At 42.4% G+C, this 144,179-nt stretch overlaps 5 protein-coding genes and 2 long non-coding RNA genes across 11 annotated transcripts in view; 3 read left to right on the top strand and 4 right to left on the bottom strand.

Annotated features, from left to right (window-relative positions):
- Nucleotides 1–6,599, top strand: part of LOC115152238 (G1/S-specific cyclin-D2) — a 218,028-nt gene extending 211,429 nt beyond the window's left edge. For both annotated transcript variants that reach the window (XM_029696885.1, XM_029696884.1), the window contains one exon: nt 2,043–6,599. In XM_029696885.1, the coding sequence (XP_029552745.1) occupies nt 2,043–2,228 (186 nt within the window). In that variant the 3' untranslated portion in view covers nt 2,229–6,599. The remainder of the gene's footprint in view (nt 1–2,042) is intronic.
- Nucleotides 6,600–42,088: 35,489 nt separating this feature from the next.
- LOC115152237 (fibroblast growth factor 23) lies at nt 42,089–48,903 on the bottom strand. Of its 2 annotated transcripts, none has more exons than XM_029696883.1 (3): nt 48,862–48,903; nt 43,950–44,081; nt 42,089–43,798 (listed from the first exon to the last, which is right to left on the bottom strand). In XM_029696883.1, the coding sequence occupies exons 1-3, from the start codon at nt 48,886–48,888 to the stop codon at nt 43,436–43,438; spliced, it is 522 nt and encodes a 173-aa protein (XP_029552743.1). In that variant the 5' UTR covers nt 48,889–48,903; the 3' UTR covers nt 42,089–43,435. The 2 variants fall into 2 exon arrangements, with proteins under 2 accessions (XP_029552743.1, XP_029552742.1); XM_029696882.1 differs by having other exon boundaries at nt 43,950–44,053; nt 48,315–48,862.
- Nucleotides 48,904–49,582: 679 nt separating this feature from the next.
- On the bottom strand, nt 49,583–55,631 carry LOC115152235 (fibroblast growth factor 6). Its single transcript, XM_029696881.1, has 3 exons — nt 54,748–55,631; nt 54,117–54,220; nt 49,583–52,535 (listed from the first exon to the last, which is right to left on the bottom strand). The coding sequence occupies exons 1-3, from the start codon at nt 55,085–55,087 to the stop codon at nt 52,359–52,361; spliced, it is 621 nt and encodes a 206-aa protein (XP_029552741.1). The 5' UTR covers nt 55,088–55,631; the 3' UTR covers nt 49,583–52,358.
- A 4,417-nt stretch (nt 55,632–60,048) lies between these two features.
- Nucleotides 60,049–114,395, bottom strand: LOC115152234 (solute carrier family 45 member 3). 2 transcript variants are annotated; one of them, XM_029696878.1, is made up of 5 exons: nt 113,864–114,395; nt 83,555–83,891; nt 72,070–72,903; nt 62,301–62,566; nt 61,527–61,970 (listed from the first exon to the last, which is right to left on the bottom strand). In XM_029696878.1, exons 2-5 carry the CDS (start codon nt 83,700–83,702, stop codon nt 61,527–61,529), a joined length of 1,692 nt encoding a protein of 563 aa, XP_029552738.1. In that variant the 5' UTR covers nt 83,703–83,891; nt 113,864–114,395. The 2 variants fall into 2 exon arrangements, with proteins under 2 accessions (XP_029552740.1, XP_029552738.1); XM_029696880.1 differs by lacking the exon at nt 113,864–114,395 and having other exon boundaries at nt 60,049–61,970; nt 83,555–83,702.
- LOC115152236 (uncharacterized) lies at nt 104,431–109,125 on the top strand. The gene is made up of 2 exons (XR_003867444.1): nt 104,431–104,716; nt 108,798–109,125. It is a non-coding gene; the product is annotated as an uncharacterized LOC115152236 (long non-coding RNA).
- Nucleotides 114,396–116,830: 2,435 nt separating the features above from the next.
- Nucleotides 116,831–138,519, bottom strand: LOC115152233 (protein C12orf4 homolog). Of its 2 annotated transcripts, XM_029696876.1 has the most exons (14): nt 138,410–138,519; nt 132,743–132,931; nt 132,500–132,645; nt 131,057–131,238; nt 130,831–130,930; nt 130,595–130,716; nt 128,711–128,817; nt 128,324–128,521; nt 127,903–128,031; nt 124,678–124,752; nt 123,544–123,746; nt 121,643–121,700; nt 121,485–121,552; nt 116,831–117,583 (listed from the first exon to the last, which is right to left on the bottom strand). In XM_029696876.1, the coding sequence occupies exons 2-14, from the start codon at nt 132,921–132,923 to the stop codon at nt 117,491–117,493; spliced, it is 1,662 nt and encodes a 553-aa protein (XP_029552736.1). In that variant the 5' UTR covers nt 132,924–132,931; nt 138,410–138,519; the 3' UTR covers nt 116,831–117,490. The 2 variants fall into 2 exon arrangements, with proteins under 2 accessions (XP_029552736.1, XP_029552737.1); XM_029696877.1 differs by lacking the exon at nt 124,678–124,752.
- Nucleotides 138,520–139,428: 909 nt separating this feature from the next.
- LOC115151318 (uncharacterized) lies at nt 139,429–141,896 on the top strand. Its single transcript, XR_003867271.1, has 3 exons — nt 139,429–139,462; nt 140,878–140,999; nt 141,489–141,896. It is a non-coding gene; the product is annotated as an uncharacterized LOC115151318 (long non-coding RNA).
- Nucleotides 141,897–144,179: the final 2,283 nt, after the last annotated feature.

The following is a 144,179-nucleotide window of genomic DNA, read 5'->3' as shown; positions in this document are numbered from 1 at the left end:
AATGGGGCACATGTTGGTGGGAAGTTGGGGACCCCTGGAGCAGATTATGGGGATGCTGGTCGACGGTCGGGTTTCCTCCAGGTCAGACGCCTGAGGCCCCCTCAACATGTTAGTGCTCTTACAGCCCCACTCCTAGGCCCACTAACCCTGCCCTCACACAGCCTTCTCACATCTGTCCCCATCCAGGGTCACTAGAGGTAGAACATCGAAGAAATGTCTTAACTGTTATTTAGTTATGCATTGAGCCCATTGATCTGATACATTTGCCTTGTCCTCAATTGGGCCCAAATACAGAATCATAATAATATGCTCAGTTAATCTAGCCTAAGTAGTGCATTATAGATGTGGCGTTCGTTAGCTCAAGGCTTTTCCTGGAGATTTTGGCATTGTGACCTTTGACACGGTGACCTTTCGTCACTCAGCCGTGTTCAACTCCTGAGGAGCAATTCCCATGTGATAGGTCTCTGTTCTCATTTCACCAAGGCAGCAGGCAACACTTGCCCAGGCCCAGGCCCAGAAGCCATATAAACCAGGTTCAAACAGTGGCCCATCAGGTTTAAATTACCTGTAAATGTCAAAGGAATGTTCCCCTCTCCATAAGCTTCTGGCCATGGGGCTCTCTCAGTCATATTTCCCACAGCCACCCCTGTGTGCTTAAAGGCCCAGTGCAGTCAAAATGCAGTTTTGCCTGTGTTTTCTATCACATCGGAACAACAGCTGATGAAACTAAACGCTGTAAAAGCGTGAGAACATTTGATCAGTGTTTTTTTTCCTGATAGTTCCTGTTTGAAAATACAATCAACACATTACCTTTTTAATCGGCAGGTTTTGCATGGGTGTGGTTTTGGCTTGCCTGGTGACATCACCAAGCGGTATATTAGTTAATAAACTAATAACAAAGAGTTCCAAATCTCTCTGCCAGACAGTCCTAGCAAAATTTTAGCTTGAGAAATAGTTTTTTGCTAAAAAGCTACTTTTTCTTCTTTTTGATAATTTTAATGGAAAAGTAATATAGGAAGGTACTTAATTACCCAGCAATGATTTGATATTGGGCCTTTAAGACCAACTGAGGACAGGGGGAAGGAAGGCTGAGGATGCGTTGCTGTTTTAAACCACCAGAGGGCAGCAGTGTCATACACTGCAAGCCATAAGCATAGTTATTACAGGGCAATCTTATGTTAATAGTTAGATCAGAAGTCTTCCTCTTTAATACTTCCAACCTGAGAGCTGAACCTTGAGGCCGCAGCAGGCTGACGGGGGGGGGGGGGGGTGCTAAGGAGTGTTGAGAGGGTGCTTTCTCTGGAGGATTCTCAGGTTCCTTCGACTCTCTTTGATGCTGAAACCCAATCTGCCTGGCTCTCAGGTGGCCCCCTGCAGGCAGAGACTGGCTCTCGTTAAAAAAGCACCACCTTTGTGTTCCCACAGGATAGTGGATGTAATTAACATAGCTTAGCTTCAGTACTGGGGCCTATACCTGTGTTTTCACCGTTGTCAAGGCTACTGGTGTGTTGTGTGTGGGATGAATAGAGAGATGGGGGAGGCGTTCAGTACTGGGCCACAGTGGGCTGAGGTAATGCTTGGCCTGGTCCTCTTCTCCGCTCAGCCTTAGCTGTCTGTGGGGGCGGCAGGCAGGGTAGCGGTCATCCAAACCCTGCATGGGGCCGGTTCCCAGGGGCCCTGTACAGCACGGTACAGTCAGGAGACTGAAGGTCTGTGTCACTTCTGTTCTGTCAGGGCTGGAGCTATGCATTATGGAAAGGATAAGTTACCTTATAAAATAACAGGCAGATAAGTGGCTGTGACCCTATATATTAATCAAGTAATCTACAAACTATTCCAATGTTTGCTTTGGCTATAATTTGGAAGGTTTTTTGTATTTGTGGAATAATGTGTGTGTGTGTGTGTGTGTGTGTGTGTGTGTGTGTGTGTGTGTGTGTGTGTGTGTGTGTGTGCGCACGCGCATCTGACTGTATTTGCATATCCATGTGTACTGTGCACGGTTCCTATATTGACGGACATGTCTGTTTGGTTGTGTGTTGCAGGACTGTCTGAAGGAGTGTCAGGAGCAGATTGAGAGGGTCTTGGTGAGCAGCCTGCGCGAGGGGCGGCAGCAGCAACAGCAGCAGCAGCAGCAGCAGCAGCAGGTCCAGCGTGGCCCCAGCAGTAAGACCATGGACGAGCTGGATCAGTCCAGCACCCCAACGGATGTTCGCGACATCAACTTGTGAGCCTGTAAAGAGAAGCAGCGCATCCGGAATACGCATCAAATCAACATAAAAAACAACAAAAAACAAAAACAACAAAAACAAACTACCCCTTGAAATAAAATGCTTGCTAAAGTTTTTTAGAGATTTTTTTATTTTGTAATATAAAAACATGCGCCCATGTATTGTATGAAAGGAAAACTATTTTTAGATATAAAATAGATATACTTTAAAAGCTATGAATTGATATAAGGACGCTCTATGGTGCCTCAGATATACAGAAGGCAAGCCAATTATATGTTGCGTTCTGTTTTTGATTGTATAGTCATAATAAAGTTATATCGAATAAGACAACAATAGCTTAATAAGGAGTTCAAAAAATGTTTGGGGAGACCATTCGAGGCTTGCATATATGGGATCACAATCGGGGCAAGGTTTTTCTGTTTTGTTTAGTTAATTATTTTGGTTAATGTTGGTCTGCCGGAGATAGGAGCCCAATAAGGGCTCCGCTGACCGTGAATGGCAGGTCTCAACGTGGCATGGTTTGGCTGTGTGTTGGTGACGAGGGGAGCACTTTGCAGGAATTGCAGAGTGTTGTACTAAGAAAGAGACAAGTAGGGTCCATGGAACAGCCAAGTATATAATAGTGAATTACATTGTTATGATTATTATTATTAAGAAACGTATTTGTGAATGCAGAGTAATAGACGTCAATAAGCTCTTTATGTCAGGCTGATTGTTCGTGTGTGTATGTGTGTGTGTGTGTGTGTGTGTGTGTGTGTGTGTGTGTGTGTGTGTGTGTGTGTGTGTGTGTGTGTGTAAGTGTTATGGCTTAGCGCTTGAGTGGAAAGACTAGACTTGTGGTAGACTATGGAACAGGCAGAAGACTCATTCTCTGCAGGGCATCTATGTTATATCACTGCCTTAAGTTAATATGCGTTGTCGGCCGACAAAAAGCTGGGGGTCTGAGTCCACTTAGTGGGTGAGAGAGAGAGAGAGAGAGAGAGAGAGAGAGAGAGAGGGGCAGTTGTGTTCCCTCGTTTTTGTCTAGAGGAGTTTGGCAATGGACCATCTGCTTTCAGAAGTTTCATTCGAGGTGTTTGTGTTTTTCACTGCCAACATACCAATCAAATAGCGTTTGTATTTTTATGTTGTTGTTGAGTTTTTTTTTTTTGTTATGGAAGGAGCTTCATGCTGCTTAGCGTCAGCAGGGAGGAGTATGTCCCCCTCTTGGTGGTACATTAGTATCTCAGAGGAGAGGGGAGGCCTGTGGTCTGTGGTGGTTGTAGGGGGTTTGTGGGGGTGGACAGGTATAGATGGAAAGAAAGGGTTTATTGCAGTGCAGAAGCATGCTGCTGTGTAGAGGAAGGAGATGTAGTGGAGTTGCTGGAAGATACAGAGCCTAAAGGCCTCATGACATCTATCTGATTTCTGCGTTTTGGGCAGACTGAGGCCACGGGTGGCAAATTAGGATCAAAACCAGACTCATTATTTGAGAATGAACTTTCTGGGTTCATTAGAGGAGAGAAAAATGTATTGGAGCAGGGGAAGATTTGTGATCAATGCATCTGTAGTCCCTCATAGAGTTGTTTCAACGCGCCTGTGATTTCAACAGCAAAGCACTTTGAAAACACACTCCCCAATGGACAAATTAAATGGTTACGGTGTGGGGATCTATGGATGTTTTCTGTTTTCTTGTTAGCTTTTTCTTTGTAGGGCTGGTTTCCCACATTCAGATGTACCCACTTGGCAAGCAGGTGTCAAAATAATGCCTAACACCTTATGACATGAGGACATTCCGATCTAAAAACATTCCGAAATAAAGAAAAGTGCAAAGGGACGTCTGACCATGTTTCGTGTGTTTTAACAAATAACTAATGCCAATGCTAATTTAAAAAAACAAAAAAAATGCTACAGACAAGGCTAATGATTTTGTTTTTATTTGAGAAGTTATCACATTATAAAATATTTGTTCTACTTGAATATTCTATTTGATCTGCTTCACAACATCAACAAAAAGTCACATGGGTGGGAACTATACAGAAAACGTTACCATAGAACATCTGGTGTTCTGGGGGCAAATTAGGTTTTCTTTCAAAATGATGAAGCTGTTCTATGTTCAAAGCTACCTTATTGATGGTTTTGCTAGTATAGCCTGGCCTGTTGTCTTCGGTGATGCCCCTGTGTGGCTGTGCAGGCCTAACTGATGTCTGTGAACCCGTAGTGATAAAACTCTATGAAAGTTCTATCTCTGCGTGTACCCCTCTCGTCCAGTGAGATTTGCTGCTTCAGTCACTTCATTGGCATGGGGTTTGATCAGTCACCCAGACGTCAGAATTAGACTAATTCACTTCCAAGACTGACACAGGGTACATCGCCAGCACAAGGCAGCCTTGATCACGCAATATTCTCATTGCTACATTTAAAGGTGTATCAAGTTTTTGGTGTGGTTTTTTTTGTGTGTGTGTGTGTGTGTACGTTTGTTTGTGTTTGCATGTGTGGTAGGTATGAGGGGAAAATGAGGATTCAGTGTTTTAGCAGGCTACTCAAAAATCAATGTTTTTCAGGAAAACGTTTTCTAGAAACCAATCTTATAAAACAAGGCCATCTTCAACCTCTCACCAAAACTAGCCCCTGTTCATCATTGTCAAGGATGTCTGCCCTTTTTTTCTTCCTGCAAGCTCTATTTTGAGCATAGATTATGATTTGTTTGTTTTTACAAAGTAGTTGACTGTGTTAGGTTTGAATTTGTATTTAGACCCCCTTCAATTTGTGTTTTGTTTTATTTTATGGGGTGTCCAGACCCCCAAAAAGTTTGTAGAGCGTTTGTAAGGGGTTAGATACTGTATTCCAAAGTGAAGAGAGATGGAGGTGTGAAGACATCAAAGTGTCAATATTTTTTATTGAGTTATTATTATTGTCTTTTTGCGCTGCTAAAAGCTATGATTTTGTTTCATTCTTATATACAAAAAAAATTACATTACTTAGTTGTGATGTGTCACTTGAGTGTGCTGCTATTTTATAAACATTTGTATTATAATATAATTATTTTACTGCTTAAGAGATACATTCAGAATACTGAAGTAGATGGTAATAGAAGAACATGACACGAGTATTCGACTGGAAATGTTCTTTGTACAGTTTGCTTAGATAGCATGTTTCTTTTCCCTTTTTTATCTATTTTGCTCTACTTTCTCGGTCACATTGCGGTATCTCTATACCTCAGGTTTACTGGACAAAAAAAGAATATCTGAATACCTCACAACTCTACAGTTTTTAGGGAGCCTGGGAAGGGTAACAGTACAGTAGAAAGCACAGTAGTTGTGTCTGTTGTGAAATGTACTGACCTTGTTGAGTGGCAAGCATGCAAGGCTCCCACCTGGACTTAAACCCTAGTGGAGGGGGCACAACAACAAGTCAACACTTCCTCGCTCAGTTTAAGTTGATGGTGGTGCTAATTGTGAGACTCATGTGACATTCATTACAAAGACAAATGTGAAAATGTCTCAAATATCAAATACCACCTGGACCTGTGTGTTCCAGGTGGTCCTATTGTCTGGAAAACCAATACAAAATGGCTCAACCAATAAATCAAAAAAAGCTCACCACATACTGCATCTGACACGAGGAAGTGTTTTTCAACAGTGTGGATTTCCCTTTAGTTGTCCCCCTTCCACTAGAAGTTACATAATGTACCTCAGAAATGTCTGTTGCACAACCTCTGTTCAATAAACTTCTGCTTTAAAGAGTGTGACACCATACCAGTCCAATGTTATTCTAATTTCTGTTTTCTTTTTGTACATTATTATGGTTAGGGGAGCAGATTGTAGGATGTGGTTGTGTACATAAAGTGAGGTGAACACTAGAGGTTGCTGTAGTCATGAAGCCAAGAGGACCGGAGAGATGTTAAGTGGAGTGGAGCTGAGATTGTGGGGCGACTGATGATACTGCAGTCTGGTGAAGGGCAAAAAAAAAAGCAACAACGAATTAAAACAAAAGTTAAGAAGACGGACCCCCTGCTTGAATACCAACCAAAACTTGCTATTAAGAATGTGTTTATTTCTGTTGCCTCCCCTGTATGACGTCCTCTGAAGTGTAAACACACTAATCAGTCAGGTTTCAGGCAAGAGGGAGATTGGTGTCTGTCTGGGTTTGTCCTCTGACTCTGGGGCCCTAAGGCACTCTTATGCAGCTTCTTGTTGGGCTGTTTTTTTGGGGGACTGGATCATGTAGGCCTAGTAAGTGAATAAGTTGGTTTCAGAGTTAGCGTTGAATTCAGTATTGATAACTTCTGTTTATGATTAATCAGCTCTTTATTGGTCTGTCCGAAAGGATCCCTTAAAGTGTTAAGGATCAAGGCATGCTGTACAATCAATAAACTCACCATGAATTAAATATATTGTCTCTGCTCTTTTTATGGTTATGACAAATTGCTTTATTCTTTCACTTATAAAATCTTCTCTCACTCATAAAGTCTCTGAGGACCTTTATATTACAAACTGTTAGAAAGACAATAATATATGATATAGGCTACATTACTCATGGATTTTTTTTAAATATACATAATGTACAGACAAATTAGTTTTACTTCATTGGAAATTAAATACAATTTATACAATGCTAACTCACACTTTTTATATATTTCCTTGACTGCAGAGTGCATTCCCCGTAGACAATACCCTAAAGTAGCAGGTGTGAAAGAAATGCCTGGGCTGTGTTCCTTTCTTTCTGGTCCTGACGAGAAAAAAAACTTGTCAGGATGTTCTCTTCTGCACTGTTCAACCAATCCAGTAAATGTGGAGGAGGAGTTAAAATGGAGTGTTGACAAAGATATTTTATTATATTGACAAGACAGTCGAGTGTCCGCTCTAACAATTTAAATACACGTCCTTAAAGATGGAAGGCAGGCGGGAGGAGGCGAGAGGTGGGACCCTTCTAGCCAATGAAAGGGAAGATATGCGTGTGAACAATAGTCACAACTGCGATAAAAATGTGTTTTTTGACGAAATGCCACGTGTGTCCACTTATATCCAGCGGTGAAAGTAAAGCGGTACTCTCAGGTACAGAGCCGCGACAAAAGAAATAGATGGGACAAGACTGTAACTACCAATTGGATATCACGAAAATTTGGGAGAAAATGGGTTAAAAGTACACAAGAACAACAAATAGACCAACAAATAAAAAGGATTTAAAAAATAAATAAAAATACATGAGCATATCACAATAATACAAATAAATGTCAAGACAAATGTAGGCTATTACACCATTATTTATCATTATGTATGTCCAAGGCATGAAAAATGACGGAATGTACTTGAGAACGCGTGGTACTCCAAAATGCCATGTCGTTCGAGGATAACATAACATTTTTGCCAAGGCAGAGATGAGTGGCCGACACAGAGACGCACGTGGACAGCAGTGGACGCATACATTTTGACCAACTGACAATCGCCAAATGTCGTTACACTTTATGGTGTTTTGTGTAACAGATGTCACTTTCCATTCATCACTGCTTGGAGGCTGGAAATATGTTGCGAGCGGATGAACGTGCGCAGAAAGCCTAGTAAAGGAGCCCTTTGAAGTGATTTTTTGATAACATCATGATTGGTTGTGTTTATGCCACAATAAAAGCTCATTTATTTTAAAATGTAAATGACGAATCTTCAGGACTAGGCTCACAGTTGCTATTGAATTAATAGGGATTCTACATTGAAAAAAATATATAAACGCAACATGCAACAAAATTCTAAGATTTTACTGAGTTACAGTTCATATAAGGAAATCACTCAATTTAAATAAATAAATTAGGCCCTAATCTATGGATTTCACATGACTGGGAATACAGAAATGGATCTCTTGGTCACTGGTGTCGGTTACCACGCCGAAATACAGTCAGGTCAAGAGCCTGGTGAGGACGAAGAGCAGGCAGATGAGCTTCCCTGAAACGGTACATAAATTCTTCGGTTGTGCAAATCCACAGTTTCATCAGCTGTCCAGGTGGCTGGTCTCAGATGATCCCGCAGGTGAAGAAGCCTAATCTGGTCGTCCTGGGCTGGCGTGGTTACACGTGGTCTGCGGTTGTGAAGCCAGTTGGGTATACTGCCAAATTCTCTAAAACAACGTTGGATGTGGTTTATGGTAGAGAAATTAACATTAAATTCTCTAGCAACAGCTCAGGTGGACATTCCTGCAGTCAGCATACCAATTGCACCATCCCTCAAAACTTGAGACATCTATGGCATTGTGTTGTGTGACAAATCTGCACATTTTAGAGTGGCCTTTTATTGTCCCCAGCACAAGGTGCACCTGTGTAATGCTGTGTAACGCTGTTTAATCAGCTTCTTGATATGCCACACCTGTCAGGTGGATGGACTATCTTGGCAAAGGAGAAATACTAACAGGGATATAAACAAATTTGTTCACAACATTTGAGAGAAATAACCTTTTTGTTCACCTGGAAAATTTCTGGTATCTTTTATTTCAGCTCATGAAACATGGGACCAGCACTTTACATGTTGCGTTTATATTTGTATTCAGTATATACAGTACCAGTCAAAAGTTTGGATACACCTACTCATTCAAGGGTTTTTCTTTATTTTTACTATTTTCTACATTGTAGAATAATAGTGATGACATCAAAACTATGAAATAACACATATGGAATCATGTAGTAACCAAAAAAGTGTTAAACAAATCAAAATATATTTTAGATTTTAGAATCTTCAAAGTAGCCACCTTTTGCCTTGATGACAGCTTTGCACACTCTTGGCATTCTCTCAACCAGCTTCATGAGGTAGTCACCTGGAATGCTTTTCCAACAGTCTTGAAGGAGTTCCCCCATATGCTGACCACTTGTTGGCTGCTTTTCCTTCACTCTGCAGTCCAACTCATCCCAAACCATCTCAATTGGGTTGAGGTCGGGTGATTGTGGAGGCCAGATCATCTGACGCAGCACCATCACTCTCTTTTTTGATCAAATAGCCCTTACACAGCCTGGATGTGTGTTTTGGGTCATTGTCCAGTTAAAAAACAAATGATAGTCCCACTAAGTGCAAACCAGATGGGATGGCGTATCACTGCAGAATGCTGTGATATCCATACTGCTTAAGTGTGCCTTGAATTCTAAATACATTAAGACAGTGTCACCAGCAATGCACCCCCACACCATCACACCTCCTCCATTAGTCACGGTGGGAACCACACATGCGGAGATCATCCGTTCACCTACTCTGCATCTCAGAAAGACACTGGGTTGAAACTAAAAATCTCAAATTTGGACTCATCAGACCAAAGGACATATTTCCACTGGTCCACAGTTGATGTTGAGATGTGTCTGTTACTTGAATTCTGTAAAGCATTTCTTTGGCATGCAATCTAAGGTACAGTGAAATCTAATAAACTTATCCTCTGCAGAAGAGGTAACTCTGGGTTATCCTTTCTTGTGGCGGACCTCATGAGAGTTAGTTTTATCATAGCGCTTGATGGTTTTTGTGACTTGAAGAAACTTTCAACGTTTTTGACATTTTCCGGATTTACTGACTTTCATGTCTTAAAGTTATGATGGGCTGTCATTTCTCTTTGCTTATTTGAGCTGTTCATGCTATAATATGGACTTGGTCTTTTACCAGATAGTGCTATCTTCTGTATACCACCCCTACCATGCCACAACATAACTGGCTCAAACGCATTAAGAAGGAAAGAAATTCCACAAATTAACTTTTACCAAGGCACACCTGTTAATTGAAATGCATTCTAGGTGACTACCTCATGAAGCTGGTTGAGAGAATGCCAAGAGTGTGCAAAGCTGTCATCAAGGCAAAGGGTGGCTATTTGAAGAATCTCAAATATAAAACCTATTTTGATTTGTTTAACACTTTTTTGGTTACTACATGATCCGGCCATGATCAGGAGTCCCATAGGGTGAAGAACAATTGGCCCAACTTCGTCCTGGTTAGGGTTTGGCTGGTGTAGGTCATTGTAAATAAGAATTTGTTCTTAACTGAGTTGCCTAGTTAAATAAAGGTTAAATAAAATAACTAATTCCCTATGTGTTATTTCATTGTTTTGATGTCTTCACTATTATTCTACAATGTAGTAAATAGTAAAAATAAAGAAAAACCCTTGAATGAGTAGGTGTGTCCAAACTTTTGACTGGTACTGTATGTAATTCTATGATCAGGTCCATAGAAAAATGTGGCGCACGTGCTTGAGGTCCTATACCTGGAAGAAATAAAACCTACTTTCACCCCTATCAGTGCTTTTGTAACAACCTAATCATTACAAAACTTAAATTCGATCAAATAAGCCTCACATAGCAAATTAGCAATAAAAAATGTTGTTGACCAAACTTGACACTCATTGACCATACAAAAATTCCTGTCTTTGTGATATTATTTTCGTGGACAGATTTTGGGCGGAGTATACCCTCTCTCTTCGCCTCTTCCTCTCCGCTGTCACCTTGTTAACAGTGATGCCAACTTAGCAATTTTGATGCTAGATTTAACAACTTTTCAGACTACCATGACAACTTATTTTTCAAACAGCACCTAGCAACAAATTTAGCTACTTATAAAAAAAAATATTTGGAACTTTTAGCAACTTTTGAAAAGTGACTCAAACGCTAAAACGCACGCATTTTCCCTCTAAATGACACAAAACATTTTTTTTATCTGTCACACACTTAGTCACAATACACATGCCTGGCTGCAAAAGTGCATTGTGAGTGACGTCAGCAGCTGGCGCTCAGCTCGTGCACAGGCAGCAGCAGGACAGCAGCAATTTCAGCAAATTGCAAATCATTGATGGCTGACTGCAGCAGCAGTAGTATGCGTTTGACGAGACAAACCCAATGAATATAGTTGGTCACGAATGTTTGATCTTGAGCAGAACTTACAACATCAATTAACAAAATGTATGACATCAAAAAACATTGTGCTACAGCAAAACATATAAATAAATCAAAACCGTACAACTCTGCAATGCAGTCTACATTACCACAGTTGGTTAAGAAAGTGGATAACTGCAAAAGCGCAGAAGCTACTATGGCAATGGCCATTGCGGAGCATTGTTCGCTGCTAGCATGCAACCATTTAGGTATGGCTTGCAAATCTGCCTTTTCAGATTCTGTGGCAGCAACAAACTTCCAAATGCACCGCACCAAGTGCACAGAAAAGATTAGGGGAATACTGGCTCCTTATTTTCTCAAAAGGGTAACATCAGATGTGGGGGATGAGAAGTTCAGTCTCCTTTTGGATGAGTTCACTGATGTCAGTGTCTCGAAATTCCTGGGTGTGGTGATTAGGTATTTCAGTGCTAAAAAAACAACCGTTGTGTCCACATTTCTCGGGCTGGTTGAATTGGAGCGGGGCGATGCCAGATCAATAGCAAAGGCGGTAGTTGAGTTTCTTGAGAAGTGTAACCTTAAAAAAGAGAATCTTCAGTGTATTGGCACTGATAATGCGTCCGTGATGACTGGGGTGCACAACGGGGTGCACAAGATTTTAAAGGAAGAATGTGCATTGCCCAATTTGGTACTCATCCGCTGTGTGTGCCATTCTTTACAATTGGCTGTCAGTGCAGCATCCAAAGAAACCATCCCTGGGAGTGTTAAGGTCTTAATCAGGGAAACCTACAACTGGTTTTCGATTTCCCCAAAACTGCGCGAGGCGTACAAAGCAGTGTATGCCACAATTAATTGTGGCCAGAAACTCCTGCAAATCACCAAAGTGTGTGACACAAGTTGGCTATCGATTGAGCCTGCGGTAATTCGTATATTGAGCCAGTGGGAAGAACTGAAGCTCCACTTTGAGGTGACCAAGGCCAGTGAGCATTGCTACATGGCGGATGTGCTCCACTCCATGTACATGGACAAGACCAACAATGTCTACCTGACATTCTTGAAATCAACTCTGTCCGACATACAAGTTGCAGTGAAGTCATTTGAGGGAGAGCAAACAGATCCTGTCAAGCTTTTGGACAATCTGGTACACCTCTTAACATCAATTTGCAGCAGAGTAGTCAACCCTATGGCACAAATTGATGTCCTGAAGGATGCCATTGATGGACATCTCAGTCCATTACCATACCTTGGGTACCTTTTCGAGAGCACGGTGTACCAACTCAGTCTTGCGCCCGAGGACAAAAAGGTCATTCGGAGACGGTGCATTGTTGCTTTAAGCAAGGAGCTGCAAGCAAGGCTCCCAGACAACCTGGAAGCCTTGCGAAACATGGCTTTGTTCAGTGTTAAGGAAACCCTAAAGCATAATAAAGGCACCACTAAAATTATTAAAGTAGCTGAGCTACTGGGGTATAAGCCCCAAACAATTGATAAAATTGTTTCCCAATGGAGAAACATCCATCTGTTTAGGTGAGACTCAACTGAAAATACAGTCGAGTTTTGGAGTGAAGTGAATTTACTACACAGACTCTTCCGGGTCAAATCCATTTGAAGAACTGTGCAAAGCTGCACTCGCTGCCCTCTCCTTGCCACACTCAAATGCAGAGGTTGAACGGCTGCTCAGCCAAATGAGTGTGGTCAAGTCAAAGTTAAGAAATAGAATGTCACTGCACACTCTCAACTCCATACTCCTGGTGCGGTATGGACTGAAGCTGGCTGGTGATATCTGTTACCAGCATAAACTACCAAGTGAAGTTCTGCAGCAGTTTGGCACCATAGCAGCATACAGCTTTAAGGCCGCTCCATCCTCTTCTGCTGGTTCCAGCTCTGTGACCATGCAGTTTGACAGTGAAGATGAAGAGGATTTCCTTGCCAATCTATGATTCATCATATTTACAGTACGTATGCAAGGAGTGGACTTTCTGGAACTGGCGGAGACACACAGCTGATGGTGACAGTGTGCACTGCAGTGTCAACGAGAACAGTGGCAATATCTGGAGGAAACCATTGAGCAGCTAGCCAGTCAAGCAGCACAACAACCTGGAGAGAGTTGGAGAGAGATGCCTAGCGCACACATCATTATTTGAGTTAAGTTGCTTGTTCAATAAGATAGCATATATACCTTGTTATTAGCTTGTACCTATAATTGTTGATCAGTTAGGTAGCATGTTAACCAACTACCAATACACTGCTTCAAACTATAATTGTTCAGAATGTGTAGGTTTACAAGTTAAAAAGAAAATAAATAAAATGTAATTCTTCAATAATGGGTAATGTGTAAATGTTAACATTAATTCAATGTGTTGTGTTTAAAAATATCTGATCATATAAAATGTGTTGTGTTTATATTACTTTTACAAATAAAAATATGTGATAAAAAACAAACAAATCTAAACTAACAAATGTCAAATCATATTTTTCGCCGAGATGGCCAGTCAATTTGAGTAACGTTATTGTGTATTCTAAGTAATGACGCAGTTTTACGTTATTACGTAATGACGTCATCGCGCAATGACATCACAAAGTAATTTAGCTACTTTTAGCAACAAATCGACCTGCCCCTAGCAACTTCCCCTGAAAATTTGTTGGCAACACTGCACTGGCAGCAGCAGGCCAGCAGCAATTTAAGATTGTTGCAGTAGTACGGGTTCAACGAGCCAAACCCAATGAATATAGTTGGTCACGAATGTTTGATCTTGAACAGAACTTATAACATTAATCAACATATTTTTTGCCGAGATGGCCAGTCAATTTGAGTAACGTTATTGTGTATTCTACGTAATGACGCAGTTTTACGTTATCACGCAATGACTTCACAACGTCATTTAGCAACTTTTAGCAACCTATCAACCTGCCTCTAGCAATTTACCCTGAAAATTAGTTGGCAACACTGCTTGTTAAAGTCAAAAAGCGGAAGACCCGTCACAGGCTCTCTTTCCATTTCCCCTGAAAACCAGTTTTTTTCTAATCCCGAAGCCTCTGACTGTGGGGTCCTTACTATACGGAATCATTGGGACGTCCCTGTCCCATAGAAGTTGATGTTTTAATTAAAGGGGTTATGGTTAGGGTAGGTTTTAATTATGTTTAAGGGTGAGGTCGTCTCAAGGATGCCAGATAGCACTAACCACGTGTGACATGCATGCTGTGTTTTGCGGGTGGTTTTGGAAGAGAGCTAGCTACACTTGAACAACTAATTTCAAGTGCATCAACTACCTTAATGCTTATTTTACCTTTGTCATAACGATAGTCCAACAGTAATGGTGAATTATTCAGAAAATACTTCTGTCACTTCATTACTATTCAGTGCTAGTTGACATTTGCATAGGCTGCTACTGTTGACTACAGTGAATGGCAAATAGCCCTCGGGTATTGACAAGGTACACGTCAAGTCGACAAAAATGGGTGAATGGTTCTCATAATGCTGTACATTGTAGAATTTGAACGGTTTACATGCTACAATCAGTGCACGCCACCGCAACAAACGCTCTGTACTGAGCTGGTGTCGCATTTCTCCAGTCTCCCAATCGCTGGAGGGCATGTCCAGATAAAAGGTCAAACTGAGTACGAATGTTTAGCCCTGCTTCTCAGAAAATGTCAAGGAGTTACAGCAGTCCAATTTCAAGTTTCAAGTTGTAATTTCACGTGCACAATTGCCTTTCTTGCAAGTGCTAAATCCAACAATGAAATAATCAATAATGTAATACTGAAAATAACAAGGTCGAAATTAAACACACGAGAAATAAGAAGAACACGAGAAAGTAAGCATACTATATACAGAGTCAGTTCAGTACCATATTAACAATGTACAGGGATACTGGAGTGATGGAGGTAGATATGTATAGGGGTAAGGTGACTATATACAGAGTCAGTTCAGTACCATATTAACAATGTGCAGGGATACTGGAGTGATGGAGGTAGATATGTATAGGGGTAAGGTGACTATATACAGAGTCAGTTCAGTACCATATTAACAATGTACAGGGATACTGGAGTGATGGAGGTAGATATGTATAGGGGTAAGGTGACTATATACAGGGTCAGTTCAGTACCATATTAACAATGTACAGGGATACTGGAGTGAAGGAGGTAGATATGTATAGGGGTAAGGTGACTATATACAGAGTCAGTTCAGTACCATATTAACAATGTACAGGGATACTGGAGTGATGGAGGTAGATATGTATAGGGGTAAGGTGACTATATACAGGGTCAGTACCATATTAACAATGTACAGGGATACTGGAGTGATGGAGGTAGATATGTATAGGGGTAAGGTGACTATATACAGAGTCAGTTCAGTACCATATTAACAATGTACAGGGATACTGGAGTGATGGAGGTAGATATGTATAGGGGTAAGGTGACTATATACAGGGTCAGTTCAGTACCATATTAACAATGTACAGGGATACTGGAGTGATGGAGGTAGATATGTATAGGGGTAAGGTGACTATATACAGAGTCAGTTCAGTACCATATTAACAATGTACAGGGATACTGGAGTGATGGAGGTAGATATGTATAGGGGTAAGGTGACTATATACAGGGTCAGTTCAGTACCATATTAACAATGTGCAGGGATACTGGAGTGATGGAGGTAGATATGTATAGGGGTAAGGTGACTATATACAGGGTCAGTTCAGTACCATATTAACAATGTGCAGGGATACTGGAGTGATGGAGGTAGATATGTATAGGGGTAAGGTGACTATATACAGAGTCAGTTCAGTACCATATTAACAATGTACAGGGATACTGGAGTGATGGAGGTAGATATGTATAGGGGTAAGGTGACTATATACAGGGTCAGTTCAGTACCATATTAACAATGTGCAGGGATACTGGAGTGATGGAGGTAGATATGTATAGGGGTAAGGTGACTATATACAGGGTCAGTTCAGTACCATATTAACAATGTGCAGGGATACTGGAGTGATGGAGGTAGATATGTATAGGGGTAAGGTGACTATATACAGGGTCAGTTCAGTACCATATTAACAATGTGCAGGGATACTGGAGTGATGGAGGTAGATATGTATGGGGTAAGGTGACTATATACAGGGTCAGTTCAGTACCATATTAACAATGTACAGGGATACTGGAGTGATGGAGGTAGATATGTATAGGGGTAAGGTGACTATATACAGGGTCAGTTCAGTACCATATTAACAATGTGCAGGGATACTGGAGTGATGGAGGTAGATATGTATAGGGGTAAGGTGACTATATACAGAGTCAGTTCAGTACCATATTAACAATGTGCAGGGATACTGGAGTGATGGAGGTAGATATGTATAGGGGTAAGGTGACTATATACAGAGTCAGTTCAGTACCATATTAACAATGTGCAGGGATACTGGAGTGATGGAGGTAGATATGTATAGGGGTAAGGTGACTATATACAGGGTCAGTTCAGTACCATATTAACAATGTACAGGGATACTGGAGTGATAGAGGTAGATATGTATAGGGGTAAGGTGACTATATACAGGGTCAGTTCAGTACCATATTAACAATGTGCAGGGATACTGGAGTGATGGAGGTAGATATGTATAGGGGTAAGGTGACTATATACAGAGTCAGTTCAGTACCATATTAACAATGTGCAGGGATACTGGAGTGATGGAGGTAGATATGTATAGGGGTAAGGTGACTATATACAGGGTCAGTACCATATTAACAATGTACAGGGATAATGGAGTGATGGAGGTAGATATGTATAGGGGTAAGGTGACTATATACAGGGTCAGTTCAGTACCATATTAACAATGTGCAGGGATACTGGAGTGATGGAGGTAGATATGTATAGGGGTAAGGTGACTATATACAGGGTCAGTTCAGTACCATATTAACAATGTACAGGGATACTGGAGTGATGGAGGTAGATATGTATAGGGGTAAGGTGACTATATACAGGGTCAGTTCAGTACCATATTAACAATGTGCAGGGATACTGGAGTGATGGAGGTAGATATGTATAGGGGTAAGGTGACTATATACAGGGTCAGTTCAGTACCATATTAACAATGTGCAGGGATACTGGAGTGATGGAGGTAGATATGTATAGGGGTAAGGTGACTATATACAGAGTCAGTTCAGTACCATATTAACAATGTACAGGGATACTGGAGTGATGGAGGTAGATATGTATAGGGGTAAGGTGACTATATACAGGGTCAGTTCAGTACCATATTAACAATGTGCAGGGATACTGGAGTGATGGAGGTAGATATGTATAGGGGTAAGGTGACTATATACAGAGTCAGTTCAGTACCATATTAACAATGTACAGGGATACTGGAGTGATGGAGGTAGATATGTATAGGGGTAAGGTGACTATATACAGAGTCAGTTCAGTACCATATTAACAATGTGCAGGGATACTGGAGTGATGGAGGTAGATATGTATAGGGGTAAGGTGACTATATACAGGGTCAGTTCAGTACCATATTAACAATGTACAGGGATACTGGAGTGATAGAGGTAGATATGTATAGGGGTAAGGTGACTATATACAGGGTCAGTTCAGTACCATATTAACAATGTGCAGGGATACTGGAGTGATGGAGGTAGATATGTATAGGGGTAAGGTGACTATATACAGAGTCAGTTCAGTACCATATTAACAATGTGCAGGGATACTGGAGTGATGGAGGTAGATATGTATAGGGGTAAGGTGACTATATACAGGGTCAGTACCATATTAACAATGTACAGGGATAATGGAGTGATGGAGGTAGATATGTATAGGGGTAAGGTGACTATATACAGGGTCAGTTCAGTACCATATTAACAATGTGCAGGGATACTGGAGTGATGGAGGTAGATATGTATAGGGGTAAGGTGACTATATACAGGGTCAGTTCAGTACCATATTAACAATGTACAGGGATACTGGAGTGATGGAGGTAGATATGTATAGGGGTAAGGTGACTATATACAGGGTCAGTTCAGTACCATATTAACAATGTGCAGGGATACTGGAGTGATGGAGGTAGATATGTATAGGGGTAAGGTGACTATATACAGGGTCAGTTCAGTACCATATTAACAATGTGCAGGGATACTGGAGTGATGGAGGTAGATATGTATAGGGGTAAGGTGACTATATACAGAGTCAGTTCAGTACCATATTAACAATGTGCAGGGATACTGGAGTGATGGAGGTAGATATGTATAGGGGTAAGGTGACTATATACAGAGTCAGTTCAGTACCATATTAACAATGTGCAGGGATACTGGAGTGATGGAGGTAGATATGTATAGGGGTAAGGTGACTATATACAGAGTCAGTTCAGTACCATATTAACAATGTGCAGGGATACTGGAGTGATGGAGGTAGATATGTATAGGGGTAAGGTGACTATATACAGGGTCAGTTCAGTACCATATTAACAATGTACAGGGATACTGGAGTGATAGAGGTAGATATGTATAGGGGTAAGGTGACTATATACAGGGTCAGTTCAGTACCATATTAACAATGTACAGGGATACTGGAGTGATAGAGGTAGATATGTATAGGGGTAAGGTGACTATATACAGGGTCAGTTCAGTACCATATTAACAATGTACAGGGATACTGGAGTGATGGAGGTAGATATGTATAGGGGTAAGGTGACTATATACAGGGTCAGTTCAGTACCATATTAACAATGTGCAGGGATACTGGAGTGATGGAGGTAGATATGTATAGGGGTAAGGTGACTATATACAGAGTCAGTTCAGTACCATATTAACAATGTGCAGGGATACTGGAGTGATGGAGGTAGATATGTATAGGGGTAAGGTGACTATATACAGGGTCAGTTCAGTACCATATTAACAATGTACAGGGATACTGGAGTGATGGAGGTAGATATGTATAGGGGTAAGGTGACTATACAGGGTCAGTTCAGTACCATATTAACAATGTGCAGGGATACTGGAGTGATGGAGGTAGATATGTATAGGGATAAGGTGACTATATACAGGGTCAGTTCAGTACCATATTAACAATGTACAGGGATACTGGAGTGATGGAGGTAGATATGTATAGGGGTAAGGTGACTATATACAGAGTCAGTTCAGTACCATATTAACAATGTGCAGGGATACTGGAGTGATGGAGGTAGATATGTATAGGGGTAAGGTGACTATATACAGGGTCAGTTCAGTACCATATTAACAATGTGCAGGGATACTGGAGTGATGGAGGTAGATATGTATAGGGGTAAGGTGACTATATACAGGGTCAGTTCAGTACCATATTAACAATGTACAGGGATACTGGAGTGATGGAGGTAGATATGTATAGGGGTAAGGTGACTATATACAGAGTCAGTTCAGTACCATATTAACAATGTGCAGGGATACTGGAGTGATGGAGGTAGATATGTATAGGGGTAAGGTGACTATATACAGAGTCAGTTCAGTACCATATTAACAATGTGCAGGGATACTGGAGTGATGGAGGTAGATATGTATAGGGGTAAGGTGACTATATACAGAGTCAGTTCAGTACCATATTAACAATGTGCAGGGATACTGGAGTGATGGAGGTAGATATGTATAGGGGTAAGGTGACTATATACAGGGTCAGTACCATATTAACAATGTACAGGGATACTGGAGTGATGGAGGTAGATATGTATAGGGGTAAGGTGACTATATACAGGGTCAGTTCAGTACCATATTAACAATGTGCAGGGATACTGGAGTGATGGAGGTAGATATGTATAGGGGTAAGGTGACTATATACAGGGTCAGTTCAGTACCATATTAACAATGTACAGGGATACTGGAGTGATGGAGGTAGATATGTATAGGGGTAAGGTGACTATATACAGAGTCAGTTCAGTACCATATTAACAATGTGCAGGGATACTGGAGTGATGGAGGTAGATATGTATAGGGGTAAGGTGACTATATACAGGGTCAGTTCAGTACCATATTAACAATGTACAGGGATACTGGAGTGATGGAGGTAGATATGTATAGGGGTAAGGTGACTATATACAGAGTCAGTTCAGTACCATATTAACAATGTGCAGGGATACTGGAGTGATGGAGGTAGATATGTATAGGGGTAAGGTGACTATATACAGGGTCAGTACCATATTAACAATGTACAGGGATACTGGAGTGATGGAGGTAGATATGTATAGGGGTAAGGTGACTATATACAGGGTCAGTACCATATTAACAATGTACAGGGATACTGGAGTGATGGAGGTAGATATGTATAGGGGTAAGGTGACTATATACAGAGTCAGTTCAGTACCATATTAACAATGTACAGGGATACTGGAGTGATAGAGGTAGATATGTATAGGGGTAAGGTGACTATATACAGGGTCAGTTCAGTACCATATTAACAATGTGCAGGGATACTGGAGTGATGGAGGTAGATATGTATAGGGGTAAGGTGACTATATACAGAGTCAGTTCAGTACCATATTAACAATGTGCAGGGATACTGGAGTGATGGAGGTAGATATGTATAGGGGTAAGGTGACTATATACAGAGTCAGTTCAGTACCATATTAACAATGTGCAGGGATACTGGAGTGATGGAGGTAGATATGTATAGGGGTAAGGTGACTATATACAGAGTCAGTTCAGTACCATATTAACAATGTGCAGGGATACTGGAGTGATGGAGGTAGATATGTATAGGGGTAAGGTGACTATATACAGAGTCAGTTCAGGACCATATTTACAATGTGCAGGGATACTGGAGTGATGGAGGTAGATATGTATAGGGGTAAGGTGACTATATACAGAGTCAGTTCAGTACCATATTAACAATGTGCAGGGATACTGGAGTGATGGAGGTAGATATGTATAGGGGTAAGGTGACTATATACAGGGTCAGTTCAGTACCATATTAACAATGTGCAGGGATACTGGAGTGATGGAGGTAGATATGTATAGGGGTAAGGTGACTATATACAGGGTCAGTACCATATTAACAATGTACAGGGATACTGGAGTGTTAGAAGTAGATATGTATAGGGGTAAGGTGACTAGGCATCAGGATTTATAATAAACAGTAGCAGCAGAGTATATGATGATTGTATGTGAGTGGGTGTGCGTGTAGTCAGAATAAATGTAAGTGTTTGTGTGTGTGTGTGGTGAAGTGTCAGTGTGTGTAAGTGTGTAGGGCCCTGTGAATGTGCATAGAGACAGTGTAAAAAATAAATACAAGGGTCAAATCAGATAGTCTGTAGCCATTTTGTAATCGATTTAGTTAGCTATTTAGCAGGTCTTATGGCTTGGGGATAGAAGCTGTACGGGAGCCTGTTGGTGTCAGACTTGATGCACTGGTACCGCTTGCCGTGCACAAGCAGAGAGAACAGTCTATGGATCGAGTAAACTAAGATCATTGCTTCAATAGTAACACAATATGACTGGAGAAATACCCTACTACCATGTGTTCTGATGTATTTCTCATTAGATGGTGTCTTCTGTATTGAATTGTATTCTATGGTATATTGTCTTATTACATGCTTATAGATCATTTTTTCTCCCAGTGGTGAAACAGAATGGAATAGAAAATATCTTCTACAAGGTGTAATTTACTATAAAAGTACATCTGGTGATACTGTTTTCATACCGTTTTGGATACATTAGAGAGCCTTGGATGAAATGTGTCAAACAGCACAAAGTAGAAGTTTAGGAACAGATAATCCCAATAGATTTCCTAGATGTCATGTTTCAATGGCATATCACTAACACTGTGAGGTTTATAGTATCACTCCAATCCTGGGAATTTCCCAATCCCCCAGGCCAGGTGATAGATTTGTGTCTTTCAGACTAGGGATGGAGCAGGCAGAGTCTACAGGAAAGTACCTCAAAGAAGTTGAGTTCATCAACATGTTTGTCAGTATTATGGCCCGTGCCCGCCAGGTGAGTGGTGACGATGTCACAGAGATCATCTAATCTTTTATAATACACTTTTGACACCAGTGGGGGGGGGGGGGGGGGGGGGAACATGAAGTACATGGCTACAGCAGCTGGTCTGTTGTGGCTGAACTTCCGTCCTCCAGGGAGAGAGACTATAGAATAGGTGAGTCATTCTGGGGGTTCCTGAGGGAGCGTCTGTCTGCCTCTTTCTCACCCTCTCGCTCTCTCTATATACTCCTGATTGGAGACCAGAGGCAATACATTTTATCAACACTAGATGGCACCTTTGGCATGTATTACAGGGTAATCCATTCTTGTCTCTGAATATGTCAAATACATGTTTTGCATAACAGGTGCCTTCATCAAATTAATTTGCTTGAGGTTTGTCTCCTTGATACTTTTGAAGTGGGGATCAAAGTACATAGGTTTTGGTGCCACACCTCTTATTGTCTCGATGAAAAAGTCAGTACTTCAGTCGGAGAAAACAAATTTACAGTGTGGGGGCGTGGGGGGGGAGGTGTTCTAATGAGACCAACAACTTACATTTTGCAAAGACTTACCAATTAAGACTTAGCTTGCAGCTAGTTTACGTGACACGTTGTCCAGATGATGATGCAGATCTGCCATGGTATGTGATCTCAGTATCTCTCTAACCACCCAGGACATGTTGTAGGCCCCTCAATCAGGATGGAACCGGTGTCAACCAGTCTGTTGTGTGGGTATATGGAGGAGTATGGGAAGGATGAGTCTGTGTTGTGAATAAGAGTGCTTTGTTCTGTGTTAGATAAAGACACGGATCGAAGAGTTTCTGGAGCACCTGTTCCAGTGCATGGTGGCTGACCACTGCGGACCAGGACAGAAGGAGACAGGGATGCCTGAGACAGAGGGGGCTCTCGTAGGCAAGCCGGACGATGGGATCAGAGACATCCCTGCCCATGCGCTGGTGGTCAGCCATGGGGCCCTCATTCAGTTGAAGTCGGAAGTTTACATACACCTAAAACACCAAATACATTTAAACCCAGTTTTTCACAATTCCTGACATTTAATCAGAGTAAAAATTCTCTGTTTTAGGTCAGTTAGGATCACCACTTTATTTTAAGAATGTGAAATGTCAGAATAATAGTAGAGAAAATGATTTATTTCAGCTTTTATTTCTTTCATCACATTCCCATTGTGTCAGACGTTTACATACACTCAATTAGTATTTGGTAGCATTGCATTTAAATTGTTTAACTTGGGTCAAACATTTCGGGTAGCTCTCCACAAGCTTCCCACAATAAGTTGGGTGAATTTTGTCCCATTCTTCCTGACAGAGCTGGTGTAACTGAGTCAGGTTTGTAGGCCTCCTTGCTTGCACATGCTTTTTCAGTTCTGCCCACAAATTTTCTATAAGATTGAGGTCAGGGCTTTGCGATGGCCGCTCCTATACCTTGACTTTGTTGTCCTTAAGCCATTTTGCCACAACTTTGGAAGTATGCTTGGGGTCATTGTCCATTTGGAAGACCCATTTGCAACCAAGCTTTAACTTCCTGACTGATGTCTTGAGATGTTGCTTCAATATATCCACATAATTTTAATTCCTCAAGGATGCCATCTATTTTGTGAAGTGCACCAGTCCCTCCTGCAGCAAAGCACCCCCACAACATGATGCTGGCACCCCTGTGCTTCAGAGGACATTTCTCCAAAAAGTACAATCTTTGTCCCCATGTGCAGTTTCAAATTGTAGTCTGGCTTTTTTATGGCTGTTTTGGAGCAGTGGCTTCTTCCTTGCTCAGCGGCCTTTCAGGTTATGTCGATATAGGACTCGTTTTACAGTGGATATGGATACGTTTGTACCTGTTTCCTCCAGCAGCTTCACAAGGTCCTTTGCTGTTGTTCTGGGATTGATTTGCACTTTTCACACCAAAGTACGTTCATCTCTAGGAGACAGAACACGTCTCCTTCCTGAGCTGTATGACAGATGTGTGGTCCGATGGTGTTTATATTTGTGTACTATTGTTTGTACAGATGAACGTGGTACCTTCAGGCATTTGGAAATTGCTCCCAAGGATAAACCAGACCTGTGGAGGTCTCCAATTTGTTTTCGGAGGTCATGGCTAATTTCTTTTGATTTTCCCATGATGTCAAGCAAAGAGGCACTGAGTTTGAAGGTAGGCCTTGAAATACATCCACAGGTACACCTCCAATTGACTTAAATTATGTCAATTAGCCTATCAGAAGCTTCTAAAGCCATGACATCATTTTCTGGAATTTTCCAAGCTGTTTAAAGGCACAGTCAACTTAGTGTATGTAAACTTCTGACCCACTGGAATTGTGATACGGTGAATTATAAGTGAAATAATCTGTAAACAATTGTTGGTAAAATGACTTGTGTCAAACACAAAGTAGATGTCCTAACCGACTTGCCAAAACTATAGTTTGTTAACAAGAAATGTGTGGATTGGTTGAAAACGAGTTTAAATGACTCCAACCTAAGTGTATGTAAACTTCCGACTTCAACTGTATAAGGGGTATAGTGTTAGGGGTTGAAGGGATGTATAAGGGGTATAGTGGAAGGGGTTGAAGGGATGTATAAGGGGGATAGTGGAAGGAGTTGAAGGGATGTATAAGGGGGATAGTGGAAGGAGTTGAAGGGATGTATAAGGGGTAGAGTGGAAGGAGTTGAAGGGATGTATAAGGGGGATAGTGGAAGGGGTTGAAGGGATGTATAAGGGGGATAGTGGAAGGGGTTGAAGGGATGTATAAGGGGTAGAGTGGAAGGAGTTGAAGGGATGTATAAGGGGTAGAGTGGAAGGAGTTGAAGGGATGTATAAGGGGGATAGTGGAAGGAGTTGAAGGGATGTATAAGGGGTAGAGTGGAAGGAGTTGAAGGGATGTATAAGGGGTAGAGTGGAAGGGGTTGAAGGGATGTATAAGGGGTAGAGTGGAAGGAGTTGAAGGGATGTATAAGGGGGATAGTGGAAGGAGTTGAAGGGATGTATAAGGGGTAGAGTGGAAGGAGTTGAAGGGATGTATAAGGGGGATAGTGGAAGGGGTTGAAGGGATGTATAAGGGGGATAGTGGAAGGAGTTGAAGGGATGTATAAGGGGGATAGTGGAAGGAGTTGAAGGGATGTATAAGGGGGATAGTGGAAGGAGTTGAAGGGATGTATAAGGGGTAGAGTGGAAGGAGTTGAAGGGATGTATAAGGGGGATAGTGGAAGGGGTTGAAGGGATGTATAAGGGGTATAGTGTTAGGGGTTGAAGGGATGTATAAGGGGGATAGTGTTAGGGGTTGAAGGGATGTATAAGGGGTATAGTGGAAGGAGTTGAAGGGATGTATAAGGGGTAGAGTGGAAGGAGTTGAAGGGATGTATAAGGGGTAGAGTGGAAGGGGTTGAAGGGATGTATAAGGGGTAGAGTGGAAGGAGTTGAAGGGATGTATAAGGGGTATAGTGGAAGGAGTTGAAGGGATGTATAAGGGGTAGAGTGGAAGGAGTTGAAGGGATGTATAAGGGGTAGAGTGGAAGGGGTTGAAGGGATGTATAAGGGGTAGAGTGTTAGGGGTTGAAGGGATGTATAAGGGGGATAGTGGAAGGGGTTGAAGGGATGTATAAGGGGGATAGTGGAAGGAGTTGAAGGGATGTATAAGGGGTAGAGTGTTAGGGGTTGAAGGGATGTATAAGGGGTAGAGTGTTAGGGGTTGAAGGGATGTATAAGGGGGATAGTGGAAGGGGTTGAAGGGATGTATAAGGGGTAGAGTGGAAGGAGTTGAAGGGATGTATAAGGGGTAGAGTGGAAGGAGTTGAAGGGATGTATAAGGGGGATAGTGGAAGGGGTTGAAGGGATGTATAAGGGGGATAGTGGAAGGGGTTGAAGGGATGTATAAGGGGTAGAGTGGAAGGAGTTGAAGGGATGTATAAGGGGTAGAGTGGAAGGAGTTGAAGGGATGTATAAGGGGGATAGTGGAAGGAGTTGAAGGGATGTATAAGGGGTAGAGTGGAAGGAGTTGAAGGGATGTATAAGGGGTAGAGTGGAAGGAGTTGAAGGGATGTATAAGGGGGATAGTGGAAGGGGTTGAAGGGATGTATAAGGGGGATAGTGGAAGGGGTTGAAGGGATGTATAAGGGGGATAGTGGAAGGAGTTGAAGGGATGTATAAGGGGTAGAGTGGAAGGAGTTGAAGGGATGTATAAGGGGTAGAGTGGAAGGAGTTGAAGGGATGTATAAGGGGTATAGTGGAAGGAGTTGAAGGGATGTATAAGGGGTAGAGTGGAAGGAGTTGAAGGGATGTATAAGGGGTAGAGTGGAAGGAGTTGAAGGGATGTATAAGGGGTAGAGTGGAAGGAGTTGAAGGGATGTATAAGGGGTATAGTGGAAGGAGTTGAAGGGATGTATAAGGGGTATAGTGGAAGGGGTTGAAGGGATGTATAAGGGGGATAGTGGAAGGAGTTGAAGGGATGTATAAGGGGGATAGTGGAAGGGGTTGAAGGGATGTATAAGGGGTAGAGTGGAAGGAGTTGAAGGGATGTATAAGGGGTAGAGTGGAAGGAGTTGAAGGGATGTATAAGGGGGATAGTGGAAGGAGTTGAAGGGATGTTTAAGGGGGATAGTGGAAGGAGTTGAAGGGATGTATAAGGGGGATAGTGGAAGGGGTTGAAGGGAGGAACACATCTCCTGGTTTGTTCAAACTATAGGGCCGACTATAACCGTATTGTGCTCTTTAGGAAATGTTCTTTTCACATTGTTCTTTCCAGCATGGCTTCAGCAACTATGGTGGATGTGTAACCAAGTCAGCCCAGTGCGGCTTGGCTTCACGAGGCTTGGCCCTGTAGTGTGAATCAGGCTATTAATAAGTGCTAACTAAGATATACACAGAGACACCACATAGGCATCTGGTTTAAAGTTATTTAAAACTTTTAAAGTCATATATGTATTTGTTTTGTCTGATACTTTGTCAATGTACATTATTTAAAACAATCAAGGTTGAGAAAATTAACAATCATATTTTGAAGCTTTCCCATCCCATCACTGCTCAACTAGTTTACTTGTTAAAAACCTGTCCTTAAAATTCAAATTTCAGATTCATTGACACCGTCTAAATTCAGCCGTTCATAACTTGAGTTGAATACCTTATTTTAACCTCAGTTCCCATTTCTGTGTTGCAATGTACTGACATCACTGCGTTCCTCTCAGGCTGCTGATTGTTATTGATTCACTGTTAACCGGTAAGCTCTTTGCTCTTATCACTCTCTGCTTCTATATACACTGAGTGTACAAAACATTGTGCTTTCCATGACATAGACTGACCAGATGAATCCAGGTGAAAGCTGTGATCCCTTATTGATGTCACTTGTTAAATCCACTTTAATCAGTGTAGATGAAGGGAAGGAGACAGGTTAAAGAAGGATTTTTAAGCCTTGAGAAAATGTAGACATGGATTGTGTATGTGTGGCATTCAGAGGGTGAATGGGCAAGACAAAATATTTATGTGCCTTTGAACGGGGGATGGTAGTAGGTGCCAGGCACACCGGTTTGAATGTGTCAAGAACTGCAACGCTGTTGGGTTTTTCACGCTCAACAGTTTCCCGTGTGTATCAAGAATGGTCCACCACCCAAAGGACATCCAGCCAACTTGACACAACTGTGGGAAGCATTGGAGTCAACATTGGCCAGCATCCCTGTGGAACGCTTTTGACACCTTGTAGAGTCCATGGCCGGCGAATTGAGGCTGTTCTGAGGGCAAAAGGGGGCGCAACGCAATATTAAGAAGGTGTTTCTAATGCTTTGTACACTCATTGTACACTGAACAAAAATATAAACGCAACAAGTAAAGTGTTGGTCCCATGTTTCATGAGCTGAAATTAAAGATACCACAAATGTTCCATACGCGTATGCATTCTCTCAAATGTTGTTCACAAATTTGTTTACATCCCTGTTAGTTAGCATTTGCATCCTTTGCCAAGATAATCCATCCACCTGACAGGTGTGGCATATAAAGAAGCTGATTAAACAGCATGATCATTACACAGGTGCACCTTGTGCTGGGGACAATAAAAGACCACTCTAAAATGTGCAGTTTTGTCACACAACACAATGCCACAGATGTCTCAAGTTTTGAGGGAGCATGCAATTGGCATGCTGACTGCAGGAATGTCCACCGGAGCTGTTTCCAGAAAATTGAATGTTAATTTCTCTACCATAAGCCACCTCCAATGTTGTTTTAGAACATTTGGCAAGCGGTCCAACTGGCAGATCATTTACAACCGCAGATCATTGTGTGGGCGAGCGGTTTTCTGAAGTCAACGTTGTGAGCAGAATGCCCCATGGTGGCGGTGGGGTTTGTATGGGCATAAGCTACGGACAACAAACACAATTTCATTTTATCGATGGCAATTTGAATGCACAGAAATACTGTGACGAGATCCTGAGGCCGATTGTGAGGCCCGTTTTTTTAAGGTATCTGTGACCAACAGATGCATATCTTGGGGTGGCAGGTAGCCTAGTGGTTAGCGCATTGGACTAGTAACTGGAAGGTTGCATGATCAAATCCTCGAGCCGTAAAGGTAAAAATCTGTCGTTTTGAACAAGGCAGTTAACCCATTGTTCCGAGGCCTTCATTGAACATAAGAATTTGTTCTTAACTGACTTGTCTAGTTAAATATACAAATCTGTATTCCCAGTCATGTGAAATCCATAAATTAGGGTCTAATGCATTTATTTAAATTTCCTCATATGAACTGTAACTCTAACATTTTATAAATTGTTGCATGTTGCGTTTATATTTTTGTACAGTATATATCCTCTTGTGTGATGGTTAAAACTGTGGAGGGACACTAAGTGAAACTACTGTTGTTGACTGGACATTTATGACTTTTTTTATTGTTGTGAATTACCGCTAGTGTAAACAAGAGACACTTAAATAGGCAACAGTATGCTCATACTTGATAAGTATTTGAGTTTACCTTTTCCTTACCTTTGAGTTTACCTTTTTCTTACCTTTGAGTTTACCTTTTTTCTTACCTTTGAAGTTATCTCCATCAATTTCCATTTGTGACAATTAATGGTGTAATTTTCTATAGCTATTTTACTGGTTGTTTATTTGGCGAATGAAATGTAGAAATGTGGCTTATTGCACAAACGTTCAAATAAATTGCTGATAAGTAAAGAACACACTTTAGGAAAGAACGGATGTTCCAGACTTGTTTATCCAGGCACAATGCCTATTCGTATTACATCTCCTTTTGGCTGGGTTCATTTATTTATTTATATATCTAATCAAACTATACAGCACATCTCCTTTTTGAAACTACTCACATCATGTTCTATATGTTTTTGTCATCAGACTAAAAAATAGAACTTCATGCTTTTGAAAGTTATGCGTGATTGACCACAGATTTACCTCTTGGAATCCAAGTTTATTGACCACTACCACTAGTTTATCAGAATCAATTTACCTCCTATTGTTCCAATGTCAATGAATGAACCATGGGTAACGTTAATTACTCCTATAATCAGTTGCGACGTGTCATCCAGGGCAAAAAAATATAAATATATATAATATAATAAAAATAATAGTTTTGCACGTTATTTTAGCATTAATACATGTCACATCAGTTTGCAAACAATGTAAACAAAAATCATAATTGAGTTAATAAAGCCACATGCAAACATGGTCTCTTTTTTGCTTTCTTGAGTAAGGCAGCTCCAAAATGCATGTGTTTTTCAGCCTAACTCAGTGCTTTCTGTGGTGGTGGGGCAGCCAGTGGAAAATACGGAGAGTAGGGGTTTGTAATGTTCTCTAGTTGCGCCGTGATTGGCTTAGTGTTCTGTCACTCATGGGGACACTACGTCACTGCAAAATCTACAGGTAGAGCTAAAAAATTCAAGCCCCTTGGGTGCTGCCATAGACTTATATTAGAAGTGCCCATCCAAGAAGGCTCAAGGTCATTGGCCACAGATAAAATAATGTAAAATCACGTTATATCTACCGTAGCTTTGATTGGATTGATCATGTCAACATACTTTCAAAATCTTAACTAGCAATCTAGACAAGCAGTCATCATCATGAATCAAGTTGACAATCTACTGGCAAATCCTTTTTCAAACCTTGTCATATAAAAAGAAATCATAGATAAAAAGTATCGGTGCTCGTCGGCCATTGGACATAAACATTACACGACAAGTTGGAAATCGCAAATTCAACAATGAGTGCTGAGGCGTGATAGCAAACTCAGATTCCATCCCAGGCTGTGTCACAGCCACAGTCACTGGCGATCAAACTGGTTTAGCTCCGTTCGAGACTATCCTATCAACGGGACCTGAAGAGCTGTTTCCCAGAGTCGTGGCTGAATGACATGGATAATCTTTATTAACAACATCTGGTGCACAATCTCTAATGTTAAGGAAGTCTAGAATTGTTGCTTGCCTAAGTTAGAATACATCATGATAAGCTGCAGACCATACTATTTACTAAGAGAGTTTTCATCTATATTTGTTGTAGCTGTCTACCAACGGGGCACACTGGTTGAATCAACATTGTTTCCACATCATTTCAATAAAATCAAGTTGAACCAATGTGGAATAGACGTTGAATTGACGTCTGTGTCCATGGGTATTTGCCACCACTAACCGATGCTGGCACTAAGACCGCACTTAACGAGTTGTATAGGATCATAAACAAACAATAAAATGCACATACAGAGGCAGCGTTTCTAATGGCCTGTGATATTAATGCAGGGACACTGAAATCCGTTTTACCACATTTTTACTGGCATGTCACCTGTGCAACTCTAAATCACTTCTACTCCTCACACAGAAACGCATGCAAGGCCCTCCCTCGTCCTCACTTTGGCAAATCAGACCATAACTCTATCCTCCTGCTTCCTGCTTACAAGCAAAAACTCAAATAGGAAGTAATTCTGGACGCTTAAAAGAAATCCCGCTACGACCTCCGATGAGCCATCAAACAGGCAAAGCATCAATACAGGACTAAGATCAAATCCTACTACGCCAGCTCTGATGCACGACGAATGTGGTAGGGCTTGCAAACTATCACGGATTACAAAGTTAAACCCAGCCGCGAGCTGCCCAATGACCCGAGCCTACCAGACAAACTAAATGCCATCTAAGCTTGCTTTGAGGCAAGCAACACTTGACCATGTATGAGAGCACCAGCTGTTCCGGATGCTGGTTTGATCTCGCTCTACAGCTGCACCATTTAGAACATCTTGACTGGCTGCATCACAGCTTGGTACGGCAATGCAAGGCATCCAACCACAAGGCGCTACAGAGGGTGGTGAGTACGGCTCAGTACATCACTGGGGCTGATCTCCCTGCCATCCAGGACCTATATACCAGGCGGTGTCAGCGGAAGGCCCCAAAAATGGTCAAATACCCCAGCCACCCAAGTCATAGACTGTTTTCTCTGCTACCGCATGGCAAGTGGTACCAGTGCTCCAAGTCTGGAAACAATAGGACCCTGAACAGCTTCTACCCCCAAGCCATAAGACTGCTAAACAAGCTTGCTAAATAGCTAGTCAAAATAGCTAGTTACACGGACTACCTGCATTGACCCTTTTTTTGCACTAACTCTTTTGCACTGCCTCTATGTAGGACTCTACTCACACATACTTACACTGACACCCCAACACACACATACACTACATACACCCACACACACACATAACACATGCACACATGCATACTGACACCACACACACACTCACATTTTCACACACTCTGCTGCTACTGTCTATTATTTATCCTGCTGCCTAGTCTCTTTACCCCTACCTATATGTATGTAGCTATCTCAATTACATCGACTCGGTACTGGTACTCCTATTCTTTTTCTTTAACCCTGCATTGTTGGAAAAGGACCCTTAAGTAAGCATGTCACTGTTAGTCTAAATCAAATCAAATCAAATTTTATTGGTCACATACACGTGGTTAGCAGATGTTATTGTGAGTGTAATGAAATGCTTGTGCTTCTACTTCCGACAGTGCAGCAATATCTAACAAGTAATATCTAACAATTCCGCAACAGATACCTAATACACACACGTCTAAACTAAAGGAATGGAATATGAATATATAAATATAAATATATGGATAAGCAATGACAGAGCAGCATAGGCTAAGTTGCAATAGATAGTATAGAATACAGTATATATATATATGAGATGAGTAATGCAAGATATGCAAACATTATTAAGTGGCATTATTAAAGTGGCCAATGATTTCAAGTCTGTATGTAGGCAGCAGCCTCTCTGTGCTAGTGATGGCTGTTTAACAGTCTGATAGAAGCTGTTTTTCAGTCTCTCGGTCCCAGCTTTGATGCACCTGTACTGACCTCACCTTCAGGATGGTAGCCGGGTGAACAGGCAGTGGCTGAGGTGTTTGTTGTCCTTGATGATCTTTTTGAAAACTCTGTTTATTCAGTTTTACACACATCAGATAACACAAAACAATATAAATAATATATTCAACTTGAAAAAATAATAGCTATAAAAATACTGAATAGCTATAAAGATACTGTACTTTAGACAAGTTAAACACACCGGGCAGAAGGCTACAAAGGTTGAAGGGCAACTGTAGTACAGGGAGAGAGCGGACACCTCACCATTGTTCCTGTAAACAGACAAGTGACGGGTGGAGAAATGCACGGGTGGAGAAATGACAGGTGGAGAAATGCAACCACTCACACTCACAGAAAGTCATGGCCACAGACCGACCATCCACTGGACCAAATATAAAGTTTAAAATGCTTTTTCTTCTTTTTTTATGTAAGTGTGAAGGAAATAAAAAACAGGGCAAAACAAGCTAACATTTTAGCCTCTTACAGGGCAAGATGAACAAGGCATCCGCAAGTCACATTCAATAAGAATCAATAGACACATCATCATCCTTAATGTCCCCCAAAAAACCCACAAAGAAATGCTTATCCAACCCTTAAGTCACAGGGGAGTCAAATACAGACTTATTTTTGTTTTAATATGAATGCCATCAGAGGATGGACTGTTTAAAGTAAGACCCGGAATGGAGCCCAAGCCTCATAAAACAGTTTGGGGTTCCCACGTGTATTGAATTACATTTTTTTTCTCATTTCAGAGAGCAGAACACATCTCCCACCCAATATTTATAAGATGGTGGAACTGCCATATTCCAGTTCTGGAGTATTAGCTGTCTAGCTAAAAGAGTTGTATAAGCAACAGTGTCCAACTGAATTCTTAACTGGGGGGTACCTATGGGCAGTATTCCAAAAAGGGCTGCAAGGGGAGACAAATCTATAACAGTGCCATATATATCAGATAAACATTTAAATATTAACTCCCAGAAACCTGACAGTTTGTGACAGCCCCAAAACTTATGATACAGTGTGGCTTGTTCTCTTTTACATCGGACACAGGTAGGATCAAATTCAGAGAATATTCTTCCAAGTTTGGCATATACATCTGAAATTGTACCCCTAGGAAGCTAGTTTGGCTCAAAGATGCTCTCTGTAGCTGTATTCGCTGGCCTATGGGGAAATTCAGATGTTTTAGCTCTGACAAAGTTCCTAGTCTGGAGATAGTGGAAGAAGTGGGATTGGGGGAGGTTGAACTTTTCCTGTATAATCAAAGAATAATTGGGCTAGTGAGGAGAGGCCCAGTGAGTGCCAGATGCCAAAAGCCCCATAATTTAAAGCCGCAAAGGCTATAGGCTGAACGGAACTGATTCCAAATTTGAAGAGAAAATTGGGTTGACACACCTTTTGCCTAGGGACACTGGGAGAGACAAACACAACACAGAAGAAAGTGCAGCAGGTTTACACGATTCAGACTCCATCTGGACCCAGAGTGGTCTTGGGTCAGTAGGATAAGTCTGCAGTCAGTACAGAAGGGCTCTGAAATGTGCAGCCCAATAGTATGTTTGAAAATTTGGTAGAGCTAAACCACCCAATTCCTTAGGCTTCTGTAAATGTTTTCTACCAATCTGTGGTACCTTGCCATCCCAAATAAAATACAGGAATGTTTGATATAGTGAATTAAAAAAAGATTTTACCCATAGAAATGGGTAAACATTGAAATAAATATAAACATTTGGGCAACACATTCATTTTAATGACATGAATCCTTCCAATAAGAGAAAGAGGTAGAGACTTCCAAAAAGTAAAAGATTGTTTCAAACTGTCTGCTAGAGCAACAATGTTTTCCTTAAACGAATTTGAATATTTACTTGTCACTTTAACTCCCAAGTAGGTTAATTGATCCCAGACAATCCTAAACTGAAAGCTTGTAAAAGAGCACTTCAAAGCAGCCTTATTTACAGGTAAAAGTTCACTCTTGCCTAGATTCAGCTTGTACCCTGAGATTGATCCAAACTTTTTAAGAATAGATAATGTATATTATAGATAGAATAGATATGGTAATGAGGTATCAGGGTTGGAGATAAACAAAAGGAGGTCGTCAGCATATAGTGAGACTTTCTGCTCTAAGCCCGTCCTGATTATACCTTGAACGGCATCATTAGAGCGCAGTGCGACGGCGAGGGGCTCGATTGCCAAAGCAAACAATAAGGGGGAGAGTGGACAACCCTGTCTGGATCCGCGGTGCAAGGGAAAATAGTCAAAGGACAAGTTGTTAGTCTGTACTGAAGCAATGGGAGAAAAATAAAGAATCTTTATTCACGTAATGAATTTGGGGCCAAAGCCAAATCTATAAAGGGCAGCTGTTAGGTAGTCCCACTCACTGGTCAAAAGCTTTTTCCGCATCGAGCGAGACCACCACCTCCAGGTCCTCCGGCGCTGGGGAGTACAGTATATTCATAAGGCGTCTAATATTGAAAAACTAATGCCTATCTCTCATGAAGCCAGTCTGGTCAGAGTGTATTACTTAGTGTAGCAAGCCTTCCATATGGATGACTAAGAACTTGGCTAAGATTTGTAATCACAGTTAAAAAGCGAGATTGGGCGATAGGATCCACATTCCAGGTGTCTTTGTTTTTCATTATTAGTAATGAAATTGAAGCCTGATAAAAGTCTAGGCGGTCGCGATGATGTATTAAGGCACTCTGAAAATAATCGAGACAGGAATGGGCAAAGCAGACAGGAAAACGTCCTGTAAAATTTGGTTGGAAAACCGTCCGGACCCAGTGATTTGCCACTTTTAATTGCGGACACTGTTGCAATCTCCTCGGGTGTAAATTCTTCTAAACATTCATGGGAGTCTGTATCAATTGAAGGCATATTCAGACCGTTAATGAATCAATCATTGAAGGGTCTTGAGGATATTCAGAGGTGTATAGCGCAGAGTAAAATAGCTTGAATTGATCATTGATCTCTTTATCTATAACTGTGGTAGCACCAGACAGGGTCCTTATTTGTGGGATTAAACGTGAGACCTCAGATTTACGGATCTGATGTGCAAGGAGATTACTGGCCTTGTCGCCTTGTTCACGAACTCTGTATCGCGCTCGTAAGAGTAACTGTTCAGCTTGTCTGGTAGAGAGCTCATCAAATTCAGATTGGAGTAGCTGGTGTTCTTCATGTAGATCAGAGGAAGGATCTGTAGCATACTTCTCATCTAATGTAGCTATGGCTATCGCTCAGGTCTCGAAGCCGCTGAGAGCGAGCTTTGTTTTTGTTGGCTGTATAAGAATTAATTTAGCCACGTAGGTATGCTTTGAGAGACTCCCATATGGTAGAGCAGGACATACAGTTGAAGTCGGAAGTTTACATACACTTAGGTTGGAGTCATTAAAACTCGTTTTTCAACCACTCCACACATTTCTTGTTATCAAACTATAGTTTTGGCAAGTCGGTTAAGACATCTACTTTGTGCATGACACAAGTAATTTTTCCAACAATTGTTTACATACAGATTATTCCATTTATAATTCACTGTATCACAATTCCAGTGGGTCAGAAGTTTACATACACTACGTTGACTGTGCCTTTAAACAGCTTGGAAAATTCCAGGAAATGATGTCATGGCTTTAGAAGCTTCTGAAAGGCTAATTGACATCATTTGAATCAATTGGAGGTGTACCTGTGGATGTATTTCAAGGCCTACCTTCAAACTCAGTGCCTCTTCGCTTGACATCATGGGAAAATCAAAAGAAATTAGCCAAGACTTCAGAAACAAAATTGTAGACCTCCACAAGTCTGGTTCATCCTTGGGAGCAATTTCCAAACACCTGAAGGTACCACGTTCATCTGTACAAACAATAGTACACAAGTATAAACACCATGGGACCACGCAGCCGTCATAAAGCTCAGGAAGGAGACGTGTTCTGTCTCCTAGAGATTAACGTACTTTGGTGCAAAAAGTGCAAATCAATCCCAAAACAACAGCAAAGGACCTTGTGAAGATGCTGAAGGAAACAGGTGCAAAAGTATCTATATCCACAGTAAAATGAGTCCTATATCGAAATAACCTGAAAGGCCGCTCAGCAAGGAAGAAGCCACTGCTCCAAAACCGCCATAAAAAAGCCAGACTACGGTTTGCAACTGCACATGGGGACAAAGATTGTACTTTTTGGAGAAATGTCCTCTGGTCTGATGAAACAAAAAGAGAACTGTTTGGTCATAACATTTGGAGGAAAAAGGGGGAGGCTTGCAAGCCGAAGAACACCATCCCAACCGTGAAGCACAGGGGTGGCAGCATCATGTTGTTGGGGTGCTTTGCTGCAGGAGGGACTGGTGCACTTCACAAAATAGATGGCATCATGAGGGAGGAAAATGATGTGGATATATTGAAGCAACATCTCAAGACATCAGTCAGGAAATTAAAGCTTGGTCGCAAATGGGTCTTCCAAATGGACAATAACCCCAAGCATACTTCCAAAGTTGGGTCAAAATGGCTTAAGGACAACAAAGTCAAGGTATTGGAGTGGCCATCACAAAGCCCTGACCTCAATCCCATAGAAAATGTGTGGGTAGAACTGAAAAAGCGTGTGAAAGCAAGGAGGCCTACAAACCCATTTGGAATGGGCCAAAATTCACCCAACTAATTGTGGGAAGCTTGTGGAAGGCTACCCGAAACGTTTGACCCAGGTTAAACAATTTAAAGGTAACGCTACCAAATACTGATTGAGTGTATGTAAACTTCTGACCCACTGGGAATGCGATGAAAGAAATAAAAGCTGAAATAAATCCTTCTCTCTACTATTATTCTGACATTTCACATTCTTAAAATAAAGTGGCGATGCTAACTGACCTAAGACAGGGAATTTTTACTCAGATTAAATGTCAGGAATTGTGAAAACTGAGTTTAAATGTATTTGGCTAAGGTGTATGTACACTTCCGACTTCAACTGCACCTGGCATTGAATTCATTTCTAGGAATAAGGTGATTTCAGAAGAAATTAAATTGACAACCTCCTTATCTGAGAGTAAAATGGGTTTAGGACGTCATTGATAACACATAGGAGGTTGCTTGGGAAACTCTAGCTCAAGCACTTATGGTGAATGGTCAGAAATAACAATACTCTCATAAGTATCATGAATCAAGGTAAGACCCAAGTGCAGACTGTGTGAAGTAACAATGTTTATTGTAACCACAGTGGCAGGCAAACGACAGGTCAAGGCAGGCAGGCGTCAATAATCCAGAGCAGAGGCCAAGGTACATGACGGCAGGCAGGCTCAGGGACAGGCAGTGAGTGGTCAGGGTCAGGAAAGGCAAAAGCCAAAATCTGGGAGGACAAGAAAAAGAGAGACTAGGGCAAACCAGGCACTGAGCAAAAATGCTGGTAGGCTTGCATAAACAAGACCAACTGGCAACAGACAGAAAACATAGGTATAAATACACAGGGGATAATGGGGAAATGGGCGACACTTGGAAGGGGGTGGAGACAAGCACAAGGACAGGTGAAACAGATCAGGGCGTGACAATAAGTAGACCTCCAAAGGTTTGGCAGAAGTTTTTTTGTCCAAAAAGAAGTCATCAATGCGGGAGAATGTTTGATGAATATGAGAAAAAAAGGAATACTGTTTATCTGTACGGTGTAGGAAACGCCAGGCCTCACACATGGCATATTTCTGAAGAAAATATTGAATAAGTAGGGCACATTTAGATGGGCCTGTAGTTCTTCGTGAGGACTTTGTATACTGGGGACATTGTATAGTTGAAATCCCTCCCTAAAATCAACGAATGGGAATCTAAATTGGGTATAGCAGATAAAAAGGTAGAAATGAAACTTGTGTCATCCCAATTGGGAGCATAAACACTAGCCAAAACAAGAGGGGTAGAAAACAGTTTACCGGTTACTATGACGTATCGTCCCTTAAGATCAGCAATAACCTCAGAAGCTACAAAGGGAGTAGATTTATCAACCAAAATGGCAGCACCTCTTGATTTACAATGAAAGTTAGAGTGGAAAAGTTGACCAACCCAGTCCCTACGCATCCTAAAGTGCTCACCCGTCCTCAAGTAATTCTCTTATAGAAAAGCTAAATTTGCATTCAAACCCTTTAAGTGTGTCAGCACTTTCTTACGATTCACAGGGTTGTTAGCCCCTTTGATGTTCCATGAAATGTACTTGATCGTATACAATCCCTCCCATTATACAACCCTGTCATTAGAGCACAGAGTGGAAAAGCAATGGATACCCAAAAACCACAGAATAACTTGTCCCAGAGTAATAATGTATGGTGTAAGATACTTGGAAAAAGTACAGGAAAAAAAACTAAAAAGTAGACAGAATGACAACATTAGAACTGAACAATTCAACCTCCTTCCTCCCCCCAACAACCTCCTCCATCCCAAATAATACCTCCCCAAACGAGGTACAAGCCTAAATAGAACATGCTCTCTTCGCACAGTCTGTAAGAGTGTGGTGTTAAACCCAAACCCTCAGTCCCGCTCTTTAAAGTCGCGTTTTGTGTTAGTGGATCAAGCATCAAAAAGAGAGAAAAAATTAAATGTGAATCCCATGTGCAATCAAAATTAGAAAAACAACACTTGTAGATGTAAATAATTATATTCCCAGTCTTATAACACAGGCATTGAGAGAGAAAATAAATAAAATGTATCAAGGCTCTCAACCAAAAACCTAATTTGAAGTAAGAAAATCGTAGTAAGATGACCAAAAAAAAATATATATACAAATAATAATTGTTTAGTTGGACGATAAGACAAAAAGCGATGTATGTGCAACGTTGAAAGTTTGCTGGGCAAAACCATTCAAAAACATAGAAGTGAAGACCTCCAAAAACGTGTAGCCTCGGAACATTTACTGTTTACTGGGTCGGTACAAACAGATGCGGTAAACAAATAACGCAAAATATTTTGAGTCAGTGAGACACTATGTAAACAAACTGAGTAGGTGAATGAGACAGCATGGAAACAAAGGAGTTACGTAAACCCTTAATACAATGAAATTAAAATTACTGAATGCTTGTAAGGCAAGCACACTAGATGATCAAAACATTAGATCACATCAAATAAGCCTGAGTCGCAGTCCATACTTCACACCTGGATGGTCCCGTAGTAGTCGTTTGACCTGCCCCAAAGCTGCGGCTGCCTGGACACAGTGGGGGAGTAGTCCTGGTAGATAGAGAAGCTCTGTCCTTGAAAGCTCAGAGTGATATTGCGGGCTCGTCTGAGAATCTCCATCTTCTCATGGAAAAGGTGCAGTCAAAGAATGATGTCACGGGGCCTTCCACCATCCCGGGGCTTTGGGTGCAGTGACCAGTGGGCACGATCAATCAGGGGCTTCTCATCCATGGTAAGAACATCCTTCAGCAGCCCAGAAACGAAAACCGTGGCGCGAGGCATTTCCGCTGACTCTGGGACCGATACCAGTCTCAGGTTATTGCGGCGAGAGAATCCCTCTGAACTCACACAACTCTCATGTACCTTTTTCAGATCCACAGCCAGGTGTTTCACATCAGCCTCCAGGGAGGTAGTTAGGTCGGAGACAGTGGTAGCGGAGGTCTCCAGTGCTGCAATCGTTGTAGTGTGCAACTCTGTTGTTGTTTTGAGTGATGTGATTGCTGGCACTGTCTCGTTCCGCCGGATAGTTAGATCTGCTTTTAAAGTATCAGAAACCTCCTGTATTCGGGCCCAATCGTAGCAACTACCTCCGTTTTCATTTCAACTATCTCAGAGCATAGTAGTTTGATGACCTTGAGAATGTTCATTTCAGCGCCGCCAGGCCAAGCCGCACCCCCGGGTAAAGTGTGAGTCTCCGGGCCCTCAGACTCAGGAGAGGGTGTTGATAAGAGTGGTCTTGTAGGCCAGGTTTTCTCAAAGTCATGTTTTTGGCCTTGTGTTTCGTTGACATGCTGACATTCGAAAGCCAAGTAGTCTTGGGTATTATGAAAAGGGATCACCAAACTAATATTTGAAAATAAATACGTTTTTGCTGCAAAATTCACATAAACTTTAAGAATACTGTAGCAGCAAATGGAAAACATGTCAGTCGCACATTGCGCCCCTAGCGACCCCAACCTTGATGATCTTTTTGGCCTTCCTGTGACATCAGGTGCTGTAAGTGTCCTGGAGGGAAGGTAGTTTGCCCACGGTGATGCGTTGTGCTGACCGCACCACCCTCTGGAGAGACCTGCGGTTGTGAGTGGTGCAGTTACTGTACCAGGCGGTGATACAGCCCGACAGGATACTCTCAATTGTGCATCTGTAAAAGTAGGTGAGGGTTTTAGGTGACAAGCCAAATTTATTCAGCCTTCTGAGGTTGAAGAGGCACTGTTGCGCCTTCTTCACCACACTGTCTGTGTGGGTGGACCATTTCAGTTTGTCCGTGATGTGTACGCCGAGGAACTTAAAACTTTCCACCTTCTCCACTGCTGTCCCATCGATGTGAATAGGGGGGTGCTCCCTCTGCTGTTTCCTGAAGTCCACGATCATCACCTTTGTTTTGTTGACATTGAGAGGTTATTTTCCTGACACCACACTCTGAGAGCCTTCACCTCCTCCCTGTAGGCTGTCTCGTCATTGTTGGTAATCAAGCCTATTACTGTTGTGTCGTCTGCAAACTTGATGATTGAGTTGGAGGCGTGCATGGCCACACAATCATGGGTGAACAGGGAGTACAGGAGGGGGCTGAGCATGCACCCTTGTGGGGCCCCAGTGTTGAGGAACAGCAAAGTGTAGGTGTTTCCTACCTTCACCACCTGGGGGCAGCACGTCAAGAAGTTCATGACCCAATTGCACAGGGCCTCAAGCTTAATGATGAGCTTGGAGGGTACTATGGCGTTGAATGATGAGCTCTAGTCAATGAACAGCATTCTTACATAGGTATTCCTCTTGTCCAGATGGGATAGGGCTGTGAGCAGTGTGATGGCGATTGCATTGTCTGTGGACCTATTGAGGCGGTAAGCAAATTGAAGTGGGTCTAGGGTGACAGGTAAGGTGGAGGTGATATGATCTTTGACTAGTCAAAGCACTGACAGAAGTGAGTGCCACGGAGCGATAGTCATTTAGTTCAGTTACCTTTGCATTCTTGGGTACAGGAACAATGGTGGCCATCTTGAAGCATGTGGGGACAACAGACTGGGATAGGGAGAGATTGAATATGTCCGTAAACACACCAGCCAGCTGGTCTGCGCATGCTCTGAGGACGCGGCTAGGGATGTCGTCTGGGCCGGCAGCCTTGTGAGGGTTAACACGTTTAAATGTTTTACTCACGTCAGCCATGGAGATGGAGAGCCCACAGTCCTTGGTAACGGGCCGCGTCGGTGGCACTGTATTATCCTCAAAGCGGGCAAAGAAGGTGTTTAGTTTGTCTGGGAGCAAGACGTCTACGCTTGTTAACGAAGCATGTGACAAATCAAATTTGATTTGAATTACAGCATTACTACAGCTGCGTTCAGACAGGCAGCCCAATTCTGATATTTTATGTAGGCCGACATTGTAAATAAGAATTTGTTCTTAAATGACTTGCCTAGTTAAATAAAGGCTAAATTAAAAAAGTATATTTTTCCCCCACTAATTGGTCTTTTGACTAATCACATCAGATCTTTTCACATCAGAGCCAATTAGTGAAAAACATAACAGAATTGGGCTGCCTATCTAAAAGCAGACTACTAATGTAAAGTGTTACCGAGAGCTGCAGTGAAAACAGTGTGAACAAGGTGTATTCCTGAACCTAGAGTGTGAAAAGGACATCATGTTTTTAATTCTAGAATGCTGAAGAAAATAAACTTTATTGATATATTTAACAAACATTTAAGGGCATTAACCTAATAAAATGAACATTATTTCAAATGATATGTACAGTAATGATTACGTTGTCAGAATCTGTTATATTTTAGAAATGTTTCAATATGTATATTTTATGATAAGACAATAAGCATCCATACAAAACAAACATTATAAATAACAAGATGTGAATACATTTGAATAAATAAACATTATATTGTTATGGCTCATTGCTTTTTCCTAATGGTGTCTTGCACCAGCTACAATTTGGTCTGGGTGTTGAAGTAACATCATTCAGCCACATGTCTGTACTGCATAATGACAGTGAAACAACCTTGATACATGTACAGTATATTTACCATATTTAAAAACATAGTTAACATCCACAACCTTTATATTGACGAAATATAGCAATTCCATAACATATCTATTGAAAAATGGCCTGCAATTAATAGAAGTTACAACGCAATCTTGTATAAAATAATAATTACAATAATTAAGACAGCAATTTTGGTCCATTTTGACATAGGCCTACATAGGAAAATCTAATGCAACTAAAATATTGCAACATCATCAGGCTCAATGCCAAACCAGTTTAAAATTTAACTTTGCAAAAGGGCATCGACACTGTTTCAACCCTGTCACACCATTAAAGAGAAGAATTACCTTGAATGTTGCCAAACTGGCCGACTCCTCATGAACTGCTACTCAAACATGTATTTCTGTATTAATTAAAATAAGATACTTTGGAATGCAGATAAGGAAATGATGGGTGACCTGCCTGAATTGTTTATAGGCTGTAATAAAAACAAGAAGTGCCTGGTTTAAAATGAGCCTGCACATTTTCAGGATCAGCCTGAATCATCATGATTTAATCGGACTTTCATCCCTGACTCAGAGAAAACCCAACTGTTTGAAACGTTCAACGTACTCTCACCGTGCCCTGCCTTTTGCAATGCAAATATTTAGAAGTGCATCATGCCCTTGCATAACCAAAATGTTGGTATCTCACTGTGCTATACACATGGTCTCATCCACCTATCCTCATCAACTCATTCCTGACTTTAGGAAGAACTACCTCAACATATACTGTAACACTCTTTCTACTGACGGGCACAGATCATCTTTCTAATTCACCTCCTTGTCTCAATCTAACATGCTCTTACTCAAATTGTCTTGTGACCACTCCATCCAGACAATGCCAAATCACAAACTCACAAGGACTGAGGCACTGGTGCATGGAGATATCTCCCTTAATGTTATCTCGCAAAAGGTTGCTTCAAACTCAAAGCCCATTTCTCTGGCCTTCCTAGTCAAGTTCTTGGTCAGTGCTTCACTCTTTCGCTGTCTTTTCCACAGCCGTTTTGATAGGACTGCCTGGGCTATTGGAATGCAACACCCGCAAAGGGTCGTCACAAGAAGTGATGGTCTCCTTGGAAACAGCACCAGCTCGTTCTTGGTCCTGCTGCATATCCTGATCAGACATGATGGGCTCTGCTTCTGGGTTCTCTGCTTTGACCTGTTGGCTCCTCTTCTTTCTGTAAACCAGGTGTCTCTTTAACAAGTCATGCCTTTTAACATGGATCTTAGCCCTTTCCAGGTGGAGCAACAATCCGTTGCTAGATGAATAGAACAGGTCAACATGGTTCTCCATCTGCAGGTGCTGGAAAAGGCAGTCTCTCCTGCTGTCCATCATCTGGTGGGGAGTGACAACAGAAACACAACTTGAATTTTACATGAATAGGTTATATTAAATCTACAAAATCATATGGTACAATGAATGTGAATAGTGATTTGATTGTTCCCAGGGCGGCCATTCATGGATGACATTGCCATGCAATACTTACAGAACTGAACAACTTTCCCTCGATGTCCACACATAAGAAGTGTTTACTTTTAAAGTCCAATATTGGCGCACCGACACTTGTTTCTCTTCTTATTGGGAGGACAACTACGGGAAAAAAAAAACACATTTCATGCTGTAAGCATGGAGACAGACAATTTATTCCTTTAGGCAAATGATTTAACAATCCCACAAAATAAGGCACTTTGTTGAATTAGTTCATTTGGACATGGTCAGGACACTTGGGCTCTATTTACAGCTGGCATTAACTGTCAAATGCATTTGTTTTTGCGATTTCTTAATGTAAAAAAACTGGCGCACTGGCATTTTACAGCCCTAACGCCTACCTGTCTAACAACAGCTCGCTTGTCTGAGTGGGAGGGGTGGGAATAGTTGAGGTGTGTCCTTAAAAACAAGTGCAAAACTGACAATTCCATGCAGCGCTAATGGGAAGTTAAGACCCACATAAGCTAGTTAACGATAGCGCAGTTGATAATGGAATGGATTTTGAGAGCTGAAGCGCAGCCTAACCAGCCTCACAGTGTCCATGGAAGAGTGTGCATTTTGTGCTGGTGAATGTCCTATTTAGAAACAGAAAAAAAACGATTGGTTTCAGGCTGGGCCACTCAAGGACATTCAGAGACCTGTCCTGAAGCCACTCCTGCGTTGTCATGGCTGTGTGCTTAGGGTCATTGTCCTGTTGGAAGGTGAACCGTCGCCCCAGTCTGAGGTCCTGAGCGCTCTGGAGCAGGGTTTCGTCAAGGATCTCTCTGTACTTTGCTCCGTTCATCTGTCCCTCGATCCCGACTAGTCTCCCAGTCCCTGAAAAACATCCCCATAGCATGATGCTGCCACCACCATGTTTCACCGAGGGGATGGTGCCAGGTTTCCTCCAGACATGATGCTTGGCATTCAGGCCAAAGAGTTCAATCTTGGTTTCATCAGACCAGAGAATCTTGTTTCTCATAGTCTGAGAGTCCTTTAGGGGCCTTTTGGCAAACTCCAAGCAGGCTGTCATGTGCCTTTTACTGAGGAGTGGCTTCCATCTGGCCACTCTAACATAAAGTGCTGCAGAGATGGTTGTCCTTCTGGAAGGTTCTCCCTTCTCCACAGAGGAACTCTGGAGCTCTGTCAGAGTGACCATCCCCAGATCTGTGCCTTGACAAATTTCTGTCTTGGAGCTCTACGAACAATTCCTTCGACCTCATGGCTTGGTTTTTGCTCTGACATGCACTGTCAACTGTGAGACCCTACATAGACAGGTGTGTGCCTTTCAAAATCATATCCAAACAATTTAATTTACCACAGGTGGACTGCAATCAAGTTGTAGAAACATCTCAAGGATGATCAATGGAAACAGGATGCACCTGAGCTCAATTTCGAGATTGTCATAGCTGAATACCTATGATATAGTTGAATACCTTTTTTTTATAAATTTGCAAAAATGTCTAAAAACCTGTTTTCACTTCGACATTATGGGGTATTGTGAGTAGACTGATAAAAAAAATTTTTCCTCATCAGTTTTAGAATAAGGCTGTAACGTAACAAAATGTGGAAAAAGTCAAGGGATCAGAATACTTTCCGAATGCACTGTATATATAAATAACCTAATGAAATTAGATCTATAAACTTTTTTACATATATAAACCAGTAGGGCAGCCTAAAGATAAATAATCCACTTGGTTAGAGAGAACATTTTTATTTGTTTTATAATTAAGTAGTAACATTTCAAGTGAGTATGTTTGGGGCAATCAATGCATGTCAAAATCATCTATTATTAAAAAACCCAAAAAACTAAGTGAGACTAGGCATTGGTCTGAAGCCGGAAAATAAAGGAAATTCACATGAGCACCACAATGCCTATTCCACCCATGCTCTACCAAGGTTATCCAGCACACAGCTTTGACCTACTACAGTAGCTTTGTTGGTATTGTACTTCCAGCTATGTGTAGGCAGGTTGCTTAGGATTCAAACCTTCTCAAACAGACTAATTCATACTCTTTGAGGAGGTGCTACCACGATAATGTGATTTGTATTGCATGCAAGATAAAGCATTGGATTATTCACACACCACAGTAAGACATTATCCCATTATGCTACTTTTCAAGCTAAATGAAAGCTAACTTTGCTTTTATATGTACAAGACCATCAGGCTTGATTAAGCGGTTTTGTCTTGTAGTAATGTGGGACATGCCTGTATTTCCTTAAACCTTTATTTTAGCAATACATGTCATTTAACATTTAACATAATAACATCCTTTTTTGGTCAGTAGGTGCCCAACATAACAACAGGTGGCGGTGTGTTAGACACAGTAGCTCAGGTAGATATAGCCTGTCTGCATTCCTGATTTCTGTAACTATTAGCTCACCTGTGTAATATTGAATTAAGCTCAGAAACACTTGTGTTTCAAACATGGTCCTGTTTTATCAATCGCTGTGCTCATCAATATACAGTTCATTACTTCTGTTAAAATAATGTGTAGCTTAAAGTTAGGTTTGTACTTGTATTTCTTTTTGCAATAAAGATGGTGATGCAACAATAGTTCACATTTGCCCCAGTCAACTGTAAGTGCTGTTATTGTGAAGTGGAAACGTCTAGGAGCAACAATGTCTCAGCCGCGAAGTGGTAGGCCACACAAGCTCACAGAATGGGACTGCTGAATGCTGAAGGTTGCAACACTCACTACCGAGTTCCAAACTGCCTCTGGAAGCAACATCAGCGCATCACTTATTTTTATAAGAAACATTCATGTGTTGAAAATCCAAAATTGTTTGCAGTCAACTTACACACACACTTATCCCACTAGACATGCCACCAGGGGTCTTTTCACAGTCCCCAAATCCAGAACAAATTCAAGAAAGCATACAATATTATATAGAGCCCTTATTGCATGGAACTTCCTTCCATCTCATATTGCTCAAATAAACAGCAAACCTGGTTTCAAAAAACAGATAAAGCAACACCTCACGGCACAACGCCTGTCCCATATTTGATCTAGATAGTTTGTGTGTATGCATTGATATGTAGGCTACGTGTACCTTTTTTTAAATGTATGTAGTTCTGTCCTTGAGCTGTTCTTGTCTAATGATGTTCTGTGTTATGTCATTCTGTATTATGTTTCATGTTTTCTGTGGACCCCAGGAAGAGTAGCTGCTGCTTTTGCAACAGCTAATGGAGATCCTAATAAAATACCCCAAAAAAACTGTTCGTTGGGAGCATCATGAAATGGGTTTCCACGGCCGAGCAGCCGCACACAAGCCTAAGATCACCATGCATAATGCCAAGCATTGGCTGGAGTGGTGTAAAGCTCGCTGCCATTGGACTCTGGAGCAGTGGAAACGCGTTCTCTGGAGTGATGAATCCCGCTTCACCATCTGGCAGTCCGACAGACGAATCTGGGTTTGGTGGAAGCCAGGAGGACACTACCTGCCGAATGAATAGTGCCAACTGTAAAGTTTGGTGGAGGAGGAATAATGGTCTGGGGCTGTTTTTCATTGTTCGAGCTAGGCCCCTTAGTTCCAGTGTAGGGAAATCTTAACGCTACAGCATACAATGACATTCTAGACGATTCTGTGCTTCCAACTTTGTGGCAACAGTTTGGACAATGCCCCCGTACACAGTGAGGTCCATACAGAAATGATTTGTTGAGATCGGTGTGGAAAAACTTGACTGGCCTGCACAGAGCCCTGATCATCAACCCCATCAAAAATTATTTGGGATGAATTGGAACACCGACTGCGAGCCAGGCCAAATAGCCGAACATCAGTGCCCAAACTCACTAATGCTCTCGCAGCTGAATGGAAGCAAATCCCTGCAGCAATGTTCCAACATCTAGTGGAAAGTCTTCCCAGAAGACTGGAAGCTGTTATAGCAGCAAAGGTGGGAAAACTCCATATTACACCTGACTCTACTATTCATGGTCTTGATGAACCGCTGAGTAGCACTGGGCTTGAACAGAAAAGCCTGCATAACGCTGTGGCTCATCAACAGCAATTTTGATAACTCCTGATACAAACACTGCAACAGAATGAAACTACTGAGAAACGAAACACCTGTAAAATACATTCATTAAACAAGTACAAAACTCTTAAGAAAAATTATGGACATATTTAGAAATCTGAAATGGGACAGGTTCTGTAAATCCTTGAATACAAAACTTCAGCTCAGATGTCCTAAGCGATGCCTACACAGCTGTCCAACTCCAGAAAAAGAACATGTCCTCATTTATAAATGGTAGTGTAAATAGAACACTCACTTTTAGTTTGTGTGTAAAATAAAAACTTGAAAATAAAACTTACATTTCACAAATAGATCACTTTAAAATAAAGCATAGTGTGAAAATAGTTTATTACAGAAAACTAAACTTACCCAGAGAGTTTATGGAGATGGCTTTATTTACATGTCCATTCAAATCCACCTTCAATAAATAATCTCCTAAATCGACAGATGCTGAGCGTTTACCTGTTACTTTAATTGTTTTGCGCGGCTGCGATGGGTCTAGGTGCACAGGGAAACAATTTACCGGCATTGATTGGTGTAGAGCGGCCAGCCAGATCGCGAAGAAAGCCGGGTGCATGTTGGGGAAATGTGCGGGTTCACACGCTAATCCGCGAGGTGCTCCAGCCGCAGTGTTGACCACAATTGACGGCAAAAGAGGCCAAAAGTTATATTTGAAGATTGACAGCTCTGTGACTGGCCCAATCCTGTCGATGTGTTTTTGTCTGACCGGATGTTAGTTTGAGTTTCAAAAACTCATTATATAACACGGCTAACAGTACATTATGCTCGCTTTTACCTAAAAAAAAAACGTGTTAAAAACTATCATGGTCAACAGAATGATATAGTTTATATGTGCGGGAAATTGTGTATGGAATCGTTTAAATCCTACATTAGTAGGGAACTTCACCACCCTCACCTCAAAGGTAACTGGCCCATGTGCCATTCCTGCTCTCTGCTTGAGCAATCGCCTTTACAGTGGTCTGCATTTCTATTGGTTGGTACAGTTTATTTGCATTTTACCTGCAAGTAGAGGTTGCCTACCTGAGGGTCTGGGCTCTCTTTTGTTTTTGCCCCCTAGCCTCTTCCCACTTAGGGACGTTTTTAAAGTACTGGACAGGTTAAATCTCTCTCTCTCTCTCTCTCTCGCTTGCTCTCTCACTCACACACACACACACACACACACACACACACACACACACACACACACACACACACACACACACACACACACACACACACACACACACACACACACACTTCTGTCCAGTTTTGTCCCCTGGCTTATCCTCCTATCCCTGAACACATCTGGAGTGTAGGGGACCAAACGGAACCATATTCTTCCCAAAACGTGGCGATATTTATTTTTGCCAGAGGGGGGAGCCCCAGCTGCACACACACATCAAGGTAATAGGAGTCTGCTAAAAATTGCAGTATAATCCTTGAAAGAGTTCAGTTTACTTATCGATTGCCACGAAGAAACACTCGCTGGCATATTTTATTTTGAATAGTGTATAATATACTTCTCAATCTAAAATACTCAGGGTGGCCTTGACAAAATCAATACATAGGAGGTTCCATCATATGCTAAATCCAGTTCACAATTGACATGAACCATAGGCATAACAACAACCCATATAAAACATGTTTTATTATTATTGCAGGAATACAGTTGACTGTTGTGCACAGCACATACGTACAAAAATAAAAGGAAAACCATTTTTTATATATTAGTATTCTTACTCGTCAACGTATTTTTTCAGAAACAAATGATTGGAGAAGTCTGTTTTTCCAAACTCATTTACAATCATTTCAATAAATCGGAACTAAGGCAGAAGGTAAGGTATATGTTAAAAAAGACGAGGGGGATTTAGAGGATGCACACTCCCCTCAGTGCAGGAATATAAAACTGAGCGAGAACACAAACTAAGGCTGCCGACACACAGGGTACACACAGACTCACTACTGGCACCTTCGCACAAGTTGCAGAGCCCGCAATGGATTGCATTGTAAGTTACTGTAGGCTTGAACACCATTTGAGTATCTAACACTCTTTGTGCAGCTTTAATGCATTTAGTACAAAGACTTGTGTGTAGGTCTAACAGGTGTACACTGAACTAGGTGCCCTTACTGACATAAGAAACCATTTTGAATGAGGCACAATTCTCACACATCTCTATTTCAGTTCATGTATTTGCTTGTTAATAATAATAATAGATTTATTTTATATAGCGCTTTTCATACAAAATCTCAAGGTTTTCCAGATAGTGTCCTGTTGTCCATATGGACCGGCAAAAAAAAACATGCATGATAAATACAATAGGATGTTGTTGCACCACCCAGATGAAATGAAACCATGAATCCTGCTACGTCATCCCAGAAAGACACATGCAAAACAGTAGAAAAGCTCGTTTTCATTCATTCCACAATCCTGAATAGATCATTATCAAGACATTTTTCAGTTACATTGTGACAATATAGGTAGGCTTGATCTGGTGCTATCTGTAGAGATAACTCTACTTGGAAGACTGAGCAAAACTTCATAACGGCCCACATCCAAAACAGCCTTTGTGTTACATATTTTCATTGCCTGCCATCCTCTTTGTTTGCCATCCTCCATGTATACCATCTTCCTTGGAAGTAGTGCTTTGCTCGCACTGCACAGCAAGACAAATCCATTTTATTCCTGACCCAAGGTGAATTGATCTGATAAGACCTCTGCTTTCTCTTTTGCTGTGGCAGATATAGAGTATGATGGGTGTACACATGGATGCTTTCTGTGTTCCATCTCAACTAGACACTGCATCGAGCCTGCAGCCTGTCTCTTCCTACTACAAGTACTTGGGTGAAGGTAAGTACCAGCTCAAATCCATTTTACAGTTGGCTACCAATGAATGCTGTGTTGGAATAAGAACTGAACAGGTGTAAATGTAAAAGAGGTAAAAGATGACAACATTTCTTATGGATTTTACTCTGACGCACCAAACATACCTATAGCACTGTAATAACCAAAGATAAACCGTCTTTAAATCAGATTATGCCACTCTATTCCCAATAAGTCCATGCTCATTGCCCACCAGTCAAAGAGAGGTACAGAATCATCAAACCACTTACACCTAAAAATCACTGTATGTCATTCATGCGAGGTTTTCTTCGAGCTGCATATCAACCATGAATAAATGAAGGAATAACAGAGTGAACATAGGTCAAAAGGGAAAAGAGATCCGGGTCAACCTGAACATCACGTGCCTAGACACAGTGAAAGAAGTCTATGACTGACCTTGGACTAAAATGGCTCCGGATGGGAGAGGAAGGATACTTCTGGAATCTCATGGCCATTGTTGAACAGCGCAACATTTACTGCAGAAATGGAGATACTGTAAGTGCAACAACAGAAATCGAACCAGCGCACAAGTTAAGGTTTCAACCCTCATCAGTTTCAAAAGGAATCAATCGGTTTGATTTCTACAGCAGGCTCCCTTTAGTCCAAGACCAGGCACATACACACATTTCAATCTGGTCTGACCATCTAGCCATCACACACTTAGCTTCATAAAACCATCTAGCCTCATAAAAGCCAGGATTGTCAAGCCCCCTAGGATGGTGGGTCTCCAGTTCTAGCTTCCCTCATCAACGGCTATGAGCTCGGACACAGAGTCTCAATTAGTCTCTCAATTACTTGATTGATGTTATTCTGAAAAGAAAATAAACTGAAGATACTTGTGGGCCTCTAGGTTCTGGGCTAAAGCCCTCTGGAGTGTATGAGGTTAGTGATGACCTGCGTGTCGTCCCTATTTCTGACTGAGGGGCGCATTTCTCGCATGCAAGGGAAGGGGCCGGCAAGTAGGAATCAAAGGCACACACCATCTCATCACAAAGCAAGGAAACAAACAGGTGCTCTAGTTACCCTTACCATACAATGGTCTAATGTTGACACAGAGGATGGAAAATGTCTAGTCCTTGATTGATAACGACAAAAGTTCAAAGTAAACAGGCATTCTTCTCAGTAGAAATTTCATGCACACATTTTTTTCATTCGGGGACGTGGCGCTTTGAGGTAATAAAAAGTATCCATTCCACTTCTAGAGGCTGAGCTGTCATCCACTGACAGGGCAAGGTCTCCACCAGTTATTGCAAGCACCCATATAAAGTGAAGGGGACAGACGAAGCTTCTCTACCCCTTATATAATACGTATTAAAATAAAAATAATAAGCAGCAAATAATGGCATATCCATAAGTTGTAAAACAAAGTAAGCTACCGAAATGTACATACAAAAGACTGAATAAATACCATCATATATAGTGGTATTTCTTTCTTTTGCAGTCCATTTGTATTGGTGTATGCATGTATACAGTATAATGTTACCTGGAAAACAATCCACATGTGCAAATAAGTGAGTTGTTGCCAGTTTTTCTCATATTCGGGGAAGGAAGTGTGTAACAGTCATGGCAGTGGTGGCCTTTTTGCCTCTCTTCAGACGGCCATGCTTGCTGAGAGCGATGTAGGAGCCTCTGTAAACGGAAGACTCATAGGCATTGTAGTTGTTTGGCAGCATGCTCTCTCTGAACTTGCACTCATCATGGAAGACTGTCTGAAAATAGCAAAGGAGAAAAAGCCTAAGAAAATGCGTGGCCAGGTGTAGTTTCCCAGTTAGCAGTTTGATATGGTTGTACAGGATGCACAGAAAAATACTTGCCATGCAATCATTTCATCCTCATCCGGGATTGGTTCACATGTAAAGTAGGGGAGCCATGCACTAATATATTGGAGGACATTTGGGGCTGATAGCAGGCCATGAACCTGCAAACCTTTGTCTCTGAAGACTAGCGCATCTCTTGCTCAATCTAAAATTCATAAGAAACAAAAGTGTTTATAAGACCGTAAACGTATGTCCTTGAGGCGATATCTAACGAAAATTACATTTACCACATATTTTTTTGAAAACTGGAATAGAAAACTTTAAATCAACTGAGATCATCTTGAAATATCATATTAATTCAATTTCAAAGGAAATTACAATGTGAATGTTGCTGTTTTGGAGTAATTTGTGCTATTGGGAGCATGCTAACAGAGGCCCTACCACTCCCATACTTTGTGCTTGATAAAGACAAGGCTAAACTGCAGCTTACTGAACAAAAACAAATGTTGGTTTGTTTACTCCCTGGGTCTATTGACTTATTTTTGTGTATTAATAAGATGACGCAAATGTCAACCATCCCTTTAAACATCAATAACTGGGGTATTAAGCACAGGTAGCACTGCTGTGCCACATATTTCTCACCCATATGGGTCATTAATTAGCATATTAACCGATGTGTTATTTGTGAAATTATTGATGTCAAAATGTTTTTCATTGCATACACTTGTAAGTGTATTTTCTTGGTGACTGTGCGCAATTGGAGAGTTGTGGGCCTTCTTGTGCGCATCTTGCACTTTGTTAATTGCTAATCGTGTTTGTTTAATTGTCTAAACAATTCTCTGACAATATTTTTCAGAGTATTTGTTGGATAGACATGTTTGAAAATGTTCTGCAATAATACGTTGTGAAAAGACGGGATGTGCTGGGACTTCCAACAAGACTGCCTGATGACGTCCGTCAGAGATACCCTAATGGAATCACTTTTGAAATCGTCATTCCTGACTCTTGGTTCAATGTCCATAATCAAAGGATGCACTTCAATCAGTGATAGCAATAGCCTATAAGTGTAACGTAACATGTAAATAGGCCTAATATTCATCTTTAAAGGACTAATTGCATACAGTCCCAGGTCCCGATGACAGGTTCTGGAGTATCGGGGGGCTTTCCCTCGCACGCAGGGCCATATTACAGCGCGTGACACAATTATGCGTCTGTTAACCTCATCATTATAGCCGAAGGCAAATCGACCATGAACAGACCCTTAGCTCATTTACTGCCTATCAGTTCAAAAGAATGCACAATAAGATTGGGGGAACATATCGTTAACAGTACCAAATAGCCTACCATTCCATTATCATATTTCTTCTCACATAATTCACAGCACACGTTAATTCAAATAGGCACACCCAATAGTTTAAATGACATGCAAATAAAACCCGACCAGTCATAGCGTAATTGCAAAGACCACTATTCTCGGAGCCATTAACAAATATTGCAGGAAAAGAAATGGAATAGCCAACTGTGCACACCTACCGTTCCGTATAACCTTCCTCGGCTATTCATTGCGACAAACAGCTCACTCCTTACCCCATACAAGCTAATCACTCCTCGCTCTACCGTTGAGATCTCTATTAGACCTAATTGAACAAAATACCAGATATTAGATATTGGGAAAATACATCCGATCAGATAGGCACAAAATATGGTTCATAATGGTTATAGCATATGCTGTGCGTCTGTGGGTGTAACCTTGCAGATTGCTACGCAGGATGCTGAGTCTTTGTTCTATATCAATTCCCACGTTCAATTGTCGATATATGCTCAGAAGTGTATAGGTTTAGGCTATCATGTAGGCTTAATAATTGCCCCTTTGGACGTACACGGTGACTGTTAGTTTCTGGGCCGCTGTAGGAGCCAGTGTAAAAATAGGTTGTTGTCTAAATACGTCCATACATTCATGTCATGTTTGAGATTAAGGAGATAGTTAGCACTGATGGATACTGTTTTTAATAGATTTGTCTTTGCTCTAGAAGACATTCAATGCTCCCTTCGCGGCTGATGACATATCATGCAAAATGGGCTATAGATGCTGTTAAATCCATAATTATTGACGACGGCCCCTTCATGTGATGTATATTGCGTTACATCTTTGGAAGCAACTCACTGTACTGGTTTTCATTATGTACACCATTTATCCTGCCGTCTGGGAGGACCTGAAGGTGAAACCCAATACCCACGTTGCAGTAGAGCCTCCGGACTCTTTTGATACCTAGCAAATAGTCACTCTCCCAGTTCAGGTCCGATCTCTCCCCCGAGATGCCCAGAATGGAGCGGGAGAAGAGGGTCTCCCATCTTTTCTCCAATAACGTTGCATTTGTCCTGCTTGGAATAGGATATGATGACACAATCCCCACTATGAACCCCAAGAGAACAATCGCAGTCAACGTCCAGTGCGTGCTGGCCTCGTAGGACATACTGATGAGGAACCTTTGCGCAATGGCCATCCGGTTTACCTTCGGGGCACGTGGTCAAAATGAATGGCCCTAAAAATACCACTCTTCTTGTTTTTCTTCCTTCGGCATGCTGGCAGAGGATTCTTTTTGGAACGCGGATCAGGGGTCTGGGCATGAGACGACAGCCCCAATGCAGAGGAGTAGAAATGGGAGTGCGCGTGGCAGTGCTTGAGATGGTGGCGGTGATGATTACCATGTTTTGCAGCTCCGCGCCTCCCTCTCTCTGTGGGCAACGCAGGCCGTGGAGAACACCACTCACCAAAACCCTGTTTCACCTTGCCAGGCTATCGCATCTCTAGATTACATCATGGTGAGTTCACTGCTGCCCCTTCGAATAATACAAGGGCGGAGGATGGGGAGAGTGAAGTTGCATGCAAGCAAGAAAAGAGGCGCTGAACTGCAGTGCCAAGTCTGTGGAGAGTTCAACGGAACACTGTCACAGCGCCCGTGAAACCGAGGAAGGGAGAGATCTCATTGGGTGGCGTTAAGCAACTGCGGAACATGATGGACACTTTGGCAGCTCCCAAATTGGGTCGGTGGTCATATGTCTGACAGGCTGCTTCCTTATTTAGAAGGAAGGTGTAAAAACAGTCCACTTGTCACCGGAGAGCAATGGCACCCTTGGTTCAAGAACTTTCCCAACCAATTCTTATCTTAAAACACTTGAATAGGCTTACAATTAAAGTAAGATGCATTCATGAGCACAGTGGTGCGTAATTTAGCTACCCGAAACGTCTCTCCTAGACTATTCCTTCCCCTGAAACATGCATATCATATTTTCTTTGTAATGATGACACCGTGGAGCATATGCCTATACGTCAGTGGCGCGCTTCCACCGGTCCCCTCAATGTCATCCAGTTGGTTGGGAATTCCAATAGATGGCGCTATTTCCAAGGTTTTAACTGTGCTTCATGCGCAACCATCATTGACCATAGTTCAAATCATTTCGACAGACTACAAAGTTGTTCTCAGTGACATACACAATCTCAGACAAGCATTTTACAATGCAGTACATTTATTTTGTATTAAAAAAAATCTATTTGGTGACTGCACAATACCCAAGCTGAGGCATTTCTATTCCAAATACAATTATATGATTTTTCTGAAGGCTGAAAACACAAAGAACAACACATTTGGAGCATCAATTAAAACTGAGGACATAATAGCAGATTCATAATTATACAGTCCTCAGCAAATAGGACCAATGTGAATAGATCCCTGATTAAGTCTTATACACCCCAGCATATTTACAAAACTGTTTTGTCAATTAACCAAAGCCATCTTCTTAAATGTGACCCTTGGCACTTTCTATCTTGAGACCCAACTAACCTAAACACTGGGCATTTGGACACATAATTAAAGGACCACAACACTGTTGCTAAGTTATTGAAATTCAATGGTTACTTACACTACATGACCAAAAGTATGTGGACACCTGCTTGTCTAACATCTCATTCCAAAATCATTGGCATTAATATGGAGTTGGCCCCCCCTTTGTTGCTATGACAGCCTCCACTCTTCTGGGAAGGCTTTCCACTAGATGTTGGAACATTGCTGCGGGGACTTGCTTCCATTCAGTCACAAGAGCATTAGTGAGGTCGGGCACTGATGTTGGGCGATTAGGCCTGGCTCGCAGTCGGCGTTCCAATTCATCCCAAAGGTGTTCAATGGGGTTGAGGTCAGGCCTCTGTGCAGGCCAGTCAAGTTCTTCCACACCGATCTCAACAAACCATTTCTGTATGGACCTTGCTTTCTGCACAGGGGCATTGCCATGCTGAAACAGGAAAGGGCCTTCCCCAAACTGTTGCAACAAAGTTGTAAGCACATAATCGTCTAGAATGTCATTGTATGCTGTAGCATTAAGATTTCCCTTAACTGGAACTAAGGGGTCTAGCCCGAACCATGAAAAACAGCTCCAGACCATTATTCCTCCTCCACCAAACTTTACAGTTGGCTCTATGCATTCGGGCAGGTAGCATTCTCCTGGCATACGCCAAACCCAGATTCGTCAGTTGGACTGCCAGATGGTGAAGCGTGATTCAGCACTCCAGAGAACGCGTTTCTACTGATCCAGAATCCAATGGCAGTGAGCTTTACACCACACCAGCGGACACATTGCACATGGTGATCTTGGGCTTGTGTGCGGCTGCTCAGCCATGGAAACCCATTTCATGAAGCATCCGATGAACAGTTATTGTGTTGACGTTGCTTCCAGAGACAGTTTGGAACTCGGTAATGAGTGTTGCAACCGAGGACAGATGATTTTTATGCGTTACGTTCTTCAGCACCTGGTGGCAACTTTCTGTGAGCTTGTGTGGCCTACCACTTCGCAGCTGAGCTGTTGTTGCTCCTAGACATTTCCATTTCACAATAACAGCACTTACAGTTGACTGGGGCACCTCTAGCAGTGCCGAAATTTGACAAACTGACTTCTTGGAAAGGTGGCATCCTATGACGGTGCCACGTTGAAAGTCACTAAGCTCTTCAGTAAGGCCATTCTACTGCCAATGTTTGTATATGGAGATTGAATGGCTGTGTGCTCGATTTTATACACCTGTCAACAACGAGTGTGGCTGAAATAGCCGAATCCACTAATTTGAAGGGGTGTCCACATACGTTTGTATATATAGTGTATGTCTAACAAATATCAACAAAACTAAATATAGGGGAAACTCAAAACAGAGAAACAATACAGTGGTTATAAATGATCCTGATGCAACAGTATTGACTACTTCCTGTTTACTAATAAATAATGATACAGAAGGTTGTTTACCATACTCTGCAAAGGTATTAGTCATCATGAAGACAGGCACATCCAGCAAAGTTGCTCCTTTACAACCAGAACTCATAGAGGAAATGGTCAGGATGAAACCAACAACTTAAAAGCGAAACAAAACCATGTGTTTAAATATTAATGTACTATTCTGCAAGGTAAACCAGGAAATCATCAACTTTGTGAGTTGAGTTGGATTCCTGACAACTTACAGTGCCGCAATGAAATAATGATACGTAGTATTACTTGCCATCCTATAGGGACAAATTGACAGCAGTTGAGATCAATAAGCTATCTGAGAGTAAGCAACCCACGATGAACGAGTGGGATGGAAGAATTTTCAAATAAATTATAGCGCTGAAGTCAAGATGTCTTTTACCACATCTATACAAAATAATAATTTATTATTTTTTTCAAAGAAATAGCTTTTGCCCTTTACACTTTTGACAGATGCAACAAAAATAATGCTAAATACTTTAATATGTGCTTATGATTTTTAAAAGAACAATAAATAAATAGTTATGTCCAAAAAATAAAAACATTTCTAGAGGCACTTGCAAAATGTTGCTATTTTCCCAAGGGGCTTGGCAGTATGTCCATATGCTCTACAGTACGTCAGATAAGTATTTTCTTGTCTGTGTGCAGGGGCAATTTTCTCAAAGTCATCTGTTTTTTCCCCAAAAAGTTACCATGTCTGTTTAGTAATTGGTTGTCAACGATGAGTGACGTGGTATTATCTTTCACTAACTGCCAATGAAATATTACAAAAAACAATTTCATTTTGACCCCATTCTCAAAATGAGAGTATATATCCAATAGGGCCAACTGTATTTAGCCAATCTCATCATTGCATAAATGAGCTATTACATTATGTTTGGTTATTATACAGCCATATTTCTGATTGAAAGTCAGAAAGAGTAGGCAAATCATACACAGAATGCATATAACATAACATATTGATTGTAACACAAGCGTTTTACTAACAAAACCCCAATTTTTAAGAATAACTGAAGGCCACAATATATTTTGATTACTATTTAAATATACACTCAGTGGCCAGTGTATTAGGTACACCACCCCGTTCATGAAAATGGTTCGCTCCTACAGACAGTGAGTCACGTGGCCGTGGCTTGCTATATAAAGCAGGGCGACAGGCATCCAGGCATTCAGTTACTGTTCGATTGAACGTTCGAATTGGCAAAACGAGTGACCGAAGCGACTTTGAGCGTGGTATGATCGTTGGTGCCAGGCGCACCGGTTCCAGTATCTCAGAAACGGCCGGCCAGTGTCTAGGGTTTACCGAGAATGTTGCGACAAACAAAAAACCTCCAGTTAGCAGCAGTCATATGGGTGAAAACAGCTCGTTGATGAAAGGTCGAAGGAGAATGACAAGAATCGTGCAAATTAACATGCGGGTCACAAACAGGCAAATAACGGCGCAGTACAACTTGTCAGTCCTTGTCACGGATGGGCTATTGCAGCAGACCACCACACTGGATTCCACTCCTATCAGCTAAAAACATGAAGAAGCGTCTCCAGTGGGCACGCGATCACCAACACTGGACAATTGAGGAGCGGAGAAACATAGCCTGGTCTGACGAATCACAGTTCCTGTTGTGTCAGGATTTGGCGTAAACAGCATGAGTCCATGGCCCAATCCTGCTTGGTGTCAACGGTAACAGTTGAGCAAAGTTTCTATGCCCCGAAGAATTCAGGCTGTTCTAGAGGCAAAGGGGTGTCCGGCCCAGTACTAAATGGTTGTACCTAATAAACTGGCCACAGTGTACAGCAGCAGATGAGATACAGAAAGTCTGTAGCTTATAGCTATTATTTGTGTGCAGTATTCTGTTAGGTGACTGGAACCCCAGGAGAGACTGCATCCAAAGTCATGTCATGTTGCCCTGCTCTCTCCACTGCACTATGAAATTCACACACACAAGTTTGTTTTACTATCCTTGTGGGGACCAAATAATTGATTCCCTAAACCTTAACATTAACTCTAAACCTATCCCTTACTCCTAACCCTAATTCTAACCCTAACCTCTAAATCAGCCTTTTTCCTTGTGGGGACCGGTGAAATGTCGCCACTTGTCCAAATTTTCCTTGTTTTACTATCCTTGTGGGGACCAGAAGTCCCAGAAGTCCATAGTAAAACAAACAACAACAAAAAACACACACACACCTTTTCACATAGCCATGTTGACCTTCAAAAGAGATGTACGATACACAGTGAAAAGCATAACAAATATGACAGAACACAAAAAACTGTCATCTTGCATACCAAAACTATTTTCAGTAACCCAGTTCACTGTAATGCTGCAGTGTTGCTAGTATGACTTTTTGGTATTTTGCTCATGGGAATATTAATGGAGTTTCCAAAAAGAAGTGTACCTGAATTTTTTACAGCATTGGTTAATTCACCTCATTTACTTTCCTAGTGTCATTTCAGATTGAACGTGATAATGGCAGTAGAAATGATGTAATAAATAGCACAATATGGCACTGTCTGAAATTTCTAGAAAAGAGGTGACTATCCTGAGATGACAGACTTCAAACAAAAATGCAATGATGCCATTGAGCCACTTCATTCTAACAACACCACAGTTACACAGATGACCTCACCCAAACAGGTTGCATAAGAAATTCCCATAGGAATATAAATATATGAATTCGTATACAAAATATATACAGTAAACCTGTTTATTACCAAAAACCATCCAAATCTAGGGGCCAGTTACCCTTAACATTCCCAATTTTTCTATTCGCAGTTTCTTGAGGAACAAGTCCAATGGTCTCATTTGACTTATCACGTGTGTGATAACATGTATGTTTCGGTAAGCAATGCATAATCCACCCATTGTGACTGCAAGCACAACCTGGCTGAGAATAACAGACAGAAATGCCCCTACATTAGCAGCATGGAGCTATGTGAGCCCAGATCCTTTCCCAAGCAGGTGATGGGCTCTCCAGATTGGGTATTTTTCACTCTTGGCCAGTCTGCATGAGAAGTGGGCAATAATCTCCTGTTGACTTTGACTAAGGGCTGGATTCGATCCATATTGCAGAAGTATCGCGGAAGATCCACATTATAGGCAATGTTCCCGCATTCCGCATTCACGGTAAACGCTGTCGGCTTAATCGGAAATGACCTTTACATTTTAACACAGATCTTCCGTAGTACGGATTGAATCCAGCCCTAACAGCAGACTGTTTTAAAGATATAGCATTGACAAACTCCTCACAAAGATGAGAGTGAAATGGTAATACATCTGTATTCCAGTTGTCTAAGGGCTGATGGAGTCCGATCATGCTGTGAAGCTAGCTGTACCTGAGGAGAAGGAGAAATGACCCTTCTGAGAGGCCATCTACGTGTCTGATAGGAACAAGGTGAGAGACACTCTAAATACACAGACACGGTCTCTCTCTTGTAGACACAGTAACTAGCTGCAGTAAATTCTGGAGGGAACAATTGTCATGGGTATACATTTTTCTTTCATTCCTGCCGCACACATACACACAAACGTATAAACGGGCTGCCTCATTGCAATCCATTGGTAATGCCATGGCAACGGTCAGCGAAGACACTGGAGCGTTGCAAGCGCAGGGAGTGGTAGTGCAGCCAGGGGTGCCTTCCTTCACCCTTGGTTCCTGATTCTTTCAGCTCTTGAGGTCCTTTTGGTCAAAGATGATGTTGTTGGCCAGATAGATGGCGATGATGCCGAAGATGGCGGAGGAGGCCATATAGGCAGTGACGGATTTTGTGAACTGAACGATCATGCCCATGAAGAGAGTGGGAAAGACCTGAGAGAGGAGGAAGGTGCTATCCAGGATGGCAAAGTCCAACCCTACGCCGCGCTTCTCGTAGCCCTCTGGCTCATCCTGCTCGGGGCCCATGGCTTTGTGGGACGACCCATCCTGGTCATGGGGAGGGGGGTAGTAGTCTGAGCCGTCTTGGCTGAAGAAGGCATGCCCGTTGGTGCCCCCCAGTTTGTGGGCCAGCCCCCCCTCCTCGGCCACAGCTGTCAAATGCGTGATCGAGTCCTGCTTGATCACAATCCCGTACTTAAGCAAGTTTTTTGTTTTCTTTTTTGGCATGTAAACCTGAAATGCAAAGAGAGATAAGTAAATTCAATACACAGTCTAGGGTTAGGCAGTGTGTGAAAGGGAGTCTGTTTGTTCAGGGCTGGACTGGGTATGTGTACGGAGGGAGGGAGAAAAATGATATGACTATGACCACGATGTGAGCGTTTGTTTGTATTGGAACATACATGGCTGTTTACTCAGCCCTGATACATGGCTGTTGACTCCTACGGCATCTAAAGGAGTCAACAGAATTGTATCACAGCTAAAATATGATTTCATATGTACACTATGCTCAGGAAGTACAGGGACCACAGAGTACTGTATGTATGTGTGCCTTTCTGTCCTTACCTCCATTTCCTTGTGGTAGTGGCAGGTGAGGGTGTACGGCAGCGTCTGCAGCGTAGCATAGGCAAAGCCGGTCAGAGCCGACATCACGGTGACCAGGACCACACTCTTGGACATACAGATGACCAGGGCAGAGATGGTGAAGCTCACCATGCTGCTCAGGTAGACCCGGCGCGAGCCAAAATGGCGGACCAGTCGGCTCATGAGCAGGGAGAAGACAGTAGAGGTAGCACACTGCAGGAACAGGCCCAGGCTGCCCATACGGATGCCTGCAAGACAGGATTGAAGTTGTGGTAACAAATGAAGATACAAGATTATGTAATATCAATTATGTCCCTAACATTTATGGGTACAATAATTCTACATGATTATAATTCTAGTTAGTTAACTAGCTAATCGTCCGAGATTCATGCATAGACAAACAGACACAACCCAGGAACAAGGTCAAACATACAGTACTATAACACCACAACAGGTTGTGGTTGCAAATGCAAAATACGACCAGTAACCTCACCCGGACACTTACTATTAAAAATGACCCCTGTAGGAGCCGGCTTTATGATTGAAGTTATTAGTTGGGGTGTTCCATTTCACAGTCTCGACAACACATGATACTTCAATCGTGTTTAAAGATGCAGAACACTTCACCACATGTAGAAGTGTTTAGAAACAGATTCTATTCTTATTTACAATAACAGTGACTCCAAAATGACAGAATACATTATTTACCATTAGTTTCTATTGGGCACAAAATAATCTGAAACGCACACAAAAAAAAGCTAACGCATCCAGTCAAAGCTTAATGTAGTCATTGTGTGCTAGGAATATGGAACCTTTACTTTAATACACATAAGTACATTTTTACCAATACTTTTGGTTCCCCAAAATGGAGGGTCTATGTACAAAAAGTGCTGTAATTAAAGCTGACAGTCTGCACTTCGACCTCACGGTCATGCATCATTTCAAATCCAAAGTGCTGGAGTACAGAGCCAAAACAACAAAAATGTGTCAATGTCCTAATCAATGTTCCCTCAAAAAAAAATGTGGCTGTGAGCAAATGTCATGTCCGCGCAAACTTGAACGTTGTGAAAATCCTGCGCAACTTCCAGCGCGCGTTTACTGTGAACACTGAGGCTGTACCCGCTTTAAGTTACCGTTTTAACAGCGGCCATGCAAGCTACTGTGGCTATTGGATCATAATGTAGGCCTACCATCACAGTCTAGTTCAAAGTAAATGGTACAGATCCACTTGGCTATTGGATCATAATGTAGGCCTACCATCACAGTCTAGTTCAAAGTAAATGGTACAGATCCACTTGGCTATTGGATCATAATGTAGGCCTACCATCACAGTCTAGTTCAAAGTAAATGGTACAGATCCACTTGGCTATTGGATCATAATGTAGGCCTACCATCACAGTCTAGTTCAAAGTAAATGGTATAGATCCACTTGGCTATTGGATCATAATGTAGGCCTACCATCACAGTCTAGTTCAAAGTAAATGGTACAGATCCACTTGGCTATTGGATCATAATGTAGGCCTACCATCACAGTCTAGTTCAAAGTAAATGGTATAGATCCACTTGGCTATTGGATCATAATGTAGGCCTACCATCACAGTCTAGTTCAAAGTAAATGGTATAGATCCACTTGGCTATTGGATCATAATGTAGGCCTACCATCACAGTCTAGTTCAAAGTAAATGGTATAGATCCACTTGGCTATTGGATCATAATGTAGGCCTACCATCACAGTCTAGTTCAAAGTAAATGGCACAGATCCATTCATGGCAGTGGTCTATTTGCATATAAGCCTACTTCACCTCTGATTGGTTATGCTGCACCGGTCTGTGTAGAGTATGGGCTGAGTTGTGTGTTAATGCAGTAGAATCCTACTCCGATGCGTGCTGCCTACAACAAAATCTCTTGCGTAGCTAGTTTTGCATACTAAGTCTTGCATAGCTCATTTTGTTTCGGTATGTTGCATTGAAAGTTCTAATATTGTGTTGATTCGATCACAAATGCCACAGTAAAGGGAAACGTTGATAGGGTTAACTAACAGGGAAAACTCTAGAAAGTTGAGTGAAGTTCAATCTCGTGCTTCTCTCCATGTGCTGCTACTGTATTTCTTCTGCACGGCCGTTTCGGGGCTACTGCGCACACACACATCTTAGAGGGAACATTGGTCCCAATAGTTTTGGAGCTTACTTCGTATTATAAATTGGGTTGTTCAAGCGCTGAATGCTGATTGGCTGACAGCCGTGGTATATCAGACTGTATACCACGGGTATGACAAAACATTTATTTTTACTGCTCTAATTATGTTGGTAACCAGTTTATAATAGCAATAAGCCATTTTAGGGGTTTGTGGTATATGGCCAATAAACCATGACTAAGGGCTGTATCCAGGCACTCCGCGTTGCATCGTGCTGAAGAACAGCCCATAGCCATGGTATATTGGCCATATACCACACCCACTCGTGCCTTATTGCTTAAGTATATTGTACCACTCAGGTCTGTGAGGATTTTAAAGACCAGAAAACAATTGGTTTGTCAGCAAACAGTTGAGTCAGAAAAAAGTTTGACGGAACTTTATCAGAAACCATCACAGACCAAATGAACCTTAAATAAATCCTGAGTGAGAGCTCTGCGGGCGAGACAGGAGGAGGCCCGTGTTTGTGAGGCGGTGTCTCTTGCTCTGGTCTCACCAGACCTGGGTTCAAATACTATATTATATTCTTTCAAATAGTTCATCTGTGCTTGATTGAGTATGCCTGGCTTAATGGACCAATAGAATAGTCCCCAAACTGCAAACCCCACCCATATTGCACTTCAGGTAAGCTAGAGCAAACACTCCAAGTATTTGAAAGAAGAGGTGCAGACTCCTCAGCACAAATACTGTATGTCTGAAACTCAGTTTGTTCTACCTTCCCTAGTCTACATGGCATCACAGGGAGGGTGGCCTACAACTAGTATGGAAAGGCGGAAAGCCTGAGCCAACTTTATTTGTAGTATTTAAAGCGGTTTGATATTACTGTTAGCTGTAAGGGGCCGATTTAGACTTAGGAAATGTACACCTTCATACGCACACCTTTCCTACACACTTCTCAGTAGTTGGTATTCAGACACCTAATGCAGTCGCGTAATGCGCTCTACAGATGTGGCTACCTTTCACATACTGAATACATTTAATTCAACCGCTGAACACCCTCCGACTTGCTGGCCAACAGATTTTCTCGTGGCGTTTTCATTCGATATGGTTTTCAGTACATTTATCTTATTTAGCCATCCCCTTAAATACAGTGTACCTTTAATTAGAATTTTATTGACAGACTGACTAAAATCCATTGAGAGAATGTACGTGGTCTTCCTCAAAGGGAACTTTTGAACCTTGTAAAGAGTGCCTAAGCTACTTTTTAATGTTGTACCAAAGATGAATGCTATAGTGTGTGGTCATCCACACCCCCTCCCAAAATGGCTGCTGTGCCATTTCTTCCCCTTGCATTACTTGACATAGATCCAGAAAAACTAGATGTGTAAATCTAGTAAGTCCAGAACTGGCATAGTCCTTGAAACTGGCATAGTCCAATGAAAGACAGCCATCTAAATATATGTATATTCGTCTCTGTTTCAGCAGCAACTGATAGATTGAAAAATACTTTGATCTTGTAGATTATTTAGGCAAATGTTAGGGTTATGCTTTGATTCATCCTGAAAGTTGCCATATTCAAGTGCAATCCATGACATATTGGAAGGTGGAAAAAAAGAGTACAATAGGGGTTGAACAATAGTCCTATAAATCTACCCTAATTCTCACTAATCATGGAACTGTATGACAACGGTCCAGTCGTCATGAACGTGTACCGGGCTCCAGGTTTAAGCTGCTACGTGTGGTCTGAGATCCATAATGATTCAAATAGGCTACATGTCCCAAATGTTCACAACATTAGCCTAATATGATCCACTAATGCTAGCGACCCTCAGGAACAGGAAATAAAGCCAAACGGAGTGGAATGGAATGATGCAAAATGTAGGATACAAATTGAGCTAGGTTTCCATCCAATTGGCAACAGATTTTTATGTGGATATAAAACTATCTGCATAAAGAAAATATGCACATTTTCCTACCAGTGGTGTGTTTCCACCAAACGAACTTGTTGCGGATAAAAATCAGTGCGTGATGAGGTAGTGCACACAAAATGTACATTTTCACGCAAGTTTTCATGTTCCGAATAAAAATTGAAAGTTCAAAGCATTTTAAACTTGTTACATAAAAATGTTTCTTTAAATAACAAATGTGCCTACTCTGGTCTTGGCACTTGCTCTCTAGCCAACAGCTCACAGATACAGTGCAGGTAGTCTGTGTGGGTACGCTAGTCTACATGATGAGATTATTATGGATATTATTATGGATATTTTTATTTGTCAAACGGCAGTCAATCATTGATCATCATGTCACCAGAATAAGACCATAGATATTTATTGGAAAGCAGCATCAAGCTCATCACCGTGCCCTTTCACCACTCTGTGAAATTGATCATCATTTATTTAATCTGTAGCCTAATAATGTTGAATGAACAAATTGGCATCTATAACATTTTACCGAGACTTCCTGTTTCCATCACAGCTGTCTGTATTTTTTTTTTACGGTATGACTTTACTCGCATAAAAGCTGTGGATGAAATGTGGTTACTGACGGTGGCTCCCGATAGTGGTTAATATTTAACATGATACAAATTGTAAGATAAAACTGAGAAAAGCCTAGGCATATAATTAAACATTCTAAAGCACATAAATCAACTCGGCAGGTTCGGCACTGCTTGGGTCTCCAAATTTCATCCCGGCAAATTACGAGGGCATACAATTAAAATTCTGAACAACGGCACATCTATTTATAGCTTACTTCACTGTGGAATAGAGGCCGTAATACATGACCTGTTGATTTGATTTTCAGTTTGCTTCCATATGACTGGTTTCACATTCGTTCTCAGGGATCATAAGGAAAAATAATCTAAAACAATTGCTAAGTATATTTACAATCCCTTTCTCCAAACAGATTACTAATTTACCTAGCTCTTATCAATAGCTGACACTGGTGGAGGCTCTTCAGAGGAGGAAGGGGAGGACCATCCTTCTCATTGAATTTCATACAAATAAAATGTTTACAACATTTAAAAAATATACTTTTTTGATACAACTATACTAAATATATTCACGTTACCAAATAATTTATTAAAACACACTGCTTTGCAATGAAGGTCTACAAAGTAGCCTCAACAGCCCACTGTAAGGTAGCACCATGGTGTAGCCGGAGGACAGCTAGCTTCAGTACTCCTCTTGGTACATTGACTTCAATACAAAACCTAGGAGGCTCTTGGTCCTCACCCCCTTCCATAGACTTACACAGTAATTATGACAACTTCCGGAGGACGTCCTCCAACCTATCAGAACTCTTGGAGCATGAACTGTCATGTTGTCAGAGAATTAATATATTACTGAAAGCATTAGCTACAGCTAAAATGTGGTGAGTAGTTGACTCAAAGAGAGAGAAAGACACAAGTTGAACAGGTTATGACTATCCAACACAACACTGGAACTCTTCCAAGTCAAGGGAACTTTTGGTTTTATAAATTTATTTTAACCAGGGCCTGCTGGTGAACTGCTAAATTGCTTACTGACTATACACTAATGTTACTGCATGATTGTATTAGCTACATTGACTAGGACATTACTATAGCTAATATGGGGACAACGATGTAGGCTGTGTGCAGCGGTTTTGATATGGTTTGGCTTAGAAAGTTTTTTCCGCCTGGTCACATACAGCTGATGTGTTGTACATTGAAGTCCACAAACGAAGGGAAAAGGTGAGAGGAGGAGAGGGCATAGATGTGAGAAGGAATACAATGTGGCTGCTATGAAAGCGAACTGTGTTTACGCGTGATCAGGGTGGTATTCATTCCGCCGATTCTGTGGAAAAACGTTTCTTGAACGGAAGCAAATGAAACGGGGATAAAATACCTGACTTTGTCCAATAGAAACTCTTGTTTGCAACTGTTGAACTAATGATTACACCCTATATCAGCTAGATGCAGGCAAGAGTGTGCAAGGCGGTATTGAATGTGTCACTTCTCTCGATCTGTGTGCATCTATGTTGTAAACTTTAATTTAAAGGCTAGGTTGTAGCAACCTCATGATGGGTAAAGGGAAAATTTGAGTATCATGTAGTAGCCTAAACCTATTGATGTTACATTAAACTGGGTGAATGGAATATGAATGACAATAATAGAAATAAGGCCATGCTCATGAAAAAAAGAAATTGTCCTGCCTCATCATAAATGGCACTGACCGCCACTGGCTGATACTGGCGTTTGCCCATGCTTAAATGAATAGTCAGAATATGCGTAGAGACATCTCTGCATGGTCTGGGAGAAGGAGGTTTGGGAGAAGTTGCCTGCTTCTTTACAAACTAGGATCGCTTCCATAAAGATGAATGTTTTGCCACGTATTAGTTTCCTGAGCATGATGATCCCACTCCCTCCACCAGTAGGCTATTGGGGAATGATTGATAAACATATACATACATACCTTTGGAATGGCAAACATCCGAAGATTAGGTTTGAGGTGTTACAACGACAGAAGTGTAATGGTGGACATGCATTACCAAATGTTTGTATTTACCACCAATCTTGATCAGTCTACATCAGTCTCTTGGAGAACTATTGAGGAAGAACTTGTTTCACCTACTAGATTGCAGGAGGTGTTATTGTCTGGTATATCTAATAGGAAATGCATGCTGTATTTTGGTCCTATCATTTCTAACACAATAGAGAATTTTAGGAAGGTTGAGAAGTGTGTAGGTGTTAACTGGAAATGACATCTCCATACCCCTCTATGGCATAACAAGGCTATCACTTCCTGTAATAAACCGTTAGAGTCTAGAGCCTGGTCTGCAAAAGGGGTCAACAATCTAGGGGATATATTTGGATTTATTTGATTTATTTAACCTTTATTTAACTAGGCAACTCAAAGGGTCTTCTTAGTTTTCAGGAACTTCGTCTTCGTTTTGATTTGCAAGGGTCGTCATTCTTTCTATATTCTTAAGACTACAGTCAGAGCTTTGTGCCTGTGGTGTTCCATGGGGTACAAGTGTGGGAAGGCACCCGGTGATAGAGTGTTCCAGTCCAGAGGTTTTGTGTCTGCTATTTCTTCTCATCTTACAACGATTAAAGCAGAAAGATCTCTCAATGGTTAAAGCATGGGTAGATGATTTGGCTGTCGATGATGAGGCTATTGATTGGGAGAATGTCTGGGAGAATATATTTCACTCATCAAAGAACCCGAACCATCAATTCATTCATTTTAAACTTTGTCATAGATCGTACTGGACACCACTTGTAAGATTTTATGCAAAACAGACCCATCCTGTGACCTATGTAACCTCAATACACTTGGCACATACAAACATATGATATGGAATTGTCCTGAGGTTTATGAGTTTGAGGAAAGTGTTGTATATTCTCTCTGACATGATTGATAAAACTGTACCCTTTGAACCAATTACGCTGTTGCTTAACGATGACACAGGTATGCAGCTGAATGAGAAACAGCTAAAAGTTTGGCTGGCTGGGTTGACTGCTGCCAAAAAACGTGTTGTTCAGCGCTAGTTGTCACCACATGACCTTAATATAAGGAAATGGCTAGAATACTTTCAGGACGTAATTATGTTGGAGTTATCTACTGCTTGTATGAATAAAGCCAGTCCTAGCACTCTGGAAACATGCAAAGTAGTCGCCTCAGAAATCTCTAAACTGTTGGATGTGATGTAAAATGCTTATTTGATGGTGTTGTATTAGCAAATTGACTTTGCTGTGTATATTCTAGTGTAGTGCGTGTTGTTTATTTTAATTTGATTAAAAAAAGGGGTATGTTTGGAATGGGTGGGAGGGTATGTAAGTAAAACAATATATTTATATAAAGAAATTGGGGGAAAAGTGTCATTTTAGTTTTATGGTTGGATTGCCCTTGTGACCCAATAAAAAAACAATTGTTCACAGAAAATAATATGCGTAGAGAGAAAAGTGCATAAAAAGGGAATTAAGTTTCATTTATGCACACATAACTCAGGTTTGAATTCCACCCTAAGTGCATAGGACACAAGTTCAGCAACATGGCAGCTAATATTACATGGGAAAAGGATGTGGATCGACTAGCTGTTTGAAAGCAAAGGATCAAGGCCACATTACAAACACTGCATGAGATAGTGGACTAGCTTTATCCAGCATTGGAAGTTCAGGGTATACAATCAAATTTGCACTGAGGATAAACCACATTGCGGTGAAAAAGGTAATCTCAATTATGGGGTGTTGTAGTAAATACTGTGTTGTGGCTGCTTTGCGTGATGTATTGTTGTCTCTACCTTCTTGCCCTTTGTGCTGTTGTCTGTGCCCAATCATGTTTGTAGCCTGTTTTGTGCTGCTACCGTGTTGTGCTGCTGCCATGTTGTGTTGCTACCATATTGTTGCCATGTTGTGTTGCTACCATGCTGTGTTGTCATGTGTTGCTGCCATGCTATGTTGTCGTCTTAGGTCTCTCTTTATGTAGTGTTGTGGTGTCTCTCTTGTCGTGATGTGTGTTTTGTCCTATCTTTGTATTTAATTTATTTATATTTTTAATCCCAGCCCCCGCCCCCGCAGGAGGCCTTTTGCCTTTTGGTAGGCCGTCATTGTAAATAAGAATTTGTTCTTAACTGACTTGCCTAGTTAAATAAAGTTTAAATACAATAAATACAATTAAAATAACTTAAATAAATATGTCAGGCTTCAGACTTTTGTGCTTGGCATCTGCCCTGTACCTGAATGAACATGCTCTTTGTACACTGATTGTTTGACATTAATGCACTGTGAGTGTGACATTCCTCCTTGTCCTGCAGGCATGGGAGGGAGGGAGGGATGGGGGTGGGTGGGAGGGAGGGAGGGTTGGGGGTGGGGGAGAAGCAGGAAGCCTTGCAGAGCTCCACTACACACAGAGAACAGACCTGGGAAACTTCTCAGTGTGGGAGAAGGTTTCTTTCTTTTTGTCCCTCTCACCATTAGTTTCTCTCACTTTGTCTCTCTCATCTCTGTTTTTCTGCTGCGAGTCTGGGGTATTATGTCAGTCAGATTCAACGCAGTTTGAAGTTTGAAGGTCTTCTTTTACACTGATCATCATCTCCTCATCCAATAAAACTATGCAATATTCTAGGGGATTAGGAACCAGACTCTTAATGCACACTTTATTACCAGGGAGAAAGGTACAGTGACTGGAAACTCTAGGTAATATTATGGCAACACCAAAGCTTGCTCCTCTGCCCGACTACCTCCCACCTGTGCCATTGGAATGTGCACGCATCCGGCCCAGCTGTGGCGGAGGGAGCTGTCCAAGCCGGCAAAGCAGCTGAGTGGCCAGGTGGTGGTGGTGAAGGTGCGGACTGAGGACAGGAGTGGCAGGGTGAACTGGACTGGGGCTGTCTGCACTTTGAGGCCTCACTAGTAGGTTGGGGGAGGATTCTAACTTTCTCTATACAAAATCACTCTATTGGACGTGGCCGTTTGAGAACTTTGGGTTCTCTGATTGTGAATACATCAAAGATCAAGGATATAATGAAGCAGAGCTTGCCCAGCCAAAGTATGTATGTGATAATATCAAATAGTGTCTCCATGAGAGATGAAGAGGCATTCCGCCAAAGTAAGTGATAGATCACACAGTATATCCATAGAGAAAAAAGCCAACTCACCGTCGTCGTAGCGCTGCCTGGAGGCAGTCCCGGGAGCGGCACTGGGCACGCCCTCGTACAGCCCCTCCCCCACAAAGTCTGTGTAGAAGAGCATAAAGGACATGACGGCCATCCAGCTGCAGAGCTGGGCCACGCACAGCTGCCTCATTACCCAGGGCACGTGGCAGTAGCTGTGGTAGATGGCTGGCGTCATGGACCAGAACGTCCTCAGCAGGCACAGCAGCGGGCCCGACTTGAGCAGCCGCAGCTTGCATTTGAGCAGGTAGCAGCAGGAGCGTGGCATGCCGCAGCGGCCGGCCTCCAGGAGAGGAGCTGGCTCCAGGGCCGCGACACCAGCACACGGCGGCTCCTCCGACACCTTCATGGTGATCAGCACGCTGGTCACAAAGATGAGGATGAGCATGAAGAAGAGGCACTCTGCCTGGCCGCCCAGGTAGACGGACAGCAGGCCCCGGCTCCAGTCCAGCGCAGGCAGCAGGTAGCCCACGCAGCCTCCGAGGCTGACCATAAAGGAGAACATGGCGAAGGCCTGGTTGCAGTCCTCCTCGTCGCGGTACAGATCCGAGAGGAGCGCCTCTAGCGGCGTGAAGCACACCTGGCCACAGAAGTCGAGCAGGCCCACCCCGAGGATGAGGAAGGCCACTTCTAGGGTGCGTCCGCCCCAGGTGAAGTAGGCAGCCAGCAGGTCGGCATGGGGGATGATAAGGAGGGCTAGGAGGACACCCAGGGACAGCAGCCAGATGAAGGGCCGACGGCGGCCATAGCTGCTGTTGCAGTGGTCACTGGCTGAGCCAATCACAGGGATGAAGATGAGACCTAACACTGGGCCAATACCTGGGGGAGGAGAGAGAGAGAGAGAGAGAGAGAGAGAGAGAGAGAGATAGGAGGGCATCAGTGATGTTGATTCATTGGTTGTCAGTTACAAAGTCAAAGGGTTTCTAGGTTGGTGTGTAAAACCAGTTAGTTTAGTTATCAGTATCAAAGCAATAGTCATAAACACATAAAATAGTTAAGTCGGTAAACGCTGATTGAAATTCCCTTCAAGAACAATTGTGTGAGTTATAAGCCAACATAATAGTTATTGGATTTGTGTTTTTCCACAATATTTCCCTGTGAACTCTAATCCACAAATGTCCTGGCTGCATCTAATGCTGTCTGGTAACTTCCAGCTTACTATCTTCCCCATGCTGATAGGGCTTGGAGGCAGGATCTCCAGGGGTCTGTGGCCCACTGGCCCCATCACTGCTCCATCCATCTCTCTGAGTGCTAGTGAAGGCTGCCTACAGATGGTTCTGTGCCCCAAGCTAACCCACCATAAGCCTCCCTCTCCTCCCCACTGATGGCTTGGGCTAATTAAAACACCCCATGACAAAGGATGCTTGTGGAGCAACACAACTTACATTCAACTTACATTCCCCACAATGGCCAGATGTATGTCTCTGGTTTCACAATGGGAGCATGCATGGGATGCTTGTTTTGAAAACATGGTTTAAAATTCCATAGAGAAGAAAAATATAACATTAATTGGATCCACATGAGGGACGCCATGAGTGTCATTCTGGAGTACTGTATGAATAGGTACATTCCATTTTTCCATTCCCAGACAATGACCTTTTATGTAAGGGATAATCAACGATCTATGGAAAATAATGAACGACGTGGAAGGTGTGTTCCATGACGTGCTAGCCGAGTGGAACTAACCTTCCACGGAGTTGCATTATTTTCCAGAGTTGATTATCCCTTTTCTTCCATGGCTATAATTGAACACATTTGATGCTAGAAATGTGTTCATTTGCAAGAAGGAATGTGCTCAACCTCCATTGAAGTAGCTAGCAAGTTTACTAGATAGCTACATTTGAAGTCAGAAGCTTACATACACCTTAGCCAAATACATTTAAACTCAGTTTTCACAATTCCTGACATTTAATCAAAGTCAAAATTCCTTGTCTAAGGTCAGTTAGGATCACCACTTTATTTTAATAATGTGAAATGTCAGAATAATAGTAGAGAGAATTATTTATTTCAGCTTGTATTTCTTTCATCACATTCCCAGTGGGTCAGAAGTTTACATACACTCAATTAGTATTTGGTAGCATTGCCTTTAAATTGTTTAACTTGGGTCAAACGTTTCGGGTAGCCTTCCACAAGCTTCCCACAGTAAGTTGGGTGAATTTTGGCCCATTCCTCCTGACAGAGCTGGTGTAACTGAGTCAGGTTTGTAGGCCTCCTTGCTCGCACACACTTTTTCAGTTATGCCCACACATTTTCTATAGGATTGAGGTCAGGGCTTTGTGATGGCCACTCCAATACCTTGACTTTGTTGTCCTTAAGCCATTTTGCCACAACTTTGGAAGTATGCTTGGGGTCATTGACCATTTGGAAGACCCATTTGCAACCAAGCTTTAACTTCCTGACTGATGTCTTGAGATGTTGCTACAATATATCCACATAATTTTACTTCCTCATGATGCCATCTATTTTGTGAAGTGCACCAGTCCCTCCTGCAGCAAAGCACCCCCACAACATGATGCTGCTACCCCCGTGCTTCACGGTTGGGATGGTGTTCTTTGGCCTGCAAGCCTCCCCCTTTTTCCTTCAAACATAACGATGGTCATTATGGCCAAGCAGTTCTATTTTTGTTTCATCGGACCAGAGGACATTTCTCCAAAAAGTAAAATTTTTGTCCCCATGTGCAGTTGCAAACCATAGTCTTGCTTTTTTATGGTCGTTTTAGAGCAGTAGGACTCGTTTTACTGTGGATATAGATACTTTTGTACCGGTTTCCTCCAGCATCTTCACAAGGTCCTTTACTGTTCTGGGATTGATTTGCACTTTTCGCACCAAAGTACATTCATCTCTAGGAGACAGAACGTGTCTCCTTTCTGAGCGGTATGACGGCTGCATGGTCCCATGGTGGTTATGCTTGCGTACTATTGTTTGTACAGATGAACGTTGTACCTTCAGGCGTTTGGAAATTGTTCCCAAGGATGAACCAGACTTGTGGAGGTCTACAATTATTTTCCTGAGGTCTTAGCTGATTTCTTTTAATTTTCCCATGATGTCGAGCAAAGAGGCACTGTGTTTGAAGGTAGGCCTTGAAATACATCCACAGGTACACCTCCAATTGAGTCAAATTATGTTAATTAGCCTATCAGAAGCTTCTAAAGCCATGACATAATTTTGGGGAATTTTCCAAGCTGTTTAAAGGCACAGTCAACTTAGTGTATGTAAACTTCTGACCCACTGGAATTGTGATACATTGAATTATAAGTGAAATAATCTGTCTGTAAACAATTGTTGGAAAAATTACTTGTGTCATGCACAAAGTAGATGGCCTAACCGACTTGCCAAAACTATAGTTTGTTAACAAGAAATTTGTGGAGTGGTTGAAAAACAAGTTTTAATGACTCCAACCTAAGAGTATGTAAACGTCTGACTTCAACTGTACAGTAGCTGCCTTGGTAACCAAACAATCAGACTTGCTTGTTTAGCTAACCAAACCATCAGTCCTAGCTTGCTATTGTGAAAATGAAATGAAATAATGCCAATAATGTTTTCAATTTTACTTTTTTATTTCAAAAGCAGCTCAAACATAGAACATGTAAGATTAAACTATACGGTGCGTTATAGGGAATTATACAACGGGTGGGTCTAATCCTGAATGCTGATTGGTTAAAACTGCAATCCAGACGGTGTCTATTCCACAAGTTACCACCAGTTAAATCTATGAGTTAAAATGCGATTTACTCTGTTCCATCTGACTGTCTCATCAGCCCAGCCAAGCAATTTACAAACTTAATCTCCACTTTAATAAAAAGCATCTAGACATTATCTCACATTTCTTTTAGACTAACATTTCGTTTTCAACAGGGGAGATTTGTATAAACCTTGCTGTCTGTCTCTCCGATATTTGAAACATTGTTTCAATATTTAAATACGATCTACAGCTGTCGCATGGAAATTAACGTGTCGGGAGGCAGCTTTTTTTAGCCTGTCGAAATCGTGAATTAGCATTATTTTTATGGATATATACAAAGAACTATCAATAGAAAACAGGTAAAAAGAAACGAAGTGCAGCTAGTTTCCAGTCTTTCCAGCTTCAGTTTGAAGTGATTGTTAGCTGTGCTGTTGGCTAGCTCCTCTGAACAACAGTGTCCTGACGAGAGAGCACATTTTCTATGCCAGGCGAAATCGTGCATCATTAGCTCATTGTTATGAATGTATCCAAATAAATAGCACTAGAAAAAAGCTTAAACAAAGGCAAATGCAGCTACTTTGTTGTTATTCTGGCTCCACTGTTTGACGTGACTGTAAGTTAGCCGTAGTTGGCTAGCTAGCAAGCCAGGGATAAGAACGTTGCCAGCCAGTATGGCAATGGAACATTTAGAACGAACGACTGGGTCGCGTCCTTAGATGCATAACAAAAAGACTTAACGACTGGGTCGCGTCCTTAGATGCATAACAAAAAGACTTAACGACTGGGTCGTGTCTCTGGCAACCGAACCGATAGAATGAACGATCAGCCGGCTTGGGTAGCAACCCCAGATTTGCGTCAGGACTATATCTTGTGGAAGGATGAAATAGTATGAATAAAATAATCCAAATAATGTTTTTAATGAGAATATGTCAATCATTTTTTGAACATGTTGGTAACCCCTTATATAAAAGTGATAACGCCCTTGAAGCTGCTGTTTAGAGGATATATTGGCACGGTTTGCCAACAACATCCGTGCCAATATATCTTTCAAACACCGGCTTCTCTGGCATTATTAGTTAAATAATGCATGCTCTAGAATGCCAATCAGAAACGAGTGTTCAACAGTTCCATGGTATAAGTATGGGGTAATCTACCTTGATGGATATCTGCTAACAACATATTGTTGAAACTGTTACACAATTAAATGAAAGAAATGTAGTTGGGATTTAGTCGTTCCCAGGAAAAAAAATTCTCACATTTCTTGAGGTAAAAAAGACAACGTTATGTAGAGTAGACAGGAAGGGGCACACTGTGTGCGTCAGACGGACGGACAGACAGAGTGGATCACTACAGTCCAACCCTCAGTCACATATTTTCCTGGCTGCCGCAATCCAGCGTGTACAGCTTGAACTCTATCTCACACACAACCCTACACTGCTTAATATAAGCTATCCTTACCTCACCACACACCACATACAATACCAGGCAGTGACTTTGTCAGCTGCTACAGAATCACACAGTGATTGTCACCAATACAAATTATCAGTGTGTCCTCGGCCCTGTCTGACATCAAACACTATCAACTGATATGAGAAAAATCCACAACATTCAAGTCTGGCGACCAACAACCTTGCACAAACAGAAAGTTGCATTCATCACTCTTAACTGAATATACACTTTATTCATCTTAAATATTCCCATTACAAACATAATGTGCTCTCTAACTAGGGTTGGGCGTTATCTAGATTTTCTTATCGTCATATTGTCCTTCTCTCATACTTGGATATACGGTATTACCGGCTTAGCAGACAAGGGGTCGCCAAAAAAAACTAGAAAAAAAGCCAATTGGGTGTCTATTAACAGAATGCTAACAAAATGAGCACAAGTAATAACACATTTCAATGGAGGCTGCTAGCTAAGTATGCTAACGAGAGCAAACAAAAATAAACTAATTTCAAAGACAGGCAATCCAGCTCATAAAGTTATACATACTGTATATAGGTAGGAGCTACCAAATGTCATTTTTGGTGAGTTTGGACATTTACATGCGAATGTGAGCGAGAGACATTGTGCAAATTAACAAAGTTTGGATGCATTCTTGTCTGAAGGAAGAACAGTACTGGCTCTGGAGCTGCATGTGTAGGCTACAAGTTGTGTCTGTCTGGAGTCGCAATGGGCCTGCCTGCTCTGAGAAGATGAGGGAGGAGCAGGCAGGCTGAGAGGAGGAAAAACGTAAGGAATTCAAGATAGTGGCAGCTGTACAAATAACTCATCCAGAAAGCTAACACAATATGATGCCCCGTCACCTTGTTAATTCAGCCACTTACTTAGACGAATTAGCAAATTCAATTTAGGGGTTACGTTCAATGCAGAATTCTGCGTTTTTCACGCAGGAAAAAAAAGATAAAACGCATAAGAATTATCTTGCTGGGTTTTGTAAAAGCAGATGTAAAATGCTAGTTATTGTCATTTCTGCTCGGCATTAGACTAATTTCATCCTTCAGTTGCACTTCTCCACTGAGATGAGAATTCATGAACTGGCATTCTATCAGCTGACAGCGCTCTGACTGATGTATAGCTACTTTTCTCCGGTACTTTTCTCAGTGTTGCCAGACACCTGGTAAAATGCAAGATTAACTTTAAGCAAAACACTTTTTATGATAAACATTAGAAATATGATAGCCATGCATCGATTTTTCAAAAAAGCCCTTGCTATTTCATTGACAGCTCATTTACTTCTGAAGCTGCCAGCCAATTAGCGTTGCACTTTTTTCTGCCAAATGTGTCACACTAATGTATTTTCTGTGAAGGAAAACTATACTAACACGTCCCTGATCACTCTATTGAAGCAAAAAAACATTGTTTACATTCATTTTAAAATGCAAACCCTGTCAATACAACTTCTGGCTACTTTCTCCCGTTGTGCTATTTATAAACAAAACACAATATAAAATAATGTGACAGGTGAAATGAAGAATGCAATCTGCTTAATCTCCTAACGTATTGCACAAGTTGACTGCAGGTATTTACTTAAAAAGTAGCCACAAATATTAAAATGTAGAGTTGGGAGATATACTGTGTTTTACAATATAATGGTATTGATGCGCGGACCGGTTTGCGTTTTTACTTTACCTTCTAAAACAGTATTTGAATGTTTGGTTTGTTAAATGTGATGCACTGTGTGTAACGTCCATTTTTATAGTTTACTTCGCTACTTGAGTCATCTCGCTCTGCTCTCCCTCTTTCCATGCCGCTTTTTACATCTACAGTGCATTCAGAAAGTATCCCCTTTTCCACATTTTGTTACGTTACAGCCTTATTCTAAAATCGAACAAATATATATATTTTCCCTCATCAATCTAAACACAATACCCCATTATGACAATGCAAAAACAGGTTTTTATCATTTTTTCCCCCAAATGTATAGAAAAAAATAACAGAAATACCTTATTTACATAAGTATTCAGACCCTTTGCTATGAGCCTCGAAATTGAGCTCAGGTGCATCCTGTCTCCATTGATCATCTTTGAGATGTTTCTACAACTTGATGGGAGTCCACCTGTGGTCAATTCAGTTGATTGGACATGATTTGGAAAGGCACACACCTGTCTATACAATGTCCCATAGTTGATAGTGCATGTCAGAGCAAAAACCAAGGCATGAGGTGGAAGGAATTGTCCATAAAGCTCAGAGACAGGATTGCGTTGAGGCACAGATCTGGGGAAGGGTACAAAAAAATGTCTGCAACAGTGGCCTCCATCACTTTTAAATGGAAGAAGTTTGGAACCACCAAGACTTTTCCTAGAGCTGGCCGCCCGGCCAAAATGAGCAATAGGGGGAGAAGGGCCTTGGTCAGGGAGGTGACCAAGAACCCGATGTACACTCTGACAGAGCTCCAGAGTTCCTCTGTGGAGATGGGAGAACCATCCAGAAGAACAACCATCTCTGCAGCACTCCACCAATCAGGCCTTTATGATAGAGTGGCCAGACGGATGCCACTCCTCAGTAAAAGGCGCATGACAGCCCACTTGGAGTTTGCCAAAAGGCACCTAAAGGACTCTCAGACCATGAGAAAACAAGATTCTCTGGTCTGATGAAACCAAGATTGAACTATTTGGCCTGAATACTAAGTGTCGCGTCTGGAGGAAACCTGGCACCATCCCTACAGTGAAGCATGGTGATGGGAGCATCATGCTGTGGGGATGTTTTTCGGCGGCAGGGACTGGGAGACTAGTCAGGATCGAGGGAAATATGAATAGAGCAAAGTACAGAGAGATCCTTGATGAAAACCTGCTCCAGACCGCTCAGAACCTCAGACTGGGGTGAAGGTTCACCTTCCAACAGGACAATGACCCTAAGCACACAGCCAAGACAACGCAGGAGTGGCTTCGGGACAAGTCTCTGAATGTCCTTGAGTGGCCCAGCCATAGCCCGGACTTGAACCCGATCGAACATCTCTGGAGAGACCTGAAAATAGCTGTGCAACCACACTCCCCATCCAACCTGACAGAGCTTGAGAGGATCTGCAGAGAAGAATGGGAGAAACTCCCCAAACACAGGTGTGCCAAGCTTGTAGCGTCATACCCAAGAAGAGTCAAGGCTGTAATCGCTGCCAAAGGTGCTTCAAAGTGCCACGTAAAGAGTCTGAATACTTATGTAAATGTGACTGACTGCCTTGATTCAGTCTTATGTAGCAAAATTTGAAACTGTGTTTTTTTTTTTACATTGGATAAAAGCAGGGACACAAAGCTACAAAATGGTATATCATACACTGCATTTGAGGAACAATGGGAAAGTAATTCTGCTTTGACAGTTGATAAACTTGTAACCTAACTTTTGAGAAAATGGCCTTTGAATGTTTTGGTACCTACTTGAGAGCTCTTCTTTGTCTACACCCATTCAGCATCGTTCACGCCCTCTTAAGCTTTAGCCCCACCCATATCTTTAAGGGTTGATCTGAGTGTTCTGCCCTAACAACAGCAGTCAAGCACCCAAGCTAACTGGCTAATTTGCTAGCTACTTCCAGACACAAATGAGAGAACAGCTCACTGACCATTTTCCTTGCCCTAGCAGAGCTGGTCAGGCTGTTTTTATGTTATCCAGAGCGTTGGTGACTGCAACTGTGCTGCTGGCAACAATTTGTTATTTTTCTGCCAACGTTTACTGACACCGACCATATTCAAAGGGTGTTGAGCGTTCGTAAATTCGTCACTTATTCTGCGCTCTGGCACACTCAGACGAAAGCGCTCTGAAATCGAAGTAGACAGCCAGAGCGAATTTACCAGTTATGTCTATCAACAGTTGCAGTGACATTCTATTGAAATGGATACTTGCATAGTGGAGTCTTTTGTTAAGACATGTAGCTAGCTAGCTAGCTAGCTAAACAATGAATCATAATCCCAACTCATGACGTTACTTTTCTGCATGAATAGCTAGTTAACATTAGGCTATAACTAGCAAAGCAAATGGCTCTGAAATACGAATAACACAATTATACACGTAACATTAGCAAGCAAGCCAGCTAACGTTAGCTAGCTAGCTAACAGTACACGTTAACTTGAAATGAAAACAACTTTCTGTCAAAATTAGAAACATTTAATATCTGAAAATGTAGCTAGCTAGACTATCTTACCCGTATACATGGAATGGACGCTTCTCCGTGTCACGGATACCATGGTTGCCCTTAGTTTGAAGATGTAATCCAGAGACACGTGTTTTCTCCATCTCCTTTGCTATCATACTCGAATTCCACTGATTTCAAAACTCGGTCCTCCAGAAAGTGGAGAGCAACACTTAAGCAGATCTACAACGCAATATATATTTTTTAAAAGACGCGTTAGTCAGGATTACCAATACATACTGACCAGCTCAAAAAGACAGAAGCGTGCTATATGGCAGTCCAATCCGAACTCATTTTTCAGCATCTCCAGCCCACTCATTATCTCAGCCAATCATGGCTAGCGGGAAGGTTTCTGATTTTTTCTGTGGCTAAACCAACTAGGCTCGTAATTTAACAATTTTATTCGTATTTACAGATGGCATACAAGTTTGTTATTAAGGCACATGAAAGTTCACATGTTCCAGAAGGCATTTCTGCCAAAAAATGCATTTTGATAAAAAAAAAACATTTAAGTTCAAGGCTCTCCTGTGAAGTAATGACCAAAGACATACGGTGGAAAAAACGATTTAATACATTTTAGAATAAGGCTGTAACGTAATAAAATGTGGACGAAGTCAAGGGGTCTGAATACTTTCCGAATGCACTGTACCTATTCCCGCCCCCTGTCACTCAAGAGGCGCATTTGTTGTTCCTCGACTACGAGACAATTGCGTTCAGTTTGCATGGTTAATGCAGCACATGCAACAATGTTGATGACAGCGATGCTGTTTTCACTTTGCTCCAATCAGAATGGAGAAAGACCCATTAAAATCGCTTAGAATGTATGTGTTGCCACCCTAGGGTCACGCACTACTCAGAAAGCAAATGTACAACTTTTATTATAAAAAATAAAAAAAACACCGTCATTTTTTTATACCGTGATATGATATTTGGCCATATCGCCCAGCCCTATTGTAAACGGTATTGAAAAACCATCCCGTGGCTATTTCCAAATACCCAGTTATACGGTATGTACAGTATACCGCCCAAGCCTATCTCTAACTCATATGCAGTATCCACACAACACCATGTGCTTTCCAAGTCATATACAGTACAAACTCTACAGTGTGAATTTCTAACATAAGACATGCCCCTGGGCCCCTATCCAGAAATCTTGCTTCCTCCTGACAGACAGAGAAGAGTCGATTAAACAATTAAAGAGTGGCAACTGGCAGTATTAATCCAGAAGTGGCCATTACATCAAGTAGATGGCCTGCATCTGAGAATCTGACACTACTCCTGGGGAAATTAGCCTTAAGACCCCAGGACACAATATCCATCTCCATTACTAAACACTCTGCCGTTCCATTAGACTAAACTAAGGGTGGGGGTGGGTGTGGGGTGGGGGGGGTGTGGGTAAAGCATTTATTTTGTGCCATTTCCAGATGAGGTTTACGGGCTGTGTGGGAATGACACAAATGCAATTTTTCTCCCATTCGCATGCAGCTGTTTAAAGAGAGGGATAGTGGAGTGTACGTTAACACACATAATATTACTGTATCTCTCTATTGGAGCTGTAATTGCCACATGCACGTTTCGGAGTGGCAATCTCGATCCGTTTGGTCTACAAGGTAATCTGAGAGAGAAGAAATGCCTTTAAAGCAAACCATGTGATAGCCATTTGCGCGTGAGAGGATAATGCAGCTATTCCCATCGCCTACACAAAAAATGCACTGCTGCACGGTGGCTATATATACAAGGTGTCTTTTTTTTAAACCTGAACTTCTAATATAGCATTAAGGTTAGGTCAAACACAACAGCATGTCACTGATTTGCAAGCAATGAGGTCTAATAATAACAACAGTAACCCATCTTTGTATCTATCAGGAAGAGTAGGCCTCTGCTCCACATCTTTAGATTTGTTCTGCTGTTGTTAATGTAAAACAAATCCAAAGCCACAGTCCAGAACCAGATTAGACAGGGGCACAGTGTGTATGTTTTTTAGTTTTTTGTAAATGAGGTACTGTTCCATCAGGCCAGCACCCAAAAGAGACAGCAGGTTGCTTTAGATACAGTATCCAACGGGCTGGTGGGGCACAGCCCTGTCCCTCCACACCCTTCAGGACAGGACCCCTCTAGATGAAGACTCTTTCATGTGTAATGAATGTACCCCCCCAGAGCTGGCTTACCTAGCACCATGGTCATGTACTGCTCCTCTACCCCAGCCTCCAGAAGCAGGGGAGGCACGTATGTGATCCCAGCTGCCACGCAGATCTCCAGGCCGCAGGTCAGGGAGTTCAGCAGGACGAGCCGGCACTGAGACCTCCATCCAGGCATATTTACAGGGTCGCTTTTCCACCGCTATGCCGTTACAGGGGGGCTGCTGCCAGGAGAGGAGGAGGCAGACGGTTCCCCGTGGGACGAGGCTCGGGGACGAGAGGACCACTGCGGAGGGAGAGCAGGGAGGACACACTGACACCGTCTCAGATGACCTGGAGGATCCATTCTGGTTTCAGCATTCTGGATCTGAAAGAACAGAACAGAGGAGAGAGAAACAGGTGTTGACAAAAACAGAAAAACTGATTTACTCACTTTGGAAAGCATGAAGGCTGAGAGCTAAGACCGGATAGGTCACTCTCAGGCTAAGGCACCTGGTTGTCAGACGCCTCAGGCACCGAAATTGCTTGATTGCTGCTGCCGCGGAAAGGCTTTCTCACAAGACAAAGAGCAGGACTCCAACACGCAGAGACAGGGACTGTTAGAAAGCCACAACCAGACACAAGGGATTGATACATCAACTAGACTGCTCAGCTTCAGGGCAGCTTGAACAACAGAGAGATGAGTCAGCCCGATGTGGCAACGTGGCAAATGCACCCATTTGGCACTATCATTCCCTCTCTGTTTTCTTAAGGCGGGGAGAGGGAAGGAGGGAGGGCATGACAAAAGTGGTGGTTGACAAAGGGAAAGAAAGAGAGACATTCCGGAGAAGCTTTCTCTCTTTCCTGTCTGCAAGGCAGCAGCAGCAGGTGGTGTCTGGGAGCCGGCCCTCCACTTCTCTCTGCTCTGTCATTAAACTATCCGATCCAGGGCTGATTACACCATGCCGAGTCAAGACACTCCTAACGCGGAGCACCTCGCTCTCATTTCCACCCATTGTTCACCTGAATCGCTGCTAATGAGCCCGTTTCTACCACTTCCTCCTTTGAGAGGACCAAGACCTCACACACAACGAACAGTAACATTGGCTGATCAACTCAGACCGAAGGTGATACTAATTCTGTGTCATTTTCTGCTAAGCTCAGAAAGGGGACATGACGATACACAGGGTTCTTTTAGGCAAGATTACATTACGCCGATTGATAACGACCCTGACTCCAGGCAGCAACGTCATCAATTCAAATTGGAGTAAAAGGCATAGTGCGCATAATGAGACGTTGTCTAGATGAGGGTCAATGGTTCCAAGAGCAAAATAACATTTCCTGGTCTTCCAACAAAATATGAGCGAGGTGGCCTTAGCTTTAGTTCCGCTCCAGTAGACAGAAGGAAAGTACACCCTGATCTGATGATCCTGCTTCAAAGATGCAAGTGAACGCCTAAACAGATCTAGGCCTACATAATTTACTGATTCTGGTCTCACAGTTCCTCAAACGTCTGCCCCATCTCACACACACACACACACACACACACACACACACACACACACACACACACACACACACACACACACACACACACACACACACAGACACACAGACACACAGACACACAGACACACAGACAGACACACGTAAGCACACACGCGCGCAGACAGTGCTCGACCCAGCTCCATCCCATGCGTAACAGAACACCAGAGTGTACACCCTCAATCTCCCAGATCGTTTCCTCTCACAATCCTCCTGTGCCTGGCATGTCAATCTCTACTGACGGACCTCTACCCCCCAACGATGACAAGAAGTGCCATTCTCCATTTCATGCCTTGCTTCCTGCACACTGTCCTTTCTACACAAATAGCCCTCTTTATTCATATATATTATTTTCTCATGAGAGCAAAGCTCGATTTATGCCTGAAGGAAATTGAAGAGGAAAAGCACAAAGCGAGGTAGAAATGACTGGGGGAGCAACAGCGGCGTACTCTAACCCTCAACTGAGCTCATCCACTGAGGTGATGCAATATCACGTATAGGAACGATGAAAGACCATTCCAAAGAGCATGGATCGAGTGTTCCTCAAGTCGGTCACTCAGGAAAAATGGATTGGGAGAAACCCCAGCTGATACCGGATCCGATTTCCTCAGCCTAGGTACCAGACTGATTCAGAGTCAGACAGAAAAGGGAGTCTTGCCATGTTCCAGCCTCCTAAGAGAAAAGGCTCATCCTACTGCCAAGGTGCCATCTGAGCAAGAGATGTGTGAGAACACTGAGGACAGCCGCAGACGCAAAAACAACAAGGTGCTAAATTCATATTTGGTGTGAAATTCCTCCGCCAGTGTGGTCCATCTGTTCATCCCTAGCAAATCAAATGGATATGTCATTTTCAATAACAGACTCAGTTAGTCACGAGAAACCCAGCACAGTAAATAAATACTGTTCAGGTGCATGGAAGGAATTGAGTCTGTGTCCTTCAGGAAAGTTTGAGTAGTGATAATTTGGTTCAACAACAATGAGAGGTGGTGAAGAAACAGAAAAACCACCGCATTAGGCTGTTAGTAGAGTGGGAAATCTAGTTCATTCAAATGTTACATAAATGTTAGAATAACATGTCTTTAAATCGAATAGCAGGTCATTCAACCCAGCATTGGATACCATTAACGATCGCATCATCATAGTGTCAGTGAGCAACGTGAGCGTAGAAACGGGAGAAAGCAGATGCTTTAGCAGCCAGGAACCAGCAGGGGGCCTGGGTCACTCCTATGGAGGAGAGAGGGGACTTTCACACCCGTCAAATCTCATTCCTACCCGCCTCAAACACCCTGAAATGGGCCCATCGGGGGACCAGCCAGTGCTGAAAATGGAATGGCTGCAGAGGTATTGACCTAAGCATTGGTGGGGAGTCAGGGATGAGTCAGGGATGAGGTGGGGAGGGATGTGAGGGAGGAGAGACTAGTCAGACTACTGTGCAGAGGATTTATCAGCACGTTTAGCGAACCCCGAATTATGTGTATTATGTGTAGAATAAAACCCACGTGTTTGGTTTAAACCTGGCACTCCTCACAAATAACATCAACATGGCACAGAGCAGAGCTCTCGGGGGTCAACTCCTGCCTGGACGGAGCAGAGCTCTCGGGGGTCAACTCCTGCCTGGACGGAGCAGAGCTCTCGGGGGTCAACTCCTGCCTGGACGGAGCAGAGCAAGGTAGCCGAGACACACACAAACAACCCACACAACAACCATTCCACACAAGTTTAATGACACTTCTGGCACCACAATATATTCCAGTCAAGCCATCGATCGTCTGGCTATAACCCCAGCTGTACTTAATCAGAGCATCAGCCCTTAGTCTTCTGGAGTGATTACACACACAGGGCCTAGGCACAGGGGCAGCCAGAGCCAGCTACTGTAGAGCGAGAGATGGGGCTGAGGGGGGACGAGAGAGGAGGAGAAGGGGGAAGAGGTGCTTTTGTCTTGTCAGCCCTGCACTCCCTTCACCCCATTACCAGGCCCATTCAGGCCCAGGCCCATTCAGGCCCAGGCCCCCCAAATCAGTCTTAATGGCTCTGAGGGGTATTATTACAATACAAAACAGGCTTTGTATACATTGTGCAAGTCTGAGTAACTTGATATAGCGAGGTACCAGGCCCATTCAACTGGGCTTTTATTAGTGCAGGGTTTCATAAAACGGTACAAAAAAACCAGCAACTGAAGAGTGTGTGTCTTTGAGTCTGAGACAGGAGGAGGAGGATTGCTGCGACATGACATTACAACCACAAGTGCTGCTTCGGCAGTGGATGAAGAAACCTCAAGGAGACTCTTGTGGTGTTCTGGCTCCCTCTGAATGGCTGCAGGGATACAGCACACTAGTTCTCCCCCTCTATGTTCCTGTTCAGGCACCGCTGGCAGCAGACAGAGGAACAGAGCTGTGTCCAACAACAGCAGGCCGCCTGCGTGGCTTTAGCCTCCAGTCTTCCAGACAGTGAATTCCAGATGGATTCCAGTTGAGGTTGAGCAGGCTGGGGACTGGGCTGGGGAGGATCTCGCACTTGAGAGGCCTTCTCTTTGGAGCCTCAGACTCTCATCACATGAGAGAGGCTTGCCTGACCCCACTGCCCTCCAGACCCATAATCTTCCCCCCCATAGCTGTCACACATGACCCCCGGCTTTGGTCAATCATGTGACCAACAGAACAGCTCGAAGTGCGAGTGACAGCCTCAGTCTGGTATGACCATCTTCTTGTGAGACATTGGCACATGAATTTAGTGAACATTACAGTGCTGGCTGTCGACCAGTTGACTAAAAGAACTCTGTCTGGGCTGAGGAGGAAAGACGTCCTTGTCTTATTTCTGGAGAGTCTAATAATACATTTGGCCGTGTCACACTCAGCTACATAATTAGGCCAATGACTCAGAATACATCTTAGAAGTAAGTTGAATATGAAGCAGACTTTAATTTAAAGTTATAGGCAATTCATTTTTGTTATTCATTGTTTTGAAACTTCATTTATCTATACATGTAGCCTATATAATGTATTACATTTTGTTGCAGATCAAGATTCAATTGTCCATTACACTTTTGACCCTGACCCCCCCCCCCCCCCTGCATGCATCACTCCATCCCTGCACCCCGGGACACAGTCCACTGCCGCACAGGTGTGGAACTATAAACCCAATCAGCTCTCCTTTCAGGGGTGGTGGGGACAGCGCCGGTTAGCCTTTCTGACAGACAGAGGGACAGACGGATAGGGGATCCACACACACAGAGCGTTATCAGGTGGACACAGAGCAGAGGAATGCAAGCTGGGGGTGACTGATCTGAGAGTGGAGGAGAGGAAGATCCAGCACCCCTCCCAGGCCTTTCAAACTGTTGAATGGAGCCAGTAACAGATCTGGGAGGTGACCGTTATCACACCCGGCACACAAATAGCACAACAACGGAGATCCAGATTCCAGTCATGTAGCCTCTAATGAATCAATGCCTGATAACGTACCCGAGGAACGCTTCTTTTCACTGCCTCAAACCCTATTATGTAAAGGTCAAACGACTACTATGAGTAAATAGCCTCCTAATAGAGTTATTTGCACTAAGTTAATTGAGAGGCCAAAACCTGAAATAAAATGGTTTTCATCCTGTGCAGAATTGATCTCGCTCATATTTATAGTATTAAGTAAAAACAGTGTTCAAACCGTCTGCCCTCAAAGGGTCAATACACGCCTCCTTCTTGGCAGTGTTGGCACAGTTCCCTCATGCGAGCAAATAATCGGTGTAGTCAAGCATCATCAACTACAATGAGCATGGCGTGGACTGGCATCATGCATGGCTGACAATATTTCTAATCCTAACTGTCAATGAACAACTGAGTGACTGTCTGTCTGCAGTCAGATAACCGTCCCACGTAACAAAAGGATCCTAGAAGAACAGTGTTTGCATGTGTGAATTCACAGTCTGATGGTTCCGACCAGTTTGCGCATTCAATTAGGACTTTATAATAATTCTAAGTAATGGGTAGTATAATTTAGCAAAATACTTACTATGTAAAGTAGAGAAGTACAGCTGATGTCCAAGAGAATTGCAGAAGTGCATATCTGACTACCGCACTGTTTTGTCTACTAACCACTCACACACTGACCACTGGATATTTGCATGCACACCTTATCCAATCAACACTCCACTGGCTAGAGGACAGCTACACAGATCCCTCTTCTTACTACCTGGCCAAACTCATATCATTTATGCTCTCCCCCTCTTTGTCTCCTCCTCTCTGAATGAACCCTCCTCCTCCTTTCTAGCCCTCCCTATATTCTCACGCTTCCCATCCTGTAAAGTCGGGGGAAAAAAACCTGAGCACATCAGGAATCTTCTCCTGGAGGAAAAGATATGGCACGCTGGCTCAAACCTCTTCCTAAAACACACACACATATGCGATTGGCCAGAGCACAACAGGCTGTTCGGAAACAAAGAGTGAATTCATATCAGTTCCACCTCAGAGCTCCCCTTCCTCCTCCCATCTCCCAGTGTATCACTCCTCCTCTCATCTCCCAGTGTATCACTCCTCCTCCCATCTCCCAGTGTATCACTCCTCCTCTCATCTCCCAGTGTATCACTCCTCCTCCCATCTCCCAGTGTATCACTCCTCCTCTCATCTCCCAGTGTATCACTCCTCCTCCCATCTCCCAGTGTATCACTCCTCCTCCCATCTCCCAGTGTATCACTCCTCCTCTCATCTCCCAGTGTATCACTCCTCCTCCCATCTCCCAGTGTATCACTCCTCCTCTCATCTCCCAGTGTATCACTCCTCCTCCCATCTCCCAGTCTATCACTCCTCCTCCCATCTCCCAGTCTATCACTCCTCCTCCCATCTCCCAGTGTATCACTCCTCCTCCCATCTCTCAGTGTATCACTCCTCCTCCCATCTCCCAGTGTATCACTCCTCCTCCCATCTCCCATTGTATCACTCCTCCTCCCATCTCCCAGTGTATCACTCCTCCTCCCCAAAAAGTTTGTATAAAAGCCCCTGACCCGGTATGATGTTAAACTGCCTATCAGGGACAGCCCTCTCACCTCCTCCCAGCCTTAAGCCATACCCCTGTATGTACTCCCATTCCTGGGATCAGAGCCTCAGTCACAGGCCCATTCACACACACTAATGCCACTAACCCCACGGCTGCTCCTCACTTCTCCAAGCAGGCCCAGCCCTCTACGGAGAACCTTTCAATTTGAGAACCGACAGGAGAAGTGGAGCGGCGTGGAGAGGAATCAGAGTGAGTAAGTCATTAGAGCATGGCCTGTAGTTTAAGGAATCTCCATTCCTGCAGCCTGGAGCCCAGGGGCAGATCAATATGAGTGCAGCAAATGGCCGCTGTTAACACGTCCCTTGCACACAAGAGTGGCTTGCATTGCATTAGATAAGCTTTAGAGAGCTCACAGCTTAGGGAATGATCCGAGTTTGTTAGAAGACCATATCCTCCTGACTAACAAAAGCCTTTGCTCCACTTTTGTTTCTCCATCCAGATACATTGACCCGGCATAACTGAACAGAAATGATTCTACTTTAAAACGTACCATAGGCAAATGAAATGAGGCTGTCTCTGAATGATCCTTTCTCATAACTAGGCTATCTTTTCTTAAAAAGGTAGCCATGTCTAGTCCCCAGTCATAAGTGTGAATGTGAGATAATTATACAACTGGATGTTCTTGAACAAGAGTCTAAACACGAGTCTAGACATACCCCTTTTGCTTTTCATTAACAGAGTAAAAGCAGCATGTAAAAGCATTTCAGTGTGTGACAGAGTTAAAGGAGACATATGGGCCTTTAACAAAGGAAGAATAATGGGGTTGGTGCTGAGTAAATTGACTTAAGTCAAACCGCCAAGGAACTAGAGCGCCACCCAGTCTCATTTCTATATCCAGCCGGCCCAAATGACTAAAATAGGAGCATATGACAAGTACACATAGGACACACTTTAAGACTATAGATACAGCTCTAGACTTAGATCACAATATCCAGATTGTACCTGCAAAGAGTCAGTAAATCTGGAATTTCCTAGAAGCACTATTCCACTGAACATAAGATGTTACGTTTAATTGAAGTTGTTCACGGTTCATTACGGTTAATTTGGGCTCCCGAGTGGCGCAGCGGTCTAAGGCACTGCATCTCAGTGCTGGAGGCGTCACTACAGACCCTGGTTAGATTCCAGGCTGTATCACAACCGGCCTTGATTGGGAGTCCCATAGGGCGGCACACAATTGGCCCAGCGTCGTCCAGGTTAGGGGTTTGGCCAGGGTAGGCCGTCATTGTAAATAATAATTTGTTCTTAACTGACTTGCCTAGTTAAATAAAGGTTAAATAAAAAAGACAAAATAAATAAATGACAGCCGGTCTTGGCTGAAAACATATCAGCAGGCTAAGTTTTACATTTCAGATGTTGGTTTGAATATTCCACAAACCCTGCTCCAGGACTACAAGCCAAACCCAGAGTCCATAATAAGCTATGACAGACTTCTCTGCACTTAACTGAGAAGGAGATGAAAGCCACCATGTCAGAAATATACCAGAAATGCTACTGCTCTTGGCATCGAGAGGAAGGACCCAATAAAACATAAATGTCACCCACATCACATATGAGTCGGTGGACGGAGGAAGGTTCAATCAGTCATTGTGTGTTCCCATAGCAAATTAACCTTTAAATAAAAATACGTGATGCTGTTGCTAATACGCAGATCTGCACCTTCATTAGCTTAAGTACTGGCTTCCATCCTTAGAGGTTGCCTTGCAAGTAACCAGTTATATTGTTCTCTGCTTGCTCTAAATAGATAGCTTATTAGTTGGGGAGAGCGCTCGAGAGACGATGACAATGAAGGAGTAAGGTTGGGCCTTATCAGTGTGATTTCTAGGTGAAAAGGAGCCTCACTGCAGGACATGAGTTAAGCTGCTGGGAAAACTGGCCAACATTATAATAAACACACAGCCCATTACAGACAGCACAGCCCGCACTTATGGGCCTATAACAAGAGATGCATTTATAGGAGTCCACTGCCAAATTAAATCTGTATATCTCTGATGCGTTGGGGAACACTTAAACCTGTGTTTGTCGGCCTCTGTGTGAAGTTTCTGGGCTTGGGAGTCGTGACACACATGTAACCCTTCCAGCTGTTTTGTTAGGGATGCTGGAGGCATAGAGTCTCGACCTAACACACATCTGTCCTCAGAGAGAGAGGGTGCCGGAGCTTGGCTGGCTGTTGCTCGGTATTGGTGGGACATCAACAAGGTCCACGTCTCCAGCTGATGTCAGACTGCAGCGAGCCTCAGGGCCCAATGATTAACGCCTCAGTCAAACTCTACACAAACCAGATGGTGAAGTGAGGGACGACAAGGCAGGAAGGGCTCCTCTGCCCCCATAATATACTGACAACTTTAACTTGCACACACTCACGCACGCACGCACGCACACACACACACACACAAAATCGCTTTGTGTGTTGCTTAGCAGCAGCGTTCACATCACACAACCACTCCCTCACAGACATACAGACAAAGTAATTAAAACACAAAATCAAAACATAAAAGAGCTTTTAAAACATAACTCTCATGCTGAGCCCAAATCATTACAGAGGCACAGCAGGGAAGTCAAAGTCGGCTGGGACAGAAGACATGTCAATCGTCAGCTCTAACACACAAAAGGCTGTGAATGGCTAGAACCAAGATTTCCTTCCTTTACGTTGATTAACCTCTCAAACACTCTCAAACATAGACACTACACTAGACATCAAATGGTCTATAGCAAATTGTTTATTGCTGGGATTGGCAGAAATCCCATTACTAACCTAAATAAAGACCTCAAAAATCCCCTCACAAAATAGGCCTCTCATGGTTCAAATTCCTTTCTGTTCTAGGTACATGTGTGTGAGAAGGAGCAGAAGCCATGTGTCACAGGAGCACAATGGCCATTCATACAGTTTCTGAAGGGGAATTCCAGGTATATTACAGGAGAATAACATGTCAGGAACACTGGAGCAAGAACATCCCTGCAAACAATAATGAGTCGTTAGCAGACGTCACAAAATGGTTGCCTAAAGTCGTCAGGATGTCATGATCCCCTGAAGGTTTTGTCTAGTTCCCAGATGATCATAGAGATGTTCCCGAGGATGTTTTTATGATGTTCTTGAGACGTTGCGTCATGGTCCAGTAGAGGTTTTGTCTAGATTCTGGTTGGTCCCGGGGATGTTCCCTGAACGTTCTTGGGACGTTGTGTCATGGTACCTTGGAGGTTTTTGCCTAGTTCCTGGTCACCTGATGGTCGCAAAGAAACGTTCTCCCCCCAAGCCCATCAAGGCCCTGATTGGTGAACCACTGATCCAGTGCAGATTACACTCTTTTGCTAAGGGCAGTTCAAATCCCAGGTGGGGTCATACAGTGCATTCAGACCCTTTGACTTTTCCCACATTTTGTTACGTTACAGACGTATTCTAAAATGTATTAAAATAAATACTCATCTATCTACACACAATACCCCATAATGACAAAGCAAAAACAGATTTTTAGAAATGTTTGCATATTTATTAAAAACAAAAATGGAAATATCACATTTACATACAGTTGAAGTTGGAAGTTTACATACACCTTAGCCTAATACATTTAAACTCAGTTTTTCACAATTCCTGACATTTAATCCTAGTAACAATTCCCTGTCTTAGGTCAGTTAGGATCACCACTTTATTTTAAGAATGTGAAATGTCAGAATAATAGTAGAGAATGATTTATTTCAGCTTTTATTTCTTTCATCACATTCCCAGTGGGTCAGATGTTTACATACACTCAATTAGTATTTGGTAGCATTGCATTTAAATTATTTAACTTGGGTCAAACGTTTCGGGTAGCCTTCCACAAGCTTCCCACAATAAGTTGGGTGAATTTTGGCCCATTCCTCCTGACAGAGCTGGTGTAACTGAGTCAGGTTTGTAGGCCTCCTTGCTCGCACACACTTTTTCAGTTCTGCCCACAAATGTTCTATAGGATGAGGTTAGGGCTTTGTGATGGCCACTCCAATACCTTGACTTTATTGTCCTTAAGCCATTTTGCCACAACTTTGGAAGTATGCTTGGGGTCATTGTCCATTTGGAAGACCCATTTGCGACCAAGCTTTAACTTTCTGTCTGATGTCTTGAGATGTTGCTTCAATATATCCACATAATTTTACTTCCTCATGATGCTATCTACTTGGTGAAGTGCACCAGTCCCTCCTGCAGCAAAGTAACCCCACAACATGATGCTGCCACCCCCGTGCTTCACGGTTGGGATGGTGTTCTTCGGCTTGCAAGCCTCCCCCTTTTTCCTCCAAACAGTTCTATTTTTGTTTCATCAGACCAGAGGACATTTCTCCAAAAAGTACAATCTTTGTCCCCATGTGCATTTGCAAACCGTAGAATGGCTTTTTTATGACAGTTTTGGAGCAGTGGCTTCTTCCTTGCTGAGCGGCCTTTCAGGTTATGACGATATAGGACTCGTTTACTGTGGATATAGATACATTTGTACCTGTTTCCTCCAGCATCTTCACAAGGTCCTTTGTTGTTGATCTGGGATTGATTTGCATTTCCTGAGTGGTATGACGGCTGCGTGGTCCCATGGTGTTTATACTTGCGTACTATTGTTTGTACAGATGAACGTGGTACCTTCTGGCATTTGGAAATTGCTCCCAAGGATGAACCAGACTTGTAGAAGTCTACAATTGTTTTTCTGAGGTCTTGGCTGATTTCTTTTGATTTTCCCATGATGCCAAGCAAAGAGGCACTGCGTTTGAAGGTAGGCCTTCAAATACATCCACATGTACACCTCCAATTGACTCAAATTATGTCAATTAGCCTATCAGAAGCTTCTAAAGTCATGACATAATTTTCTGGAATTTTCCAAGCTGTTTAAAGGCACAGTCAACTTAGTACATGTAAACTTCTAACCCACTGGAATTGTGATACAGTGAATTATAAGTTAAATAATCTGTCTGTTAACAATTGTTGGAAAAATTACTTGTGTCACGCACAAAGTAGATGTCCTAACCAACTTGCTGCCAAAACTATTGTTTGTGAACAAGAAATTTGTGGAGTGGTTGAAAAACTAGTTTTAATGACTCCAACCTAAGTGTATGTAAACTTCTGACTTCAACTATAAGTAGACCCTTCACTCAGTACTTTGTTGAAGCATATTTGGTAGTGATTACAGCCTTGAGTCTTCTTGGGTATGATTCTACAAGCTTGGCACACCTGTATTTGGGGAGCTTCTCCCATCTCCACAGAGGAACTCTGGAGCTCTGTCAGAGTGACCATCGGGTTCTTGGTCACCTCCCTGACCAAGGACTTTCTCCCCCAATTGCTCAGTTTGGCCAGACAGCCAGCTCTTGGAAAAGTCTTGGTGGTTCCAATCTTCTTCCATTTAAGAATGATGAAGGCCACTGTATTCTTGGGGACCTTCAATGCGGTAGGCATTTTTTGGTACCCTTCCCCAGATCTGTGCCTCGACACAATCCTGTCTTGGAGCTCTTCGGACAATTCCTTCGACCTCATGGCTTGGTTTTTGCTCTGACAAATGTGGAACCTTATATAGACAGGTGTGTGCCTTTCCAAATCATGTCCAATCAATTGAATTTACCACAGGTGGACTCCAATCAAGTTGTAGAAACATCTCAAGGATGATCAATGGAAACAGGATGCACCTGAGGTCAACTTTGAGGCTCATAGCAAAGGGTCTGAATACTTATGTAAATAAGGTATTTCTGTTTTTTACTTAAAATACATTTGCAAACATTTCTAAAAACCTGTTTTCACTTTGTCATTATGGGGTATTGTGTGTAGATTGATGATAATTGTTTTATTTAATTAAGAATTGTTTTATTTAATAAAATGTTTATTTTAGAATAAGGCTGTAACATAAAATGTGGGAAAAGTCAAGGGGTCTGAATACTTTCCCAAATGCACTGTATTGAAAAGTCAGTACTAAGTGATCATGTCAAATGTTATCATATTGCCGTTGATTAAATATTTGTTACACAATTTTAGCTGTACAGCTTACCACTTACCTTAAACCACCCCATACCATTTCATGACTTGATTTATAATGGTTTGGGACATCTGGGACCATCATGTGACAAAAGCCTCCATGGGACCATGACACAACGTCCAAACAACATTCAGGGGACCATGACACAACATCCCAAAAATGTCCTAAAAACGTCCTTGGGTACGTCCCTGGGAACTAAACAAAACCACCAGGGGACCATGACCCAACAAGTGTCATAAAAACATCCTCGGGGACATCCCTGGGACCATCCGGGAACTAGACAAAACCTCCAGGGGACCATGACACAACATCCCAAGAATGTCCTAAAAACATCCCCGGGTGAAACCGGGAACTATAATCATGCGATGACCTAATGACTAGTAAAATGAAAGTCCTGAGAACGTCCTATAAAGGTCCTGACATGGTCCTCAGTGACGTCTTGGGAACTTACAGGGATAGACAAAGGTCCCCCAGAGAACATTCCCTTGGGACCATCAACGCAACGTTCTTAGAACATTCTCAGAACGTAAATGGGATAACGTCGCACTGAAAACTATTAAGGGACCTAATGGGAACGTCGCTGAATGTCCTCAGGACATCCCGTTTGCTGGTATTTCTTTAGATCTATGACATTCAATCCAGCACAGCACATACTGTAGGTCTATCTGATACAGTGTAACAAGAACCAAATGATTATAATTCCTTTGCATGCCACTCTTTACATGCCACTCTTTACCCCTGTCACTCAACTGTGTGATGGTGAGTCAAAGGGGTTTTTCAGACACATTCAATGGTGAGTATTAATCATTTATATCCAGGCTGTATCACATCCGGCTGTGATTGGGAGTCCCACAGGGTGGTGCACAATTGGCCCAGCGTCGTCCGGGTTTGGCCGGGGTAGGCCGTCATTTTAAATAAGAATTTGTTCTTAACTGACTTGCCTACTTAAATAAAGGTAAAATATATTTTTTTTAATAAAAAATAATAATAAATGATATCGTAGTAATACAAGTTTCTGTGTGTGAGAGTAACAAAACATCCTGGTGTGTACATTAGGGATTAATATTTTCCTGAAAATATACTAAGTTTCAATATCGGGAATAATTTATATTTATCCAGAGAGTCCTGGGAAATACCCAAAAAATCTGAAGTGCCCATTTAAAGCATTTAAAACCAAGATATGGTCACTATGCCAGGGATATCCCCAAATAAAATGGCCCTACGACACCTTTTTGGCTTGGCTGCGCCACTTTGTAAAAACTTCAGAGCAAATGAAACTGATATTTAGTAATGAAAGAGTAACTATCTTTGATCGTCAATGACATTGTAGTGATTTGCGAATGTTCGTCAATTAATTCAGCACATTTCATCTCGACACAGAGCGCACTCATGACGCACAGAGCGCACCCCAAGTATAGCGTTGTCGAATCATACAAACTTTGTAATGGCAGTCAAACAAGAGTGAAATGACCCAAGTTGCTAAACTTGCTAGATAACCTTCAACGAATTACAGAATATCTCCTAAATTTGGCTAAATCAAGTTGATGCAGATAGCAGATCAGCTCATGAATAACGAGATGAAGAGTGGAAATAGTTTAAATATCAAGGTTTCGTAAGGAGATATAAAAAAGTCCATATCTACTCTCATACCATTTGTTGATCACACATTCTCTACCGAAGCCCTCATATGGGCAGCAAGTATGGGACAGCGCAGGGAAGCGGATGAAATGTTATAGCGGTATTTTGACATGCATAGGCGATAATGCAACCTATGGATTACAGAATAAAGTTACACATTTTTATGTGAGACAGGAGTCAAGATTTTGGGTTTCAGTGGGATTGGGACTGGATAGGAAAATAGCCTAGGCTTTAGGACAGGAGAACATATACTTTTCCCTGATGCCTCTCTGAATTGTTAACAGACTTCATGTCTGTGACAGAGATACCCATGTAGTGAATTGTACATTGGCCTATCAAATGCCTGACTGTCTGAAGAGTCACAATGAAAACTCAAGGAGAAACACTTTATTTTATAGGCTATATTGTAGGGTTTCCAGTAGGGTTTATTAATGACATTCGGGTCGCGTGTGCAGTCCGGTTGTGGTGACTAAATACTCTAGGCTAAAGGCTTCCATACGACAACCTGCTTGGATAATGTTCTATTACATGTGTATTTTGTGGAACAGTATTAGTGCCGACATTGGGGAATGTATTTTTAATTCCCCAGTTCTTTTAATGTTGGGGGGAAATATGAAGAGTGTTCCCGGGATCCTGGTTACCAATGTTAATCCCTAGTGTGCATGTGTCGTTGATACATTTTGACTGACACATGCATGTTGGTGATTCACTAGCCAGACATTTACTGACCCATCATCGGATTCAGGGCAGAACCCATAAGCCTGCTGTTGGAAACCATTTCTGACAATGGTCCAGCTGAAACGGGCATCAAAGCAGTCACACATAAGGCCTTTTCACACGGCATTGTTCTTAGCCCCGGGGTATGTTAGCCCCAAGCTAGACTGGCCCGTGGGCTATCTTAACCTGTGTTCACACAAGCATTTGTTAACCCTGGATTAAGCTTTAGCCCTGGGCTAAGGATTCACACTTGTATTCTAAAGCCCTTGGCTAACGGACAAACAACATGCCAACAACATTCTAGCTCTGATACGACCAATGTTGTAAGCAATAATTATCGACACATTATTTGATGTTGCTTCTAGCCTAGCATTTGATTTCCAACAGCGATGGTTTGTATAAACCTTGCTGTCTGATCTGGGGGAAATGTTTTACTTTTGAAATTCAAACTTTCCCCTGTACAGGGAATGCGGTAGAGTTTGTAGCTTTGGTTAATGATGGAGAGTCAACTCCAAAATAATTGATTCTTCGACTCCTTGCCCGTCGACTCCCGGTGTCGACTTCTATTTCTGGGTGTCAAACTTCGATTTTGCTCGGAATCGACTTCTCGAATTCTAAGATTTAGTATTTTTGCAACATAGGAGACTGAGTAGTTCCGTAGGCTTCTTCCGAGAACACAAACTCTCACATCTTTCACAGCAAAGAAAGAGCGGGGTAGCTAGGGAGAGAGGGGAGGGGCACAGCCAGACATAGGTAGGCAAATCGGCCACCAGACAAACAGTCAGAACCGGGCATTGGTAATCAAAAGCTATATTTCGAACTGAAACACACACTCGCATCTTTCATAGTGAAGGGAAAGAGCAGGTGACCAAGAGGGGGAGAAAGATGAGGGGCAGGCAAGCAGACAGAGTCAGAACCGTGTACATTGGTCATCTGAATCTCGCAATGTTCTGTCTTGCAATGCCTCGTAAATTCACCAAAATGGAAAGAAAAAAAAGAATGAATTACAGGGGGCAGTTTGTCTAATCCCATGCGGATTGTCCTCTGGATTAACGCACATGCTTGGGTAATAATTACATAACCAACGTCTCTAGTAATAGGCCTAATAGTCCCGTCTGAATAGGCTATAGCTATAACCCTCAGTGGCTATAACACGGCAAAGAATAGACTGATCGGCGTAGAGAGTGCACCGCATCATCCCATGGGATGCGCACAGCAGAAATATCACTGAAATACTCTAGTTCCTACTAAGGTTGCACATTTTGGGGAATATTCATAGGTGGAAACTTTCTGTGGGAATTCACGGGAATATATGGAGACAGAAACATAAACCTTTTACCTTATCATAAGTAGACATAATTGCAAATTATTAAATCCTTCCAATAGAAATAAAAAAAACTATTGTTTACGAATTGAACTTTAATTAAATAAGTTGACTCTTCACATGCGATGATTTCACTGAACAACAAAAGATAGGGAATATTGAAAGATCCCCAATGATCCATCGCATCTCCCAAAAACGTTTTCAACATACATCCATAAAATTATAGTCTAGAAACTAAAGCTTTGGTTGTCTTCCTCTCAGGCTTCCATGTCATCTCCCTGGACCTTCTCAATGTCCACCTCTTGAACATCAGACTCTGAGGCCTCATCTTCACTGTCACTTTCCAACCTTGTTGAGGAGGGTTCGTTGTCAGGCTCAAAAAGCCAAAAATTTGCCCGGATGCCCAATTTTTCAACCCTTGTATTGGTCAGCCTGTTGCGTGCTTTAGTGTGTGTGTTCCTAAACAAGTACCAGTTGCGCTCTGATGTTGGCGGGATTTGGAAGATGATGGAGGCAACAGGGGAAAGAGCCTCAGATACACAAAGTCCCTTCCACCAGGTGGCTGATGAGATATGTTGGCACGACTGCCATATTGCATCTCCATCTCAAAGCTCTTGCTTTGAAGTGTACTTCACCAGACTGCCAAGAGCCTTGCCCCCATCCAGGCCAAGGTGGCGAGACACGGTAACGATGACACCATAGGCCTTGTTGATCTCTGCACCAGACAGGATGCTCTTGCCAGCATACTTGGGGTCCAACATGTACCCTGCGGCATGTATGAGCTTCAGGCAGAAGTCTTCACGCTTTTTGATGTATTTTGGAACTGCAGTTTCCTCTGCTTGGAGCAACAGTGAAGTGGGCAGGGCAGGAAGCAGCAAGCAGAGTCTGCAAGCAGAGTGAAGTGGGCAGGCAGGAAGCAGCAAGCAGAGTCTGAACATCAGACAGGATGGCATTGTCTCCCTCAATCCGTGCAATGACTACTGCTATAGGTTGTAGGAGTTTCAGGCTGCTTACCACTCTCTCCCAAAATACATCATCCAGGAGGATCCTCTTGATGGGGCTGTCCATATGGGGCTGTCCATATTTCTTGGAGAGACTCCTTCCCCTCCACGGATACTGTCAAACATGATGACGACACCACCCCAACTGGTGTTGCTCTAATTCTTCTCACTTTGCTTGGTGAGGTAGATTGCTTCTATAACTTGATGACCCTTCACATACCTAACCATTTCCTTGGCTTTCTTGTAGAGTGTATCAAGTGTTTTCAGTGCCATGATGTCCTTGAGGAGCAGATTCAATGCATGAGCAGCACAGCCAATGGGTGTGATGTGAAGGTAGGACTCCTCCACTTTAGACCAAGCAGCCTTCATGTTCAAAGCATTGTCTGACAACCGTGAAAATACCTTCTGTGGTCCAACGTCATTGATGAGTGCCTTCAGCTCATCTGCAATGTAGAGACCGGTGTGTCTGTTGTCCCTTGTGTCTGTGCTCTTGTAGAATACTGGTTGAGGGGTGGAGATGATGTAGTTAATTATTCCTTGCCCAAGAACATTCGATCACCCATCAGAGATGATTGCAACACAGTCTGCTTTCTCTATGATTTGCTTGACCTTCACTTGAACTCTGTTGAACTCTGCATCCAGCAAATTAGTAGATGAAGCATGTCTGGTTGGAGGGGTGTATGCTGGGCGAAGAACATTCAGAAATCTCTTCCAATACACATTGCCTGTGAGCATCAGAGGTGAACCAGTTGCATACACAGCTCGAGCAAGACATTCATCAGCATTTCTCTGACTACGTTCATCCATTGAGTCAAAAAAACTTATGATTTCAGGAGGACCATGTGCTGTTGCTATCGATAAGGTGTCTGATTCATAATTTTCACCTCGAACAGAAGTAGAGGGACTTTAGTCAGAGGTTGCTTGTTGTGAGTGCTGAGGGAACTTTATGCACTTGGCCAGATGATTCTGCTTCTTTGTTGCATTCTTCACATATGATTTGGCACAGTATTTGCAAATGTACGCAGATTTTCCTTCTACATTAGCTGCAATGAAATGTCTCCACACATCAGATAGTGCCTGTGGCATTTTCCTGTAAAGATTTTAAAAAATGAGTAAAAAAACCAAATACAATTCCATGTACAGATAAATAGTTAAGCAGTTAGATTAAACAGCTCCTTTGTAAGATAGATGTTTAAAATGAAACATGTATGAATTAACACTCCTCAGCAGGCTCAGGCAAACTAAAACCCACATGGTAGCAAAAACAAACTGGCAGAAATTGTTAACAAGTTAGAAATGATTTAAACACACTTTGCTGTAGGCTACTATGTAACAAAAAATAATTTATGTCATTTAAAATATATTCACCCCACCCAGTATTGTAATCAAAACTTACCAGAAAGCATGTAGTCCTTGGCTCAGACAGTGTAGTAGTGTGGGCTCAATAGCATCTAATTAGTGTGAAAGATCTTGAGAATCAGCTGTACATGGAAGAGTGCACTGCACATGTGATGGAAGAATGCACTGTGCATGCAGAGGGTTACAATTCAATTGAATTGGGGATAGTTTAACCAAAATATGCCCAAATACCTAGAATTTCCTTATGTGTATCCCACAAAAAAGGTTCACTGTTATAAGCTAACTTTTTTGATGAATTTAAGCAGAATTCCCCACATTTCTGAGTTTAACTTCCCATGGAAAATGTCCGGAAAAGTTTCCGACCCTTTGCAACCCTAGTTCCTATACATCACCTCCTATATTCAAACAAAATAAATTGATAAGCAAATGGACAGCATCATGCTCATGCCAGTCCTCCCAAGAACGCAAAATTAGTCATCCTATTAGGACTATGTCTGCAATTTTTATTTTATTTAACTAGGCAAGTCAGTTAAGAACAAATTCTTATTTTCAATGACGGCCTAGGAACAGTGGGTTAACTGCCTTGTTCAGAATGACATATTTTGTACCCTGTCAACTCAGGGATTTGAACTTGCAACCTTTGGGTTACTAGTCCAACGCTCTAACCACTAGGCTACACTGCCGCCCCAATAATGAGGTGGTGTGTGTACATGCATGCACAAGCAGGCATTTAAGCGTCTTTTGGGAGTCAAGCAAGAGTCAACTCCTTCGACTTCAACCACTGTTGAAGTCGACTCCAAAAATCCGGGAGTCGTTCCCCCCTAGCTTTAGTTGGCTAAGTGAGAAGACGTTAGCATAGCAACCATTTTTGTTAGAGATCGCAACCAATGTTTTTGCATGGTTGAAAGTATTTTGAAATTTTGTCCTCAAATGGAAGGATGGCTATTTTGGCACCATGTTTCTGAGGCTAACCCCGAAAAGTCTGTGCTAATCCTGCTCCGGAGCAGGGCCAGATAGCCCTGGGCTAAGGTTGGTGCTATCCCACTTTCGAATGTGCAAGTGTGAACACTCGCTTAGTCCCGGCTAAAATCTCCCTTAGCCCAGGGCTAAGGAGACTGGAATAAGGTGCAGTGTGAATGCGCCTATATTGATTTAAATCATGGGCTTGATCATTTCAGATTATATGTTGTTCTCAGACATCAAATGTCTCTCCCACTTCCCTCAAACAGTGGCCTTTAATCCTTTTCAGCTCACGACATAAAAGAGAATACGGTGGTTTCTCTCATACTATCTAGAACCAAACGGGTTCTACATAGAACCAAAAAGGGTTCTTCTTTTAGGTTCTAGATAACACCTTTTTTTCTAAGAGCGTAGCAGCAATGACATCCATACTTGGTACAATTAAAGCCCCCTCTACCACACTTCACTCAATGGCTGGTGCTTTGGGTGTATTGCAAAACATCTGGCCAAGTCCTTATCACCATGGGAAAATGTTGGAGGACAAGCCTCTGTGTTATCCAAGCAGCGGGGCCCAGTCTCTGTCTGGCACAAATGTCTGCCATTAGTGTGGTGTGGGGTTTTATTTTGAACAGCATCAGACTGAAGACGTGCTTCTCATTAGAGGAGAATTAGCTGAGGCGATGGGCCTTGTGCCCTCCACTCCCTGCTTTCGTGAGAGTTGGCTCTGCAGCATTCTCCTCAGACGCCAAGTTCCCACGAAAACACATTACCAAATTAGGCGGAACTGAGTAAAGTTGCTCAATTCAATTATGTCTAGGAAGGGGGTGTCAGACAGCAATGAGGCACAAGGAACAGTTGGGTAAGTTGTTGATTTCTCTTTCAACCAGGAAGTGAGCATTGTTGTGTGAGTAATTTAGTTAGCCTACTCTCAAAAGCATTGGGGGAATAAGGGAGAGACATGGTGTCTCAGTTGGTAGAGCATGGTGTTTGCAACACCAGGGTTGTGGGTTCGATTCCCACGGGGGGCCAAGTACGAAGAAAAAAAATAAATGTATGAAATGAAAATGAAATGTATGCATTCACTACTGTAAGTCGCTCTGGATAAGAGCGTCTGCTAAATGACTAAAATGTAATGTAAACAAAGAGCTTTTCAATGGATACATATGCCTGAAAGGAAAAATCCACCCAAAACCACAAATTCTTATCATTTACAGTGATAAATAACACTAATATGTGAGAACAATATTTTTGGTGAACAAATGTTTCATTTTATCGTTATAAAAAGTTTGGTAGCAACATGTGAAAATCATTGTGGAAATCTGTTGCAGCTCAAGTCAACTACAAAACCCACAATGCAATGCTCTCTCCATGGGCTGGCTGGTTTACCTAGCAAACGTAAGTACACAGAATAATACCAAAGTCAATATCAGCATGTGAAGTAGCTAGTTAGCTGTAAAATCGCCTAAACAAATTGCACTATATATTTAGGAGTCTACAATCTCACCATGTTCAACCTGCAGATCGATGTGCCTCGCAGAGTGGAGTCTGACATGCGCAACATTCATGCAACGGCACCATGCAATGCTCCCTAGACTGAAGAGGCAGGCAAATAGGAGAAATGCCACGGACCCTCTGTTAAATTACACTTTTCGAGGTAGGAATATTGCAAAAAATATGATCAATGGCTCATTCGAGAGTATTGAAATCTGACATGTTTTCGTGATCTAAAAGTAGTATTCCTATTAACTTCCAGTGTACTGAGAGTGACTTTATCACAATGCTACGTCATGCCGGCCGAATTACTGCCTGCTTGAACAGCAATAGCTCAGATACACACAAAAACATCAAATCAAATCAAATGTGATTTGTCACATACACCAAGTGTAGACCTTACCGGGAAATTCTTACTTACAAGCTCTTAACCAACAATGCAGTTCAAGAAATAGAGTTAAGAATATATTTACTAAATAAACTGAAGTAAAAAATGTAATAAAAAGTAACAATATAATAACAAGGCTATATACAGGGGGTATTGGTACCGATTCAATGTGCTGGGGTACAGGTTAGTTGAGGTAATTTGTACATGTAGATTGGGGTAAAGTGACTATGCATAGATAATAAACAGCGAGTAGCAGCAGTGTAAAAACAAAGGGGGGGGCATTTGATTAATTGTTTAATTGTTCAGCAGTCTTATGGCTGGCTTGGGGGTAGAAGCTGATAAGGAGCCTTTTGGAACTAGACTTGGCGCTCCTGTGCCCCTTGCCGTGCAGCAGCAGAGAGAACAGTCAATGACTTGGGTGACTGGAGTCTCTGACAATTTACTGACACCGCCTAGTATATAGGTCCTGGATGTCAGGAAGCTTGGCCCCAGTGATGTAAAGGGCCCTACGCACTACCCTCTGTAGCATCTTACAGTCGGATGCCGAGCAGTTGCCACACCAGGCGGTGAAGCAACCGGTCAGGATGCTCTCGATGGTGCAGATTTAGAACTTTTTGAGGATCTGGGGACCCATGCCAAATCTTTTCAATCTCCTGAGGGGGAAAAGCTGTTGTCGTGCCCTCTTCACAACTGTCTTGGTGTGTTTGGACAATGATTGTTTGTTGGTGATGTGGATACCAAGGAACTTCAAACTCTCAACCCGCACCACTACAGCCCCATCGATGTTAATGGGGGCCTGTTCGGCCCTCCTTTTCCTATAGTCCACAATCAGCTCCTTTGTCGTGCTGACATTGAGGGAGAGGTTGTTGTCCTGGCAGTGTCTCTGACCTTCTCCCTATAGGCTGTCTCATCAAATTTAATGATGGTGTTGGAGTCGTGCTTAGCCACGCAGTCATGGGTGAACAGGGAGTACAGGAGGGGACTAGGCACGCACCCCTGAGGGGCCCCAGTGTTGAGTATTCATTGGGGCAGCTGTGTTGTTGCCTACCCTTACCACCAGGGGGCTGCCTGTCAGGAAGTCCAGGATCCAGTTGCAGAAGGAGGTGTTTAGTACCAGGGTCCTTAGCTTAGTGATGAGCTGAGGGCGCTATGGTGTTGAACGCTAAGCTGTAGTCAATGAAAAACATTCTCACACAGGTGTTCCTTTTGTCCAGGTGGGAGAGGGCAGTGTGGAGTGCGATTGAGATTGTGTCATCTGTGGATCTGTTGGGGCGGTATGCGAATTAGGGTGGGTCTAGGGTTTCTGGGATGATGGTGTTGATGTGAGTCATGACCAGCCTTTCAAAGCACTTCATGGCTACCAACGTGAGTGGTACGGGCGGTAGTCATTTAGGCAGAAATGACCCCGGGAATCGATTGAACATCACTCAAGAGATGCACAAAAACAATAACATAAACAATGGGTGAATCTTTACTTTAAGGCTCTGCTTATGTACGTTTATAACATTAGTGAAGAACGATAGCATTTACCACTGTGTAATAAAGAAAATCTTGTCTAGCTACCAACCACTAAAAAGTTAGATTAATTACGTATGGGGGTGGTTATTTTTAATACCCAAGCATACACTAACCTGACATAGCACGAGTAAAAAAAAATGCATGAAACTAGAACCCTTACATACGGGTCTTGACGAGAAGAAGAAAAAACTGTCGGGGGAGGTTCTCTTCTGCACTGTTCAACCAATCCAGTAAATGTGGAGGAATAATTCAGATGGAATGTTGCCTTGTTAACGTCCAAAAGCAGAAGTCGTGTCACAGGCTCTCTTTTTGTTGGGGACTAGGCAGAGACTAAGCACACACAAGCACAAGGACAACAAGCATGGCCTTAATAATTGGATTTGTCTGCCAGTCCAATTGAAAGCCATTCAAATGTTCCCTCAATAAAATATAGCTATTTTTATAGATTGCCTTCAAACATAATGGTCATGGTTGTGTTATTTATTTGCCAATCTGCTACCATCTTTTCCCTTTAAAATATCTACTTAAAAAGACGACACTGGATTAACACATGTAATTAAATTGAAACTACAAAGTAATTAAAAATACAAATAAAGATGGAAGAGGTAAGCAGTTGGTAGAGCCAGTGCAGTACTGAACTGGTGCCAATGTTCCCACTCAGATTGGCATGGAGGGGGTTTATTCTTGCCATTGAGGAAGTCGAGAAGGGTTTGATGAGGAGGTAAATTGGATTGGGAGAGAAAAAGCATAGAGGATCAATCAGATTAAAATGATAGTGTCTCCAACCAATTACGATTAGCCATCATACAAGGAGTCAAAGAGGTCATACACCCATGCGCATCACAGCCCATCCTTCGGATGCCAAAGTTAAGACAATATGTACAGTGCACTCTTTAGCTTAGCTATAACACAGATGAGCACATTCAGTAATACATTAATATCCACCATGAGACATATCTACCCTAAGGGCATAGCAAGGGAATGGTCTAAACAAGCGGTCTGTATTGCGTTTCAGCATCCCTCAGTATAGATGTCCAAAAAAGAAAAAATGCAGAGAAAACACCTTAAACATACACCCCGTTCACGAAAATGGATCGCTCCTACAGTGAGTCACGTGGCTGTGACTTGGTATATAAAGCATGCAGACAGGCATCGAAGCATGCAGTTACTATTCGATTGGTCGTTAGAATGGGCAAAACAAGTGACCTAAGCAAATTTGGGCGTGGTATGATCGTCGGTGCCAGGAACGCCGGATCCATTATCTCAGAAATGGCCGCCCTCCTGGGCTTTTCACGCACGGCAGTGTCTAGGGTTTCCCGAGAATGGTGGGACAAACAAAAAACATCCAGTCAGCGACAGTCTTAGGAGCAAAAACAGCTCGTTGATGAGAGCAGTCGAAGGAGAATGGTAAGAATCGTGCAAATTAAAAGGTGGGCCACAAACAGACAAATAACGGTGCAGTAAAAAACAGAAATATCTTATTTCCATAAGTTTTCAGACCCTTTGCTATGAGACTTGAAATTGAGCTCAGGTGCATCCTCTTTCCATTGATCATCCCTGAGATGTTTCTACAACTTGATTGGAGTCCACCTGTGGTATGTTCAATTGGTGATTTGGAAAGGCACACACCTGTCTATATAAGGTCCATTGCATGTCAGTGCAAAAACCAAGCCATTGTGTTGAGGCACAGATCTGGGGAAGGGTACCAAAAAAATATGCGGCATTGAAGGTCCCCAAGAACACAGTGGCCTCCATCATTCTTAAATGGAAGAAGTTTGGAACCACCAATACTTCTCCTAGAGCTGGTCGCCTGGCCAAACGGAACAATCGGGGGAGTAGGGCCTTGGTCAGGGAGGTGACCAAGAACCCGATGATCTCTCTGACAGAGCTCCAGAGTTCCTCTGTGGAGATGGAGAACCTTCCAGAAGGACAACCAAATGAGAGGGATTGGTTGATTTGACGATGCACTTGGAGTCCAGTACAAAAGGAAGACGCTATATTGTATATATTGCATTTTAATGTTTTCAACCAGGTCCTCCAACTAGGTGAGGGGGTGGTAAAAAAATAAAATAAAAAGGGGATTAGAAATTAAGTAATGTTATTTGATAGACTAATCTGTCTGCTAGTTTCATAGCTGATCTATCCCCCACCCCCAAAAAGAAAGACAAAATGCAACAGTTTGTTCTCACTCTCGCTATCTCTGTCAGAACGATCTTCTTGACCCTAACCAGTCAGGCTTCAAGACGGGTCACTCAATCGAGACTGCTCTTCTCTGTGTCATAAAGGCTCTGCCACCCTGCCAAAGCTGACTCTCTCTCCTCTGTTCTCATTCTCCTAGATCTATCCGCTGCCATTGACACCGTGAACCATCAGATCCTCCTCTCCACCCTCTTTGGGCTGGGATTCTCAGGCTCTGCACACTCTTGGATTGCATCCTACCTGGCAGGCCGCTCCTACCAGGTGATGTGGAGAGGAATCGTGTCTGCACCACGTACTCTCACTACTGGTGTCCCCCAGGGCTTGGTTCTATGCCCTCTCTTCTTCTCTCTATACACCAAGTCACTTGGCTCCATCATATCCTCACATCATCTCTCCTATCATTTCACCCCCCCTCGCACCCCTTCCTCACATCAAAAACATTTAAAATAAAAATGGCCTTTCCTGAACTGACACTTGCACTTGACTTTTTTCCCCACTTACTAGCTCTGACTTTGCTGATAGCTACTTTGAGGAGAAATGTACTTGCTATGACTGTGATATTTGGTTGTCTCTCCGAGCTATATTAAGATGAACGCACTAACTGTAAGACACTCTGGATAAGAGTTTCTGCTAAATGACTAAAATGTCAAATGTATAAAACCGTTTTTTACAGCTGATTTATTACTATGTCATACCCAGAGTTTTACCTGGTAAGGTTAGCCTACCAGATCAGGAAAGACTCTGGGCCCCAGGAAAACAATCCCCCCCCCCCCCCGGGATCTGCGCCGTGCCACCTCTAAAATCACCACACAATGTTACCAATGACTGTATATATAAATGGACAAAGCCATCAATCACGTGACACCATTGATTTCAAAGTGAAGAATGAATAGCGCATTGAAGCCAAATTCATTTGGTTTAGATGGTGTCTCATGGAGGCATAACATGCGCAGTTTGAGCTATTCCAGTAAGTGACGTTGCAGGCTAGCTCAGTACTGCCCCCTCTCATTGAGTATATCAAGTTGAAGGCCGACCGGGGTACTGCAGAATGCCGTTAGCAACTAAATTATCCTTATAACTTCTTCTGTGTGCAATTTTTAAATAATCTGTTCAAGGACATACATCTGGTGTATTAGAACCAATTACTGGTACCATGATTGTTTTCCAAAATGTTTTTATTGACCACGAAGATTGCCATTTTTCCATTCACTATAATGGGGGATTGTGTTTTCTGCTAACAATGCCTACAGGGCTGCGTTCGTCCTTGTATTTCCGTGGCTTCAATGACAGTGTCACGTCCTGACCAGTATAAGGGGTTATTTGTTATTGCAGTTTGGTCAGGACGTGGCAGGGGGTGTTTGTTTTATGTGATTTGGGGTTTGTTGGGCTATGTTACTATGTAAGAGGGGTGTTTGTTTAGAGTGTTTCGGGGTTTGTTGGGCTATGTTCTTGTTAGTTTATTTCTATGTTAGTTCTAGTCATTCTATTTCTATGTTTAGTTTATGGGGTTGACCTTCAATTGGAAGCAGCTGCTCCTCGTTGCTTCTAATTGAAGGTCTTATTTAAGAGGGGTGTTTTTTCTATGGGATTTGTGGGTAGTTCCTGTTTTGTGTCTGTGCACCTGACATGACTGTTTAGTGTCGTTCGTATGTTTTGTATACGTGATTTGTTTGTTTTTTCCTTCTTTTGATTTAATAAAGAAGATGAGTATACACGTTCCCGCTGCACCTTGGTCCAATCCTTACGACGCCCGTTACAGACAGGGGTCAGTCGTTCTTCCATGAATGTTACAAATGAAAAAATATATTCTATTTGTATGATTTACTATCTCAAAATGTTGACTTACATATCTCAAAATGTTTAGACAGTATCGACATTAAAAAAAATTGTGGCAGGAATGGCTTCCATAGTTTTACATGGCTCAGTGCAGCTGTCAGGTGTGACAATTTCTGAATGAAACATTCTGTTACTGCAATTTCAAGTAAAAACTCAATAAAACAAGTCTCAAATATAAGGACATTTCTATACATTTCAGCTGTTTCAAAAATCACTGCTCTGATATTACCATTTATACCGTAGGAGTGTTGAGCTCAACAAGACAATTCTGTTTACACTGCCTTGCTTGGAGGGGGCAACTGTTGGGCAAGTCTCATGCACGACCTCCGCAGGTAGTGCTGCAGACGTGATCATTTCGCAAGTTTACACAACAGTATTGTCTCTCGAGAACCTCTCGAAAATATCCCTTTGCTATTGTCAATGTAAAAACGGTCTTAGCTGCTTGGACCCAGTCAATAGGCCCAGTGGCTCAGATTTCTTCCAACCCAAAGCCATTGTTAATATTCAAGGGTGGTCAAAGATAAGGTCTCATATGGACAGAAAATCAACAAAGGCAACTAGATTTTATGGATCAAATGAAAGAAAATGTTCCAATAAACAGTAATATTAGCCAACGAAATGCTAAAAAAACTGATACTGGTGGCCCTAATAATACATATTTTCTGACTGGACAACAAGTAAAAGTCTCAACAACAAAAAAATCTATGAAATCCAATTCCATGAACAGGCAGAGAGTGCTCTCAAAGATTTCAATGCAAGCCGCCTACGCAGTTCTCAGAAGCTAGACAACCATTGTGTAGATTGCATACCACTGATTGTTCATGGCATCATATGATACCAGTATAGCATACAATGCTTTAAACAGGAGGAAGAGCTTAGAGGAGTGAATACCCTCTAAGCCCACTGAAACACGTTTTTCAGCTCAGTGAAAGGCATTGAGCTAATTTCACTCACAGTGGTCATGCTAAACTTATTTCTTAGGAACAACACTTCACTAATACATGCTTCTAGAATGAGGTTAACAACAAGGAGTAGCAGGAGATATTGGCCTAGGCCTATCTATCAATGTGTGTTTAAAGGTCTTGAGTACCTTTAAGTAGCTTGCCGGCTGGTGTGTGATTATCCTGCTCGCTACAGCATTAGGGAGCAGTGCAGCTGGTCAGGCAGGACCATTCGGGGTGAAGGACATTTCTTCAGGATGGAGTAGATGTGGCCTAAGGAGATCAACCCAAGGCCCTCTCAATTGGCGACTACAGGCTCTGGTGAAAAACCACGGCCCAACATACTGTACATACTGTGTTTGTCTGCCCACAGTCCCTAATTGCATATTCTGAATAAGATTTTTTTCTTCATATTCAAATGTTTTTTTTTTAAAGAAATAAGTGTGTTATTACCAAGGGATAATCAGCTTATTACTTAGCAGGCTAAGTGATTATTGGATATTAATGTTTAGCCTAATACACATTATTAACAGGATCATAAAACAACCCTAGTCTATTTAAAGTAATGATCAGTCCTAGGCTGGAAGAATAGGTTGGGAAGTGAGATGTTAATTTGCTGACGTTATAACTGGACTGCACAGTAACTAGCTGAGAACAGAGCAGAACCTGATATGGATGGAAGAGGAGAGATCGACTCAGGCAATAGGACTGAAAGGAAGTCTGAATTTCGCTGAAATACATGAATAACACACTCAAGTGGCCTTTGTACGGAGGTAGCGTGAGTCATGGCCACAGAGACAATAAAAGTCCCTCTGTCATGAGTTGAAGCTGTTTAACCTTTTGATCCTCTTTGTAAGTACCCTGGGTTTGGCCATTCAGTTCCTGGTAAAACCAAAGCACCATATATAGGCTATTTAAAAACATTGGAAACTTTTAGTTGTAATTGCCATTTATACACATGTAATATGACATCCTCTGTTTACAGAATGAGTCTCATGGAAAATGTGCATTACCTAGTTCCTGTTATTTTGTTCTCCAGCCAGGGAAGTTTAAATAGAAACAGAGAAAGAAACACAGACCATTTGACTAATGGCTCTACAGTCATTCGTCTAGCATTGGGAGCAGTTCTTTTAAATCTAAAACAGAGAAAAGGTGTCACTCCAACCACTAAATTGAAACTCTTTGCAGATTGAATGTCTAGGATCCATCTTCAAAATATATATATTTTTTAATTTAACCTTTATTTAACTAGGAAAGTCAGTTAAGAACAAATTCTTATTTACAATGACAACCTAACCCGGCCAAACCCGGACGATGCTGGGCCAATTGTGCGCCGCCCTATGGGACTCCCAATCACGGCCAGTTATGATACAGCCTGGAATCGAACCAGGGTCTGTAGTGACGTCTCTAGCAATGAGCTGCAATGTCTTAGACCGCTACGCCATTCAGGACCCCGAAACATCATGATGTTTGATCTCCAGGAATGTATGAAATTGGCCTAAATTACTTTTGAAAATATAAGGGCAACAGTATGAAAATGTCAAGTTATTGAAATGTCAGCTGTTGTGGTCTACTCTAAAAAAAGAAAACATTTGTTGCATAAGCAAGCATAACATGTGAAGTCATCTCCAGATTTATGAGGTGGAAGTTGTTTGGGACAGTTTTGTCATGTCGCACTGTATGTGAAAACAATTTACTTCCCTGTTGAATGATTGTTATTGTATTAGACCTAACCCTATATGAAAAGTTTTTTTTCTTCTATTCCTGGTTCATGTTAATTGGAACATACTATAATAGAAGATCTATTACTCTGTTAGTACACCGTTTTCCACTTTACCAATTCGTTAATTTTTAAAAAGGTTTATCTCTGACCTCAAAATACTTGCAAACGGTTCCTCCCCCACATCCATGTGTCAAAACAGCAGGGGTCACCCCAACAGCGCCAAATGTTTAGAGCAAAGATAAAATGCTTTCGAGGAGAAAGAAAACCACTGATTGCCATTGCAATCGGTATACACTCGTTGCCACCATGGCACTTGGCACAATATCAATTTATAGAGAGCAAAGTATATGGCAACTAAGACAGTAAGAAACAATTTTAAGGTCCTCAAAAACCACAACGTCGAAGACACATGCGCTCATTTTGAATGAAACACCACATTGCTTTAGGTTCGATAGATAGACCATAACCGCAAGAGGACTTCAAAGCAAAGCATTATATTTTTCAAAAGCAAAACCAATAAAACTGCAGTGGGCGCATTGTATAAAGCGGAAGTTACAAACATACATTTACTAAGTTTTACATGTTAGTAGTTCAGTTATCGCGAGCTGCGGCGCAACATTTGGAAACACGGAAAGTATGTTGCATACCACAACAAACCCGGTATAAGAATGGCCAATTCTTAGATATAATTGCGAAATACTGTACCTTGTCGACGCAACTCCCGTAAATCCATGCAGCAACTTGTCCACTTTTCACGATGTTCCGTCGTTACCCAACTTGTAGGAAGGACTACTGTGACGTTGAGGGATTCTAAGGAGCGGGGAGAGAGAGGAGAGAGATCATGGGAGGATGGAGGCGACTGTTTTCCTGAGGAGTGCGGGGAGGCTCAATGGTAGACTTCATGCTGAACTCTAGTGAAGCCGAACATTTTTTGATCTCCTTTATTTTACACCCACCTGTAATAATACGATTGACACAATGTATCCGCTATCAATTATACAATGTATCAGATACTCGATGTAACACGAACAGTTGAATCACTTTATTTTGATGGTGAACTCAATAGGGCATTTGAGGAAATTGTTTTTATTTCTAAATACTGACTCAAACAGAAAGAGATGGGACACATGTCAAAACTACAATATTACAAAGCTATGTTTACATTACATCAACACTGAACAAAAATATTAACGCAACATGCAGTGTTATTGCCATTTTTCATGAGATGAAATAAAAAATCCCAGAAATGTTCCTTAGGCACAAAAATCGTATTTCTCTCAAATGTTGTGCACAAATTCATCTCTGTTCGTGAGCATTTCTCCTATGCCAAGATATTCCATCCACCTGACAGGTGTGGCATATCAAGAAGCCGATTAAACAGAATGATCATTACACAGGTGCACCTTGTGCTGGGGACAATAAAAGGCCACTTCAAAATGTGCAGTTTTGTCACACAACACAATGCCACAGATGTCTCAAGTTAAGGGAGCGGGCAATTGCCATGCTGACAGCAGGAATGTCCACCAGAGCTGTTGTCAGGGAATTGAATGTTCATTTCTCTACCATAAGCTGCCTCCAACGCCGTTCTCGAGAATTTGGCAGTACGTCCAACCGCAGGCCATGTGTAACTACGCCAACCCAGGACCTCCAAATCCGTCTTCTTCACCTGCGGCATCAGTATACTTCAGTGTTACACAATTTCAGAAGACATGTTGAATGAAATCAGGTGTCAGGACCATCATGTTGCCTACCCAGAGGTATAAGGAGTTGGGCAACATAACACTAGCTACTACCAATATTAATAATAGACTAGCCTAGTCTTTATTTAACATTAATGAAGCCAAAGTAGGCAGAGATTAATAGCCCTGTGGTCACCTCCATGCTTAATGCATTGACATCTAGCCCCCCGGAGGCCATTCCCTAGACTTCAATTATAAGCTGGTGAGGTTGGGAACATTCCTTTAAAATCAATTTTCACTGTATAATCTGTTGAGTTTCTTATGGTTTCTAGGCATAACAGTCATAAGCTTGTGTCAATCCTCCACATTGGCATGGTAACATAAAACAGCACACTGTTGTTGGCTTCTCAGAAGCCAATAAGAGTCTCTTCTGCATCATGTGGACAGGATCTATTGTGCTATACAGAAGGCGTAAAACTTCAGCGTAGCTCCATGCCGGCGTAGTATTTCTATAGTAATAATATTGTATTAACACATTTTTCGAATGGTCCTTATTCCACTTGTGTCGCAGCAATAACCCCTAAACTCAATTTGACACAATAACAAAGCTATTATTAAAGTGTTACTAAAACAGATAACAGCAAGATACAAGTTAATACTCATATCTGAACCCTCCTTGGCAGAGAAAAAGCCCCACTTTCCCATCAACAGTGTGAAACTAAAATCATCTCAAATTAATTTATTTCTTGCTGTGCAAGAGCATTCATGTCTTTGACTTACCGTGGAAACAATTGTTTACAGGTTTGATTAAATCCAGGGCCCTGTACTGTAAACAGAGCACCCCCCACAGGAAAAACAGAACTAGACAATCATTTGTGCCAAGTGTGATATCCCTCCTAAACAGCTCAGGCTAATGTTCCTATCCACCCAGTAAGGTCAGCAGGCTAGTCTCTTTCATTGGTATATACTGTATGTAACTTGTGAATTTGTTGTCTACTGTATTTAAACACTTACATGATGCTGCAACAACATTTCCCCATGGGGACAATAAAGTCAGTAAAGCGTGTCAAACCAAGACTAGTCTGACATGAACGTGCCATATAGGGCTAGTTGTGTACCTGAACCCAGGAACCAATCAGCCCCCTAGGAGGTCAATTGTTCCAGGGATTTGCTGTCCTCGTCAGAGGGCCTATGTGTGAGGCACTGAAGTCCAGGCTGCCTGGCTGCACACAACACCAGGGAGGAGGAAGGACAAACACTAGGCCCGGCCGGTGCATGATGCTGCTGAGTCGGCACCATGGTTCCTCTGCCCCAGGGAACCCAACACTTAAGGCCACCGAGACCAATGGCAAGAATGCAAGGCATTCAGTGACACATTTCCGTAGCGTTTTGTGGGTTCTCACCACTGCAGTACGGTATAAAAAGTGCGGCAAGTTAACACGACACCGACTTGAGAGCTCGGAGGAGAATGCCAACAGCCATCTGTTTTTCACTTGAAAAAGACACTGTTTTGATTAGTGCACTTGATCTGTTTAATCACCTCAATACAGACACTGATAATCAGGGCAGGAAAATGTTTTATTTTTTTTATTTAACTAGGCAAGTCAGTTAAGAACAAATTCTTATTTACAATGACGGCCTACCCCGGCCAAACCCGGGCGACGCTGGGCCAATTGTGCGCCGCCCTATGGGACTCCCAATCACGGCCGGATGTGAAGCAGCCTGGATTCGAGCCAGGTACTGCAGTGATGCCTCTTGCACTGAGATGCAGCATCTTAGACCGCTGCGCCACTTGGGAGCCCGAGTGCCTGACAAGAATAATAATTTAATCTATCTAAAATGGCTTAATCCAAGCAGAAATGGAATGCAATTACTATGTCATATTAGCTTCAGGGAGATTAGCCAATCGTGGATTATTCCTAAACAGTAAATAAAATTGTGCAGAAAATGCAATATGGTGTAGGCTATACTCCAGTGCTTCAGGCCCCAGTAATTTTTTTTTTAAATAATGTCAAACCAGAAACATTTCACAGAGATGAGATTCACATTAGATCAGTAATGTAAGTTTGTGACTATATACACAGCCTTTCATTCTCCTTGAAACAGTTTCAATACTCCTTTACTGCCGATATAGGTGCAAACACAGAGTAAATTGGAATGAGTTCATTGGAATGCCACATTGAAAAGTTTAAGTGCTGAACTTGTGTATGCTCAATAGGGTGCAACTTTAATGCCAACTGTCAGTTTCATAATAAAAGATAATAAAGTCCATGTTTAGGCACAAAGTAGATTAAACATCTATCAGAGAGTTGGGGGCTTTGTCTCTGAGAACAGTGCCCTCTGCTGTTATTGGAGTGGAGAGGAATAATGACAGAGCCTTCACTATAATTCACTGCCATGCACAAAAACTGCATAATGCTCGTCTCGGACAACAACACAATCTATCTTTTTGGCAAGATGATGTCGCCTCGCCCCGAGATGATGTCGCCTTGCCTCAAGATGCTAATTACGCAGGGGTTGATAATCACTTGTGACAGGAAGCTCTGAAGTCATCCATCACACTAACCCCTGTGAAATGCAACTATTTAAAATATGTTTGCTGGAACTCAGTGTTGACAGTTGCCAAGCCAATTTGATTGGTCATGTGTCTCCGTCAGCGTTTGGAGGTGAGCGTGAGGGTGGAGGAGACGCGGAAGATCTGAGGCAGCATGTTGCTCAACTGGTAGAACATCTCCTCCGATATACTCTGTCAATAAAACACAGACAGACAGCAATGCTTAGTGAGCAGTGGGCACGGATCTCTTTCCAACAGAGTAGCCTAAACGGACACAAACGGCTTACATATACAACATCAACTTGGGGGAAACTCTTAACATACAAATTCACAACATTTTTGTTGTTGTCGCTTGTTTGTGTACAAGTGTTAATGACAACTTAAGCAGGGACCTTTAGCTCGGTGTCCCATTTCCTGTGGGACCAGTCAAGATGCTGTAATTATGTGTGCCCTGACAGCTATGGCTCTCATAGGGAACATGTTAGGTCACAACATTAACAGGCCTTCTAATAAGCATTAATGTCTCCACTCACAACACTTGTATTTTTAAAAATACAGTACGTGTCTCGTTTGAGGTGTAAAAAATGCTGTTTTAGAAGTTCTATTTTGAATGCTGTCGGAGCGTAAGGCTGGCAGACGTAAATGCTGTTATAACCCTTGATGCTGGTTTTATCTCCTGAGCCTGTCAACATGTAATCATAGTATAGGCAACCTCCCTCAGAACAATAGACTTATATAACTAACCTGTAACAGAGCCACATTAGTAAAGGGAATGGTTCTATAGAGAAATAAGAGCTCTCACCAAAACAAGTCATATAAATAATTCTACACACACGTATAAATACACACACACACAACCAGTCAAAAGTTGACACCCCTACTCATTTAAGGGTTTTTCTTTATTTTATTTTTTACAATTTTCTACATTGTAGAATAATAGTGAAGGAATCATGTAGTATCCAAAAAAAGTGTAAAACAAATCAAAAGATATTTTATATTTGAGATTCTTCAAAGTAGCCACCCTTTTGCCTCGATTACAGCTTTGCACACTTGTGGCACTCTCTCAACCAGCTTCATGAGGTAGTCACCTGGAATGCATTTCAATTAACAGGTGTGCCTTATTAAGTTAATTTGTGGAATTTCTTTCCTTCTTACTGTGTTTGAGCCAATCAGTTTTGTTGTGACCAAGGTACGGGTGGAATACAGAAGATAGCCCTATTTAGTAAAAGACCAAGCCCATATTATGGCAAGAACAGCTCAAATAAGCAAAGAGAAATGACAGAGTTACCTCTGCTGCGGAGGATAAGTTTATTACAGTTACCAGCCTCAGAAATTGCAGCCCAAAATATGGTCAAATTGCTACAAAGAAACCACTACTAAAGGACACCAATAAGAAGAAGAGACTTGCTTGGGCCAAGAAACACAAGCAATGGACATTTGTCCTTTCGTCTGATGACTCCAAATTTGATATTTTTGGTTCTAACCGCCGTGTCTTTGTGAGACGCAGAGTAGGTGAACGGATGACCTCCGCATGTGTGGTTCCCACCGTGAAGCATGGAGGTGGTGGTGTGATGGTGCTTTGCTGGTGACACTGTCAGTGATTTATTTAGAATTCAAGGCACACTTAACCAGCTTGGCTACTACAGCATTCTGCAGTTATACGCCATCCCATCTGGTTTGCGCTTAGTGGGACTATCATTTGCTTTTCAACAGGACAATGACCCAACACACCTCCAGGCTGTGTAAGGGCTATTTGACCAAGAAGGAGAGTGATGGAGTGCTGAATCGGATGACCTGGCTTCCATAATTACCCGACCTCAACCCAATTGAAATGGTTTGGGATGAGTTGGATCGCAGAGTGAAGGAAAAGCAGCCAACAAGTTCTCAGCATATGTGGGAACTCCTTCAAGACTGTTGGAAAAGCATTCCAGGTGAAGTTGGTTGAGAGAATGCCAAGAGTATGCAAAGCTGTCATCAAGGCAAATGGTGGCTACTTTGAAGAATCTAAAATATATTTTGATTAGTTTAACAATGTTTTGGTTACTACATGATTCCATGTGTGTTATTTCATAGTTTGTGTCTTCACTATTATTGTACATTGTAGAAAATAGTGAAAATAAAGAAAAACCCTTGAATGAGTAGGTGTCCCCAAACGTTTGACTGGTACTGTACATACATCATAATCATCTTCATCAAACAGTGACATTGTTGACTGAGCCTAAAAGTACATACTTTTTTTGCAATGGTAAATTGAATGTAGGTACACAGTGTACACTACAGAGTGTACTTGGAGAGTATGCACGACCAGGTGTGCCTTTGTGAGACATACTGTACAGGGGTACTATTGTTGGACGCTGAATGGCCGAGTCAAGCAATAGCGCCAACTCCAATGTGGGTCTAAATTCCTGCTCTGAAACATACGACAATAACTTTCTCCTCAAGTACTTGTTTGCTCTTCAAGTAGGGTTCATTCTGTGGCTTCACTAAATCATATTTGGCCGGCAACACTTTATCAACTCAGAGTAATCAGCCCTAAATACTGACTGGTTGCATTGATGTTCTTTTCATCAGACCGGACAGAGACATCTAACCTGTCTGGGTTTGTACATTCAACTCTAATAGTACAGTTATAGACCTCAATAATATCACTAAAAGTACAGTACCAGTCAAAAGTTAGGACACCTACTCATTCAAGGGTTTTTCTTTATTTTTACTGTTTTCTACATTGTAGAATAATAGTGAAGACATCAAAACTATGAAATAACACATGGAATCATGTAGTAACCAAAAAAGTGTTAAATGAAAATATATTTGATATTCTTCAAAGTAGCCACCCTTTGCCTTGATGACAGCTTTGCACACTCTTGGCATTCACTTATCCAGCTTCATGAGGAAGGCTTTTCCATCATCCCAAACCCTCTCAATTGGGTTGAGATCGGATGATAGTGGAGGCCAACAAATGACAGTCTCACTAAGTGCAAACCAGATGGGATGGTGTATTGCTGCAGAATGATGTGGTAGCCATGCTGGTTAAGTGTACTTTGAATTCTAAATAAATCACACCTCCTCCTCCATGCTTCACGGTGGGAACCACACATGTGGAGATTATCCGTTCACCTACTCTGCGTCTCACAAAGACACAGCGGTTGGAACCAAAAATATCAAATTTGGATTCGTCAGACCAAAGGACAGATTTGCACCGGTCTAATGTTCATTGCTCATGTTTCTTGGCCCAAGCAACTTTCTTATTATTATTGGTGTCCTTTAGTAGTGGTTTCTTTGCAGCAATTCGACCATGGCCTGATTCACGCAGTCTCCTCTGAACAGTTGATGTTGAGATGCGTCTGTTACTTGAACTCTGTGAAGCATTTATTTGGGCTGCAATCAGAGGTGCAGTTAACTCTAATGAACTGATCCTCTGCAGCAGAGGTAACTCTGGGTCTTCCTTTCCTGTGGCAGTCCTCATGAGAGCCAGTTTCATTATAGTACTTGATGGTTTTTGCGACTGCACTTGAAGAAACTTTCAAAGTTCTTGACATTTTCCTGATTGACTGACCTTCATGTCTTAAAGTAATGATGGACTGCTGTTTCTCTTTGCTTATTTGAGCTGTTCTTGCCCTAATATGCACTTGGCCTTTTACTAAATAGGACTATCTTCTGTATACCACCCCTACCTTGTCATCACAACACAACTGATTGGCTCAAATGTATTAAGAAGGAAAGAAATTCCACAAATTAACTTTTAAGAAGGCACACCTGTTATTGAAAAGCATTCCAGGTGACTACCTCATGAAGCTGGTTGAGAGAATGCCACAAGTGTGCAAAGCTGTCATCAAGGCAAAGCGTGGCTACGTAAAATATATTTGGATTTGTTTAACACTTTTTTGGCTACTACATGAGTCCATGTCTTATTTCATAGTTTTGATGTCTTCACTATTATTCTACAATGTAGAAAATAGTAAAAATAAAGAAAAGCCCTGGAATGAGTAGGTGTCCAAACTTTTAACTGGTACTGTATATATTCTGCAATACAGTGCAAGCTCGGTCTGAGTCATTAAGGTTCTGGCCAGTTTACCAGCAGACCTATTCATACCTGTGGAACTAGAAACTGGACAGTCCGTGAGATCCCTCCATCCCACGATGCCATCTCCATCATGAAACCTGCGGAGGGAAACATCTTAAGTCAGGACAGAGAGGTCTCAGAGGAGACACAAGAGGGGAAAATGCCACTGGTGCGCCTTACTATCTCACCTTTGACACATTTAAAGACCAGCTCAGCCCGCTTTAGGCACCACGGGATGGTCATCTCCTGCAGGTGAGAGAATAAGAGGAGTCAGTCAGGCCACAGGATGGTGGAACACACTAATCCTCTGTCATCCCCTCACTGTTCCCTTCTAGTCTGCCTGCCTGACGTTGTCAAAACGCATATTTTTATAAAGAATAAACATTTTCTCATTGCCTTCTATGGCTGGTCATTATGCCACTGTACATATAAACTGAGCTGGGCAAAAGTACAATTTCTTCAGTTGGAAAAAGCACTGGAAAAGAAGAATCCCGACGGAAATGCTTTCAACTGAAAAAGAGACTGGTTCCTGCACCTTAGGAAGTGAGAATACTCTTGCTTTGACTTGAGAGAAGACGTTTCATCAGGCATGTTGTGGCACGATAAGGAGGGCCCTCTCTGCACCGCAGTGAGGTCTACATCAGGCAGCAGCTTGTTGAGAAATGGCTGTTCTCAGGTTCTGGGTTGCTCCATGTGGACTCAGGAGTGCTGCTGTCCTTCAATGCTATCGCTACCCTCCTCTATGTGTACAGAGTGCTGTATACTCAGTTTGAGAAAAAAACAGTTCACGACTCTCCGCTTTTCCCTCATCTACTCCTGAATGGAGGAAATGCTAAGGAGAGTTCACAACCAGAGCTGAACAGGCCAGAACACTGCCGAGGTTGCACTGAACAAACAAGCAGAGAGGCGTGGAGGAGGAAGTAGAAATGAGAGACAGTATCAAAGGCTTGTGAATGTGCCATCGGGGAGGGTAGGAACATGTCAGGATGACACTGGGAATGGAGACAACAGGCTGAAGCCCACAGCACTGCAGACCTTGGTTGAAATACATGTGTATTTGATTATTTGTTATTTAAATACTTATTTTCTGTGTATTTGAGTATTTTTAAATCTTGTGGCCCAAATCAACTACTTATACTGGAAGTATTTTAAAGTAATTTCAAATAATTTCCTATAAAAAACCTACTATATGAATGTATTTTCAAATACCTGGGTTAAACGCATGGAAGTGTATTTGAGCATTTTAAAATACATGCCAATACTTTTGAAGTGTATTTACAAATAGATTCCAATATTCAACTAACTGTCTTTTTGATGAAAAAAAATATCTGAATACTTACTTCGAAATGTATCTGAAAGAAATTGAGACATTTGAAATAGCATTTGAACCCAGGTCTGCAGCACTGTTTAACTGCAGGCCAGGAGGGACATGGCGGAACTTAAAGACAAATCAGTTCCTAAGGCCTGAAATAAGACCATCAGTACTCCGCCTTTCCTTCTTTCTCAGTCTATTTTTCCATCCTTTTCTCTTTCCCCCACTAATCATCTAACCAAGGAACTAGGAGTGGTCAGTACAGTTCACTGAGTTTACACAAAAAATAAAAAATAAATATAACTGTACAGTTAACTAATAACTTATCAAAGCTCTTCACACAACCCTTTCCTATAAAACATCACCAACATGCTGGAACCCAAAAAACTATTTTGATTGGTGTTCATAACAACGCAAAATGTAGCATAATGGTAACTGCTGGTGACCTGCACTTACATAAACTCAAGTCACACCGCACCAGTTATGCATGCATAGCATATGTATAACCAAGGAACTAGGAGTGGTCAGTACAGTTCACTGAGTTTACACAAAAAATTAAAAATAAATATAACTGTACAGTTAACTAATAACTTATCAAAGCTCTTCACACAACCCTTTCCTATAAAACATCACCAACATGCTGGAACCCAAAAAACTATTTTGATTGGTGTTCATAACAACGCAGAAGGATGCATCTCTCATTATGCATCTGACTTCTGGGACCTCGAGGTAAATGATCTTCTCCTTTTACACACATAACATGAGGCTCTCTCTCACCTCTGACATGTCGTGGACCAGTAGCAGAGGGATGGTGATGGTGGTGACGTCGTGAGTGCAGCAGACCTTGAGGATGTTGCGGAGGCCCATGATGGCAGGGTCCCGGGCCGTGATGTTGCCTGAGCGCACGTTGTCATCCACACACAGGTGGAACACTATGTGGACCTCAGACAGGTTGGAGTGGCGGGAGATGTAGAATTCACCTGAGACCGTGACAGAAGAGAATTTAGGAAGTAAGATAAGATATTAGAAATGACAGCCTATGACTTGTTCTTTTGTGTATTTTTTACCCCTCCTCAATTTTTGTGATATCCAAATTGGTAGTTACAGTCTTGTCCCATCGCCGCAACTCCCGTACAGACTCGGCAGAGGCAAATGTCGAGAGCCATGTGTTCTCCGAAACACGACCCTGCCAAGCCGCACTGCTTCTTGACACACTGCTCGCTTAACCCGGAAGCAAGCCGCACCAATGTGTCGGAGGAAACACCGCACACCTGGCGACCGTGTCAATGTGCCTGCGCCCGGCCCGCCAGAGGAGTCTCTAGAGCGCGATGGGATAAGGACATCTCGGCCGGCCAAGCCCTCTCCTAACCCGGACGACGCTGGGCCAATTGTGTGTTGCCTCATGGGTCTCCCGGTCAGGGCCTGCTGCGACACAGCCCGGGATTGAACCCGGATCTGTAGTGACACCTCAAGCACTGCAGTGCCTTAGACCGCTGCGCCACTCGGGGGGGCCCTATGAAAGCGTATTTCTAAACTAGGCAAGCAGTTAAGAACATATTCTTATTTACAATGATGGCCTAGGTACAGTGGGTTAACTGCCTTGTTCAGGTGCAGAACGACAGATTTTTACCTTGTCAGCTCGGGGATTCCATCTAGTAACCTTTCGGTTACTGGCCCAAAACTCTAACCACTAGGCTACCTGCCACCCCCATCATGGTACAATGATTCGCTACACTATACTTGCTTGTTTTGTCACAATCTGAAATAAGGCAAACTATTAGAATTTTAGCAACCAGGAAATGGCGGAGCGTTTTCTGCATAGTGCATCTTTAAGTAAAATGTTCACAATGCACAAAGTCAGGATTCGTCCCTTAAAGAATTAGTCAAAACCATGTATTCAGTCAACTTTACCTGGTAAGATATTGGAGGGATTCCTTTCCAAATTTTTGTTTTTATCTTCACTATTAGTTCCATTCCTAGGAACCTCTGTCAAAAGGAAAACAAGAGAGGAGTTCAGAATTTCCTGTATGGAAAACGTGTGAGCAAACATGACCTTTCAGGAAGTAAATGACAATAGCAACAGAGGTCATAGGCCCATCCATATAAGGCCTGAAAGTCAGGAAGAATGTTTCCATACTCAGCTCTCTGATAGCTCTCCACTCAAACAGCCATTCAATGGGGATTGTTATACGGATCTTGACAGAGGTTTCCAACAACACACGTTGGCAATGATGTCAAAAGAGCCTTGTCCTTCCTCCTGACATAATCCCTAACACATATGTCCAGTTTGCCATTTACTGTGCCCTTGCTCAAACATGACTTTACTGGGCCAGGATCTTTAACATTGTTCTAATTGGACCTTATATATGCCATTGTTACATCATAACTCAATCATCCTGACCAAAGAATTCTATTTTCATGTCATCTGAACAAAATGGAAAACACCTGGAGTTTGCTAAAGGGCATTGGTACTTGGATTGAAACCGGTGCTATGGTCAGATGACATGAAAATAGAGCTCTTTGGCCACGCACACCGGTGGTGGGTTTGGCGTCGAAAGAAGGATGCATATGCAGAAAATAACCTTTGACGTTACGGGGTTATTTTTGCTTCCATTGGTCATTGTTAAAGAACCAGTGCAGTCAAAAACGTGATTTTCTTGTATATATAGAGCAAGAAAATCACGTTTTTGACTGCACTGGTTCTTTAACAAGGGCCAATGGAAGCAAAAATAACCCCGTCCACATACGTGTGTGTGTGTGTGTGTGTGTGTGTGTGTGTGTGTGTGTGTGTGTGTGTGTGTGTGTGTGTGTGTGTGTGTGTGTGTGTGTGTATGTATGTATGTATGTATGTATGTATGTATGTATGTATGTATGTATGTATGTATGTATGTATATATATATATATATATATATATATATATACACACATACATACATACATACATACATACATACGTATGTGGACACCCCTTCAAATTAGTGGATTCTGTAATTTCAGCCACACCCGTTGCTGACAGATGTATAAAATCGAGCTCACAGCCATGCAATCTCCATAGACAAACAGTAGCAGTAGAATGGCCTTACTGAAGAGCTCAGTGGCTTTCAACGTGGCACCGTCATAGGATGCCACCTTTACAACAAGTTAGTTCGTCAAATTTCTGCCCTGCTAGAGCTACCCCGGTCAACTGTAAGTGCTGCTATTGTGAAGTGGAAACGTCTAGGAGGACCAACAGCTCAGCCGCAAAGTGGTAGTCCACACAAGCTGACAGAACGGGACCGCCGAGTGCTGAAGCACGTAAAAATCTGTTCTTGGTTGCAAAACTCATTACCGAGTTCGACACTGCCTCTGGAAGCAACGTCAGCACAATAACTGTTCATCGGGAGCTTCATGAAATGGGTTTCCATGGCCGAGCAGCCACACACAAGCTTAAGATCACCATGCGCAATGCCAAGTGTTGATTTGAGTGGTGTAAGGTCGCCGCCATTGGACTCCGGAGCAGGGGAAACACGTTCTCTGGAGTGATGAATCACGCTTCACCATCTGGCAGTCCGAAGGGAGGAATCTGGGTTTGGCAAATGCCAGGAGAACGCTACATGCCCCAATGCATAGTGCCAACTGTCCAATTTGGAGGAGGAATAATGGTCTGGGGCTGTTTTTCATTGTTCGGGCTAGGCCCCTTAGTTCCAGTGAAGGGAAATCTTAATGCTACAGCATACAATGACATTCTAGACAATTCTGTGCTTCCAACTTTGTGGCAACAGTTTGGGGAAGGCCCTTTCATGTTTCAGCATGGTAATTCCCCGTGCACAAAGCGAGGTCCATATAGAAATGGTTTGTCGAGATCGGTGTGGAAGAACTTGACTGGCCTGCATAGAGCCCTGACCTCAACTCCATCGAACACCTTTGGGATGAATTGGAACACCGACTGCGAGCCAGGCCTAATCGTTCGAACTCAACAAATGCTCGTGGCTGAATGGAAGCATGTCCCCGCAGCAATGTTCCAACATCTAGTGTAAAGCCTTCCCAGAAGAGTGGAGGCTGTTATAGCAGCAAGGGGGGGACCAAATCCATATTAATCCCCATGATTTTGGAATGAGATGTTCAACGAGCAGGTGTCCACAAACTTTTGATCATGTAGTGTATTTCACAGTATTATTTGGAATAATACTGTGAAATTTACAATGCCCTTTTAGTGCGGTAAATTAGTTAATAGACCAATAAGCAAGAGAGTTCCAAACCACTCTGCCAATAACAGCTAATTCTTAGTGTTCACCCTCCCCACTCAGACCACTCCCAGTTTTAGCAAAATTCTTGCTAGAGAAATTGCCATTTGCTAAGAAATTATTTTTGTTTGTTTTCATTTAAAATTAAAATAAATAATCACAGTAGGGTAATTCAATTGTTACCCAGGAATGATTTGATTGAGATAAAAACGGACGCATTGGACCTTTAAGGTAAAAAAGAATATTCAACCTTTATTTAACTAGGCAAGTCAGTTAAGAACAAATTCTTATTTACAATGACGGCCTAACCCGGCCAAATCATAACGATGCTTGGCCAATTGTGCGCCGCCCTATGGGACTCCCAATCACGGCCGGTTGTGATACAGCCTAGAATCGAACCAGTTTCTGTAGTGATGCCTCTAGCACTGAGATGCAGTGCCTTAGACCGCTGCACCACTTGGGAGCCCCATCACAAACTTTACCCAGTAGCAGGACATTTCAGCTAAAAAACCTGTTTGCCTCTGCCAGGAGGCTAAAACTTGGCCGCAAGTGGATCTTCCAGGAAGACAATATCCCCAAGCACACATCAAAATCCAAAAAGAAATGGTTAATTGACCACGAATATTTTTTTACATTTTACTATCGACATCTCAGTTTCCAGACTTGAACCCCATTGAAAACCAGTGGTTTAAATTGAAGAGGGAAGTCCATAAGAGCAGATGAAGGATATCAAGGATCTGGAAAGATTCTGTATGGAGGAATGGTCTAACATCCCTCCCAATGTGTTCTCCTCATAAAACAGTTAGAAAAAGGCTCAGTGCCATTATCCTCGCAAGTGTATGTATTGAAAGGTATTGAAAACAGGGGTGCCAATCATTTTCACCCCTGTTGGTGTGTGTGTGACTGACTCACCCGGCTGGACTTTGTGCTTGCTGCTCCTCTGAGCCCGGGCGTAAAGCACCACCTGCTGGACCACCTCCAGCTGCTCCTCCAGCCGAGGGAAGTGGAAGTCTGTACACTCCTTAGATACTGTGGCAAAGTCTGGGGAACAAACAGAAACACATGATGAGGACTCTAACAATCTCACAATACAATGGTTATAAAGGGTTAGGGGTTGGCGTATGTTCTAACTGTGACAAAACCTTCATGCTCAAACATCTAACTCACTGGTGTCCTCAAACCAAACATCTTCATATGTGGTCATGGCAATAAGAAAGATTGAATTGATTCAGTAATGATAAATGGGTTTTACCCTCTTATGTCACTAACAGGGACTAACACTGTGGTCCCCTTCTTAATGTTGACCACTGACCCTTGGCCCCTGACCTCTCACCTCTCTTGATGCCGCTATAGGAGTTGACCCGGTTGTCCACCAGCAGCACCAGGCCACACAGGGACGAGGAGTAGAGCGACAGAGCAGTCTGCAGCCGCCGCAGCTTGGTCCCGCTGCTGCCATGCCGACGGTGCTTACAGAAGTCCAGCACGTCCGCCCGCACCAGCCGCAGGTTGTGCATGGTCTTCAGCTGTGCACCTGGACGACACCGTCAAAATACATCAGAAACAAACAAAAATATACACTCAACATGTATGGGACGTCTTTATATTTTACGATGTCAGGAAGTAAAGTATAAATCCAGTGGCTGTCATCAGGGTTCATTTTTATCATAGGCTTGTTGGACCAGGCATCAGTGTTTCCATGGGGACACAGACAGTATAGTACCTAAGTGGATGGTGAAGCTCTCCTCCAGCTGTCGCTGCTCCTCGTACAGCCTGGCCCCAGGCTCAGACTCCACTGTCAGCTGACTGGGCTGCACCTTGATCTCCTCACTGACAAACACAACCTCACACTGTAAAGGGCAGGGTTCACAAGATGACTAGCCTCGTCCCAGACCTGTTTCTGCCATCTTGCCCATGCCAATGAGCATAGAAGTTGGCTAAACAGCACAAACAGATCTGGGACCAGGCTGGAAGATGAGTGGACACAGGGCTAAAGAACCATCTGACGGGAGAGCATGGCACAAAATGTTATCGCCAAAGTGAACCATAAAATTAGGTTCCTGGCAAGAACCTCCAAATATCTGGATAAGAATGCAATGGGGACATTGGCAGGGGCTCTTGTTCAGTGCCACTTTGACTATGAAAGCTCTTCCTGGTACAATCATTCCCCCAAGATATAAAAAAATAAATATTAAAACAAATTAGTCAGGATTACTCTGGAAAAACTTCCAGCACTTACGCATCTTGACTACTCCCACTTTGAAAGCCTTAGATGGCTTAAAGTGGAGGGGAAAGTCGCTCAGATAAAATTGTGTCTTGTACATAAGATTGTCCACAGTATGGTCCCCAGGTACTTATGTAACTACTTTAACTTAGTGAGGGATAAGCATAACTATTCAACTAGAAGGAGTGAAACTTGGGGCGGCAGGGTAGCCTAGTGGTTAGAGCGTTGGGCTAGTAACCGAAAGGTTGCAAGTTCGAAGGCAGTTAACCCACGTCATTGTAAATAAGAATTTGTTCCTGACTTGCCTAGTTAAATAAAGGTAAAAAAACTGACGTTGTTCCTTTTAGATTTAAAAGTGGTATGAGGAAAAAAAAAAAAAAAATTATACTCGGCTGACATTCTTTGGAATAATCTTCCGAAGAATTTTATAGGTAGTTTCAAGTTCTCACTGAAAAAAAATGGCTAAATAGTAGCATGTCTCAAAAGTGAGTGGTAAGATTAAAGTAGGTGACAGGGAGGGAAATGCCCGGGATAGCATATGGTCCGCCTTTTTGGTGCCTGTTGTTTATTATATTGTGACTGTCTTGTGTGTGTGTGTATATGTATGTATGTATGTATGTATGTATGTATGTATGTGTGTGTGTGTGTGTATGCATGTATGTTAGGGATTGATTGTTTATATATTAAGGGTATGTGAGACAAGGAAGATGTACCTGTCCATTGTTGTTTATTAGGAACGGAAATTGTATTAATTATCGGATGTTGTGTCTGTCATTGTCTGTTGTCATTACAATCGCCGCCTAACCTTATTGTATTCCCCCTTCCCCTCTTCAAAAGAACCACGATGAAAATAAGCTGTTAAGCTTTATTGTGTTATCCTTGATGATTTTCTTAAATTGTATGTGGAGGCGTCACCAGCTGGAGTACCCTTATGCATGTATTTTTCAAATTGTCAAATAAATTAAATCAATCAACCCCCGGATGAGGTGCATTGGGACTGACAAACTGCACATAAAAAGGAGTAAACCATATATAACAAAACAATATAGAAATTCAGCAAGGATGCTCTTTCAATGCCTCTTGAGCGTGCATTTGAAAGTGCTGCTGTGTGTGCAGATGTCATTCCACTGTGTCTGCAGGCTTTCTTTCCCATCCAAGCACTTAACCACCTGACTCGACTACTCATTATCTTGATTTAACCAATGTTGCTTCACTGTGAGCCTTGAAAGTGTTAGTAGGATTTCAAGGAACAGGAAAAAAACCCTGCTGAATTGCACCCCCCTAAAAAGCTACTTGAGAATACATTTCTGCACATATGCATTCACAAGCATGCAAACACACATATACGCACACACACTCACTCCCTCCCTCTCTCTCTCTTACTTAATAGTGCTGTTATTGGGGTTCTGCATGTCCTGGTGCAGTTTGATCACCCACTCCTGATACTCCTGCTTCTGAATATGAGTCACCTGTTTCAGTTCATTGGCCCACTTGTTCTCCAGCACCTGACCAGAGAGAAGAATCACCAATCGTGAATATTCATGACTGTGTAGCTCTGTGCATAGAGCATTGCAATGCTTGTAGCTCAAACGGCCAAACTGACTGGTTCTGTGTCTTACCTGCTGGGCATCGAAGTGTTGAGAGGCAAATGCATTTACATCCTGGTCAGTCATGGTCTTTCCCAGCTCCTGCATGACTTTGTCCATCTCTGCTGCCTGTCTGGCAGTTGAAAAAAACAGAACAATGCTAAACGCATTAGGCATTTGTTATTTGAAACTAACTTAATCTACGATGACTTAATTGGCTCCTTTGCAATTGAGGACTTATCTTTATGATCATACCAACCTCTCTTGTAACTTCTTCAGCTCCATGTCTCTCTCACTGATGAGCTCCGAGACGCTGACAAAGTAGCTGTGTTCCAGGTTGAGCAGGGTGTCAGAGGCCGGGGAATGGATGAGCTCGTGGTAAACATCTGCAAAGTCCTCATCCCAGCAGGGCTCCTCAGGATGAGCATGTTCCAGCGTGGTCTAAATAGGAACAAGGAAAAGAGGATGATGGCGTGTGGGAGTAACCTTTTGAGAGTAAAGGAAAATCACAGGAAAACATTGTTCAGTAGATCAGAGGAAAGTGTAGGAAGTGAAAAAGTGAGTGACTGTGCTGTACGAAAGACCCGGTCAACAATTGTGAGTGGACAGTGTGAAAAGCAAGAGGCGATTCTCCTTAACGAACGTAGAGGGGAAGCTACGTGAGGGACCTTGTACTTGTGCCATATTTAGAATGGGCATAGAAAAGTTTAGTCTTCCTCTATTAATACAAGTCCAGGGATTTTTATGCAACAAACATGATATACATTAAAAAGACCTTCGCAGTTCCTTCAAATACACTGGACAGAGTTCATGAGTATTTCTGTGCTAGTGCAGTAAAATGTTAATGGTTACCCTGTACACATCACAGCAGTGAGCAACCAAGCTTTATTGGAGGGGCAGACTTGTTTATTTTTATAAGTGCTTGAGCAAGTGGCAGCATAATTTTAAGTCCAGAACTTTGAAGTGCATGAAGCCGATGATCTTGTTGACTTTAAAAAAACAAAAAAAATAAAAAAAATAGGGAAGATATTCTGTTTCAAAGGGAGTTTCCGCTTTCATCCATTTAAAGTAAAAGCCACCATGTCTAGTAATCTCTCTCATCAGACCACAGATGTTTTAATGATTGACAATCCCCTTCAGACTGTCAGACAGATGACGCAGGTCTTGCTTGTATAAAATTGATGAGCTGCAACTCAAAGACAAACACTACATCTTGGCAACTCCCAAAAACTTTTAGCAAATCTTTCCAATCTAATTTGATACATTGTTTCCGAAACTTAAGGAGCTGTCAACTGTCTGTGACTCACTGACTTTCTGTATCAATATAATGATCTATGACCACAGCTCAGACACTGGGAGATAATCATATTATCAGGAGGCACAGTATGCAAACACTTCTCTAGCTCATCTTTCAGATAATTGGATTGTTCCATACAAAGAATAGCATAAGAATACAGATTTCACTGTAGTCTCATACATCCAACAGTGTCATCCACTTCTGTAATGTGAGGTGGACAACATGAGGGAATAAAAATGTTTTTTTTTAAATCAGCGGGTGCGACACTATCAGACAGAAGCGAGGGATCAGGGAGAAGAAGCGAGAGGACAGAAGCAGGGACGGGGTTAGAAGCTTTAGGGACAAACAAGTTTGTATGAAAATATGCTTCTAAACATGGTCTTTGGGTTTGAGTTCTGCTTTTACCTCCGAGTAGGCCTTTGCCCATTTGTTTGTAAGCTGGTTGATGTCCACCTCTCCTGTTGTCAGTCTCTGTAGGGCCAACTCTGCTTCTCTGTCATAGTCCTGGATGGTTTCACTCTCAATAAAGGTGGACAGTGTGCTCTTCAGTTCTAAACCAAGATACATTAATTTATTAGTACCAAAAGGTATGTGTGGATGAATAGAAGAGACGAAGTTTCATTTTATTTAGTTAAATGGAAATCTCACCATTCTCAACGAAGCAAGGTATTTTGTGCAGCAGCATAAGTCGTCCATGAAGGTCATTGACATTTTCTTGGACAGGGAATTGCAGAGGTACTTTGAGGACACAGACATTCCTCCCTGCCCTGAACCGAAACACAAACTCCTTCTCAGTGGTGGTGTTCACCTTTCCCTTGTTTTTCTTCATTTTCTCAGCTGAAAGCAGATGAAAGAAGTTATAAACCAATTAACATTAATAGAATAGTGAGTATATGTACAGTAATAAGTAATAAGTAATAACCAATGTGCCCTCTAATTACACCTCTGCTGTTTTCAACCAAGATCTCAGCGATCACTGCCTCATTGCCTGCACCCGTAATGGGTCAGCGGTCAAACGACCTCCACTCATCACTGTCAAACGCTCCCTGAAACATTTCAACGAGCAAGCCTTTCTAATCGACCTGGCCCTGGTATCCTGGAAGGATATTGACCTCATCCCGTCAGTAGAGGATGCCTGGTTATTTTTTAAAAATGCCTTCCTCTCCATCTTAAATAAGCATGCCCCTTTCAAGAAATTTAGAACCAGGAACAGATATAGCCCTTGGTTCTCCCCAGACCTGACTGCCCTTAACCAACACAAAAATATCCTGTGGCGTTCTGCATTAGCATCGAACTGCCCCCGCGATATGCAACTTTTTAGGGAAGTTAGAAACCAATACACACAGGCAGTTAGAAACGCCAAGGCTAGCTTTTTCAAACAGAAATTTGCTTCGTGCAACTCCAACTCTAAAAAGTTCTGGGACATTGTAAAGTCCATGGAGAATAAGAACACCTCCTCCCAACTGCCCACTGCACTGAGGATAGGAAACTCTGTCACCACCGATAAGCCCACTATAATTGAGAATTTCAATAAGCATTTTTCTACGGCTGGCCATGCTTTCCACCTAACTACCCCTACTGCATTCAACAGCACTGCACCCCCCACAGCTACTCGCCCAAGCCTCCCCCATTTCTCCTTCTCCCAAATCCATTCAGCTGATGTTCTGAAAGAGCTACAAAATCTGGACCCCTACAAATCAGCTGGGCTTGACAATCTGGACCCTTTCTTTCTAAAATTATCTGCCGAAATTATTGCAACCCCTATTACTAGCCTGTTCAACCTCTCTTTCGTGTCGTCTGAGATTCCCATAGATTGGAAAGCAGCTGCTGTCATCCCCCTCTTCAAAGGAGGTGACACTCTTGACCCAAATTGCTACAGACCTATATCCATCCTACCCTGCCTTTCTAAGGTCTTCGAAAGCCAAGTCAACAAACAGATTACCGACTATTTTGAATCCCACCGCACCCTCTCCGCTATGCAATCTGGTTTCAGAGCTGGCCATGGGCGCACCTCAGCCACGCTCAAGGTCCTAAACGACATCGTAACCGCCATCGATAAGAAACATTACTGTGCTGCCGTATTCATTGACCTGGCCAAAGCTTTTGACTCTGTTAATCACCACATCCTCATCGGCAGACTTAGTAGCCTTGGTTTCTCAAACGATTGCGTCGCCTGGTTCACCAACTACTTCTCTGACAGAGTTCAGTGTGTCAAATCGGAGGGCCTACTGTCTGGACCTCTGGCAGTCTCTATGGGGGTACCACAGGGTTCAATTCTTGGGCCAACTCTTTTCTCTGTATACATAAATGATGTCGCTCTTGCTGCTGGTGAATCTCTGATCCACCTCTACGCAGACGACACCATTCTGTATACTTCTGGCCCTTCTTTGGACACTGTGTTAACAACCCTCCAGACGAGCTTCAATGCCATTCAACTCTCCTTCCGTGGTCTCCAACTGCTCCTAAACACAAGTAAAACTAAATGCATGCTCTTCAACCGATCGCTGCCTGCACCTGCCCGCCCATCCAGCATAACTTCTCTGGACGGTTCTAACTTAGAATTTGTGGACAACTACAAATACCTAGGTGTCTGGTTAGACTGTAAACTCTCCTTCCAGACTCACATCAATCATCTCCAATCCAAAGTGAAATCTAGAATTGGCTTCCTATTTCGCAACAAAGCATCCTTCACTCATGCTGCCAAACATACCCTCGTAAAACTGACCATCCTACCAATCCTCGACTTCGGCGATGTCATTTACAAAATAGCCTCCAATACCCTACTCAACAAGCTGGATGCAGTCTATCACAGTGCCATCCGTTTTGTCACCAAAGCCCCATATACAACCCACCACTGCGACCTGTATGCTCTCGTTGGCTGGCCTTCACTTCATAATCGTCGCCAAACACATTGGCTCCAGGTCATCTACAAGACCCTGCTAGGTAAAGTCCCCCCTTATCTCCGCTCACTGCTCACCATAGCAGCACCCACCTGCAGCACGCGCTCCAGCAGGTATATCTCTCTGGTCACCCCTAAAGCCAACTCCTCCTTTGGTCGTCTCTCCTTCCAGTTCTCAGCTGCCAATGACTGGAACGAACTACAAAAATCTCTAAAACTGGAAACACTTATCTCCCTCACTAGCTTTAAGCACCAGCTGTCAGAGCAGCTCACAGATCTCTGCACCTGTACATAGCCCATCTTTAATTGAGCCCAAACTACTACCTTTTCCCCTACTGTATTTATTTATTTTATTTATTTTGCTCCTTTGCACCATATTATTTATATTTTAACTTTTAACTTTCTTCAAACTACAAATCTACCATTCCAGTGTTTTTCTTGCCATACTTTATTTACTTTGCCACCATGGCATTTTTTTTGCCTTTACCTCCATTATCTCACATCATTTGCTCACATTGTATATAGTCTTATTTTTTTCTACTGCATCATTGATTGTATGTTGTTTTACTCCATGTGTAACTCTGTGTTTTTGTATGTTGTCGAACTGCTTTGCTTTATCTTGGCCAGGTCGCAATTGTAAATGAGAACTTGTTCTCAACTTGCCTACCTGGTTAAATAAAGGTGAAATAAATAAAAAAAAGAAAAAATTAAAAAATAAAAACGCAATCACATCCTGTGTCATGTATACCAGATATGCATCTCAGACTATCATTTTGCCCCTTTCCAATCAGTGTGGAATTTCCTTCCTCTCGGACGTATACAACAAAAAATTCCAAACAGTCCTTTTACTAGCAAGAATGTTGTCCGCTGACTTTGTCGTTATTCGGATGGAAATATGAGACAAAATACCAACACGAAAGTGTTATTAACGCGACTTCAACACGAGTGTCTCTGTGTGTGGCCATCAAGATTTGATTGCGCATCACCAACGGCAGGTGCAGCACGCATACTAACTGAAAGTCTTGCAGGTGTTTACATGGTTTTGCGCATGTGCCTGGTGGTAGAAACCTCAATGGCAGTACCAGTGTTTTGAAAAGTCGGTTTAATAATACTTTTCTTTTGATAATTCTTCTTTAATTTCAACCCTAATAAGGACAAACAGGGTCAACCAGTACAGTAATTAGACATTTTATTTTATTCAACATTCTGGCTTGTAAGGAAACTTTCCAAGTCTTTGCAGAGCATTAATTCAGACTGTGCACCCAAAAAGCTTGTATCACAGTCTGATTTAATAGGCAAGCTATCATTCTGAATTTCTACAGAAATTATAGGCAGCAGATCCGACCCACTTGCTAACAACTGCACTAGGGTCAGAAAGGCTTCCAGTGTAGATTAAGACCCCGTGGAGACGGCGCAAGCTATGGCCTGGAAAACATAACTCAATCTAGGGATGAATTGTACTCCGAATTGTTGCATTATGCCAACTGTTACACCGAGAAGATTGAATGACTGATAAATGAGTAGTCATTCAATCTTCTCGGTGTAACAGTTGGATAATGGGACAATTCGGAGTACAACGCATTTCTCATCCCTGAAGTGAGGTACGTTTCCAGGCCATATCTCGCGCCGGCTCTGCAGTGTGTTAATCTACACTGGAAGCCTGTCCGACCCTAGAGCAGCTGTAAGCAACCGGGTCGGATCTGCTGGCTACAGAAATGATATTCATAGCTAACGCCTTGGGCCATTTAGCTAAATTATTCTATTTCCAATTGATACTAACTACCAGGCTTGCAAGGTTCAGATTATTGATGACAGATACCTAGCTAGCTAGTAAATACAATAAGCATTAACGTGTTAGCCACATTGGTCCCTTCAGCTAACGTTAGGTAATACACTATATACAAAAGTATGTGGACACCAAATGAGTGCATTTTACATTTACATTTTAGTCATTTAGCAGACGCTCTTACCCAGAGCGACTTACAGTAGTGAATGCATACATTTTTTCTCTGTACTGGTCCCCCGTGGGAATCGAACCCACAACCCTGGCGTTGCAAACACCATCCTCTACCAACTGAGCCACACGGCACCTAAGTGGATTTGGCTATTTCAGCCAAACCCGTTGCTGACAGATGTATAAAATCGAGCACACAGCCATGCAATTTCCATAGACAAACATTGACAGTAGAATGGCCTTAAAGAAGAGTTCAGTGACTTAACGTGACACTGTCATAGGATGCCACCTTTCCAACAAATTCCTGCCCTGCTACAGCTGCCCTGGTCAACTGTAAGTGCTGTTATTGTAAAGTGGAAATGTCTATGAACAACAACGGCTCAGCCACGAAGTGGTAGGCCACACATGCTCCCAGAATGGGACCACCAAGTGCTGAAGCGTGTAGCGCATAAAATCATCTGTCCTCGGTTGCAACACTCACTATCGAGTTCCAAACTGCCTCTGGAAGCAACGTCAGCACAAGAACTGTTTGTCGGAAGCTTCATGAAATGGGTTTCCATGGCCGAGCAACCGCACACAAGCTTGAGATCACCCTGTGCAATGCCAAGCGTCGGCTGGAGTGGTGTAAAGCTCGCCACAATCGGACTCTGGAGCAGTGGAAGCGCGTTCTCTGGAGTGATTAATCACACTTCACTATCTGGCAGTCCGACGGATTAATCTGGGTTTGGCTGATGCCAGAAGAACGCTACCTGCCCCAATGCATAGTGCCAACTGTAAAGTTTGGTGGAGGAATGGTCTGGTGCTGTTTTTCATGGTTTGGGCTAGGCCCCTTAGTTCCAGTTAAGGGAAATCTTAACGCTACAGCATACAATGACATTTTAGACGAATCTGTGCTTCCAACTTTGTGGCAACAGTTTGGGGAAGGCCCTTTCCTGTTTCAGCATGTCAATGCCCCTGTGGACAAAGCGAGGTCCATACAGAAATGGTTTGTTGAGTTCGGTGTGGAAGAACTTGACTGGCCTGCACAGAGCCCTGACCTCAACCCCATCAAACACCTTTGGGATGAATTGGAACGCTGACTGCGAGCCAGGCCTAATCGCCCAAACTCACGAATACTGGAAGCAAGTACCCGCAGAAATGTTCCATATCTAGTGGAAAGCCTTCACAGAAGAGTGGAGGCTGTTATAGCAGCAAAGGGGGACCAACTCCATATTAATGCCCATGATTTTGGAATAAGATGTTCGACGAGCAGGCGTCCACATACTTTTGGTCATGTATTGTATATTGTCATTATGCGTCAGGTTACGTAACTCAAGCTTTCGCTAGTTAGCAATAGTAGCTAACATTGCAGTGGTCGGTGCCTAGCTTAGTGCAATCAATAGCAACAATATTGACATTAATCATACTGCAGCCGTGATACATTTGTTTCAGAAGAATAAAGATGGGAGAAGTCTAGTTTTACCTGTACATGAGTATTTTGTGGATGTAAACTGACGCCCGTGTCCTTGTTTGGACAATCATCTGACTGACACAACTGAGCTAGCTGGGCTTTTGAAATACAACTTTCGTCGTATTGTATTTTTTTTTTTTTGTAAATGTAGGATACACAAGTGGAACCATATGGAGTTTTATATCTTATTGTCGAATAATGGTTTTCCATTGTCATTAACAGTAACGTTATATATTTCAACATTTTGTTAATGTACACACAAAAAAACGAATCCCCTAAACAGAAACACAATATAGATGTGCCAGATTCAGTTTGTCGCCGGATAGCTTGAAATAAGTAATCAAGTACTTATTTCAATTTGGTCTTTTAGCTAAGTTATTCAGTATTCATTTGTTATAGTTTGTACACTGTTAGGAGACTTGGGACACGTCATTTAGCAACCAACGTTAGCTAGTTGCTATACAGTTCTTTTTTTATTGATTTTTTATTTCACCTTTATTTAACCAGGTAGGCAAGTTGAGAACAAGTTCTCATTTACAATTGCGACCTGGCCAAGATAAAGCAAAGCAGTTCGACACATACAACAACACAGAGTTACACATGGAGTAAAACAAACATACAGTCAATAATACAGTAGAAAAATAAGTATATATACAATGTGAGCAAAAGAGGTGAGATAAGGGAGGTAAAGGCAAAAAAGGCCATGGTGGCAAAGTAAATACAATATAGCAAGTAAAACACTGGAATGGTAGATTTGTAGTAGAAGAAAGTGCAAAGTAGAAATAAATAATGGGGTGCAAAGGAGCAAAATAAATAAATACAGTAGGGGAAGAGGTAGTTGTTTGGGCTAAATTATAGATGGGCTATGTAAAGGTGCAGTGATCTGTGAGCTGCTCTGACAGCTGGTGCTTAAAGCTAGTGAGGGAGATAAGTGTTTCCAGTTTCAGAGATTTTTGTAGTTCGTTCCAGTCATTGGCAGCAGAGAACTGGAAGGAGAGACGGCCAAAGGAGGAATTGGCTTTGGGGGTGACCAGAGAGATATGCCTGCTGGAGCGCGTGCTACAGGTGGGTGCTGCTATGGTGACCAGTGAGCTGAGATAAGGGGGGACTTTACCTAGCAGGGTCTTGTTGATGACCTGGACCCAGTGGGTTTGGCGACGATTATGAAGCGAAGTGCAGCCAACGAGAGCGTACAGGTCGCAGTTCTCTGTGTCTGACAAGTAGTATGGAGCTGCGGTTCTGAGAATTGTTTCTTCATCCTATGTAATGTATTCCCAGTGAAATTGCTAATGTTTCTTTCCCCCCTGTTCAGAGAAATTAGTCATTGAAGTTAGGTTAATGTCCCATACTACATCCTGACCACTAGATGGTGTTTTTCCTGCCATTAGGTAAAACAAGTTTAAAGATCTCCCCCTCAATGTTAAAGGGATAGTTCACCCAAATTTCAAAATTGCATTTGTTTCCTCACCCTGTAAGCAGTCTATGGACAAGGTATGACAGCAACCCATGCTTTGGTTTTGTTAGCCACAAAGGGATAGTTCACCCATACAAAATTACATTGTTTTTCTTACCCTGTAAGCAGTTTATGGACCAGGTATGACAGCAACCATGCAAGTCAATGGTGCCTATATTAGCATTTTTACGCTTCATGTTCGAATTATCCAAATGTATCTGAAATTGATTGCAACTCAATGATGCTACTTATAGATTATTTGGATATGAAGTGTGAAAATGCTAATATCGGTACCAATGACTTGCATTGGATTTGTGCCACAAATGCTAAAAAGTTAGCATTTGAAACAAGGACCAGGTTATCTAAACCAAAGCATGGTTGCTGTCATGCCTGGTCCATAAACTGCTTACAGAGTAAGAAAAACAATGTCATTTTGTATGGGTGAACTATCCCTTTAACATTGGGGGATCAGAAGCTGGTTATATCAGGATGTAGAATGGGACATAAACCTAACAATGTCAATCACTAATTTCTCTGAACGGGGGAAAAAACACCAAATTCACTGAGAACAGTACTCTGAGCCGCAGCTCTATACTAGGCTACTTGTCAGAGATAGAGAACTGATATCTTGTACTCGTTGTTGGGTTGGGATTGGTGGTGGGGGGGGGGGGGGGGTGCAATCAATAAACTTAATTTCTCAGATCAAATTATATTTCAACATAATAATGTAGCAGGAATGCTAATTGTATCTGTTTCTAACTACAGAAATGATTTCAGAACAATCTGAGATGGTGGGTGTCATGTCTTGCTGAAATGACATGGCACGACCCAGCTGCAAAGACTATGATAACTGTTTCATTTGAGTGTGATGAATGAGGACTATTTGCTCTTGTCAACAGAGCCAAGAACCAATTAAATTACTCAGACTTGATGGAGCTTGATGATGGTATGGGGATGATGATGATACCAACTGTTACAGAATGTCAAAGTCCCAGGTTCTGGATTCTTATTCTTTTTGTTCAATCAGATGAAGATTTTGCCTGTATGAAAGGACCTCCCAGCAAGAAAGATTGGGTTCTTGTCAAAGAACCACAGAGAGACAAGAGTCTGTGTCAATCAAGCAAGTCTTTCAGTCAGGATTCAAAGAATGTAGGTCTATAATTTGTATTTTAATTTTTTAAAAGCGCTACATGTTTTGTAGGTGTCACACAGAAAAACATCTTCACACACTGCCAACAAGTTAGGCACTATTTTGATCAGTGAATCCATCCGTGCAACATGGATCTTCATAGGGGAAATCATAGCCATGCTAGGCAAGCGTATAGACAGTCACTGTGTGTGATTTTCAGATTGTTTTAGGATGACAAAGAGAATGAAGAAGATTCACAAACATACTGTTCTCTCTCTGTGATCAAAGAGCTGTAGTTGTCTAAGAGAAAGCACCCAGCGGAATAAGTATGTTCAGTGATCCTTTTATAAAGCCTTTATTAACATTCATTATATAGAGAAACATAGTACTTTGTCAAACCTGCTGTATAACATGTCAGACAAAGCTAAACATACTGTAAATCATGACCGTAATGTTAAACCTTTCCTATAGTCTCTTTGTTCTAATGAGTTTCTCTCTCTCTCTCTTAGGCCTTCGTGAGGTCACAAATGAGAGGGAATCCAATGTCAACCCCTCCAGCCAGAGACAGGCAGTTGCCAAAGCTACAGATCAACAGAGATCCGTACTGAAGGTGGTGGGGAGAATAAGGATTCCAGTAAAACATTTTGTTGTAGCCCCACCCCAGACAAACTCACCTGATTCAACTCATTGAGAGCTTGATGATTAGTTGACAAGTTGAATCAGGTGTGCTTGTCTGGGGATACATAAAAAATGTGTACTGTTTGGGGGTTCTGGAGTTGGGAAACACTGATGTACAATGTATTAATGCCCTGAATATATTGTTCATTTTGTTGGACTGCATAGCAGTGTTTTGGTTTCTGTACAGCACTTTGAGATATTAGCTGATGTAAGAAGGGCTATATAAATACATTTGATTTGATTTGGTTTAGTGGTGTCAAACTGTGAGTAACATATGTCTAAAACACGATTCTGGATTACAATGCAATTACTACTACTGCCATTCTTACACACTCCGGGGTGGACAGAGTTTAAATCAGGACTAGGCTAATTCTACTTAAATTAATCCAGATTTTAAAAAATGGTACTCTGAGACTGCTTAATTTCAGATTAATTAGTTCTAGACAAGGGAGTCCCAGACTAAGGTAAGTAAGGACTAACCAGTTCATTCATCTTTGAAGCCTGATTACATTAACAGTATGTGCCTGGTACGGACCTGAGGATGCTTAAAAAAACAGGTATGGACAACTAAAACATAAGCATTGTGTGGAATTAGAGCAAGTCACTTAAACCAAACAATGGATGGAGGTGAAAGAAAACATTCAAAAATTACAGTGACCTCTTGAAGCGAATTGTGTCAAACCACCTAATTATCGACAACAAAAAGCACGAGTCAACAACAGAAAAGAAGAAAAAGAATCCCTGGACTACCATTTGTAATGAATTCAACTCAACTCAAAAAGTAAACAAAAGGACTTGACAACAACTTAATGTAAAATGGGAATATGTTCTTGTGTAATACAACACAGTGGCCTCTAAATGTATTTGTGTGGCAAATGTAACAAACAATATCATACATAATGACTAATATAAGTTCTGTATTGTCTTGTCTTCCTGTTCCTGTGAAAAAAACAAAAAAATCTACTTAAAGAAGACATGCTGTTGCTCGTAAGGAGCATTTCAAGACTGGTAGGACCAGACAGTATCACGTTTCAGGTAAGACCCAGACACATAGTAACAACCGTTTATTAATCGACAAGGGGCAGACAAAAGATGGGTCAAGGGCAGGCAGGGGTCAGTAATTCGGATAGGTGGGGCAAAGGTACAGGACGGCTGTCACGTCCTGACCAGTAAAGGGGTTATTTGTTATTGTAGTTTGGTCAGGACGTGGCAGGGGATGTTTGTTTTATGTGGTTCGGGGTTTGTTGGGATATGTACTTATGTAAGAGGGGTGTTTGTTTTATGTGTTCCGGGGTTTTTGGTATTGTTCTGGTTTTGTATTTCTATGATTTTCTAGGTTGTGTATTTCTTTGTTAGCCTGGTATGGCTCTCAATCAGGAACAGCTGTACATCGTTGTTGCTGATTGGGAGTCATACTTAGGTAGCCCTTTTATCACCTGTGGTTTGTGGGAAGTTGTTTTTGCTCTGCTGTGTTTAGCCTGCAATACTGTGCGTTCGTTCGTTCGTTTTCTTGTTTTGTTATTTAAGTGTTCAATAAAAGTTAAAATGAGCACTCAACCCACTGCGCCTTGGTCTACTACATACGACGACCGTTACAGAACTTCCCACCACCAACGGACCAAGCAGTGGGGGAAGGAGCAGCAGAGGAACTATGTGGACTACAAGGAATCATGGACATGGGAGGAAATTCTGGACGGGGCTGGACCATGGCACCAGGCTGGTGAATACCGTCGCCCACCGGAGGAGATAGAGGCAGCCAAGGCGGAGCGGCGCCGGTATGAGGCTTTATACGCGCCGATTGGGAAGCACGAGAGGCACCCCCAAGACATTTTTTGGGGGGGGCACACGGGTAGTTTGGCTGGGCCAAGGGTGAGCCCTAAGCCAACTCCCCGTGCTTATTATGGGGAGCATACGGAGTGGAGAGCGCCGGAGTATGCGGAAGTGCGCACGATCTCGCCCATGCGCACGCACAGTCCGGTGCGAGCGATCCCAGCCCCTTGCAAATGCCGTGCTAGAGTGGGCACCCAGCCTGGAAGGAGGATGCCTGCGCAGCACATCTGGCCACCAGTGCGCCTCCTAGGCCCAGGCTACCCTACGCCTGCTCTACGCACGGCAACCATCAGGCCTCTGCACAGCCCAGTTCGCCCTGTGCCAGCACTCCGCTCGTACAGGGCTACTATTACCATCCAGCCAGGATGGGTTGTGCAGGAGGTACGCTCCAGACCTCCAGTGCCTACTCATGGCCCGGTGTATCCAGTTCCCGCTCCTCGCACTAGCCCTGAGGTGCGTGTCTCCAGTCTGGTACCTCCACTACCAGTCCCACGCACCAGGCCTTCAGTGCGTCAGCCCAGTCCAGGATGTCCTGTTCCCGCTCCTCGCACTAGCCTTGGGGTGCGTGTCACCAGTCTGGTACCTCCACTACCAGCCCCACGCACCAGGCCTCCAGTGCGTCAGCCCAGTCCATCTCGTCCTGCTCCTGCTCCTTGCACTAGCCCTGTGGTGCGTGTCCTTAGTCTGGCGTG

The sequence above is a fragment of the Salmo trutta genome, chromosome 17, assembly GCF_901001165.1.
Source record: "Salmo trutta chromosome 17, fSalTru1.1, whole genome shotgun sequence".
NCBI lineage: Eukaryota > Metazoa > Chordata > Actinopteri > Salmoniformes > Salmonidae > Salmo > Salmo trutta.
Note: the sequence above shows the minus strand (reverse complement) of the source record. Positions and strands in the feature narration are given on the sequence as shown.

Coding starts and splice junctions, on each gene's coding strand:
- LOC115152234 (XM_029696878.1), bottom strand. CDS start 83,702: ATGCCTGGATGGAGGTCTCAGTGCCGGCTCGTCCTGCTGAACTCCCTG. Junction 72,904..83,554: donor GTACATGACCATGGTGCTAG/GTAAGCCAGCTC, acceptor CTCCTCCCCCAG/GTATTGGCCCAGTGTTAGGT. Junction 62,567..72,069: donor CAGGCAGCGCTACGACGACG/GTGAGTTGGCTT, acceptor CCTGTCTTGCAG/GCATCCGTATGGGCAGCCTG.
- LOC115152237 (XM_029696882.1), bottom strand. CDS start 48,522: ATGCACCCGGCTTTCTTCGCGATCTGGCTGGCCGCTCTACACCAATCA. Junction 44,054..48,314: donor CATCTCCATAAACTCTCTGG/GTAAGTTTAGTT, acceptor TTTTTCCCGTAG/TTGTCCTCCCAATAAGAAGA. Junction 43,799..43,949: donor AGGGAAAGTTGTTCAGTTCT/GTAAGTATTGCA, acceptor ACTCCCCACCAG/ATGATGGACAGCAGGAGAGA.
- LOC115152233 (XM_029696876.1), bottom strand. CDS start 132,923: ATGAAGAAAAACAAGGGAAAGGTGAACACCACCACTGAGAAGGAGTTT. Junction 131,239..132,499: donor GGGCAAAGGCCTACTCGGAG/GTAAAAGCAGAA, acceptor GTTCCTATTTAG/ACCACGCTGGAACATGCTCA. Junction 130,717..130,830: donor AACACTTCGATGCCCAGCAG/GTAAGACACAGA, acceptor CTCTCTGGTCAG/GTGCTGGAGAACAAGTGGGC.
- LOC115152235 (XM_029696881.1), bottom strand. CDS start 55,087: ATGGCCATTGCGCAAAGGTTCCTCATCAGTATGTCCTACGAGGCCAGC. Junction 54,221..54,747: donor ACATAATGAAAACCAGTACA/GTGAGTTGCTTC, acceptor TTGTTCAATTAG/GTCTAATAGAGATCTCAACG. Junction 52,536..54,116: donor GAGGAAGGTTATACGGAACG/GTAGGTGTGCAC, acceptor TGCTATTTTCAG/ACAGTCTTCCATGATGAGTG.